At 44.8% G+C, this 144,179-nt stretch overlaps 3 protein-coding genes across 10 annotated transcripts in view; all 3 read left to right on the forward strand.

Moving 5' to 3' along the window:
* Positions 1-802, forward strand: part of LOC120980652 (CD59 glycoprotein-like) — a 16,483-nt gene extending 15,681 nt beyond the window's left edge. Inside the window, exon 4 of the mRNA XM_040409888.1 lies at positions 1-802. This exon is cut by the window's left edge and continues 998 nt beyond it. The gene's annotated coding sequence lies outside the window, so the exon portion shown is untranslated.
* Positions 803-13,653: 12,851 nt separating this feature from the next.
* Positions 13,654-23,839, forward strand: LOC120980650 (guanylyl cyclase-activating protein 2-like). The gene is made up of 4 exons (XM_040409887.1): positions 13,654-13,848; positions 14,788-14,937; positions 18,714-18,822; positions 23,557-23,839. The coding sequence occupies exons 1-4, from the start codon at positions 13,654-13,656 to the stop codon at positions 23,682-23,684; spliced, it is 582 nt and encodes a 193-aa protein (XP_040265821.1). The 3' UTR covers positions 23,685-23,839.
* A 7,943-nt stretch (positions 23,840-31,782) lies between these two features.
* Positions 31,783-111,196, forward strand: LOC120980649 (golgin subfamily B member 1-like). 8 transcript variants are annotated; one of them, XM_040409879.1, is made up of 30 exons: positions 31,783-31,903; positions 37,777-37,836; positions 37,911-38,054; positions 39,016-39,162; positions 46,379-46,501; positions 48,504-48,668; positions 49,587-49,763; positions 50,745-50,867; positions 52,488-52,601; positions 55,688-55,997; positions 57,149-57,258; positions 57,431-57,548; positions 59,578-59,669; positions 61,548-61,699; positions 68,443-68,596; positions 75,201-75,321; positions 79,069-79,205; positions 79,432-79,473; positions 81,747-81,856; positions 82,006-82,174; positions 83,770-83,874; positions 86,714-96,673; positions 97,747-97,898; positions 99,193-99,325; positions 100,891-101,043; positions 101,334-101,477; positions 102,861-102,958; positions 103,387-103,521; positions 109,361-109,472; positions 110,359-111,196. In XM_040409879.1, exons 2-30 carry the CDS (start codon positions 37,792-37,794, stop codon positions 110,515-110,517), a joined length of 13,704 nt encoding a protein of 4,567 aa, XP_040265813.1. In that variant the 5' UTR covers positions 31,783-31,903; positions 37,777-37,791; the 3' UTR covers positions 110,518-111,196. The 8 variants fall into 8 exon arrangements, with proteins under 8 accessions (XP_040265813.1, XP_040265815.1, XP_040265817.1 ...); XM_040409881.1 differs by having other exon boundaries at positions 75,201-75,288; XM_040409883.1 differs by having other exon boundaries at positions 61,548-61,698; positions 68,487-68,596.
* The last annotated feature ends 32,983 nt before the right edge of the window (positions 111,197-144,179 follow it).

A 144,179-nucleotide genomic window follows, 5' to 3' on the forward strand; every position in this document is an offset into this window, starting at 1 on the left:
AAAGTATTTGGTTGGAACTACGTGTTCATTTTTTTTTTTTTATTAAAATGTTTAACTTTCTAGTAATATGGGCTTAGTGTCGACATCCTTGTTGTCATGAAACGATATTCATAAATAGTAGTATGGGAGTATTAGGCTTCAAATAGGCAGCCATTGAACCTGGACCCCCGCAGGTCAAGTGAACTGATCTTAGATCGCCGTTGATCCCTGTCGTGATGTACGTTTGGTTAATTTAAATGAAGAGGGATTGGGGTTTGGGTCTTGCAGCTTTAGTACGCTTTTTGCCCCATATATCTGTTTTAGATTTTAGCATTTTGTTACCCCTGTTCTCAACATCACTGCATCCTGGCAGGATGTCTACATACAGAACTTCCTGCTGGGTTTTCTAACCAACCTCAGCATTCTCTGCTCTGTAATGTCTTTTAGAGTTTGCTCTCCTGCCACACTGTTCCCTCTGCAGTAGTCACAATCCCTTCACCTTCTCTGCCGACACCTCTGCCGACTAGCTGTTTGAAGAGACCGTGGTGCTCCACTAATCGCTGTGGGGTCCTCCTATGCTAGTGACGTCACATGGCCTAGCCGCAGCATAGCTGCTATACCTGCGAGGCAGCCTCTTCATACAACTGATCGGCGGGGGTACCGGACATCGGACCCCTCTGATCTTATACTGAATACCTGTCCTAAGGATAGGTCAGCAATATTAAACACCCATAAAACCCCTTTAAAAAACCAAGAGTGGAGAACCCCTTTTATCTATCTATGTCACATGTTTCTAAAAGGCTTCTATAAATTGCTAAAATTTGGGCCTTTTAAAGGGGTTATCCAATACTATAAACCCCCCCCCCCCCCCCATATGCCGGGCCCCTCACAGAGAATATACTTACCCCGCTCCCTGCGCCGCTCCTGGTCCCCGCACCGCCGCTGCTGCTTCTCCCCTTGCGCCAATGAAAACATCCAGTGTCGGGCGGGGGTCAAAGCAGCCAATGGCAGGCGGGGCGAGCCTACCTGGCGTCACCCGTGATGCTCGTCCCTGTCCCCGCCTGCCATTGGCTGCTCCCCCCGACACCAGATGTTTTCATCGGCGCACGAGAAGAAGCAGCAGCGGCGGAGCGGGGTAAGTATATTCCCTGTGAGGTGCCTGGCATATGGGGGCCGTTTATAGTATTGGATAACCCCTTTAAGAGCAGGGCACACGTAGTGCTTTATATTTCTAATATAGGCATAGGGGCCATGGCTGCAGTGGAGGGTTTTGCACATATACATGCTGTTCCTATTCTTTATTCTTATCCTAATTCTAGTGCCCCCCCCCCCCCCCCCCGATGTACATATTCCTCAAATTGCCACTTGTAGAGACCAGTAGCATAGAAAAGACTGCAAGAAATTGTGTTATAACACTGTCCAATAAAGAAACGTTATGTCAGCCCTGTATTCGTATTCCCAGTGGGGGGGGTCGTCCATAGAAAGTGAGGCTTTACATCATAGACCCTTTAATTAATCCTTCCTGTGAATTGATTGTTGCTGGGTTATATCGGAAAAGGGTGTGCTAGGCCTCATGCACACATCTGATATCTCCATAATAAAGCACCGATGGAGCATGCCTTGATTCATATGCACTTAGCTCAATGTGACTCTCGGTAAATATGGAGTTTACGGTATGTGTCCATAGATTCCCATGGATGCCATATTTTGGTTTTATAATACTATTGTGCGCATGAGACCAAGTTCTGCAGGCTCTATCCTCTTCCTGTGTTCTCCATGTGTCCAAAGTTTGTAATGTGTCTCGGTTAGTTTGAATACTGTAAATTGCACTGAAGTTTAATAAAGGCCAATTGTCTTGAAATAAACCAATTGTGTTAATTTATTTGATTCTATGACAGGTTCACAAAGAGTAACAGGGGGGAAGATATTGAGGATGAAGAGGTAGCATCGCATCTGGGCCCCAGGGTAGATGACTGTACCAAAGACCAGCACATGCACTCCAGAGGATTTAACCCTTTCGCTACCAGCTCCATACATGTACGGTGGAGGAGTGATGTGTAAACATGACGCCCACTCGCATGTGCAGCTATTGCCAGAGGGTTCTCTGCTGTTTTTTAACAGCAGAGACCTGCTGCTAAAAACTGCGACCGGCAATAATCTTGATCGAGGTCATTAAAGCCTTTAGATCAGGGAAGCCCAAACTGCGGCCCTCCAGCTGTTCCAAAACTACAACTCCCAGCATGTCTGGACAGCCTACAGCTATTAGGGCATACTGGGAGTTGTAGTTTTGCAACAGCTGGAGGGCCACAGGTTGAGCATCCGTGCTTTAGATGCTGTGATCAAGTATGATCACTGCATCTAAACAGTGAAAAACCCAGAAGCGTGCGCTTCCAGGTTATTACCGGCATCCCCCTGCGACCAATGGGGATGCCAGCAATTGACTCTAATACACTAGGTCTCTCTGAAAAGACCCAGCGTATTAGAGCTCCAATTATGTTGGCAAGCAATTCACATATTACCATGCGTCTGTATGGAGTGTGGTAATATTGAATAAAAAAAAAGTGAATGTTAAAAAAAAGTAAAATATATTTAAAAAATTTAAAAAACATAAGTTATATTTTTTGCGGGATGATCTGTAGTTTTTATACCATTTTGGAGTGTGTATGGCTTTTTGATCACATTCTTATTAAATTTTTTTGGTTAAAAGAGAAGCGATGAAAAAATGCTGAATAGGCCATTTTTTTTAATTCTATAGAAAGGGGGGCACCCTTTCCTTAGAATAAAAGAAAATGGCCTATTCAGCATTTTTTTCATCGCTTCTCTTTTAACCAAAAAGATTTAATAAAAATGTGATCAAAAAGCCATACACACTCCAAAATGGTATAAAAACTACAGATCGTCCCGCAAAAAATGAGCCCCCACCTGGCTCAGTAGACATAACTATAAAAAAGTATATGTATAAAAGAATATTGTGACTTTTTTCTCAAAGTTTAAATTTATTTTTACAGTATTTAGACATACAAAACCTATACATATGTGGTCTTGTTGTAATCGTATTGAGTCAAAGAATGAAGAGCAGAGGTCAGTTTTGCTGGGAACGCCGTAGGAACAAAACCCGTAAAACAGTGCAGGAATTGCATTTTTTATTTTTTTTCCAATTCCACCTAATTTGGATTTTTTTTTCTGCTTTCCACTACATTGTATGCCATATTAAATGGTGGCATTAGAAAGTACAACTTGTCCCGCAAAAAAACAATATGGATATGTGAACAGAAAAATAAAAAAAGGTTATGGCTCCAGGAAGACTGAGAAGAAAAATGAAAAGGGAAAAAAAAACTCTGGTATCCACAGTGTTAAGCACAGGCACATTTATGGACAGTTTTCATTGAGGTGTATTATATAAAAACATTATGATAAGTTACCGAATTTTAACAATATTACAATCTTGCATCATCTATAGATACACCACTTGGGTTCACCACCTTTCCTCCGTTATATACTGTGAAGATCCATAAGAAGGCTCAGACAAAACATTACTTAATATACACTGACTTCGTTATTAAAGGGGTTCTTCCATCATATAGTACATGACAACCTCTTTCTAACCGCTACAAGTCCAGTGGTTATTGCAGAGACCAAACTTGGAGTCTGGTTTTGATGCAGCAGTAAACGCACGTCTTCTGTTAATACATCTGACTGCAGGAAGTTTGGTCGGTGAGTGCAGAGACCGAGGCCGGAATCTGCCTCTTACTGAAGTGCAGGTCATCTGATCCTGACATGGTGGCCACCATGTCATTGACTGTTGATAAAGTCATCACCTCCAGCTATATCCCATATTCATTGTTGGGTTGGAACACAGGGAGACCATTGCTCTGGAACAGAGATCTGCAGATACAAAAAAATATGACTGAACGTGGAGCAGTGGAATATTATATGTAAACAATTTAAAGGAAACCTGTCATGTGGATAATTGATTATAATCTAACTAATTATATACAATCATTAACTACTAAAAAGTGCCTTAGATGTATTCACTTACTGGTGTGACTGATGGTTACCTCATAATATACACACAAAGATGCCACATGCCGCATGCTAATGAGCTGATTTGAGTCCAGCGTGATGTCAGTGAGTCCCGCGTTTTTATAATTCAGAGCTATAGCCACTCCCCTGCCCACCTGCTGCTGATTCATATGGAAAATAACTGTCAATCAGCAGCAGGTAGGCGGGGAGAGTCAGGAGCTCATGAATATTCAGGACTCATCATTATCAGCTGGAGCATTTCAATACAAGATGTTGGCAGATTGACTGGGTCAATTAAAGAAAGTGACCCAGCATTTTGCTAAGAGAATGTGTCACTTATTTATGTTGCCCTTAGTTAGGACACCATAAAACTGGTGACAGGTTCCCTTTAATGATGGTCACTACTGGGCATTATATTCCTCTTAACTATATTACACTTTGATCCATAATACTGACACAGACATTTGTTATAGCTATCGATTTAGGGATTCTTGTTTTGGGACAACCTGCTGTACCCAACTTAAAATGAAAATACCTTTAAATCATGTGCTGATTCATTTTCATATAACTCTATAGGACTGGGAGCTCACTTTTCCTGATACATAGCTCCAAATCCCTGTTTTCTTTCATGCTGCCATAGTTAAAATTCCAGGAGCTGTTATACACTGCTCAAAAAAATAAAGGGAACACAAAAATAACACATCCTAGATCTGAATTAATTCAATATTCTTCTGAAATACTTTGTTCTTTACATAGTTGAATGTGCTGACAACAAAATCACACAAAAATTAAAAAATGGAAATCAAATTTTTCAACCCATGGAGGTCTGGATTTGGAGTCACACTCAAAATTAATGTGGAAAAACACACTACAGGCTGATCCAACTTTGATGTAATGTCCTTAAAACAAGTCAAAATGAGGCTCAGTAGTGTGTGTGGCCGCCACGTGCCTGTATGACCTCCCAACATAGCCTGTGCATGCTCCTGATGAGGTGGCGGACGGTCTCCTGAGGGATCTCCTCCCAGACCTGGACTAAAGCATCTGCCAACTCCTGGACAGTCTGTGGTGCAACGTGACGTTGGTGGATAGAGCGAGACATGATGTCCCAGATGTGCTCAATTGGATTCAGGTCTGGGGAACGGGCGGGCCAGTCCATAGCATCAATGCCTTCATCTTGCAGGAACTGCTGACACACTCCAGCCACATGAGGTCTAGCATTGTCTTGCATTAGGAGGAACCCAGGGCCAACCGCACCAGCATATGGTCTCACAAGGGGTCTGAGGATCTCATCTCGGTACCTAATGGCAGTCAGGCTACCTCTGGCGAGCACATGGAGGGCTGTGCGGCCCTCCAAAGAAATGCCACCCCACACCATTACTGACCCAATGCCAAACCGGTCATGCTGGAGGATGTTGCAGGCAGCAGAACGTTCTCCACGGCGTCTCAAGACTCTGTCACGTCTGTCACATGTGCTCAGTGTGAACCTGCTTTCATCTGTGAAGAGCACAGGGCGCCAGTGCACAAAGGCGGAGGTAGCGGTCCTGCTGCTGGGTTGTTGCCCTCCTACGGCCTCCTCCACGTCTCCTGATGTACTGGCCTGTCTCCTGGTAGCGCCTCCATGCTCTGGACACTACACTGACAGACACAGCAAACCTTCTTGCCACAGCTCGCATTGATGTGCCATCCTGGATAAGCTGCACTACCTGAGCCACTTGTGTGGGTTGTAGACTCCGTCTCATGCTACCACTAGAGTGAAAGCACCGCCAGCATTCAAAAGTGACCAAAACATCAGCCAGGAAGCATAGGAACTGAGAAGTGGTCTGTGGTCACCACCTGCAGAACCACTCCTTTATTGGGGGTGTCTTGCTAATTGCCTATAATTTCCACCTGTTGTCTATCCCATTTGCACAACAGCATGTGAAATTGATTGTCACTCAGTGTTGCTTCCTAAGTGGACAGTTTGATTTCACAGAAGTGTGATTGACTTGGAGTTACATTGTGTTGTTTAAGTGTTCCCTTTATTTTTTTGAGCTGTTATATTATTACTACATGATGAATGTGATCTACATATTACGGTCAATGACAGCTCCCCCTAGTGGTGGCTGCAGGTAGTCACATTTTATAATACTTGTAGAAAGGCGATCAGGAGGCTGGATTATTAACTATTCAATGCCATCACTCCTGTGTCCCCAGAACATAGCGGCTATCACCACGAGCGCATGTCGTAAATCACATTACATTTTACGACCCCAGTAAGTAATATCTTACCTTATTTAGGTGCAGCACTTTTTGGTGCTGAGGACCAATATTTCCTTGCAGGGGTCACAGGTGAAGATCTCGGGATGGTTTATTCTGCACCTAATTTAGTCTCAGACCATCATTATACCAATGAAGATTTAGGGTCGTCTCATGGACACGGTCCCTGTCATTCCTTGGAAACAACTGCCTGATAATCAGATTTCTAGGACTGAGTTAAGATAAGAAATTAGGATACCCCTCTGATTATAGGTAGAACTAGAAACACAGAAAAGCTATGGGGCCCAGAGGCTAAAGGGCCAATGTTTGTGGTGTACCAAGTACTTATCACGCATACATATATTATCACACAAGAAGACATTTTATTTTACTAGAAATATATATTAGGTAGATCAAACTGCAAAAATTCAATGGTTACTTACCAGTGCCAACAAGTCTGTGGGCTTTGGACCCGTAAAGTACCATCGGTCAGTGATGGTGATTTGGGGTTGGGTAGAGGCTGCAGCTTTAGTAACGTAAAGCATCCAGGTATGTTTCGGTAATGATCTCTTGGTCCCTCACAGACTCGGCATGTCTTGAAAGACATGAATCCACTTATTCACCTTTTTGGGAAAGCCTGTGATCCTGCCATTCTGTAGGCAGTATATTAGATGGTCTCTCATCACATTGTGCTGGAAGATCGCCATGGGTTCACCGCCATCTGTCAGAAAATAAAAGGCAAACGCTATGACGAACGCCCCACAGTCATAGGTGTTTCTCTGCTAGTCGGCACTGGAGCAACAGGCAAACATGGCGCCCGCTCGCACGTACTAGGGCGTCGTGGCTGGCAGGAGACCTGCGGCTAACTACACTGACCGGCAGTAATGCTGTAATTAAAGCCTTTAGATCCCGTGATCAAGTGAGATCACGATATCTAAATGCGGAAAAACGCGGTACCGTTAACCCCTGCGGCCAATGCACGATTGTTCAAAATAAAAAAAAATGCATTTTATATGCTCATATATGAGCTTTAAAATCATTACAAAAAATATACAAGTTTAAATCATCCCCATTTCCGTATAATAAAAAAATAAATACCTAAATAACAAAATATATAAACATCATGGGTATGATGACGGCAAATGACGTAACGGAAAAAAGGGTCAAAATGGTCCATTTATTTCATTGCTTCTCTTACCCCCAAAAATTTAATAAAATGTGATCAAAAAGTCACACACACTCCAAAATGGTATCAATAAAATCTATGGATTGTCCCGCAAAAAATGAGTCCCGTACAGCTCAGTAGATATAACTATAAAAAAGGTATTTTTTCAAAGTTTAAATGTACTTTTACACTATTTAGACATACATAACCTATACATATGGGGTACCGTTGTAATTGTACAGACCCAGAGAATGAAAGGCATGGGTCAGTTTTGCCGCAAATAGAATGTCGTGCGAACAAAACCGGTAAAACGGTGGAGGAATTGCATTTTTTTTCCCAATTCCACCCCATTTGAATTTTTTTTTACTGCTTCCACTACATTGTATGCCATAATAATGGTGGCATTGGAATGTACAACTTGTCCCGCAAAAAATAAGTCCTCATACAGCTATGTGAACGGAAATATAAAATAATTATGGCTTAAGGAAGATAGGGAAGAAAAATGAAAACGCAAAAACATCAAGTATCCTAAGGGTTACCTGTCATTTGTCCCCCCATGCAGTCTGCATCTGTCAAAATAAAGCCCTTTTAAATGACTGTCAATCGGCACTTGTCATGGCCTCACATTGAACCACGAAAAACCACCCTTATTTTTGTCTCTAGAAAATGTATTTAACGTTACAAAATGTCCTATGAAAATCCGTACCCCTGTGCTCCTTAATAGGGCCCAGCTTCCAAAACTTCTCACCAAAGACATTCCCTTCCCCCCCTCCTTTGTCCAGCCAGGATAACAGGTGACAGAAATTCTTCTAAGCCATAAATGATTAACTTTAGTTAACTTTTTGTAGAAAGTGTGATGTAAATCTTGTAGACTTTGTTCTTTGCAGTGTACTGTATATCACAAGCGTCATAACATGGCGGAGACGCATGTATCTCAAGGGGCTTCTACTGGATCCAGTTGCCTTACTTTTTCATGCTAATGCTGCCGTTGGGGGAAAGTTGGGAGTCCTCCATACACATTAGATGGTTGGCTTTGTCTTACTGAAATCGGTGGAATGTTATTTAGATATTTGTGTCCAGCTTCTTAATCATATTAGCACTTGGGCTGGCTCTTTACTTGCTTTCAGATTGTATCATGTTTTCTGGCTTTTCCGACCCCCAGACAGGCACTGACCTGCCAACACTTTAATAACATCAGCATTGTCCAAGTCTTAATGTCATGCAATAGAACCCATGCCCATGTCACTGGATAATTAGGTGTGAAAGTCTCGACCATATGAAATTTGGGCTTGTCCCAGAAGGTAGTCATTCTTCAAGATTTCACTAAGTATAAGCCTTTATTTCATCACCGCTATGGTTCAGGACAACGCTCCATCAGACTCCTACTGGCACATTGACTTGTTAAGACCTGTACAGTTACCGTATAAGTCGATGTGAACGCAGCCGCTGCTGAATGCTAAGATGAGATGTGATGTACGGTAATTAGAAGAAAACATGCCACTCCTTGTGTTTCAGAAACACCCACCTCGGGGTGCATCAAGCTGGCCCACCCAACAAAGTCAATTATAAAGAAGTTCAGGACTAGTGTAGCCATCGACTAAAAGTAATGATCTGAATCTTTTGTGCTAAAGCAAAGCAGCTTGAAACTTTTAGGGCCAAATGGAAAATTTGCAACAAAGCCCCCATCTAACATGTGTAATTTATAATACTGATGTCTTCTTATGAGGATTCTCTGGGCCCCCCTAGGCACCACGGCTGGGTGCTATTGCCTATGCAGCTGTTTGCAACCCTATATTTTCTTCTATGGATTACAAAACAGTTCAGCCATTAGTGTAAGATAGAGCTCCACAGAAATCCTGAAATTTCACAGCCACTCATGTTGTAGTAGACCCCTTGCCCAGTGCATAGATTTCAATGGATGCAGATGGGCCTCTGGGGCAGAGAGAGTCCTTTAGTCTACCTAGCAGGTGCCTGTTTCCCTCTATTCTCCAAAGGTTCCATAATAAGGCATTTTATAATGGGTTGTCCAACTCAGATATCCCATTTCAAGGAATTGTCTCATCAGAGACAACCCCTTTATTACTGAAGCTTCCAACCTCATCAATGGCTGATATTGTCAGTCTGTTTCTGGCCAGGCATTTCCCCTGTTTGTGAATGGCTGTCTAGGTAATACATACAGTTGTGTTCAAAATTATTCAACCCCCAATGCTGTAAAGGGTTTTAGGGAATTTAGTGTACATTTGTAATTGTGTTCAGAATGAAATCTTACAAGGACTTTTTAAAGAACCAAATGCAACTAAAATGACATCAATTGTTCTTGTAATACAGTATTAAATGTTTTTTTGTGATTTCTTCATTGACACAATTATTCAACCCCTTAAAGACTACCACTCTTAAGAACAGAGGTTCATTCAAGTGTTTTCGATCAGTTATTGAAAACACCTGTGGATGTCAAGGAGCAGCAATCAAGCATAATAAGCACCAATTAGGCAGATTTAAAAGGACTGTGATACTCAGCTCCTTATAGACATTTACTGGTGTGTTTACAAACATGGTGAAGTCAAGAGAATGGTCCAGGAAGACAAGAGAAGAGGTGATTTCTCTTCACAGGAAGGGCAATGGCTATAAGAAGATTGCAAAGATGTTAAACATACCAAGAGACACCATAGGAAGCATCATTCGCAAATTCAAGGCAAAGGGCACTGTTGAAACGCTACCTGGTCGTGGCAGAAAGAAGATGCTGACTTCGACTGCTGTGCGCTACCTGAAGCGCAAAGTGGAGAAAAGTCCCCGTGTGACTGCTGAGGAACTGAACAAAGATTTGTCAGATGTGGGTACTAAAGTTTCTGCTCAGACAATAAGGCGCACACTGCGTAATGAAGGCCTCCATGCCAGAACTCCCAGGCGCACCCCCTTGCTGTCTCCAAAGAATAAGAAGAGTCGACTGCAGTATGCCAAAAGTCATGTGGACAAACCACAAAAGTGTTCTGTGGACTGATGAAACAAAATTAGAACTGTTTGGGCCCATGGATCAACGCTATGTTTGGAGGAGGAAGAACAAGGCCTATGAAGAAAAGAACACCTCGCCTACTGTGAAGCATGGTGGGGGGTCAATCATGCTTTGGGGCTGTTTTGCTTCTACAGGTACAGGGAAGCTTCAGCGTGTGCAAGGTACCATGAATTATCTTCAGTACCAGGAGATATTGGATGAAAATGTGATGCAGTCCGTCACAAACCTGAGGCTTGGGAGACGTTGGACCTTTCAACAGGACAATGATCCCAAGCATACCTCCAAGTCCACTAGAGCATGGTTGCAGATTAAAGGCTGGAACATTTTGAAGTGGCCATCGCAGTCACCAGAGTTTAATCCGATTGAGAACCTCTGGTGGGACTTAAAGAAAGCAGTTGCAGCGCGCAAGCCTAAGAATGTGACTGAACTGGAGGCTTTTGCCCATGAAGAATGGGCGAAGATACCCGTAGATTGCTGCAAGACACTTGTGTCAAGCTATGCTTCACGTTTAAAAGCTGTTATAACTGGAAAAGGATGTTGTACTAAGTACTAAGATTGAATGTCACTTGGGGGTTGAATAAAACTGATAATGATGTGAGCACAGAAAAGACATTTGTGGTTATTTCATTATAAATGTTATGTTATATTTGTCTGACTTACAAGGGCCTCTTTGATTTAATTGTAAACAAGATGACTGAAATGATCAAAATCAATGTAAAACTGGCCAAAACACTTAATTTCAGTGGGGGTTGAATAATTTTGAACACAACTGTAGAGAGCCCAAGTCCACCAGAACGAGCTCTAGCTCCTGAAAGAGGGTCTTGAGTGGTCGAACCCCTCTCTATGATGTCCATCAGCCGTATGCCACTTGCATCCATCTTATACTAAATATATCTTTCCGTTAAACTTTGAAGCCAATATGTATACATAAACCATGGGTACAATCTGTTCTTTGGAATTCTAGATTCATCAGAGTAATGGGCTAAGCTTATCAAATGCTGCCAAGTAGGTGAAGAAGATTAGCGATCCAAGGTTAATGAGCTGATTCTATCAAAGTAGAGTGTGTGTGTGACTTGTTCTCATAACAACTTAGGATGGATCATCATTCTGTAATTGGTGGGGGTCAAACTCCAAGGAAACCCTCTAACAAGCAAAATGAAGGGGCCGTATATCTTGCTGGTGCACCTTTGCCCCTTTGACTCAGTCCCAATCACATACAGTAGATGGCCCAAGACACTGAGGTCCATTCAAAATGGAAATACAAACCATCTTCTAAAATGTCACATAAAAAAGAGTCAGAAGGCCACATCTGAGGAGTCTGAGCTAGGTGCACGCGGACCCTTTTGGCACCACTCAATTACTGAAATTCTCCAAAAGGCCGTTCAATAGCATTTATCATTACCCTGTCACAGATTTACAGTTAATTAAAGCTCTCAGTGATGCCTAAGAGCTTCAGTCATTATTTATAGCACCTTTGTTCTTGAAATTTGTGGTGGCCCAAGCTCGGAATCCAATGTCTTACAGCTATGACATGCCTGAAGGTCACTGGCTGGATTTCCCCTTTTAAAGGGCATCAGTCAGAAGATTAGTACCTATAAAACAGGCGGACCTGTTGCATGTGCACTTGGCAGCTGAAGGCAGGGACGTAACTAAAGTGGAAGCAGTGAAAGTGGCTGCAATGGCGCCTGAACTCGGAAGGGTTTCACCCAGGAGGAGGACTGAAAGATTTTATTGTCAGGGCCCCCTCAACAGTATTATATAGTGACAGTATATACAGTATCTATGTGTAGGAAATGGACAGAACAGCTGCTGGGCCTGGTCTGAGAGAGTGATCTTGACTAGCCACAGGAGTTGGGGGATGCACAAGACGAGAGGATTACAAAGAAGTTGCTAGGGGGCCCCATTCAAAACTTTGCCGTGGAGCCCACTCATTTCTAGTTCCGCCACTGGCTGAAGGCATCTGTGTTGGTCCCATGTTCATATGTGCCCGCATTGCTGAGAAAAATGATGTTTTTATATATGCAAATGAACCTCTAGGAGCAACGGGGGCGTTAACATTACACCTAGAGGCTCCGCTCTCTCTGCAACGGCCGCGCCCTCTACACTTTGATTTACAGGGTTAGGCAGTGAAAATGTCAACAAATTTACACTGTCTGGCTGTTAATAAAAGTCCAGAGGACATTTTGCTTTACGACATGTATCACTGGATAATCATATGTTTTCAAAGTATCTCGACAGGCCATATACATTTCTAAGAAACTTCATTCGCGAGAATCCCCGACCACTTGAATCAGTTATTTACATTTCTAGAAGGACATATTTTTTCGAAGAGAAATCCATTTCTTATCTTATGGACGTCCCAACAGACTGAGAGGCTCATTGCAAAGCACTGGAGTATCAGTTCCCTCAAAACCACAGAATCTACCTCTCCAGAGGCCTCTACCCCTACATGACTGCCGCAGTGAGTATTCAATAAATTATCCATATTTGTGGCATCATAATGTCAATACTTGAAAGACAACTCCACCAAATATATACGCAAATCACCTATTGCAGTCGTGGTCAACCTACTGTATTATATGGGCTTCAGATGCCACCCTTGTCTCCATCCAATGCCCGCACATTACATTCAATATCTTCTGTGGGATCGGTTCACCCAGGCTCGGCTTCACTCCCTACACTAACCAATGAACCTTGGGCATCCATGATCCTATATCACCTATATCTGGTTTGGAGATGCTCCTATCCAGTTGTCTCTCTTGAGTCGCTCAGATCCTTACACTATTTCCGACTTCCAACCGAACAACCTGAAGAACTGACTCACTTACTGCCTAATGCATCCCACCCTGTGACTGATACCGTTGTATGATATAATCAATTATTTCTGTCCTGGCAGATGTCTTTTTTACAAATGCCTTTTAAAGCCCATAAGCTTCCATCTTCATTCCGCCATCGGTAATAATAAAGTATCTGTAATCTCCTTGAGTTAAAAACATACTTACTACAAGGCAGTTGCCTTTTTTGGTCCTTGGATCACACAGGGAGATGAAGGGATTATTGGTAGGTAATGGAATGAAGCAACCAATGTGCACATTAAACAGGATTTTCTCAGTTTGATTCAGACAATATAAATGTAATGCACTTGGAGCCGTTGGCTTATTATAAAAGAATCCCAGCGGAGACCGCGGCTGCCGGGAACGGCTGACCAACGAGGAAAAATTACTATTAGGAAATTCAAATAATGGGACAAAATCAGAGCAGCGCAAAGGATGAAATTGATGTAGTGGACCTGCAAGAAATGTATAAGAAATATGTCAGGGAGTGTCCTAGTGGGGCATTGTACCTCCACGAGTTTAAACAATTTTTTGGCGTTTCGGCAAACAATGAAGCCTCACAGTTTGTGGATCGCATGTTCACTTCTTTTGATCGAAATGGGGTAAGTAAGCTGATAATTTCATGTGTGATGTGATATTCTGTACACATTATTTGCCCCCCGTTGATGGAATTCCTAAGTACAACTCTTGGATAAGTCATGAATATCAGATCGGCGGGGGTCCGACACCCATCACTCCCACGATCAGCTGTTCTCAGCAGCCACCCGTGCCAGAAAAAAGCGCAGTAGACAGAAGGCTCCATCCACTGTGTAGCGGCTGTGCCTGGTTTCCCTTGAATGGGAGCAGAGCTGCAGTAACCCGGCACGGCCACTACATAGTGGATGGAGCTGTGTAGTTCTGTTGCAGGAGCTACTAAAAACCGCTGGTTGGTGGGACCTCTGCCAATCAGATATACTGTAGATAGAAAGGATAGACCATCAGTCCTGGAAAACGTATCTATCTATCTATCTATCTATCTATCTATCTATCTATCTATCTATCTATCTATCATAACATAGTGTCTGGAAAGGTACTGGAGGGGGTGTACATCTCACCTAGTCTCTGGGTAAGATAAAAGAATTTGAGAAGGCTGGGTTGCCTCAGTGAATTATAGTTTGCTGAGGACTTCTGTAAATTTGTTTACAGGGCTGTATTTTTAATGGAATGGCAGGTAGGATTGGTAGTGGGACCTGCTGTTCCCTCCTCACTCCAGTACACCACTTTCCCCTAGCCCAGAACAGGTGCAGCTGCTGGGGCTCACTAGAAGTCAGAGCCTGAGAAGCTGCAAAAGCTGCAGTGCTGTCTGTCTGTCTATCTATCTATCTAATATTACATTATAATATTTAATTGATAAAATAATTGTGGAAGTACTGACCTAGCAGAGATCCACTCTATATATTATGAGTTATGAATGTAAGACTTTCTGCTACACTGGTTATAAAGGAAATTCTAAGCTGTCCCCCCTGGTGAGATGTTCTATTACACATCCTCTTAATTTCCAGGACAACACAATAGACTTTCTGGAATATGTAGCCGTCCTGAATCTCGCTCTTCGTGGGAAACTGGAACATAAACTGAAGTGGTCGTTTAAAATATATGATAAGGACGGCAATGGCTGTGTGGATAAACAGGAGCTAAAGGAGATTATACAGGTAAGGAAGAAAATATCAACACCCAAGTCAACTCCATGAATCCAGAAAGTCAAAAAAGTGACCTGAGCCACAGCTAGGAATAATTAAAGGGCATTTTTCATTTCAGAGATAATTATAGGAAATATTCATGGGTTATGTTATAAAAGTCTGATTGTGGGGATGTGAATGCTGAGAATAGAAGTCGGAGGGGGGCATCTACTACATCTGAGGGCGGACTGGTCATAGACCCTACAGGGACCTTTTGTCAGTTTGGACTCAGCTACAACATAGAGACACTTTTTCTATGGCCACTTTATGGTTCAATCTCTTTTTATTAAACAAGTTTCGAAATACATTTGACAGAGTGATATAAGTATGAAAACATTGTGTCTCAACCAGTAAAGCTTGGCATAATGCAGTATCATAGGCATATGTAGCTGCTTAATATGATTGAATACCAAGAGCAGGTATAGTAGAGACAGTAATGTAACCTGATTTGTTGTAAAGTGCAAAAGGTAAGTCATATAGAAAAAATAATGCAAGTTATGTGAAGACAGACAAAAAACAGGGGGGGTATAGACATACTTACGGACTAACAAGGGAGACCGGACAGGTACACGAGGTTAGGATGGGTAAGAGTATATACCTTATTAAAGATACTGACCATTTAGATGACCTGTGAAGGAACGCCATTGATCAGCCAATCCGAGAAAAACAAGGACTTGCGGAACTGAAGCCAAGGAGCCCAAGCCTGTGTAAAGGCAGATACTAGGTCATGATCTTCTGCTCTGAGTTCCTCCATGCAAACAAGGATATTGAGTGCAGATACCCAAGATAATCTCTGAAGACTTTCAGTTGATCTCCATCTACGGGGTATTATTTGTCTCATGGCCAAAACAAAGAGTGCTCCTCTCTTAATCTGTTGTATCCGGCCTGGAAAAACAGATAAGGTGAGGGAGGTATAGAAGACCAGTAAAGAGAATTATATAGGGTGAATACATCTTGCTATAGAGGAGCCACCCCCGGGCAATCCCACCAGACGTGTAGCATTGTACCAACTGCCGCCGAACAACGCCAACGGGTGTCAGGCACAGAAGGATAAAACTGGTGGAGCTTCACCGGTGTCCTATACCACCGAGTCAGTATCTTGTAGTTAAAGAGGACCTTTCATCAGCATCAAGTATGTAAACTGAATATACATACATGGAGAGCGGCGCCCAGGGATCCCCCTGCACTTACTATTATCCCCGGGCGCCGCTCCGTTCTCCGGTTACAGGCTCCGGTAAAGTCATAGTTAGGCTCCACCCATTTGAGCCTGCCGCGGTCTCCTTCTCCTATGCTGTAGCGCTGGCCAATCGCAGCGCTTAGCTCTTAGCCATGCTATGAGCTGAGCGCTGCGATTGGCCAGCGCTACAACATAGGAGAAAGAGACGCCGGCAGGCTCAAATGGGTGGAGCCTAACTATGACTTTACCGGAGCCTGTAACCGGAGAACGGAGCGGCGCCCGGGGATAATAGTAAGTGCAGGGGGATCCCTGGGCGCCGCTCTCCATGTATGTATATTCAGTTTACATACTTGATGCTGATGAAAGGTCCTCTTTAAGTTCCTGCAATCTACACCACACTGATGACTTAGGAGCAAATAATAGAGATCCACTCCAGTGCTCCACTGTAAGAGTGGTGCCCATTTCTTCCTCCCAAGTGGTAACAAACCTAGGGGCTGTTGGCGGGGAATTAATTGCCCCATCTCCAATCTCCCCAGTGTTTAGTAGACTATAAATAAGTGAGATCGCGTGTCCAGGCGCCGAATCCGCAACACAGTTTTTCGAAGCTTGATAGGGGGACGCATAACTGCGATGCAGGTGCCAGGGAGTTAATAAAGTTGCTAAGTTGGAAATATAGAAACCAACGTCCAGGGGAATGAGGTAGAAGATGCGATAAGTCATTGAGGGGGCGTAGGCCATTACTGTTGTGAAGGTCTATAACCCTGGTTAAATTCCCAATTAGGGGTTGAAAGGTTAAGAGAGATTTGAAGCCCGGAGGTAAAGCTGGGTGGTCTGTCAGGACTGTGAGAGGACCTTGCCCCAAGACTTTGCCAGAGAAAGTATGAGTGGAGACGGTTAAGGGTGAAGCATTTGGGTCTGTAAAGAGGATGAGATCCAAAAAATACCTGTGTGGCGCTGTTTCATGTTCTATCTCCACTCTATGGCTACTTTAAGATTCCAGTTCGCCCCTAACTATATCCAGATTCCTTAATAAGGGAATGTGTGGGAAGGTGTGAATAGGACAGACAGCAAACAAAATGGGTTAGCCCACTATCCACAGGATAAGTGATAAATGTATAATCATCAGGGGTGACTGCGAGGACCACCACTATTTACAAGAACAGGGATTCTGATGCCCCCATTTAAATGGAGAAGTGGTCATGCATGCCCACTACTGCTACTGTCTACTGGACTGACGGAGATGGGCAAGCCCTGTACTAAGGCTACTTTCACACTAGCGTTCGGGTGTCCGCTCGTGAGCTCCGTTTGAAGGGGCTCACGAGCGGTCCCGAACGCATCCGTCTGGCAGCAATGCATTCTCAATGGAGGCGGATCCACTGAGAATGCATCCGCCTGCCAGCGTTCAGCCTCCGCTCCGCTCAGTGAGCGGACACCTGAACGCTGCTTGCAGCGTTCGGGTGTCCGCCTGGTCGTGCGGAGGCGAGCGGATCCGTCCAGACTTACAATGTAAGTCAATGGGGGCGGGTCCGCTTGAAGATGACACCATATGGCTCAATCTTCAAGCGGATCCGTTCCCCATTGACTTACAATGTAAAGTCTGAACGGATCCGCTCAGACTACTTTCACACTTAGAAAATTTTCTAAGTTTTAATGCAGACGCATCCGTTCTGAACGGATGCGAACGTCTGCATTAAAGGAGCGGATCCGTCTGATGAACCATCAGACGGATCCGCTCCGAACGCTAGTGTGAAAGTAGCCTAAGCCATTTTCATGATTGAATGGAGCAGTATGTCACATGTATGACCACTGCTCCATTCAAACAGGAGACACGGGAACCCAACTTTGCACAATCAGTGGAGATCCCAGTGGTTTCACCCCCTGTGATCATACATTTAACACCTAACCTGTGATAAATTCAATTGGTGGAACAACTCATTTAATGTGTTTCTTTCCAATAATACTAAATAGGTGAAGCTTCCTTCCAAAAATTAAGATTTAAATTCTTCTTTGTCCTCATAAAGAAGGGCTAGACCCTCTGCGTGCCCATGGGTTATATGGGGTACTGACAACCATAAAACTGCATCTAGGACTTAGGGTGCACGTGTCCTATCTTTGCCAGCAACATGCGGATTGTGGACCCATTGAAGTCAATGGGTCCGCACCACAATGCTGGGTGCACACAGCTGGCATCCGTGTTTTGTGTATCTGTGGTTTGTAGTCTGCAAAAGGACACTGTTGTATGAATGCACCCTTAAAATGCAGTTGCATGCAAAAAAAGGAGTCCCACAACAAAGATTAAAATGGGTCCCCGATATGTTTCTGGGTTTTGCCACTGAATGGCCTGCTGTTTGTTTTCCCCTCCAGCCCCTTACCATCACTGTTGGTAAAATTTCCACCACCGTATTTGCTAACTGCAGTTTCTCTGCAAAAGGGGGAGTCCTGCTAAATTTCTTGTCACAAGTAGGATGGAACCAACTGGGAATGGGGCCCATTTCCGCAAAAGCATGTCCTGTCTGGTATGCTTTCCCTGTGCATCCATGGCTGGAAGACCAACTTATGCCATTTATTTTAGTCTGTTTATAGTATTAAGAAGGACTGGACAAGGGAAGGAGATGCCCAACTGCTGAGCCCTGAGGATGTGTGCAATCGGATCTTCCATCTGGTGGACGAAAATGAAGATGGTGAGTGCAATATGGTGTGACCGCGGCACTGCAGATCACTGTCTGGGACGGCAGTGCAAACTAGTAACTGCATAAAACCAAAGGTCAAACTGCGGCTTTACTGTAAGATTACACCGCCATCCCGTATGTCATTATGATTTATTACCGTGGTATCTGTAAACATTTGCAGTCATTACACCTTGTGCTGTGGTTCTGATAACAAAAATGTCTAAATACCTTTATCTGACTAAAGTGCTCACCTAGCTCCATAAAAGCCAATCATGTTCCTGTGACTCAAGATGTGAACGATCGATCGGTGACACCTACTATGTCCGCCTCTGGAATGTGAGAGGAATAAAGTTGGATTTCAGAAAGCACTAGAATGTTAAAGGGTTACATGAGATTAGAAATACAAAGCCTATATTTATTCTTTCCAGAAACGGCACCACTCTTATCCATAGGCTGTGCCTGGTACTGCATCTCACTAGAATGGGGCTTTGCAGAAATACCAGGCACATCCCAAGCGCGGCACTGTTTCTAGAAATAAAATCCTTACAACCCCATCAAGATGCCCATACAAACATAGCTGTCCACTAAAATGACCATTTACCAGCTCATCACCCGATCCCCCATTAACGTGCACGTTTGCAAATATGATGGAGTAAGTGTCCGACAAACTTTTCTAGCACTTCTCTATGAGAAAGGGGTTTCAGTGGCAGACACTGCAGAGCCAACTGCCAGTGCCCCAATTTATTAGATTGTTGGCAGATCCCATATACAACTGACAGGGTCCAAATTTATTAGATTGCTGGCAGATCCCATATACAACTGGCAGGGCCCCAATGCAATAGATTGCTGGCAGATCTCATATACAACTGGCAGGGCCCCAATGCATTAGATTGCTGGCAGATCCCATATACAACTGGCAGGGCCCCAATGCATTAGATTGCTGGCAGATCCCATATACAACTGGCAGGGCCCCAATGCATTAGATTGCTAGCAGATCCCATACACAACTGGCAGGGCCCCAAAGCATTAGATTGCAGGCAGATCTGATATACAACTGGCAGGGCCTCAATGCAATAGATTGCTGGCAGATCTCATATACAACTGGCAGGGCCTCAATGCAATAGATTGCAGCAAAATCCGATTTACAACTGGCAGGGCCCCAATGCATTAAATTGCTGGCAGATCCGATATACAACTGGCAGGGCCCCAATGCATTAGATTGCTGGCAGATCCCATTCACAACTGGCAGGGCCTCAATGCAATAGATTGCAGCAAAATCCGATTTACAACTGGCAGGGCCCCAATGCATTAGATTGCTGGCAGATCCCATATACAACTGGCAGGGCCCCAATGCAATAGATTGCTGGCAGATCTCATATACAACTGGCAGGGCCCCAATGCATTAGATTGCTGGCAGATCTCATATACAACTGGCAGGGCCCCAATGTATTAGATTGCTGGCAGATCCCATTCACAACTGGCAGGGCCTCGATGCAATAGATTGCAGCAAAATCCGATTTACAACTGGCAGGGCCCCAATGCATTAGATTGCTGGAAGATCCCATACAAAACTGGCAGGGCCCCCCAATGCATTAGATTGCTGGCAGATCCTATATACAACTGGCAGGGCCCCAATGCATTAGATTGCTGGCAGATCCCTTATACAACTGACAGTGCCCAAATTTATTAGATTGCTGGCAGATCCGATATACAAATGGCAGGGCCCCAATGCAATAGATTGCTGGCAGATATCATATACAACTGGCAGGGCCCCAATGCATTAGATTGCTGGCAGATCCCATATACAACTGACAGGGCCCCAATGCATTCGATTGCTGGCAGATCTCCATATACAACTGGCAGGGCCCCAATGCATTAGATTGCTGGAAGATCCCATACAAAACTTGCAGGGTCCCCCAATGCATTAGATTGCTGGCAGATCCAATATACAACTGGCAGTGCTCCAATGCAATCGATTGCTAGCAGATATCATATACAACTGGCAGGGCCCCAATGCATTAGATTGCTAGCAGATCCCATATACAACTGGAAGGGCCTCAATGCATTAGATTCCTGGCAGATCCCATATACACTGACAGGGCCCCAATACAATAGATTGCTGGCTAATCCGATATACACCTGGCAGGGCCCCAATGCATTAGATTGCTGGCAGATTCCATATACAACTGGCAGGGTCCCAATGCATTACATTGCTGGAAGATCCTATACAAAACGGGCAGGGCCCCAATGCATTAGATTGCTGGCAGATTCGATATACAACTGGCAGGGCTCCAATGCATTAGATTGCTGGCAGATCCCATATACAACTGGCAGGGCCCCAATGCATTAGATTGCTGGCAGATCCCATAAACAATTAGCAGGGCCCCAATGCATCAGATAGCTGGAAGATCCCATACAAAACTGGCAGGGCCCCTAATACATTAGATTGCTGGCAGATCCCATGAACAACTAGCAGTGCCCCAATGCATTAGATTGCTGGCAGATCCCATATACAACTGACAGTGTCCAAATTTATTAGATTGCTGGCAGATCCGATATACAACTGGCAGAGCCCCAATGCAATAGATTGCTGGCAGATCCCATACAATTCACGGCTAGAGTGGAGGTGCTAAAAGAAATAAACTTTATAAATACGTCATTAAAAACGGGGGAAATCTATCACGATTACAACTAACATAATTAAGAAAAAATGGAACAACTAAGCAGTATTGCCTGCAATACCGACTGGGACTGGTAGCTGAGATCGGATAATTGGTGCGAATATACAAGGAAGATGGGTAGGTGGTATAAACCAGATAGGTCTGAGAAGTCCGGGGGCCAGTAACTCACAGTAGCTGGAACATAACCAGCCGTAGAGGACTGACCATATACCAAAATGCCAGGATATGCCGTCAATTAATACTGATGACCAACCCAGCAAAAAAGGCTCTCAAAAGACCTAACCACCTGCCCCGACGATACTAGAACTCACACATACAGCGTCTAAAAAAGCCTCTTCAGGAGCGAGATCAAAGAGCACGTGCTGGGGTGATAGTAACAAACGCTGCCACACTGGTGTTCTGTGACAGCATGTACCGGCACTATGGCGGGGCCGCGAGGGGCCCCAATGCAATAGATTGCAGGCAAATCCCATATACAACTGGCAGGGCCTAAATGCATTAGATTGTGTCACTGTGGGGAGTGGGGGGAAACTCCACACCATACAATGTAGGTTGGCGGGATATGCCACTAGGCCTTGAAACAGGAGCAGGTCACCTTCTAACACATCCCTAAATCCTAGCCCTGACTTCCTAACTGTATGAGCGAACCCTAATGGTGGGAGGGCTCATACCCGGAACCTCGAGCCCTACTAACCCTAGAGATCCCTGGTAATAATGTCAGGACTAGGAGACAACCTGTTCATCCACGCACCGATAACCCAGAGTCTCCAGCAGGCCTAGCAACAAGAAAGGAACAGACAGTAGCATAAACCAGATTGGCAGGTAAGCACCCAGCGCAAACAACACACACTGGAACAACAGCACTTACCTGCCACAACAACTGGATGAAACAACAACTGCTACTGACTAGTGGTTCCCCCTCCTGGAAATCCTGGAGCCAACTTCCGCAGGCAGGTGGTCAACGCGGTTCCCCCTCCGAGGAACCCAGGAGCCCCCTCACCGGAGGCACAACACACAGGGAAACGCCTTGCATACATGCTGGACGAACAACACCAAAAGACCAGACATGAAACTACAACAAGATGTACACCACACCCTGAACATAAACCGACACCAAACATAACACAGGTAAGGTAAGGAACATGGAGGATACATAAGGGATGACAATCTATGTCCAACAAGGTGGCCCTCTAACTGGACATATGGTAAGGTCCAGGATGGCAGCATAACTCCAGCTCCACAAGAAGCTGAAGTCCCACTAACCTCAGGCTCCAAGCCCAAGTACTATAAGAGCCCGCACCCAGCTCCAGCTTGTTCACACTGTAACCCCATACCTACCAGAATGGGAAGGAACAACAACCTTAAAGGGGAAGTGTGTAAACATGCTAAAAACTACACATTGCCACTGGCAACAAGCATGCCCGGCTAAAGTGTCACAGTCCACTACCACCAGACCATGACACAGCCATATACAACTGGCAGGGCCCCAATGCATTAGATTGCTGGCAGATCCCATATACAACTGGCAGGGCCCCAATGCAATAGATTGCAGGCAAATCCGATTTGTAACTGGCAGGGCCCCAATGCATTAGATTGCTGGCAGATCCCATACACAACTGGCAGGGCCCCTTGTCAGGAGTGAGATCAAAGAGCACGTGGTGGGGTGATAGTAACAAACACTGCCACACTGGTGTTCTATGACAACATGTACCGGCTCTATGGCGGCAAATCCCATCTACAACTGACAAGTTCCAAATTTATTAGATTGCTGGCAGATCCGATATACAACTGGCAGGGCCCCAATGCAATAGATTGCAGGCAAATCCGATATACAACTGGCAGGGCCCCAATGCATTAGATCGCTGGAAGATCCCATACAAAACTGTCTGGGCCCCAATGCATTAGACTGTTGGCAGATCCCATACACAAAAAAAATGTAAGGTCTACAGTAGTGATACCAATCGGGATGTCTGTGTACACGACCCGGTCCAGGTCTACCTCAGGTAGCTATATGAACCCAAATATAGGGTTTACAAATATTTCATTTTTTCCTGTTTTCTTCCAGGTCAACTTACCCTGCATGAGTTTTTAGAAGGAGCGAAAAAAGACAGATGGGTATCAAAGATGCTACAACTGGACACCAATCCCTGTACCTGGATTATGGATCAGAGAAGAAAGAGTGCATTATTCTAGACAGGACAAGGTGTCCTTGTGTTCAGCATTTCACTATTTTTCCTGTACATGTTCCCTGGTGCTGTGCTTACATGTATCGACATGTGAATGACTGAATTTCTGATTATACAATTACTTATGTAAATTTAAAAAAATTGCATTCTGTCTTCCTTCTCTTAGTAAGGTCTCATTCAGATTACTGTAATGGAGCCATTGGTTCGTGTCCACCAGGATCTCCCTGCTTCTTCTTGGTGGGCAGGGCTCTCCACTTTCTGCTTGCTGTCTTGTGACCTGTAGGGTACACGTGCGCCCTCTCTGGCTCCTAAAGGGCCAGCACGCATGTCTTAATCAGTCCCAAGCTGAGTGTGCTGAGCAAGATGATTTCTTCTAGCTTGCCTAGTCCCCGTTAAAATGTGTTTAGCGCCGTCTGATCTTTTGTGGCTGACCTCTGCCTGTGTACCGTGTTTTACCTGTTCCGCATGTCCTGACCTCCTCCTGCTTATTGTACTGACCCTGTCGTGCTTATCCGGACCCTTAGCCTGTTTACTGGATTGAATAAAATCTGCCTGCCCTGACCACGACTCCCTATGGTGCCACACAGCGGTGTCTTTTAACCAGCCTGGGTCAGCTGTCTCTGAACGGAGACTAGTCCAAGAGGTAGCAGCCCGGTGGTTCCCCTGCAGAGAAGATAAGATCCCTGTATAGGGCCCTTAGATAATGCCCTTAAGGGTAGCCCTAAGCCAAATCCATTCAGTGACACAGTGCATCCACACCTGCTGGGCTACAGAAGCATTAGCATAAAGATTTTTGCCTCGAGACCCAGGGGCCTAGAGGTTCAAGTAGGCCTGAAGTTGGATCACCAGAGAACACTAGTTCGGTTCACTTGAAGCTTGAAGCCATAATGCAGATGTTACAATTGAGCTGCATTGTGATTGTCTGAATAAGGCCTAAGTCAGTACAAATGTTATTCTGAGCTACAGAGAGTGATATTGTCACACCTCAAGATTTCATGCACTTGTGTCCCATTATCCATGGTTTGGTCTAGGTGGACATTCTCATAGCAAACAATGCACTTGGATGTGATTAAAATGGGATTCAATTAGTCCTGCTTGGAAAGACAGGAGCTACAATTAGGATTTGCTACTGGACAAATCTCATTAGGAGACAGAACTAGGCTAGTCAATCAGTCTGTACCTCCTTTAGTTAATTGGTTGTAGGGGAAATCTAGTATTGCCTGGCCGCCATTCCAATGGGGGCTTCTACGACTTTTTATATATCTTAATGGAACAACCATAGCTGTAACTAAAAGTTAAAATAGGTCATCCAGTCATACAGCTGGGAGGTCCATCTGGTTGATTGGAGAAGGGCATGGTCACAGAACCTGATCAATAGACCACCAGACGGCCACGATATATCATGGGAAAGTGATATCAAAAACTCAAAGCAGAATAAACATTCCCTTAAAACTTTATTATAAGTGAAAAAAAAAAATCCCAAATGCTGACTACTCCAATGAAAAAAATCCCTAAAATCACCCTGGATGCGCCTACCAAAAGCGGAACACCCACCCTGATAAGGGTGATCCCATTGTCTTCGGAACACCTAAAACTATATCCATTGGGGTGTACCAAACTACTTAGGGACAGTAGTGGACTACCGATACCTAGGAATACCTAGCAGGGTTGGAATCTTGCTATACTAATCTCCCACGAGATACCAGAGGAGGCAGGGACCAGAAGCATACCCTGTGGCATATCGCAGATTGGAAAACCCTTTTAAGACGTCCTCAGTTTCAGAATTTAAGCCTCAGTAGGTTGTATCATGCTTCAGAACCAGTTTATTGCTTAGATGTGTGTCTACTGCCCCTCTATAGGTTCACCAATAACCATTTCTAGTTTAGCACAAGTGTGGGTCATTTATAGACTGTCAAAAAATCATGATCTTAATGTGTGCTCTGGTCAGCAAGACATTGCTGGCTTTTAGATATCTGTGGAGAACCTCTTTAGAATGAAGGAACTGTATCCAAAAATCAAGCCGCCTAGAAATGTGATTGTCCCAAGGTCCAACCCAGTGGGGTAACTAGAAATGACGGGGCCCACAGCAAATTTGTATATGTGCCTTCCCCTCTCCAGAAACTTCTTTGCATCCCCCAACTCACGTGCAACCCCCACTCTTGTGGCTAGTCAAGATGGCGGTCTCAGATGAGGCCCAGCAGCCGCTCAGTTGATTTCCTACAGTGCAACTGTATAATACTGTTGAGGAGGCCCTGACAATAAAATCTTTTAGTCCTCCTCCTGGGTGGGCCCCTTCTGAGTTCGGGCCCCAAAGCAGCCTCTTCCCCTATAGCTACACCCCTGCGTCTGCCGACAACTTTTAAATGTGTATGGCCGCCCGTACTTCTAGCATTTCTTGTACTACTTTTTTTTCCACATGGTCATTACTTTGGTTTCCAATAACAGTGTTTTTGTTATTTTGTTAGATATCCTGTAATTTAAATGATAAGTTACACGTAACATGGCCGTCACTATTTATCCTCCTACGTGTGGTGGGGGAGTTTCATGGAGAGTAAATCTACTTTCTCTCCTGAATTTCTGGAGGACATGCACTACTGACGAACTAATCACGTGGTCACTCATGTGACCCGGTACCCGGAAGTTAGGGTTTAAAAGGTAGGAACGCCGATAACACCTCGCCGCTTACCTGCCGGACGCCATCACCACAGGTCTCTCCCTCAAGCTATCACCGCTATAAACACCAGGAGCTGTGGACATCACCTTCTATCTACCCAGCCAAATATGGGCATGCAAGTACTATCGATACTAATGAGCTGCTATTAGCCCACAGTATATACTGAATGGTGGTGGTATATATACATATACCGTTTGATGTGATAGCTACTATCTATAGCTATGTTAATAGCTGTGCCATTTCACTAAGAGAATTATCTATATCGCTTGATTGATCTCTGCTATTGGCATAATTGTTTGGTGATGTGAATATATAGAGGCATAGTCCCAATACAACAGACAGATTAGCATACACCTAAACATATGGTCTGGTGTAATTGAGTCTGATTACAGCCCTAAGCACGAGATGGATGAATGAGCTGGGGGTTTATATTTATATCAATATCGTTATTCCCTCTTGCTCACAAATTAATGTATCATCTCCTGCTGCTGGTAATTGATCTGATCATTTTTCTGACTTTATCGATCAGTTTTAGTTTAAGTAGTGGCTTATTTTTAATTCTAATATCTTTCTATGTACCCTCAAACGGAGGAAATATAAATAAAAAGGAAATAAAATCTTTTATATATATATACAATAATATTTGTATTATTCTATGGTGATAGGTATTCTTTGTCAAATATGTCCCCTGATGAGCCTGACACCAACCAGGCGAAACGCGTAGGGACCACTTTGGACATCTCACTTTTGTAACTTTATATATTTCTTTTCATATTTGGGTGTAGTCTGTCACCGGTTTTTGCTACCTATATACATTTATTATTTTTGGTGTAATTTAGCCCAGGTGTTTCATTAGGGTCCCTCCTTATCTAGGTATCCATCCCTATAGGGCCAACCAGGGACACCAGGAGGCACGAGAAACGGGATCGCCCCTATCGGGGCGGCCATTCCGTACTAGGTAGGGCTATTACTTTAGGGTCAATTATAGGGCTATACCTCCCTAAATAGGCTTTTCTAACATCTACTAATCTACAACCAATCTTTGGCCATTATACCACTCTGACCCTAGTTTTCAACTTATTTTTTCTTTTTTTCACTCTATGTTCTTTGATTAATTATTATTTAGAGGGATTCATTGACTATTTTATATATAAATATTAAAAATTATATTTTAGAATTATGGCATTACTGTGAATACATAATCTGCTGACCATATTCTACTATAGAATTCCCTGAACAGGAATTTGTTCAAGCTGTGAATAATATACTACTGACGAAGGTAGTTTTTTTTTTCCAGAAGACAAAGATTTGTGATGGCACTGCACCATCTAGTGTTGTAAACGAAAATCTCCACACCGCGATGTGGTACCGTATGTAAAAAAAATTCAATTGTGGTTCCAAATAACTCCACATTTCACATTAGCCAAAGCTAAAGTCTCAGGAACAAGCTCTACGTGGAATAGCGGCACATCTCAGATGGTTCACAGACTAGTCTGATGCGGGTTACAATGTATGTTTTCTCTTGGATCCACTTCTAATTCTAGAAAATAAAAATAAAAATAAAAAAATAAAACTGGACCAGGCACTTTATTGCCTAACAAGTTGAAACCATTGACATATTTTAAAAGTGAGACACTAACAAATGCCCCCCCCCCCCGTATGCCGAGCCCCTCACACTGATTCTACTTACCTGGCTCCCTGCGCCGCTCCTGGTCCCCGCACCACCGCTGCTGCTTCTCCCCGTGTGCGGGTGAAAACATCCGGTGTTGGGGGGGGGGGGGGGGGGCCTCCCTAGCATTGTGGGTGACACTAAGGAGACTCGTCCCCATCACCGCCTGCCATTGGCTGCCCCCCCCCCCTCCTCGACACCAGATGTTTTCATCCGCGCACAGGGAGAAGCGGCGGTGCGGGGACCAGGAGCGGCGCAGGGAGCCAGGTAAGTAGAATCAGTGTGAGGGGCTCGGCATATGGGGGACATTTTTATAGTGTTGGATAACCCCTTTAACTGCAGTAAAGTGATTTGTATAAACCAAGAAGTGGCGCCAATTATTAGACATAGTGGCCAGAGCGAAAACTGCAGGATTTTTGGTTTTAGTTTAAATATAAAAAGTGACATGGAAAATTAAAAATAACATTATAAAAAATTATTAAAAAATAGGTTAAACATAAAAAAGTGATTTAAACAGCAGGTCATTTTCTCATGACACATTCCCTTTAAGTACAAGGCAAGTGGATGAGGTTTTTTTGTTTGTTTTTTAAATAAATCTCATCCACTGCATGTCAAGCTCTCGTCGTGGAAAGATCATGGAATTCTTGTGGATTTTTCCCACTGAACTAAATGGGACAGAGGAAATCCACAATTAAATCCCAGTGCTGCTGACTGTGCTATGGATTACCGTGCGGATCCACAGGAAAAATGGAATTTAGGGTCCATTCACACGTCCGTAATTTGGGTCCGCATTTGTTCCGCAATTTGCGGACCCATTCACTTTCAATGGGGCTGGAACGGATGCAAATCCACATTTCCTGGATCCGCATCCGTTTTTTCGGGATCCGCAATTTCGTTCCTGGAAAAAATAGAACATGTCCTATTCTTGTCCGCAATTGCGGACCAGAAAAGGCATTTTCTATTATAGTGTCTGTGATGTGCGGATCCGCAAATTGCGGATCGCACATTGCAGGTGTCCGTATTTTGCGGATCTGCAATTTGTGGATCCGCAAAACACTTACGGACGTGTGAATGGACCCCTTAGTCTGGATTTTATAGATTTTTTAGGTCTTCTTTCCTTTTTCACTACTACGGGACACTCAATCCACAGCAAATTTCACATGGATTTGTCTAGTAAATTATGCTGTGGATTTTTGTCTATTTTTTAGCATCAACCCTTGTGGACCTGCTGTAGGACCATGTTCACACGATGGATTTTCTATGTGGATTTGGTAGCTTTTTCAGCACCGAAATCTGCGCTAAATTAGTTCTCAATCTGCCTCCAATTGTTTTCAATGGGAAATCTGTGCCGATGTTTTTCTTTTCATGCATTGACCTGTATAACGGGGGAAAAAGCATGTTCACTCTTGGTGTGGATTAGCTGGTTCTCCCTCTGTACGCGTATCATCAGCCACTGTTATCGCCAGCATATAGCCACCATGCTTCGGCTATGGGAATATAACCAGCAAAGTCCCCTGAAGAACCAAGGACCTTTCACTTGGGGAAACGCGTCGGGACAACAAAAAACTTATACCATCTAGGACTGATATCTTTGTCCTACAATACAGAGGGAGAACCAGCTAACCCACCGTGAGGAAACACCTAGGGTCACGTGAGGGTAAGAAAAGGGTTTAGCCACCGAGAGGTGGGGTCGCCCCTTTCGGGGCGGGTGCTCTGCCTGTAGGCAGGGGTAGACACCTCAGGGCATCATTAGGGATAATAACTCCTCCTGACCTCACCAGACCTGATCCAGCTATATATGAACCATCTAACTGTAAGTGCTATATCTCTTACCTTCATTAATGAATGACCTACTGCCCTGATGTCCACGGTGGGTCTTGATTCTACCTTTATTCTGGCATTTGATAATACATCAAGAAATATTTGGAATCAATACCTCTCTTAATTATTATCCATTAAAAGTTAAATTTTAATTGAATAGCTAATATTTCTGTGATACATTTGATGATAGCTCTTCACACTAGTATATGACACTCTGTGATTGTGGTAGCATAGTTGGCATTGTTATGGTGGTACTGTAGCTGGCACTGTTATGGTGGTATTGTAGCTGGCACTGTTATGGCGGTATTGTAGCTGGCACTGTTATGGCGGTATTGTAGCTGGCACTGTTATGGTGGTATTGTAGCTGGCACTGTTATGGCGGTATTGTAGCTGGCACTGTTATGGCGGTATTGTAGCTGGCAGTGTTATGGCGGTATTGTAGCTGGCACTGTTATGGTGGTATTGTAGCTGACACTGTTATGGCGGTATTGTAGCTGGCACTGTTATGGTGGTATTGTTGCTGGCACTGTTATGGCGGTATTGTTGCTGGCACTGTTATGGCGGTATTGTAGCTGGCAGTGTTATGGTGGTATTGTAGCTGGCACTGTTATGGCGGTATTGTAGCTGGCACTGTTATGGTGGTATTGTAGCTGGCCCTGTTATGGCGGTTTGTAGCTGGCAGTGTTATGGCGGTATTGTAGCTGGCACTGTTATGGTGGTATTGTAGCTGACACTGTTATGGCGGTATTGTAGCTGGCACTGTTATGGCGGTATTGTAGCTGGCAGTGTTATGGCGGTATTGTTGCTGGCACTGTTATGGCGGTATTGTAGCTGGCAGTGTTATGGTGGTATTGTAGCTGGCACTGTTATGGTGGTATTGTAGCTGACACTGTTATGGCGGTATTGTTGCTGGCACTGTTATGGCGGTATTGTAGCTGGCAGTGTTATGGTGGTATTGTAGCGGACACTGTTATGGCGGTATTGTAGCTGACACTGTTATGGCGGTATTGTTGCTGGCACTGTTATGGCGGTATTGTAGCTGGCAGTGTTATGGTGGTATTGTAGCTGGCACTGTTATGGCGGTATTGTAGCTGGCACTGTTATGGTGGTATTGTAGCTGGCAGTGTTATGGCGGTATTGTAGCTGGCACTGTTATGGTGGTATTGTAGCTGGCAGTGTTATGGTGGTATTGTAGCTGACACTGTTATGGCGGTATTGTAGCTGGCACTGTTATGGCGGTATTGTAGCTGGCACTGTTATGGCGGTATTGTAGCTGGCACTGTTATGGTGGTATTGTAGCTGGCACTGTTATGGCGGTATTGTAGCTGGCACTGTTATGGTGGTATTGTAGCTGACACTGTTATGGCGGTATTGTAGCTGGCACTGTTATGGCGGTATTGTAGCTGGCACTGTTATGGCGGTATTGTAGCTGGCACTGTTATGGTGGTATTGTAGCTGGCAGTGTTATGGCGGTATTGTAGCTGGCACTGTTATGGCGGTACTGTAGCTGGCACTGTTATGGCGGTACTGTAGCTGGCACTGTTATGGCGGTACTGTAGCTGGCACTGTTATGGCGGTACTGTAGCTGGCACTGTTATATGGTGGTACTCTAGCTGGTGCGATTATGATCAGACTACTGCACCCAAAAATGGGGGAAATAAATATTTTCCCCGGTGAGTATTCTGTGTAATAAGACCCTTCAGCACATGACAGCGGCCGCAGCCTCAGGTTCTGAGCACAGTCACTTCCTTCTTAAGCTCCTCCCACCAGACACATTCTGTGTGAAGAGTCACATAGGAGGATCTATCATCATCACCATAACAACTGAAGAGAACTCGTTGTTCGCCGCCATCTTGGATTCTGGAAGCCAGCACCTTCCATGGCACCAGCAGAGCTGGGCAGGCACCGAAGTGTGACGTCACCACTCAGCTGTGCTGCTGGAGATTATCCTATTCCAAGATGGCCGCCGGAGCCTAGCTGCAGCTGAGAGGACGAGCGGGTGTACTGGGAAGAAGAGAGCCGTATGTCATAATGGTTTTACCGTGAGGATCCCGGGGCCGAGGTGAGGAAGGAGAATGACGGTCGGGAGCGGATAGTAACTTCCGCCTGTGCAGGTGCAGTAGGCCCTTGGGGGTTGTGTGGGGTGTGTTGTGTTCTCCTCCCCTCCCCCTGTCAGCACGTCACCCCCCTCTGACAGGACACTTGTAGCTGTCTTTATGTTGTCAAACTACAAGTCCCAGCATACCTTGCAGCAAAGTCACTGTGAGGCAGGCTGGGACTTGTAGTTCTTTTCACATGATGTCATCCAGATTGGGCTATTACCTCAAAGGGGCGCATTCATTTTTCTTTTTATCATCCAGTCTGAGTGGTCAAACTGATTCATATAACTTTTTTGATATATTTTATTAGTGGTTTCACATTATCATAAAATGGCCCCTCTTTCAAGAAATGTGACAATAAGAGGGCCCCGTTCACATTGTGCGGTATTATCGCAGCCGAGAGCCTCATCTATACCAGTGAGGGGGAAAAAGGGCCAATATATATATATAACATCATGTGACCTGATGCCGCAAGCGCAGAGGGTGAAATGTTAATATGATCTAGTCATGTGATGTCTCTGATGCTATTGGTGGAGTGAAGTGGTCATGTGACCTAGTCACATGATGGCTCTGATGCCCTTGGTGTGAAATGATCATGTGATCTAGTCATGTAACGGCTCTTGACGCCATTGATGGAGTGAAACGGTCATGTGATGGCTCTGACGCCATTGGTGGAGTGAAATGGTCATGTGATTTAGTCAGGAGATGGCTCTGACACAACTGGAGGGGGGAAGTGGTCACATGACTGCTGCCATGTTGGACGCCGCTTCATCCACCCTGTGCCATAAACATTTCCTCAGTGGAGGTAACCTAGATGTGTCTAGAATTCACCTTAAGGCCTCTTGCACCACGACCGTATGGCTTTTTCAGTATTTTTGCGGTCTGCAAAAAAAAAACGGATCTGCAAAAAATATGGATGACGTCCGCGTGCATTGCGTTTTTTTTGGCGGAACGGAACAGCTGGCCCCTGATGGAACAGCACTATCCTCGTCCGTTAGGCGGACAATAATAGGACATGTTCTATCTTTGAATGGAACGGAAAAACGGAAGGCATGCGGAGTACCTTCCGTTTTTTTGGCGGATCCTCTGAAATTAATGGTTCCGTATACGGATCTTAAAAAACGGAACGTTGTGTGCAGGAGGCATTTCCTCAAAGGACTGGATACACGATCTGTTACGTGCCAGGTACTGAGTCCCGTTCTCTTCCTGTCTGATAATCCAGAATATGTAATAATTCAGCGCCCGTCAGATCCTTGTCCCCTCCCTGTAAGGCCCTCCAGACACCATAGAAGGGGTCGGTACCCCCCCCCCCCCCCCCATGATCTACAACATGAGGATTAAAGGAATATGACGTATGAAGTAAAATCCTTTGATTTTGGCCTCAGTGGGATCAGACCATCCCAATAGTCTATAAGGCTGGATTCACACACAGGTTTCTACTGCTGCTTTTTTAGCACTTTTTATTTTTTTTTTCTTCTGAAAGTCTATGGGAAACGCACAGGACACACAAGCGTTTCTTTGCATGCTGCATTTTTTTCAGATTTTTTTCAGCTAGTATTTTTCTTTGAAGAGACTCTGCTTGCTGAAGCAGCGGTGTTTTTTTATTCCCTTAGAGGGGGGAAAAAGAAGCCAAGAAAAACTCTGCAAGAAACGCTGGGGGTTTTCATAGCTTTTTTTTATTTTTTTATTTAAAACCGTTCCAGAATGAATTTGCCCATGGAGGAATCTTTAGTACACGATATTGTAGTTAATGCCGATTTCCATGCGGTTTCCCCCCAAAAATCGCCATGTGTTACTTGTGAATTTGCCCCAGGGTCTCGCTCCTTGCATTGCAGAGTCTGCCCCCCGAAAATCTGCATCAACAATTTACACGCTGCAGATTTCAGTATCAATCTCCAAGCGGAAAATCTCTGCACAGCGTAGATAAAAAACCCGCATGTGGCCTTAAAGAGGCTAGCGTATATGGGGCGTGCGATGCCTAATGAAAAAAATCATACTCCCCTACCCACCTCCATGGCGATCGTCCCGTTCACTTCCGGCCGGGTTCGGGTTCGCCGCTGCAGCCAGTGGCTGACTTCAGCAGTGATCCTCTGACTGCTGAGATCAGTCATTGGCTGCACCTGACCGCGGCCGGAAGTGAACGGATCAGGGGGCTGGAACGGAGCAGGCGAGTATGGTTTATTTATTACGCTTCGGGGGGCTAGCTAAAAAGGGACCAAGGGGAAATACTAGTAGAATAGAGAACCTGCAATACGACAAAAAAGTTTAAAAAAAAAGTGACATTTTGGATTATTCTGCTGCTTCTTGGTTCTGCAATTCTGTGCTGGAATTAAGTGCCGGATTATTGGGCACCGCGTTAAGTCATTTCAGGTGAAGGCGCTGGTGGACGGAGGACCGCCGTCCGCCATGATAACAGAGTCTCATTAATTTAGCTCTGACTGTTTCTATTTCCACCGCTCGCTCTCCCTTTGTTGCCTCCTCCATCCGGCTGGCACGGCAGCTGCACAGTAATCCACGGCCCACACGGCTCCATTCAGCTGTCACTGTGGGGGAGACGACGCAGCAGACAAGTGCATGAGGCCGCAAACAGGGATGGGGCCATGTGGCTGCTTGAAGTTTTAAAAGGGTATTCCCATCACAGACAATGGGGGTCATATCACCTCTGGGACCTGCACCTACAATGAGAACTGTGCAACCTTGTTGTCCAAGATTTTGATATGGATGGGCTTATCCTCAGGATAGATTATCAACATCAAATCAGTGTGTGTGGGGGGGGTCCGACTCCCTGTACCCTCGCCGATCAGCTTTTTGAAGAGACCGAAGTGAAGTCACATTCATTAGTGACATGTCCTAGGCGCAGCTCAATGCCATTCAAGTGAATGGGGCTGAGCTGCAATACCAAGGACAGCCACTATAAGAGACAGCGCTGTGCTTGGTAAGCTGCGAGCTGAGGGGGTGCTGGAGATGGACCCCACCAATCTGATAATGATGACCTATCATGAGGATAGATCATCAATATTAAACACCTGGACAACCCCTTTAACTGGGTTTTCCAGGAAGATATAAAATATATATATATATATGAAAGAAAGGGATAAAGATGATCATCACTCACCTATCCGATCCCCCGTCGCTGTGGTCCTCGCTGCTCTTTGCTTTCTAGTTCTGGCTCGACCCAGGAAATCACTTAGAATGGCTGCTCAATTGGCCCACAGCTGTGTCTTCCAATCGCCTCCCATACACATGCATGCTCAGCTTGGCAGAGCATGCATGTGTTCTGCATAGGAAGATGGGAGTAAGCTGCTTCCAGACTCCTCAGGTGTGGCGTCCTATCTCCCTGAGAACTAAATGATTGGACATGTTGAAATTCTGCATGCCTGATCCTTCTCTCTCTGGACATGCGCTATCAGGGGAGAGTCGGGAGGCCCCCATATACACTAGATGGTTGGACGATCCCACCTAAATTGGCAGTTTTGGCGACATTTACGACGGGCTTTTGTGAGGCATTTCATGATGCCAGTTGATTTCGGTAGGCACTGGTGGTCCTCTAGATCAGTAGCCCCTGCTAAGGCGACTTTCACGTTAGCGTTTTTTGCGGATCCGTCATGGATCTGCAAAAACGCTTCCGTTACAATAATACAACCGCATGCATCCGTCATGAACGGATCCGGTTGTATTAAGTCTTCTATAGCCATGAACACAATTGAAAGTCAATGGGGGACGGATCCGTTTTCTATTGTGTCAGAGAAAACGGATCCGTCCCCATTGACTTACATTGTGTGCCAGGACGGATCCGTTTGGCTCAGTTTCGTCAGGCGGACAACAAAACTCTGCAGCCATGCAAGTGTGCATCTTGGGAGTTGTAGTTTTACCACAGCTGGAGTGCCAGAGGTTAGCCATTACAGACCTAGACCCTACACTACACAATAGAATGTATTAGGACCTGTCTTAAAGGGGTCCTCATGCAATAAGCATTGACGTGATATGTTATCAGGGAGTCAAACCTCTCCGACCTCCACCTCTGTCTACCAGTGCTACTTTAAAGGGGTTGTCAACATCTTCTTTAAGAACAATCACAGGATCGGCTGCAGATGTCATATGGCTACACCTGCTGCTCTCTGCCTGACAATATATCGCCCTTAGTTGACCGTGCTTTTCGGCAGTAGATGCAAGTGAAGACGTCATGATTGTCGTCAGTGATGACTGTCACTTTAAATTTGAGCATGACACATATAAACCGACTTCTCATTGCAGATATTAGTGTCCTGGAAATAGGAGCGCTGCTTCCTGCAGATAGCTGACACAACCGGTTTGGTAGCTTTCTTAAAGGGATTTTCTCCAGGCATTCGATTCCTTATTGTGCCGTTTCCTGTGATGAGGGTGAAGATGTCTATGTTCATGATGATGAACGCCGTGCAGCCCCTTCTTCTTGTCACAGCTTGTGTATGCCTAGGAGCGGAGGGCAGGGAAAGGTGGTTCTTTGCATCTGTGGACTAATATTGTGTTTTATGAATTGGTATTGTCCAATTTGCTAAAATATCGATCCTGTGAAGAGGGGGTGCTCCAGTAACGATCCTCATCTCTGAGCTTCTCTCGCTCTGGAGGACCAGTCCTGTTCTTTATCCATTGATTTGAATGTGTAATACTTAATTTCACCTGTGGAGGCGCTGCAGTTAAATTCAACACTTTCTGCTAGTTCTCCAGGATTACTGCTGATCGCTGGGGATCTGAGCAGGGGGACATTCATTTTTAGGAAAGCCTTCTAATAAGTAGAGATGATGCCCTTTAAGGCTAGGGCTACACGGCGACATGTATGTCGCTTGACATTTATTGTAATGATAGTCTATGGTGTCGCACTGTGACATGCAACATGCTGTGACACGACAGTTACAAAAATCCAAGTTGCGACACTATCATTACCAAAAATGTGTAGCCCTAGCTTAAAGGGTTGTCAAAGAACAGCTCAGAGCAATTGGTAAATTTTACTCCGGCATTTTTGTATTTGTGTGTGTGGGGGGGGGGGGGGGGGGGGGGGGTGTAGACAATACTTTTGGCCCTGCCAACAATTTACGCCTTCACTCATACCATTTTTGGTCTGTGCATATACTTCTGCTGGGGGAAAGATGGCTCTGCCTCCGCTGCTGGGGGAAAGATGGCTCTGCCTCGGCTGCTGGGGGAAAGATGGCTCTGCCTCGGCTGCTGGGGGAAAGATGGCTCTGCCTCGGCTGCTGGGGGAAAGATGGCTCTGCCTCGGCTGCTGGGGGAAAGATGGCTCTGCCTCGGCTGCTGGGGGAAAGATGGCTCTGCCTCGGCTGCTGGGGGAAAGATGGCTCTGCCTCGGCTGCTGGGGGAAAGATGGCTCTGCCGCCGCTGCTGGGGGAAAGATGGCTCTGCCGCCGCTGCTGGGGGAAAGATGGCTCTGCCGCCGCTGCTGGGGGAAAGATGGCTCTGCCGCCGCTGCTGGGGGAAAGATGGCTCTGCCGCCGCTGCTGGGCTCCGCTCTCCAAATACAACCCTGACATGTGAGCGCCTGGGTTGGCATCTGCAAACTAAAACAAGCCATATACGTTGCGGTCTCCTCTGACCTGTCCATACACATGCACACTCGGCGCAGCATGTTTATTTCGTATGGAAGGAGGAGAAGAACCCCTGCCAAACTCTTCTGCTGGCAAAACCAAAGATCAGGCACATCAAAATCCAGCATGCTTGATGCTTCTTTCCACTAACATTGAGTATACCCCCATAAACATTAGATTGTTGGCAGATCCTAATGAGAAAACCTAATGTGCATACAACTGATAGATGTAACACGATGTGCACTCTGCTTGCTTTACAGAGCCCGCCTGACACCATGTGGAACTGGTATTCTGGGGACGAGTCCCAGTCGTCAGGCACAGTAAGTCCTTGACTTGTGTCTGTTTTCTGCACTTCTTATTGGAGAGATATGGTCTGACTATCTTGTCTCCACAGTCGCCTGCAAACCAGACCGCTGGCACCATGTCAGTGGCAGACCTGACGGAGCAGTTGGCACAGACTCAGAAGCTGGTGGCGCAGCTGAAAGATCTGATCAGAGAGAAGGACAATGAACTGCGCAAGAAAGACCAAGATCTCAAGGTCTGTGTGCACAGGAAATTGTGACCGGGGTGGGGAGGTTGTAACGATTGCAGATATAGCAATCATGGGGCATATTTATTAAGACCGGCGTTTTAGACGCCTGTCTTAATAACCACGTGCGCTGGCAGTGGATTGCCAAAGTTACGTTGAGGCGCCACCACCGATTCTGAATGTAAGATAGCTTCCTTGCTGTCTGCCCGGCCTCTTCCCCGCCCGCGCCACGCCCCATTTTTTAGACCTGGCGTGAGCGGGGAAGAAGTCGCAGATTCTGCCGCAGCATGACATGCAACAGAATCTGCGCCAGATATATGCCACAAAAGTGGTGTATATCTGTTCATAAATTACCCCCTACGTGTTGGGACTGTAAATGGATCTTAAAGCTATCTGAAGACCAATGCTCAGCAACCTCCAGCTTGGTGTAACTGCAACTCCCAGCATGCACCATTCACTTCTGTGGGAGTTCTGAGAACATCCAAGGAGTTGTGAATGCTGAGAGTTAACACCAGAGTGTATCTAAAATGCCCTAATTTAGGGCTGCTTTAACAGTAGTTTCACCACACCTGGAGTGCCGGAGGTTGCTGATCTCCGCTGTACATATTCTATTGCACTTGGCTGATCCCAATTGAGAGAAATAAGATTCTGCAAGGTTCTGGGCAGATTTTCACTTCTCCGTTCCTTTGTTTCTATTGAGGTGAGAGATACCAGTGGTATCTCGCAACTGAATATCTGCCCCTCCATTAAAAAAACATTATTTGCATATGGCATTCAGAATGAAGCTTGTATGTTAATAGAGAGTCAGGGGTGAGAGCTATTGCCCTAATGGGCAGCAGGACACTTCCCTTCCTAACTAGGGTCATAGAAATGAGATAGGAGATGGGCAGGGGTCTTGATCATGTTCTCACTTTAGTATTGTGCTAGTCTCATGAACTATTCATTGACTGAGGACCTCTTGACTTTGCAGGAAGAGAAAGAATCTTCAGAATCCAAAATCTCGAAGGCGAAGCTCCAAAACAAGGCCAAGATTGCATCATTAACCTCTCAGCTGGAAGAGCTGAAGAAGCAGCTAGCGTCATCCGGTGCTCAAGTGAAGAAACCTGAGAGCAAGAAGGTAAATGTTTGCTTCAAGCTCTTCACGTGTTGTGGAACCTGAAGTCCTCTTCAGTGCCGTTTCATCATTTACAGTTCTGGATTAGACCCATGTAAGCTGGTGGAGGAAAGTTAAGTTATCAGAATGCAACTTTATTTTGTCTGGTAACTTTATTTTGCAGCTCTGAAGCATGCTATTTTTTTCTCCAGAGTTAGTACACAACTCAGGCATTGGTGGCATGTTGCTAGGATATGCCACCAGTGTCAGATAGGTGCAAGTCCCACATCTGGGACCCTATTTGTAGAACGGAGCCCCAGAAAGAGTGCGAGCACACCGCACTTTGATGTGCAAATGTAAATGTGTTCTCTGGCTTTACAAAATATTTGGGCTAGCCTTGGGATTGGCCATCAATATGAATAGACCTTGAAGGTAGGAATATTCATATGCAGGATACCTAGGCCCTGATTTCCCTATAATGCCCTGGAATAAGTTAAAGACCAGAGACAACCCATTCCTCCCCAGATGGACGAATGGAAGTCTCTGTCTCAGGCCTTGATACAACAACAGGGAATATAACAAATACAAACAAATGCGACACTTAACTTTTTTAGAGATGGAAGAACAGGAACACCAGAGACGACCTCACACCAGCTCAGCCAAACCCAAATGAAGCTATCAACTGCATAGTCAGAAGGGTGGGATGAGACTATAAAGGGTAGAAGTGATGACCACTGAGCAACAGTTGAGAAAAGGGAAGTGGTCATTAACCCTATCAACACTGAATAAAGAGAAATCAAGGAGGTTGTCCTCCACGCTCAGCCAGTCTCTCTGATCTCCTGACACGAGTCACCTGAGGGACCGATTACAGACTGTTACAGCTTCATTTCATTCAAGGGAATGGGGTGAGCTTCAATACCAGGGAAACCTGGAGAACAGTGAAGGGGATACTGTTCTCAGTGGAGGATAATGATCGGTGGGGGTGCTGAGAGTTGGAACTCTACTGTTCAGATATTAATGGCCTCTCCTAAGGTAGGCAGCAGATTTTCTCGCCCATATTCCTTGGGGGACACAGGAAACCATGGGTATAGCTCTGCTCCCCAGGAGGCGTGACACTAAGTGAAAGCTGTAAGCCCCTCCTCCATCAGCTATACCCTTCAGCCTGGAGAAGAGACTGCCAGTTTTTGCTTAGTGTCCAAGGAGGCAAGACACCTCCTGCTTATGCAGGGTTGTTTCCTATGATTTTTATTTTATTTTTGCGTTATTTGTTGTTTTTAATTCGGTTTTTTTTCTACCTACAGGGACAACAGAGGCGCATTAGACCCCTCTGTTTCTCCCGGGGTTGAGTTGCGCCAGTGCCGGTAATTCCGCACTGCCGCCTCCCCCACAGAAGACAAGGTGGACCAGGGCAGCCTCGCTCCCCTGCGTCCCGCCAGCTCAGGGTCGCCCGCACGCCAAGTCCCTCCCCCGGCTTCCTGCCACTGCGGTGCCAGGAGCTGAAGGGGCGACCCTGCTGGACGGATTGAGGGTGAAGACAGCGGATGGTGAGAGTGGCTGCTCCAGCCTCCCCTTCCCTCCCTCCCACCGCTGCTACGTCCCCCATGGCCATGGCCACTGCTACATGCCACACTGCTACTCCCCCCCCCCGAGCCCCCCCCCCCCCCCCCCCGGCACGGGACCGTTACCGGGCATAGTTGGAGGGGAGTTTTTTTTTTTTTTTTTATCTTGGGCAAGTCCTTGGCAGGGACGCTGCCTTACAGGGGACGGCTGCAGCAGAGGGGGGGCGGCACATCCAGGCGCGGCGGGGGCCGCTTACATGGCGTGAACGGCGCCATTTCATGGCCGGCACTTCATCACTTGGGGGGTTAAAATCATTTTGCCGCGCGCGGCTCTGCTTCAGAGCGGCAGAGGGGGGGCGGAGCTTCCTAATGCGCTCCGCTACTTCCGGGTTCATCGGGCTCCACTTCTCACAGTGCTGCGTGGAATCCTCTCTGCAGTGCGATCCGAAGCGTTCATCTCCGTGCTGCTGCCTCTCCTCCACAGCCTCCTCAGTCTGTTCCCCTTACCGCTGCCGCTTGCATCATCCGGGTCTGGTAGGACTGTTAACCCCCTCCGTGCCACAGTACTGTCGCTTGGGTGTTATCCCCGTTCCTTTTCTTTGGGGTCTCCCACTTTAAGTGCAACATCTTGTTCCACCATGTCAGACCCTTCTGCAGCCGCCAAGCCTTGGTACCATGCCTGTACCGCTTGTAGGGAACCCTTTCCCCGGGGGCAGTCTGATCCGCACTGTACTGCATGCCGAGCTCCACCGCAGCCTCAGTCGCCCGCTGTGTCGCTCCCTGCTTCCTCTGACCCGCCTGACTGGGCTAGATCCCTGTCCCAGGCCGTGGAAAGCCTCACTCATGTCGTGGGCCGCCTAATAGACAGGCCACCTACCCCGCAGGACGCCTCTCTGACTGTCGCGCCCTCCGGGTCCACTGCTTCTGCCGCTGCAGCGGGTTCACTCTCTCTTAGTGACCCCTCCCGAGCTAGGCACTCTCAGGAGCGTATTAGAGTAGAGCGAGCCTCCTCCTCGGATGCCTCCCTCTCCCCGCCACGCGTGCGCACCCAGACGAGCCTCTCCTCTCCAAAGGATTCGCTCTCTGAAGGTGAATTGGCGGTTTCAGATTTGGAAATGGACTCGGCCCTGCCGTCCAAGCTAGCCTCAGCGATGGGTCAACTCATCTCTGATATTCGTGACACCTTTAAGGTGCAGGATGATCCCCCTAGCTCGGACGCAGCTAGCGTCTCCTTTATCAGACCCAGGCAGGTCTCAAAAGTCTTTCCAATCCACTCTGATTTCTCCTCTGTGGTGTCTAAGGCTTGGGCTCGCCCGGACGCCCGTTTTGTCAACCCCAAGAAGCTGGACATTTGCTATCCTTTTCCAGCCGATGTCGTGGCCACATGGTCTTCCCCACCCAAGGTGGACCCCCCTGTGGCCCGGCTGTCAAAGAACACGGCCATCCCTGTTCCCGACGGGTGCTCTCTTCAGTCAACGGAGGACCGTCGCATGGAGACCCTTTCCAAGGGCATTTTTGCTGCCTCCGGTTCTGCTCTCAGACCGGTTTTTGCCTCTGCTTGGGCAGGGAAAGCAATCTCTGCTTGGGGTGCGCAGCTGGAACAGGAGTTGGACTCGGACGTCCCCATCCAGGACCTACGTTCCTTGGCCCAGCTTATTATTCGGGCCGGAAATTTTGTTTGTGAGGCCTCCCTTGATGCGGGAGCCCTTATTGCACGCTCCTCCGCCCTGGCAGTTTCCGTCAGGAGGGAGCTCTGGCTGAAGGTTTGGAAAGCGGACGCTGCCTCCAAACGTTCCTTGGCGGGGCTACCGTTTGCGGGTTCCCGCCTTTTCGGGGTCCGCCTAGACGAACTTATTTCAGAGGCCACGGGTGGTAAAAGCACCCATCTTCCTCAACCCCAAGCCAGGGGCGCCCCCCGCGGACGCCCTGGTGTGTCTCGTTTTCGGTCCTCCCGCAGGGCCTCTGGGGCTCCCACCACAGCTGCCGCTTCGGCAGGACAAGCGTAGGAAGCCGTTTTTTCGGGCGCAGCCCTCCTGGCGCAAGCCGCAGGCTGCCCGCACACCCGCAGCAAAGCAGTCCTCTGCCTGAAGGCGCGCCCCCACCCACCCGGGTGGGGGGCCGGCTCCTCCTTTTCAGGGACGTCTGGTTGGCTCACGTCTCCGACGCCTGGGCCCTCGAAATTGTGTCCTCCGGATACAAAATCGAATTTGCATCCTTCCCTCCAGATCGGTTCTTTCGCTCCCGCCCGCCGCGGGACCCGAAAAGCGCGGCTGCGTTCTCCGCGGCCGTTCAAGCCTTACTGGACAGGGGGGTGATTACCCCCGTTCCTCTAGAGGAAAGGTTCCAAGGGTTCTACTCGAACCTCTTTGTAGTTCCCAAGAAGGGAGGTTCGGTGCGGCCCATTTTGGACCTCAAAAAACTCAACCGTTTTCTCCTCCTTCGACGGTTTCGGATGGAGTCCCTCCGTTCCGCGGTGGCTTCCCTGGAGCAGGGAGATTTCATGTCTTCCATCGATATACAGGATGCCTACCTCCATGTTCCGGTAGCCCGGTGTCACCATCGCTTCCTCCGATTCGCCGTGGGGGACCTCCACTTCCAGTTTGTCGCCCTTCCCTTTGGGCTGGCAACAGCCCCCCGGGTGTTCACCAAGGTCCTGGCCCCAGTTTTGGCCTTACTCCGTTCCAGGGGTGTTTTTCTGCTACCGTACTTGGACGATATCCTCATCAAGGCTCCGTCCCTTTCTCAAGCGGTTGCCAGCGTGGATCTCACTCTGGAGACTCTGGCGAGGTTCGGTTGGGTCATCAACTTCCCCAAGTCCTCCCTTCCCCCCTCCAGACAACTGGTCTTCCTGGGAATGCTTTTAGACACGGGAGCGGCGGAAGTACGTCTTCCCTCGGAAAAACGTCTGATCCTCCGTGGGGCGGTTCGGGGTCTCCTTCTCCACCGTCGACCGTCCTTCCGCTTCTGCATGCGGGTCTTGGGGCAGATGGTTGCCTGCTTCGAGGCGATCCCATTTGCGCAGTTTCACTCCCGCCCTCTCCAACGGGCGATCCTCTCCTCCTGGGACAAATCGCCGCAGTCTCTGGATCATCCCTTCCATCTATCGCCTCCGGTGAGGTCATCTCTCCGCTGGTGGTTACAGTCCCCTCTTCTGGGCAGGTCTTTTCTGCCACTCAACTGGTTGGTGGTTACAACCGATGCCAGTCTCTTGGGCTGGGGAGGCGTGTTTCCTCCCCGATCCGTCCAGGGCATTTGGTCTCCATTGGAGTCCAAACTCTCGATCAATGTCCTGGAGCTGAGAGCGGCCCTTCTGTCTCTACGACACTGGACTCATCTGTTGAAGGGTCATCCAGTTCGTGTACAATCGGACAACGCCACGGCTGTGGCGTACATAAACCACCAGGGGGGCACTCGCAGCGCTGCTGCAATGCGGGAGGTCTCCAGCATTCTCCGTTGGGCGGAAGCCCACGTCCCGGCCCTATCGGCAATTTTTATTCCAGGGGTGGACAATTGGGCGGCGGACTTCCTCAGTCGCACCACTGTCGACCCCGGCGAGTGGTCTCTTCACCCGGAGGTATTCGAGGCCATTTGCCTTCGTTGGGGCATACCGGACGTGGACCTCATGGCCTCAAAATTCAATCACAAGGTCCCCACCTATCTGTCCAGGGCCAGGGATCCGGGAGCTTGCGGTGCCGACGCCCTCGTTCTTCCTTGGCGAGGCTTCGCGCGCCCATACATATTCCCTCCCATCCCTCTCCTGCCCAAGGTCCTTCGGAAGATCGCGGCGGAAGGCGTCTCGGTGATTCTGGTCGCTCCGGACTGGCCCCGCCGGTCTTGGTATGCCGACCTCATGCTGCTCCTGGCAGACGCGCCCTGGCCGCTGCCCGCCAGGGAAGATCTTCTCTCTCAGGGACCGATCTTCCACCCGCGTTTAGGGTCCCTACGTTTGACGGCGTGGTTGTTGAGACCACCGTCCTGACACGTAGGGGTTTTTCTGCGGACGTCGTCCGCACCATGATCCGCGCCCGTAAGCCGTCCTCTTCTAGGATCTATTATAGGACCTGGAGGACCTTTTTGGGGTTCTGTGCCGATCTGGGGATTCCTCCGCTCCGCTTTTCTCTCCCCACCGTTTTGTCCTTCCTGCAGAGCGGACTGGCCCAAGGTCTAGGCCTGAGTTCTTTGAAGGGTCAGGTGTCTGCGCTGTCCATTTTGTTTCAGCGCCCACTGGCCCCCCTTGGTCCTGTCAAGACCTTCCTTCAGGGCGTGGCTCACGCGGTTCCCCCGTACCGCCCTCCGGTACCGCCCTGGGACCTGAACCTGGTTCTCTCAGCGCTCCAGGCTTCTCCTTTCGAGCCTCTGCGGACGGTTTCCTTGCGACTTCTGTCCTCCAAGGTTATTTTCCTTGTAGCCGTCACCTCTCTTCGGAGGGTGTCCGAATTGGCGGCACTTTCCTGTCTGGAGCCTTTCCTAGTGTTCCACCAGGACAAGGTGGTTCTTCGTCCGGTCCCTTCCTTCCTTCCTAAGGTGGTCTCCGCCTTTCATCTGAACGAGGACATCGTTCTCCCCTCTTTGTGTCCTTTCCCTTCCCACCCGCGGGAGAGGAAGCTTCATCGCCTGGACGTTGTCAGGGCGCTCAAGATTTACCTGGAGGTAACCAGCTCTTTCAGGCGTACTGACTCGCTCTTTGTGGTTCCGGAGGGGTCGCGCAGAGGGATGGCGGCATCCAAAGTTGCTATCGCCCGTTTTGTCAAGATGGCTGTTACTGAGGCTTATCTCGCCAAGGGCAAGGTTCCGCCCCTTGGTGTTACCGCTCACTCCACTAGAGCGGTCGGGGCTTCCTGGGCTCAGAGGAATCGGGCTTCTACGGAGCAGATTTGCAAGGCGGCCACTTGGTCCTCCTTGCACACCTTCACCAAGTTCTACAGGGTGCATACTCATGCGTCGGCTGACGCCGCCTTAGGCCGTCTGGTGTTGCAGGCGGCAGTTGATTGATGCCTCTGGTGTTGGTCTAGTTTGTTCTGGTCCCTCCCTTCTGGGACTGCTCTGGAACGTCCCATGGTTTCCTGTGTCCCCCAAGGAATATGGGCGAGAAAAGGAGACTTTTGTATTACTTACCAGTAAAGTCTCTTTCTCGCTCTTCCTTGGGGGACACAGCACCCGCCCTTCATTTGGGTTACAGTTGTGGTTCCGGCTTGGTTGCCCCCGTTGGGGCTAGACAGTTCTTTTTTCCGGTTGGTGGTTATCTTTCACTACTTGGACACGCAACTGGCAGTCTCTTCTCCAGGCTGAAGGGTATAGCTGATGGAGGAGGGGCTTACAGCTTTCACTTAGTGTCACGCCTCCTAGGGAGCAGAGCTATACCCATGGTTTCCTGTGTCCCCCAAGGAAGAGCGAGAAAGAGACTTTACTGGTAAGTAATACAAAAGTCTCCTTTTTGTAGAGCTGGAGAATGGACAGCATAGGGAGAGAGGGATGGGATTTTAGTACAGAAATATATTTCTAAAGTAAGAGAGCTTAATTAGAAGAAGTTGTATCTACTGCTTTGTGCTGGATGTAATCTATTGTTTTCTGTTTTCACCCATTTTTAGACCGGAGGGCGACTTTTGTGTTGTTCAGTGGCATTACTGACAGTCCAGAAAAATGTCCACTACTTTTAATGACTTTTTTTTTTCTTATTTCAGGGATCTGGGGATGCCGACCAAGAGAACGCTTCTGCAAACCGAGGCAAAATTCTGGTACTAAGGAAACGAGTGGAAGAATTGGAGTCACAGCTAGCGCTTAAAAATAAAGAGCTCAAGAAAAAGGTACCATTAAATAATGTGAGGGAGGGTGTTCACTGTGTATTATATGTGTTCATACTGAGGGTAAATCCCGGCTTCTTAGGCTATAATGCTCCTTTGTTTGCATTGAATGGGAAAGACTTCCACAGAGCCTTAATAAAAGGTTGTTCATTTTGGGTGAAAAGTTCTGCAACTTTCTAATGTTTTCTTACATCTGTTTATCTACAGTCCAGTATTTGTACCTGCTATTAAAAGGGTGGCATATTGCTAGGATAGGTGTGGGTAACACCTCTGGGACCCGCTCCTATCTCCAGAACGTGGGCCCCCGAAGCGAGCAAAGAGCATAACACGCAAGCGCAGGCATCCTCTATTCATTTCTGAAAAAAGCAGAGCGCTGGCTTGGCTACCTACGGCAGTCCCATAGAAGTGAATGGAGTCGTAGCCGCACTCAACGCTCTGCTATTTTCAGAACTTCCATAGAAGTGAATGGCGAGCACACCACACAATTTCAGGGGTTCGTTCTGGAGATACCTCTCTGAGACCCATACCTATCTGACTTTGATAGCATATTCTAGTATATGTCTTTAAAGTTCCAGATAACACAACCCCTTTAATGAGTGGAGTCATTTTCCTCTACATCCGGATATGACTGCCAATATTATGACGGTCATTATTGAGCCTTATTCTAAAGTGTTACGTGTTTACGTCCTCCTCGAATAATGGCTGCACGAGAGATTGTACAGCCATGGATCGAATGAGAGCTGTGTAGCCAGCCGAGCTGTCATTGCCTCCATTGGTCCCAGCGGTCACGTGATCACTGAGGGACAGGTCACATGACCAGTACAGCCCTGGCAGATGTCAAGACTGTTATGGCAGCTCCTGTTATAGGGAAAATAAGTAATATAATAAAAAAAAAAGTTAAACAAAATCTATAAAGCAATCATGTCCATAAAAGGTCTTTTGGAGGAAAGCATCATGAAAAAGAAAATGAAAGAAGAAAGTAAGAAAGAAATAATAACTGAATGCACACCAATGATATACAAGGCCTGCCCCAACACAGGGGAAAAAAAACACAATTTAAGAAAATGCAATATTAGTAATTGTGTTTTAACCTATAGATGCAAAATAAAAAATTCTACTGGTCGGTGTGAATATTAAGGAGTTAAGGATCTGATCACATCTGTATTGTGGCTTTCATTTATAACGGAGGCCACAATACTGTGACGGATCTGTATCATTGCAGACACAAGCCGTGACCTGTAGTCCCCACTGATTAATGGCATGTGTCGGTTCCTTCATAGTTCCTCCTGTGAATGAGGCTCCATTGCAAATGTAAATGTCGCCTAAAAACCTGCTCCTGATCTCCTCCTGCACACAGTCTGTTAGACTGTATCAGTCTGGACAATCCCACTGAACCCCTACACGGATGCAGTACATGCACACGTTGTCACAAACTGCAACGGTTTGAATATAGGACTTAGTTCTAATCCTTTGGAAAAAAAACAGAGGTTTCCATTACCTGACAGCAAGCAGGAATAATCAAAATGGTTCATGATTATGTTCACACAGGGCAAATTTGTTGCATACATTTTGGCTAAAAATCCTTTGCATACATATTAATAGGGTTGTTCATACATAGATTTTTACAAAGCCCCATTGAGATATATGGGACAGGGAACATACCCCAGAGCGGTGGGTGTCACTCTGTGCACTAAAATATCTATAACTTGTCCTATCAGTTACTCTCTGATTCCATCTCTGCCTGCTGAAAAGTCGTCCATAATGATGACCCTTTAGGTGACTGTGACAGCCTCTTAGTCCTTGTCCTTGTGTTAACCACAGCTACTATTTGCTATATAGCAGTATTAGCTGAGCCTGAGCTGGGCTACCTCTATGCGCTTTAAACATGTGGCCAGTATATTTTAGATGTAATATTTGCGGACCACTGCTGTGTTTTCTAGCAGTACTGTGGTATGTTCATGATAGCTGCTCATTTCTGAACTCTCTTGGCTGTTTTGCTTCCCAGGAGGAGGACCTGGAGGCTCAGAGGCTGCGCGGCTCTGAACTGGATGTCATGCTTGCAGCAAAAGAGGAGAAATTGTCTAAAAAAGAGGCTTATATTAGAGATCTGCAAATGGCTGCTGCATCAAGCGCCCCAGTAGAGGCGACAAGTGCTGAATCGGATGCTAAGGTATCGCTGCGATCTGGTATTGTTATTAGTGGTCTCAGTTTCTGCAGCTACCGAACCGCGGTGGCTGTCACGTTGCTTGAATATAAATTATCATCCACATCAACTAAGTCTGTCAAATGATATTCCCATTTTGCTAAATGATGGCATATAGCTAGGTGGGTCAGACCTCTAGTACACATACAATCCTGAGAATGAAGGAGCTGCAGCGCATGTTTAGGTCTGCATCATCCTGGGCCTTCCCTGCACAGAGGTGCTCCTGGCTGCGCAGGGAACAACGGTGAAGAGAATGCGGTCCTAAAATAGCCCTGAAACCCTTTCCTTCTCAGTAACAAAGACCCCTGCCAGTCACAAAGTGATGGCACATCCTAGTGATTTACCATTGCGGTGTGTCATTGGAATTATCCTTTAAAGGCTATGTGTACACCTTCGGGGGCAATTTATTTTTTATTATTGCATTGTACTTATTTTGAGCTAAAAATCATTTTTTCAATTTATTAAAAATATGAAATCCTTTTCTTGTACATAGCTGAGATGATGTAGTAGCATCCTCTGGATTTTCTGTCTTTTCCGTCAACTGGGGAGTAGACAGGCTCCTTATCTTTGCTCTCTAACATTATAACTCAATCCTTATCTTACTGATAAGAATGTGGCTTAAATAAGTGTTTATGACCTCTTAGTAGTTTTGAGATAAGGGTTATTAGATGGCTGGCACAAAATAAAAGTATCAGTTAGAAAAACATTTAACCCTTTGTGATAGAATGGCGCAATATCTTTAATAAAGGCCAATTGAAAATATGATTTTTAGGCAAAAATGAGTAAAATGCAATCATAAACCAAAATTGCCTCCGAAGGTGTACATGGCCTTTAACCTATGAAAATTTATGTGAATTGTGATTTGAAATTTTTTTGTCGACCTAGATAATGGCAAATGAATCAACCCAGGAGCTTCAGGTTTTAATCCAGAATCTGACCAGGAAAGTAGAGCAGAGCGAGGAGAAGTATAGTCTACTTCAAGAGCAGACAGACAGCCTGAAAGCCTTTCTGAACAAAGAGAAGAGCGTTTTCCAGGAGAAGGAAGCCATGTACATGGAAAATGTGAGTTGTTCCAGGCCTGTGCTTCTATACAACTCTGGTGGGTCATAATATGCGCTTATGTCTTTGTGTCTCTCCTCCTTTCCTTACCAATCACTTCTTGTTAGAGGGTTCTTTCAAGAATAATCTGATCACAAGGTGTGTGGCTGCTGGAACCCTCTGCAATCACCTGAGATCGGCATGAAAATCGTTCGACTAGTGTTGGCTCATCATTAGGATAACCCATCAATGTCAGCTCTGGGACCCACCCTTATCTCCAGTGCCCCTGAAGTGAAGGAGAGCACGCCGCACATGTGTGGCCACCCTTCGTTCACCACTGTGGGAGTTCTAAAAAATAGCTGTGCACTAGCTTAGCTATTTCTAGCAGTCCCACGGCGGTGAATGGAGCAGTGGTCTCGTCTACATGGTGCGCTCTACTTTCCACACTATGGGACTTTCAAAGACAGCCAAGCACGCACGCACGCTCGGTTATTTTTGCAACTTCCATAGAGATGAATAGAGAGCACGCCATGCATTCGTGGTGTGCTCTCCTTCACTTTGCGGGCTGAGATGAGCCAGCCCCTTTAATTATCCTGTAGCGCCACCACAGGAGAAATGAAACATTACATGATGCCCATTGAAATCATTGGGCTGTATGTGAAATGTAGGGATGTGTCAGGGCCACCAGACAGAGTGTGAGATGCTCTTAGTAGCTGATCTCCAATTCTGATAATTTAAAGGGGGATTGTAAGAAACTTGCAAAAGGGCATGAAATGGTACAAAATAAATAATATAGCTAGTACTTGCCTGTTAAATTACGGGCTGTACAATGTCATGGGCACCATGCCTATGCACGTTGTAGGGTATTTTGACGCACAAACAGATGTAATTGAATAGGAATGCAGCACATCTGTGCTCATGTATTTCTACCGCCATACGTCTGCTTTCAACTATTTACAAACCATGTATTGCAGTCTTTCTGTTAAGTAATTGTCCTGTTTCCAGATACGAGTTTATCAGAATATAATTTTGGAAAAAGACAAGGAAATGAAACTGCTGTCAGAGAAACATGACCAGGAGCTTTTTAAGATTGCAGCCAAATCCGATTCCACTGCTGAGCTCCATCAGGTAGGTTGAACCAAGAGCAAACATTTACTTGTTGACAATGGTATTGCAGGGAAGGTGAGGGCTTGACCTCCGCTTTTTCACTGCTGCCACTGTGTGGCTGCATCCCCGCTGCTCCCATCATCTCAAGTAGTTAGAGGGGTGCTGCCACCTCATGAATTTTTCCTCAAACTGTGTACCATGGTCTAAAATATCAAAATGCTTCCCTGTTCCCCCTGCCTGTTCCTCCTTTCTGTTCACCTGGCTTCAGTGATGAAGTTTTGAAATGACATTTGACCGCTGCAGCCAATCAATGGCCACAGTGATGACCTAAATCAGTGTTTCCCAACCAGCGTGCCTCCAGCTGTTGCAAAACTACAACTCCCAGCATGCCCGGACAGCCTTTGGCTGTGCGGGCATGCTGGGAGTTGTAGTTTTGCAACAGCTGGAGGCACGCTGGTTGGGAAACACTTACCTAAATGATTGGCCGCAGCAGTCGCATATCGATACGCTGCTTCATTGCTAGAGCCTGGTAAACAGAGATTGGCAGGGAACGAGGAAGCATCAGTACGGGAGCGGCAGGGGATCGTAAAGGGAGTATTTACTCCTTTTGTTATTTTAAACCGTTATAAACTGTGGTTAGACAACCTTTTAAAAGTGTGTCTATTACATAAAAATAATCACAGTCACTCCTAAGGCATCTCTAGATGTACATTTGGTGAATTGTAGACAGTCTAACGGTATCTGTACACATTAGGCTACTTTTAGACTTGCGTTTCTGCCTGATCTGGCCGGGCTCAGCAAAAACACTTCCGTTACTGATAACACAACCATCTGCATCTGTTATGAACGGATCCGGTTGTATTATCTTTAACATAGCAAGGACGGATCTGTCATGAACACCATTGAAAGTCAATGGGGGACGGATCCGTTTTCTATTGAGTCAGAGAAAACGGGTCCGTCCCCATTGACTTGCATTGTGCTCCGCATCCCATGATGGAAAGAAACCCGTAGTTTGCTCTCCAGTATGGGAACGCAACCAAACGGAACGGAATGCATTTTGGAGCATTCCGCTCTGTTCAGTTCCATTTTGTCCCCGTTGACGATGAATGGGGACAAAATGGAACAGGAAAAGAGCAGTGTGAATGTGAAAGTAGCTTTAGTTGAATGTAGGCCGAACCCGGTGGCCATGTAATGTGTATGGGGGCTTTACGGACTCTCTTCTGATGGAAGAAGTCGGGGAAGGAAAAGGATCAGGTGTTTGGATTTAAACATGCCGAATCTTTGTGTTCTAAGGGAAGATGAGGCAGACACCTCTGGCATTAGCTCTCTCCCCATTCATAGCACACGCACGCTCAACAGAGCCACACTAACCCACCTTTCCCTCTTCTATGTATTTTTTCAATGCTTGCTGAGTGGGTGGTGTAATGTCAGATCTCTGCCGTGTGCTCTGACCTCTTGCTTCTTTCATTCCGTCTTCCCCTTGTTCTCTTTCACTACAACTTTGAGGCATACAAACTGTAGCTGCATGGCAGGCAGGGAGAGGGGAACTACAGGCTGCAGGATGGTGGGGAAAATGAAAAATGTGAAGAATAATGAATTATGCACAAAAAAAAACATAATCTTGACCTGCAACATTTACAGCTGCTCAAGGCCCTGAAGCAGAAACTTCACGAGGATGAAGAGGTCTTATCAGGAAAGAACCAAGTGATTGATGTTTTACAGAAGGAGCTGGATAATAAAGATCAGCAGATTTCTGTAAGTAATTAAGTACAAATTATTTACTGTTATCTGGTTACGAGCATATTCATAGATTTACCTTTTGAGTAAATTTTTTCACACTTGCGGCAGTGTGATCCGGCGGGCAGTTCCGTTGTCGGAACTGCCTGCCGGATCCGCCGATCTGGATGTGACTGAAAGCATTTGTGGATTTACGGATGCGGATCCGTCTCACAAATGCATTGCAAGAACGGATCCGTCTTTCCGCTTGTCATGCGAACAGACGGATCCGTCTTGTATCTTTTTTTACATTTTTACCGAAAGACGGATCCGGCATGCCGGTATTTTGAATGCCGGATCCGGCACTAATACATTCCTATAGGAAAAATGTCGGATCCGGCATTCCGGCAAGTCTTCCGTTTTTTTTTCGCTGGAGATAAAACCGTAGCATGCTACGGTTTTATCTTTTGCCTGATAAGTCAAAATGACTGAACTGATGACATCCTGAACGGATTTCTCTCGATTCAGAATGCATGGGGATAAAACTGATCAGTTCTTTTCCGGTATAGAGCCCCTGTGACGGAACTCTATGCCGGAAAAGAAAAACGCAAGTGTGAAAGTACCCTAAATAGCTCTAGGAGTATGATAACTTGGAGGTGTCGCCCACACAATTCTCAAGAGCGTAGATGCAACACACAACATACATATCCTGCCATTGTGTACATACAGCTTCTATGCAGTCCTATGAGTCTCCATGGTTACAGACTACAAAAACCCAGTGTAGTCTGATCCTGCAGACAAGAAAGAGCAGAGGGAAGGGAGTAACACAGTTGCTGACTAAGCACAGGGTTTCCTGCCTTAAGCTATTGACATCTTCATAGCAGCTGTAACGGTAGGAGATTTTTAAGACTATTTGGAAAGTTACTTAAAGTGCCAAGATAGAAATGTATTCCTTTTCGCACTGTCTAATCAGTGGGGGTCCAACTGCTGGAACTCACACCCTTTACAAAAGCTGGGGTCCTGTGCCCCTATGTAAATGAAGTGGGAAGTCAAGCATGTGTGTTTCCAGCTGCCACTGAGCATGAATGGAGTAGCAGCAGACATGCTCGATTTGACGCTTCATACAGGGGACATGGGACCTCCGTTTTCAAGACCGATGGAGGTAGGGGAGAAACTTCTACCTTGGCACAACCCCTTTCAGTACCATTTTTCCTCCTGCTGATGATCAGAGGACCGATTACACTTTGAACCTGGTCATTGTCATCAATCAATGAACAATCAAGCAAGCAAACGCTCATGTAGTTTAAGTAGGCGTTAAAATCATTATTTGTCGGTAATAAAGCTATGCAAAGAAACCACCATTCTTCCCTATGCAGCACGATCATTGTTCCATGTAAATGGAGCTAAATGAGAGCTGATCAGCATATTGTCAATCAGCGTGCTTTACCAGCAGAAAATCTGGCCGTGTGAATGGCCTCTAAGACCTAGTTCACATGTCAGTGTTTTGGACATTGATTTCTATCAGGGATTGTGAGCCAAAGCTAAGAGTTTAAAGGGGTTGTGTCACTTCAGCAAGTGGTAATTATCATGTAGAGAAAGTTAATATCAGGCACTTCCTTATGTATTGTAATTGTTCATATTGCCTCCTTTGCTGGCTGGATTCATTTTCTCCATCATATTTCATGCTGCTTGTTTCCATGGTTCCGACCGCCCTGTAATCCGTTAGTGGTGGCCGTGCTTGCACACTATAGGAAAAAGTGCCAGCTTCTCTGGTGGCCGGGAACATGGAAGCTCACTGGTGCTTTTTTTCTATAGTGTGCAAGCACGGCCACCGCTGCTGAATTGCAAGGTGGTCGTAACCCCTGTAAACAAGCCGTGTATAATGTGATGGAAAAATGAATCCAGCCAGCAAAGGAGGCAATATGGAGAATCACAATACATTAGTAAGTGCCTTGTACTAATTTTCTCTTCATAATAAATACCACTTGCTGAAGTTAGACAACCCCTTTAAGGCATAATGGAAAGCTCTGCTTCTGTTCTGTGTTTTTGACCCTGGTTTTGGCTCACAATCACTGATGGAAATCACTGATTAAACACTGACAAAACACTATGTGAGCTAGGCCTGATTATTATTATTTTTTTCTTCTTTTAATTATACAGTAGACAAATTTACTTATGGGTATGTTGTTTTCTGTGTAGAGTATTTTTAAGAGGTCATCCACCCACCCCCAAAGTTTCCCAGTTCCCCTAAAAGCAACAATAGCTCACCAGGTAAGGCTACTTTCACACTAGCGTTCGGAGCGGGTCCGTCTGATGTTTCATCAGACGGATCCGCTCCTATAATGCAGACGTTTGCATCCGTTCAGAACGGATCCGTCTGCTTTATAACTTAGAAAAATTTCTAAGTGTGAAAGTAGCCTGAGCGGATCCGTTCAGACTTTACATTGAAAGTCAATGGGGGACGGATCCGCTTGAAGATTGAGCCATATGGTGTCATCTTCAAGCGGATCCGTCCCCATTGACTTCCATTATAAGTCTGGACGGATCCGCTCGCCTCCGCACGGCCAGGCGGACACCCGAACGCTGCAAGCAGCGTTCAGGTGTCCGCTCACTGAGCGGAGCGGAGGCTGAACGCTGGCAGGCGGATGCATTCTCAGTGGATCCGCCTCCACTGAGAATGCATTAGGGCCGGACTGCTGCGTTCAGGGCCGCTTGTGAGCCCCTTCAAACGGAGCGCACGAGCGGACACCTGAACGCAGGTGTGAAAGTAGCCTAATGCTCTGCGCTTTTCAGCTTTGCAGATCCAGTTCTCCCCACTGTTAGCAGGACTGCAGTGATGACATGATATTTACCCCACAAGACCGCTGCAGCCAGTCATTGTCCTCCATGGTATATAGCACAAGACTGCTGAGGCCAGTAATTTGACAGCAGCGATAATGTTGGGTAGACAGCTACGTCGACAATGCTCCCATCTAAATACAGATTAGAGGTGAGGGCCAGAGCGGCTGCACCGGAAAGAGAGGGGGGTTAAGTGATGCTTTTGGGATCTTCTTAATTTTAGCATATTTAATGGCATTGGGGAACTCTTTGAATAAGTCAGACAACCCATTTAACTCTTATTGCAGGAAATGGCTGAGAAATGCAGGCTTCTCCAGTCTGAGAAACAGAATTTGCATTCTAAGCTGGATGCGGAGAAGCATGTAATGAGAGCACAGCTTAAAGACATGATGGAGAAACATGAGACCGAAATGCGATCGCTCTCTCTCCGGCATAGCGCAGCCATGCAAGAAATTAAAGAGAAACACAAGGGGGAGATGCAGGAGAAATTTCAGACTATACAACAGCTTCAGAGCCAGCTTCAAGGCCTGGCGAGCCCAGGAGACGTCAGGGACACATACGCCTCAACTACAGACTCTGCAGTTATGAAATTACAAGGTAACAGAGTAAACTTAGTGTTACGCTTTGTCATCCTTCTGAAATACAGTGAAATTCCTGAAATCCAGGTAATATTGAATGTGACGTGTTGGAAAATTTCCTGATAGTCTGGTGTGGGCAGCGAGCTGTGAGTCATTGTCCTCCGTGGTTCTCGGAGCTCAATACCTTGTGCTTTAATGCATATTTATGTTTAAAGGGGTATTCCGGTTATATAAATCTCCTATCCACAGGATAGAAGGAGAAGCAGAGCATTGACAGCAGAAAAAGACCACATGGTCCACCTAGTCTGCCCTTATAGGGGATAACTATTAGATTGTTGGGGTCCCATAACGGGGACCTCACAAACCATGAGAAGGGGTGCTCAAAACGAATGGAGCGGCTGGCTGGGCATGCGTGCGGTCACTCGATTTATTTCTTTGGGAGTTGCGAAGATAGCCGTGTGCTGTACTCGGCTATTTCCATAAATCTCATAGAAATGAATGGCGAGTGTATGCCCAACCAGCCATTGCATTCATTGTGGTGGGGTCTCGACAGGATACAGGGTCCCCGTTCTCGTCATCAGTGTGGGTCCCAACAGTAGGTCTCCCACCAATCTAATATGTATCCCCTATAAAGGCAGACTAGTTGGACCATGTGGTCTTTTTCTGCTGTCAATCCTCTATTATTATTTTTTTCTTCTATCCTGTGTTACCTAGGTACAGCTTTCTAGGCAGAATTTTACAGCAAGTCTATTTCACCTACCATATTACTATTTATATGGTGCTTAGGGCCTATAGAGCCATTACCCAGCTGCCATCTTATATTCAAGTAAAATACAACTCCACGGGGTTTTCCCATAAAAAAACATTGATCACCTGTCCCAGCACGCAGACCCTCAGCAATCCCAAGAACTGGGGTCCCACCAGTTTGAACAGTGCGGTAGTGCCCCTGGATGACCACTGCTCCAGTCACTGCCTATGAGTCTGCAGAGTACAGTGCTCCGCTATCTCCGGCGACCTCATAGAAGCGAATGGAGCGAGGGTCAGACATACACATTACCCATCCATGGTGCTAAGTGTTCTGTATGGGGAAACCCTTACAGAATGTTCTATTGCTTGCACATACTGTTCACATTATTGTTTATAATGCCAATTTTTCCCCCCCCCCTTTAGATGAAGTGAAGTTGAAAACCGAAGAGGCAAGTAAATCCGAAGCCAAATTCCTTAAAATGAAGGCATGGTCAAAATCTAAAATCAGGCAGCTGGAAGAAGAACTAAAAATTGTACAAGTACCGCTATCTTATGGCCTGTCTACATTTCTTCTCTCACTTCTGCCTGGTTCTGTACATAACGACTGTCCTCTAATCCCCATCCTCCGTCTCACATTACTTCCTGGAGTTCAGAGCATCCGCTTACATCTTCTCTTTCCTTGTTTTGCATTGTTTTCTTTCATAGTCTGAAACAAAGAACCAGGAGCTGTCTGCCTTAACCGTGCGTGTCTATGCCCTGGAAGAGGAGAAGAAAGCTCTGGAGATGAAGCTGGAATCTGTCGCAGATTTGCAGTCATTTAATGGTAAAAGTCATTGTGACAATGTCATGTATTTGTCTTAGGTTTGCTGAAGGTTTATATGGCCTCTTGTATCAAAACCACCTCCGAGGAAAGTCACCTCGTTGTCCACAGCAACCCATTCATCCTTGCAATGCAGTTTAGGAAAATGGAAACAACTCTGATTACTTTTGGCTGCTTCTTTGTAATAGATTTGATACGTGAACGCCATTGTGTAATCAGTACAGCATGCATCCCCTAGTCATGTCCAATCCTCTCATATACCTCTCTAGAGTTGTCAGGATACTGAATCAAAGGAGTTCATGAATTGTGGCTGAAGCTAAAACATCATTCTCTGATGTCACCCAGCAAGTGATATTGTAATTCTGCAGAACCCTCAGACCTGCTGCACACATTCCCCACCCCAAAAGCTTTTTGGATGGGGCTATGTTTCCCCATTCCTTGCGAAAAGGCAGTGCTTTATAGGGGTTGTCCAGTTTTCAGAAGGAAACCGGGAAACCCTCAGGATCCGCCTGCACTAATGAAGTGGTGCCTGAAAGATCCTGCTCCACCGCTTCAGTTCTCAATCTGCTTAGTGACGTCACATTGGCAAAATTTGACCGCTGCAGCCATTCACTCGATTCAGCGGTGCACCCGACGATGCCAGCGATTGGCTGCAGCGGTCGCGTGTTGTTGATGTGACATCACCACTGCACCCGAGTAAACAGAGTTCGGCCGGATGAAACCCTTTCAAGTTTTTACTTTTAACAAACCTAAATAAAACCCTAAACAACAAAAAAGAAAGACGGGTCCAGAATAAAAGTATAGTAAGAGAAAATACAAATATATAAAAATCTGTATTGCTGACAAATATTAGAGGGAAACAAATATTTGAAAGCAATACAGATTTTTTTTTATATATTTGTATTTTGTGTTACTATGGATTAATCAATGATGTCATACTTTTATTCTGGACCTGTCTGTTCTGTTGTTGACTATATATTTATGAATAAGGATCCATACTGTAATTATTGTGGGCATATGTAGGTGATAATATAAATAAAACCCTATCCTATTATAGCTCCATACCCATATATTTTCTGAAAGTAGTCACCTGGCCCATCCTGAAAATGGCGCTCAGCACTTTACAATCCCGGGCTTATTCCTGCAACATTGCATCAGAGAGTAAGGTTTTGTAGGGGGGGGGGGGGGGGGAATCAAGAAAATGTACAGTTCATATTTGTGGCTAAAAGTTTGACCCAAAGAGACACTTGTGATACAAAGTGCATATTAGAGTAATTTTAGGGGTGTGTAACTGCTTATCATGTCAATCAGAGAGCACATATCCTCATTGAAGGGGTTTTTCTAAGGTATAGATACTGGTGGCTTATCCTAAGGCTAGGTCATCAATATCAGATCGATGGTAACCGCTGACACCGCCACAGATAAGCTGATTGCAGAGGCCGCCCCACTGGAATTACCACAGAGAACGGAGCCGGAAGCACAGCTCCATTCTCTGTGTAGTGGCCGTGCTGGGTTTCTGCAGTTTAGCTCCCCTACATGTGAATAAAAACTCCATGCACCACTACACAGAGAACAGAGCTGTGCTTCTGCCTCTGTTCTCTGTTTTAGTTTTGGGGTCAGTGGTGTGCTGGGTGTTGGACCTCCACTGATCTGATACCTATAAACTCTGAACTTGATGGACTTATGTCTTTTTTCGACCGTATTAACTATGTAACTCGGAAAACCCCTTTAATTAGTGACCCCACTGAACTGATATCTAAAAACCTGGAAAACCCCTTTAATTAGTGGTGTGATACTGTAAGTCATGCAGCTTCCCAAATATTGAACCTAGAATGTTGATGTAATTTAAAAGTTCAGATTCTTTCTAATTCTCCCTTAGATTCTAGGTGCTGCAGGCATTTAAGGTCATTTTACATATGACCTTGCCAGTGAAGGGGTTAATTATCTTGAAAGTGAGAATGACAATGCATCATCGTATCTTCACTTTGCCTAAGCTTGGCAAATTCATTTTATAATTATTTTTTTTTGTTAGAACAACTGCTGACCAAGCTTGTCGTGTATGAAGAGCAGCAAAGGATACTGCAGGCGGATCTGGAACAAGTTACTAAGAGAGCGGACTCGCAGGTGAGCTGCACACACACTCCTCTCCACTATTTCTGCACTGTGTTAGGTGCTGATACCATCGAGTTATATGTGAACCTCTACACCAGGGCTGGGTGGCGAACTCTGTTTGGGAGTCACAGTAAATGGTTAAAAGCATAAGCTGCAAAAATGATTAGATCAGCCAAAGCATTGCAAATACTGATGGGACAATACACATTAGATGAATGCTGGCCCAACCTGCTAATTTTGGCAGGACCGGCTATGCATCTGATGTTTATGGGGGTGTCCCCAATATCAGGGAAAAGCCTCGGACGGTTGAATTGTAACTTGCCTTATCCTCTTATTTTCAAGGGAGATATGCCTCCACCGGAGATGTCTGGCAGTGGGCCATTCTCCTCTCCTTATTTAGAATACATGCATGCTCTGTCAAGCCCAGTGTGCATTTATACGGGGTATTTGGAAGTAACAGCATTTTATTTATGGAGGGTTAGGAGGATAGTTGGCTGCCGGCAACCATCAACAGTGTTTGGCCAGCATTTCCGGGTATGTTCACAGGTGGTGAATATGCTGCAGACTTTCTGCTTTGCTTGTGAAAAAAATCCACAGCGTATTAGCAAAGTGGATGAGATTTTACAAAATCTCATCTGTAAACTGCAGGAAAAAAATGTACACCATAAATAGTTTTTTTTCTACAGATTTTAAATCCACAGCAAATCCGCATCTAACACATGTGCATTCCAGCTGTGGAAATGGCAGCCTCTGTGGCTATCCCCTTAACAGCATTGTACATTGAACATACTGAGGTTCATGCACAAAACCGTATCCATTTTGTGGTCCAGAAAATCATGGATCAACAAAATACGAATGCGGTCAGTGTGTCCGCATTTTTTCCATGGACCCTTTGATTTCAGTTGGTTCGTATTTTGCAGACGTATTCTTTTTTATTTTATTTTGAGGAACGGACATACGGATGCAGAAAGCACATGGATGATCCGATGCGCTTTCCACATCCATATGTCCGTTCTGAAAAGGGATACTATACTATACTTGGCCACAATATGCGGATCGCATTTGCAGATTGCAAAATACATACGGTTGTGTGCACAAAGTGTAAATCACATAATAGAAAACTATATCCTGAGCTGAATCAGACATGGCATGAAACAAAGGGCTCTTTCACACAAGCGTCCCACTTGCGGGAATCACGGTCTGTGTGAGAGAGGGATCGTGCGGTCTAGAATACAGAAGCGCATGGCAATGATTGATAATGCTGTGTGCCTCTGCGTGACCTTTCTGTAACGGAATCATACTGACAGCTTTATGTCAGTATGATTCCACTACAGAAAGGTCAGACCGAGGCGCACAGCATTATCAGTCATGATATTGCCATGCGCTTCTGTATTCTAGACCGCACGATCCCTCTCTCACACGGACCGTGATTCCCGCAAGTGGCACGCTTGTGTGAAAGAGACCTTAGAGTCGGAGCACTTCCTTGATCAGGCTAGTCCTGCATGTTTGCATGTAAAACGGAGTGTACTGAAAACATACTGCATGGATTCAAGTTACAGGGAGCACCTGTAATATAAGGAAGTATTACTTTACTGAGAGAGTAGTGGATGCATGGAATAGCCTTCCTGCAGAAGTGGTAGCTGCAAATACAGTGAAGGGGTTTAAGCATGCATGGGATAGGCATAAGGCCATCCTTCATATAAGATAGGGCCGGGGGCTATCCATAGTATTCAGTATATTGGGCAGACTAGATGGGCCAAATGGTTCTTATCTGCCGACACATTCTATGTTTCTATGTTTCTAACAAACCATTACTAAACAGTTCGTGTCATGTTTTTATGATGCCTTGTCGCTTGCTCTCTACACATGACCTTTGTGCAATGGTTTCAGACCAGTGAGTCCGGAAGCATGGATGAGCTGCAGAACCCACTCCTGGAATGGAATGAAATGAGCCAGGAGATGGACATGACCCCGGATCAGGAGAGAGAAGACACATCGGTTATGGTCTTGAGGATGGCGCAGATAGAAGAGGAGAGAGAAGGTAATTTCTCCTATTACCATCACCAGATAAACTGTCATTGTCTAGGTGCAGTGTCTGGCACAGTGCCCCCGACTGTCCGTTATCTAGGGTTAGCTTGGTGTTGGGTATCAAGTTTAAAATGAGTCAGCCATCCACAAGCAGCTGTGAAGGATTAACTTGCTGATGTACAAAGTGAGTGAGCGCCCTTGAATATCAATTTGCCTTTAAATCTAAATACGTCTAAAATTAAGTGCTGATTAATTGCATAGTGTTAAATGAAAGCTAGGGGGCGCTTATTCGCTTCCAGCATACAATACATATGTTGAGCTTGATACTAATAAACCTGTATGCATTAAGCTCCCCCTAGTGGTGGCTGCAGGCAAAAGCAATCCTGTCATTTAACTGTGTCTGTGCAGGTGATTTGGAGCTCTGTATCAGAACGGTGGAGCTCCAACCCCTCTAAAGATGTATTATAAATTGAATCAACATTTTGAGCCTAAAAACATGGTGGATACAAGTGTTTGGGCAGCTGTGGTCTCCAAATTGATCCAGGTTTCACCAAGTTCTATTTGGCTTGGTATGCTTTTCAGGGACACGTTTTCTTCTGTGTCTCTTAAAGGTACCCATTGCAATGAGATGCCCTGGTATCCCTAGTTGCCCACCACGCCTCCTCCTGAAACTATTAAAGGGGTTATCCAGAAGGAAAAATAGAATAGCCAAGGTGTCTAAAATGTAAAAAGATTAGACTTTATATACTTTATTGCTTAATGGTCCACCAGTCTTCCACGGTCAGCTTCGACACCTCAGCTTCTGGAAACTCTCTCCGGTGTTGAGTCTAAGCTGGACGTGGAAGTGCCAGGACCGGGGACCTGGACCTTTGAACAAAGTCCATTAGTATCTCCAGTGGTTTAACACCATGGAAATTATTACCGTATTTTTTCCTGCTGGACAACCCGACTCTTCTCTAATCTTGTTACTATGAGAGTGTGAGTGACAATCACTTTTTGCTCTTGTACCAACCGCTTTATTTTGATCATTTCCGTGTTTGCTGCCGCAAAATGGGATTTGGCTTTGACTTTTTTCCTGAAAATTTTGGCCAATTTTAACACACCAATTATTATCATAATTCTTTGGTGGTCGGGGCTTCGCATTAAAGGTCTAATCGGTGGGCGGTATTCACTATTCACAGTAACATCCACCAAACCGGTTATATGGGGATTATTACACTCTCCTTGGTAATTCGTAATCTCTCGAAAATCTTCAGTGGCGATAGGAGGAGAATTTTACACTTGGGAGCCACTAGAAAGAGCGACACTAGTGAATCCTTATTTTCAGTGAGTGCCATGTAATGGGATTGTGTCAGGAAGGCAACTTCATCTCTAAAAGTATCTGCAATAAGACCTATGAGTGTTGTAAAGGGTTTTTCATACGGGACCCCTATGAGCTAGAGCAGAAGGCCACTAAGAAGGGGGCAGGTTTAGTCACCCATTCATACGTTTCCTAGCGGCTGTGCATGATATTGCATCTTGGTCCCATAAACAGGACTGGGCTGCATTACTAAGCACAGCCCATGTAATAAGGGTCCATTCACACGTCCGTAGAATGGGCCCGGATCTGCGGAACGAATCCGGACCTATTCATTCTCTATGGGGCCGGAAGAGATGCACACCCGCATTTCCGGAGCATGGCCCCGATATTCCAGTCCGCGGCTCCCGAAAAAAATAGAACATGTTCTATTCTTGACCACAGTTGTGGACAAGAATAGGCAGTTCTATGGGGGTGCCGGCCGGGTGTATTTGCGCATCCGCAATACACTACGGACGTGTGAATGGACCCTAAGAGAGAGGACTCACTGGAGTCCCGAGCACCCCCTGCACCCCCACTCATAAGGGGTTGTAAGGGCTGGGAGTGAGTGAATGGATGGATGCAGCATCCCTCATATCACTAATATAGGCCGCATCCGTCCACCAGGGGAAAGATGGCTTCTCCCACCCCTTACAACCTTTTCATCAGCTGTTCGGTGGGAGCGCCTTGAGTCACAACCCCATTGCACTGGTATTAATGGTCTATCTTAAAGGAGTAGTCCACTCTCTTACAGTTGATGGCCTACTCTAAGGATAAACCATCACTATCTGATTGGCGGGGGTCTGACACCCCACAGCTCTTCCTTTCTGCAGTAGCTCTGGCTTGCACCTCAGTAGCACAAGCTATGTATGTAAAGCTGCTGCAGAACAGCTGATAGGGCGGGGGTTTATGGGGTCAGACCCCTACCAGTCACTTGTAAAGGAGTGAATAACCCCTTTAAGGATAGGCCGTCCTGGACCTATTTAGATCGCATTTCTGTTGTGTAATGATGCCTTAAAGGGGTTGGCCCATCTGGGACATATCGCTAGGGTATGCCATTAATGTCCGGTGTGGTTCCCACCTCCTATCTAGATAACAGGGGGCTGGAAAAAAAAAGGAGAGAACACCGCACATGCACAATGTACTCTCCAGTCATCGCTATGCGAGTTCGAAAAATTACTGCGCAAGCGCACTTGTCCTTTTTAGTAATTCCCATAGTGGTGAATGCAGAGCACACTGTGCAAGTGCAGCCACCTCTCCATTCACCACTATGGGACTGCCAGCTCTTTTTGGATCTCCCATAACAGTGAACAGAGGGTGGCCGTGCATGCACAGTGTGCTCTCTGGAAGCAGGTCCCAGAGGTGGGACTTGCACCTATTTGACATTAATGGCATATACTAGCCATACGCCATCAGTGTCCAGATTTCAATATCCCTTTAATTTTTCCCACTTAGGGTCCACGTCGTCAGCTCTCCCCAAACTGAATCTAGCTGAGGACTGTCTAATAAACCCCCTCACTAGGATGCCCCTTGTCTGTAGAGAGAGCTCAGTGCAGGCTTGTTGCTTTTCCAGTGTGGGCTGAGCATCACTCCATGTTCTTTCTTTGTTTTTTCTCCACCGTACATTGAGCTTCAGCGCTCAGCGCTCCTTCCCTTCACTCCTCCACCTCACACTGTGATTTGATCAGCCACCAAGAACATAGTTTCCCATCAGTTTTGTGCATGCAGGTTCCTCTGTGTCGGTTGGAGCCGTACTGCTGTCTCGTTCCACCCTGAGCCTTATCTGGTGGTGGAAACAGTCAGCAGTATGGCGCTAGCTGTGTTTAGTTTTCAGTCTGGTTTCCATATATTTCTTTTTTTCTTTTTTTAACATCATAACCAGTTTTATACTTTTTGATTTCATATTTTTTTTTGCCTTAGTTCTGATCTAACCAACTCACCCTCCTTTTCTGTGCTTGATTGTCTGCTAATCTTATGAAAGTGCAGGCTGGCTTTTCATGGGATAATATCCCCAATGAGGTCACCATACCTTAGAGCAGGGATCAGCACCCTCTGACACTCCAGCTGTCCTGAAACTACAACTCCCAGAATCCTCCTTTCACTTCTGTAGGAGTTACAAGAACAGTCAAAAAAAATGTGCATGCTGGGCGTTGTAGTTTCACAGAAGCTGGAGTGCCGAAGGTTGCTGATCCCTGCCTTAGAGCAAGGATGCCTTGGCTTTCAGCTGATGCAAAACTACAAGTCCCTGCATGCCCTGACCGCCTACAGCTATTGGCCTACAGCAGGGCATGATGAGAGTTGTAGTATTTTCACAGCAGCTGGAGTGCCAACGGTTGTCCATCCCTGCCTTAGAGCAAGGATGCCTAACCTGCGGTCTTTCAGCGGATGCAAAACTACAAGTCCCAGCATGCCCAGACAGCCTACAGCTATTAGCCTACAGCAGGGCATGATGAGAGTTGTAGTTTTACATCTTAGAGGAAATCTGTCCAGACACCGCACCCTCCGCGCAGTATATAAAGCACAGCTCCGTGCATTGTATAGTGGCTGTGCTTGGTATTGCAGCTCAGTCCCATTCACTTGAATGGAAATGAGATGCAGAAATGTCACATGACTGATAAACGTGACATCACAGGAGGAGGAATAGGCTGCTTCACTCTCCTCGCGGCCCCTTCCAACAGCCTATCGGCAGTGCCGATGAGGACAGAATAAAGTGATTTTCCGGATCCACCTTAATTAATCCTAACTTGCCTGCAGCACGTTTCCAATATACTTACTGTCTCAAAGCGGGATGGATTGGCCTCTCTGGAATTCAAACACATGACGCATCTTTCTTCGGAAATCCGTCATCCGTTGACGTCACATCCATCAGTCAGAACGCCAGGTTTCCTGTCTGGTCTATGGACGGGCAAGTCACTTCCACAGCCCAGGAATGGGGGAGGTCCTCTGGATGGGACCAGAATTAGTCGTCTGCCTGGCGCATGCGTAAACTTCTGAAGGCTCCTCATCTGTGCATTTGCCAAAGAGGCGAATAGTTCAGGCCCTGTCCACAGCACCTCCCCCACCCTGGACTGTGGAAGTGATGTGTCCGTCCGAAGACCAGACTGGAAACCTGGTATTCAGACGTGTCTCGGCAGGTGAAGGGTTTCCAAAGAGAGCTGTGTCATCTACTGGTTTCCAGAGCCAATACACATAACTTTGAGTCGGACTGTATATTGGAACCTTTCTTCTGTAAGGCCTCTGGGATTTGAAAAAAATACCCTTTAACGTTAATTTTAATTATCCACCTTTTATTATCATGTCATTTTCAGGTCCAAAATTCTGTGCTGATAATTTGTTAATATATCTTTATAGGGGGTTAAAACTTAGTTTTTCGGATACAGAGCTCCAAATCCTGTGCAGAGATAGTGTTGAAATCCTGACTTCAGAAGTCGCCACTGGGGGGAGCTGAAGAGCTTATTGTGTGCAGATTTTTCTTTTTAATCTATGAACAAGTATACGCAGTGAACTCCAAAGCTCCCCCTAGTGGCTGCTGCAGGTGGCAGAGTTTTATCATTTAACTCTGACTGTGTTGGGGATTTTGAGCTCTGTTCACTATAAAAGATATATTAAGACACTGATTCTTGCACAATTTCAGGCTGATCCTGATTTAAAGGGTGTGTCCAATGTCAGACTATAGCACACAATTCTCTTGGTCACCTCATTGGTTCCCATTTAATTAATGGGATGGATTTTTTTGCGTTCAGCCTCCAAGATGGCTTTTCTGTGCTGCATATAGGTGACATGTGCAATGTAAACATGTGCTTATATGAGAGTCAGTAATTGAAGCTGTAATTGGCAGTGAATCTCCAGTATCATCTGTGACTAGTTTCAGAATTGATCAAACCAGACTCTGGAGCTTGTGGACTAAATGAGACTTCTTTTAGAGATTGAAAAGCAGACTGATTCTTTCTTCTGGTTAAAGCAAATGTGAGACTGTTCTGATAACAGAGTTCAGCGGGGGTTTTATACACCGGAGCTGCACTCAGTATTCTGCTGGTGGGATCACTGTGTACATACATTACATTACTTATCCTGTACTGATCCTGAGTTATATCCTGTATTATACTCCAGAGCTGCACTCACTATTCTGCTGGTGGAGGGGGTGACAGTGTACATACATTACTTATCCTGTACTGATCCTGAGTTACATCCTGTATTATACTCCAGAGCTGCACTCACTATTCTGCGGGTGCAGTCACTGTGTACATACATTACATTACTTATCCTGTACTGATCCTGAGTTACATCCTGTATTATACCCCAGAGCTGCACTCACCATTCTGCTGGTGGAGTCACTGTGTACATACATTACATCCTTTATTACACTCGAGCTTTGTAAGCATCAAATGCTGAGAGATTTTAACTCTAAAACCTGCCAAACTGCACTGCGGCCCCAGACTATAATACAGTACAAGATAAGTAATGTTATGTATGTACAAAGTGACTCCATCAGCAGAATAGTGAGTGCAGCTCTGGAGTATAATACAGGATGTAACTCAGGATCAGTACAGGATAAGTAATGTAATGTATGTACACAGTGACTGCACCAGCAGAATAGTGAGTGTCGCTCTGGAGTATAATACAGGATGTAACTCAGGATCAGTACAGGATAAGTAATGCACGTAGAAAGGACGCTTTTCATATAGATTGTTTAACCTGTTCAGAAGTGGACGAAGCCTTTATTGGCACTGCTTTGTGCACACAGTGGAATTACAATGTCCACTAGAACCAGGGCTGGTGACCAGGGACCAGACCCCCCCCTTCCTGATATCAGGGCTGGCCCTTGTTGTCGGCAGCAGGATCCGTAGCCCCTTCTGCACTCGGTCAGGCGGTCTCACCTTTGCTTCATCCGTTATCTTTCACTTCTCTTTGCATGATGACAATCACTGGATGAAATGAGCATTATGTCAGATGGCAAAACCGATGGGAATGTGCTGCTCACAAGTGTACAATTATCTGCTCTGAAGTTGTGTCTCCTCTTCTGTGTGACTTTACGTGATCCATTTATAAACCGCTCACAATAGAATCCAATTGCTAATGAGTAATTTCCCGGTTTGATGCATTGTGTCTCGTTTTTTGTGACTTCCTCAGAATTAACAGATATTGTTTTCTGCACTAAAACCGAGTTGCTTTCATTTACGTGCTGGGCTGCATAATGATCTGTATTGATTTTGCCTCCCTTTAAATTGACGGAGGCGGCTAACCTGCACGCTGTAACCCTTCATAACACAAACCCCCGTGCAGGTTTCAGGAACGGTTTCGTCAATCATAGTCTTTTGGCCTTTTTTTTTTCTTTTCTTTTTTTTTGTGTGTAGATGGGGGAGGGGGTGACAGGTTGAATGTGGTGGAGCTTTGATGTAAATTGCTTTCCTGTGGCACAAAACTGATTGAGGATGACTGGTTCTTTCCTGGCTGCTCCGATCCAGCCATGGACTCAGGGCAGGTGGAACTGGAGGAAGAGCTGAGCGCAGCTCGAGGACAGGGGAAACTGAGGACGGCGCGGAGGAAAGGAAGCAGCGGATCCTCCAAAATACAGGTTAGTGGCCGACTGACCAAACACGCTTATGTCGTCTTGTGTCTGCAGGCAGCCCTGGAGCCCTAAAGGGAAGTAGTTATGTATGAATACACTGAGCAGTGTCCATGTACAGTACAGACCAAAAGTTTGGACACACCTTCTCATTCAAAGAGTTTTCGTTATTTTAATGACTATGAAGGCATCAAAACTATGAATTAACACATGTGGAATTATATACATAACAAACAAGTGTGAAACAACTGAAAATATGTCATATTCTAGGTTCTTCAAAGTAGCCACCTTTTGCTTTGATTACTGCTTTGCACACTCTTGGCATTCTCTTGATGAGCTTCAAGAGGTAGTCCCCTGAAATGGTCTTCCAACAGTCTTGAAGGAGTTCCCAGAGATGCTTAGCACTTGTTGGCCCTTTTGCCTTCACTCTGCGGTCCAGCTCACCCCAAACCTTCTCGATTGGGTTCAGGTCCGGTGACTGTGGAGGCCAGGTCATCTGGCGCAGCACCCCATCACTCTCCTTCATGGTCAAATAGCCCTTACTTTCAAAGTTTTCCCAATTTTTCGGCTGACTGACTGACCTTCATTTCTTAAAGTAATGATGGCCACTCGTTTTTCTTTCCTTAGCTGCTTTTTTCTTGCCATAATACAAATTCTAACAGTCTATTCAGTAGGACTATCAGCTGTGTATCCACCTGACTTCTCCTCAACGCAACTGATGGTCCCAACCCCATTTATAAGGCAAGAAATCCCACTTATTAAACCTGACAGGGCACACCTGTGAAGTGAAAACCATTTCAGGGGACTACCTCTTGAAGCTCATCAAGAGAATGCCAAGAGTGTGCAAAGCAGTAATCAAAGCAAAAGGTGGCTACTCTGAAGAACCTAGAATATGACATATTTTCAGTTGTTTCACACTTGTTTGTTATGTATATAATTCCACATGTGTTAATTCATAGTTTTGATGCCTTCATAGTCATGAAAATAAAGAAAACTCTTTGAATGAGAAGGTGTGTCCAAACTTTTGGTCTGTACTGTATATGTCAGTTAGGTGATCACAGACCGTGGGGATGAGAGGAGGACACCCAAGAAAGCTGCATGGCGTTGCAGATGGTGCTAGATCTTCAAGAAGTGGACTGCAATCTTTTAGAATATTTTAAAGAGGACCCCTCACCGCTCCTGACATGTCTGTTTTAATAGCTTCATGCATTCCCCATGTAATAACTATTCTTACGGCTCTATGTTGTGCCATTCCTTTATTTTTTGCACTAGAAGTTATGAATGTATTGCTAGCAATCTGCAGTAAGGGTACAGAGGGGTGTAACCAGTTGGGGGGAGGGGGTGTGCCTGCACAGTCTGAAAATGGCAGCACTGATTGGATTAGGGTTGTCTGGATACCAAAATTTTGATTCGGTTTCGATACCATAAAAAAGTATTGCGATACTCGATGCCATTCGATACCACTCAGAAATAAAATAAAACGCAAAAAAGCCTTTTGATTATTTAAACGTAAAACGTTTATTGAATTAAACAGAAAAACCTGCACCGGATATCAGATTGTCAGAGTGACAATGTAACAATGCTAATGACTCACATTAACCCCATGTTGCCCATTATGTGAGATGGTACTTTGGGGGTCACTTACTATTAATGTGAGGCACAAAAGCGTGTGCCCAGCATGACATTTTAAAAAAAGTGACCCCCCCCCATCATGTTTAAAACTTGGTAGTGGCAAGATTGGGGTTAATGAGTCACATTAACCCCAAATCTTGCTGGCTGCCTGATACATGTTTTCTGCCTGCCTTTGTTGTGTGCCGGGTATCTGCGCTGGCTGTTCAGTGCACTAATGGAGGCTGACGCTGGGGAGAACACAGATTGGATAGAGTGAGTCTGTGCAGGGATACCCCCCCCCCCCCCACCTGGTTACCTCCCTCTGTACCCTTACTGCAGACTGCTAGCAATTCATTCATAACTTCTAGTAGAAATAATAAAGGAATGGCACATCATAGAGCCGTAAGAATAGATGTTCCAGAATTGCTATTACATGGGGGAAGCATAAAGCTATTAAAACAGGCCTGTCAGGAGAGGGGACGGGTCCTCTTTAACCTCCTCAGGACCGCCGTACGCAGGATTGCGTCTTTGCGGCGGTCCTGTTGTTCTGGGTGGACGCGCCGGTGCGTCCTCTCGCGAGACGCGAGATTTCCTGTGAACGCGCGCACACAGGCGCGCGCGTTCACAGGATCGGAAGGTAAGCGAGTGGATCTCCAGCCTGCCAGCGGCGATCGTTCGCTGGCAGGCTGGAGATGTGATTTTTTTAACCCCTAACAGGTATATTAGACGCTGTTTTGATAACAGCGTCTAATATACCTGCTACCTGGTCCTCTGGTGGTCCCCTTTGTTTGGATCGACCACCAGAGGACACAGGCAGCTCAGTAATATGTTGCACCAAGCACCACTACACTACACCCCCCCCCCCCCGTCACTTATTAACCCCTTATTAGCCCTTGATCACCCCTGATCACCCCATATAGACTCCCTGATCACCCCCCTGTCATTGATCACCCCCCTGTAAAGCTCCATTCAGATGTCCGCATGATTTTTACGGATCCACTGATAGACTGATCGGATCCGTAAAAATCATACGGACGTCTGAATGGAGCCTTACAGGGGAGTGATCAATGACTGTGGTGATCACCCCATATAGACTCCCTGATCACCCCCTGTCATTGATTACCCCCCTGTCATTGATCACCCCCCTGTAAAGCTCCATTCAGATGTCCGCATGATTTTTACGGATCCACTGATAGACTGATCGGATCCGTAAAAATCATACGGACGTCTGAATGCAGCCTTACAGGGGAGTGATCAATGACTGTGGTGATCACCCCATATAGACTCCCTGATCACCCCCCCGTCATTGATTACCCCTCTGTCATTGATCACCCCCCTGTAAAGCTCCATTCAGATGTCCGCATGATTTTTACGGATCCACTGATAGACTGATCGGATCCGTAAAAATCATACGGACGTCTGAATGCAGCCTTACAGGGGAGTGATCAATGACTGTGGTGATCACCCCATATAGACTCCCTGATCACCCCCCCTGTCATTGATCACCCCCCCTGTCATTGATCACCCCCCCTGTCATTGATCCCCCCCCCCTCTGTAAGGCTGCATTCAGTCTTTTTTTTGGCCCAAGTTAGCGGAATTTTTTTTTTTTTCTTACAAAGTCACATATTCCACTAACTTGTGACAAAAAATAAAATCTCACATGAACTCACCATACCCCTCACGGAATCCAAATGCGTAAAATTTTTTAGACATTTATATTCCAGACTTCTTCTCACGCTTTAGGGCCCCTAGAATGCCAGGGCAGTATAAATACCCCACATGTGACCCCATTTCGGAAAGAAGACACCCCCAGGTATTCCGTGAGGGGCATATTGAGTCCATGAAAGATTGAAATTTTTGTCCCAAGTTAGCGGAACGGGAGACTTTGTGAGAAAAAAATAAAAAATATCAATTTCCGCTAACTTGTGCCAAAAAAAAAAAATTTCTATGAACTCGCCATGCCCCTCATTGAATACCTTGGGGTGTCTTCTTTCCAAAATGGGGTCACATGTGGGGTATTTATACTGCCCTGGCATTCTAGGGGCCCCAAAGCGTGAGAAGAAGTCTGGTATCCAAATGTCTAAAAATGCCCTCCTAAAAGGAATTTGGGCACCTTTGCGCATCTAGGCTGCAAAAAAGTGTCACACATCTGGTATCGCCGTACTCAGGAGAAGTTGGGCAATGTGTTTTGGGGTGTCATTTTACATATACCCATGCTGGGTGAGATAAATATCTTGGTCAAATGCCAACTTTGTATAAAAAAATGGAAAAAGTTGTCTTTTGCCAAGATATTTCTCTCACCCAGCATGGGTATATGTAAAAAGACACCCCAAAACACATTCCCCAATGTCTCCTGAATACGGCGATACCAGATGTGTGACACTTTTTTGCAGCCTAGGGGGGCAAAGGGGCCCACATTCCAAAGAGCACCTTTCGGATTTCACTGGTCATTTACCTACTTACCACACATTAGGGCCCCTGGAAAATGCCAGGGCAGTATAACTACCCCACAAGTGACCCCATTTTGGAAAGAAGACACCCCAAGGTATTCCGTGAGGGGCATGGCGAGTTCCTAGAATTTTTTATTTTTTGTCACAAGTTAGTGGAAAATTATGATTTTTTTTTTTTTTTTTTTTTCATACAAAGTCTCATATTCCACTAACTTGTGACAAAAAATAAAAACTTCCATGAACTCACTATGCCCATCAGCGAATACCCTGGGGTCTCTTCTTTCCAAAATGGGGTCACTTGTGGGGTAGTTATACTGCCCTGGCATTCTAGGGGCCCAAATGTGTGGTAAGGAGTTTGAAATCAAATTCTCTAAAAAATGACGAGTGAAATCCGAAAGGTGCTCTTTGGAATATGGGCCCCTTTGCCCACCTAGGCTGCAAAAAAGTGTCACACATCTGGTATCTCCGTACTCAGGAGAAGGTGGGGAATGTGTTTTGGGGTGTCATTTTACATATACCCATGCTGGGTGAGAGAAATATCTTGGCAAAAGACAACTTTTCCCATTTTTTTATACAAAGTTGGCATTTGACCAAGATATTTATCTCACCCAGCATGGGTATATGTAAAAAGACACCCCAAAACACATTCCCCAACTTCTACTGAATACGGAGATACCAGATGTGTGACACTTTTTTGCAGCCTAGGTGGGCAAAGGGGCCCACATTCCAAAGAGCACCTTTCGGATTTCACTCGTCATTTTTTACAGAATTTGATTTCAAACTCCTTACCACACATTTGGGCCCCTAGAATGCCAGGGCAGTATAACTACCCCACAAGTGACCCCATTTTGGAAAGAAGAGACCCCAGGGTATTCGCTGATGGGCATAGTGAGTTCATGGAAGTTTTTATTTTTTGTCACAAGTTAGTGGAATATGAGACTTTGTAAGAAAAAAAAAAAAAAAGAAAAAAATCATCATTTTCCGCTAACTTGTGACAAAAAATAAAAAGTTCTATGAACTCACTATGCCCATCAGCGAATACCTTAGGGTGTGTATTTTCCGAAATGGGGTCATTTGTGGGGTGTTTGTACTGTCTGGCCATTGTAGAACCTCAGGAAACATGACAGGTGCTCAGAAAGTCAGAGCTGCTTCAAAAAGAGGAAATTCACATTTTTGTACCATAGTTTGTAAACGCTATAACTTTTACCCAAACCATTTTTTTTTTACCCAAACATTTTTTTTTAATCAAAGACATGTAGAACAATAAATTTAGAGCAAAATTTATATATGGATGTCGTTTTTTTTGCAAAATTTTACAACTGAAAGTGAAAAATGTCATTTTTTTGCAAAAAAATCGTTAAATTTCGATTAATAACAAAAAAAGTAAAAATGTCAGCAGCAATGAAATACCACCAAATGAAAGCTCTATTAGTGTGAAGAAAAGGAGGTAAAATTCATTTGGGTGGTAAGTTGCATGACCGAGCAATAAACGGTGAAAGTAGTGTAGGTCAGAAGTGTAAAAAGTGGCCTGGTCTTTCAGGGTGTTTAAGCACTGGGGGCTGAGGTGGTTAAAGTCCTACATTACCTGATGGCCTCTGGTCCCACTCTGCACTTTTGGGGAAGTAGCATTTCCTTTACCTTGGCCACTGGAGGGAAAACGTAGTATTACGTGGTGGCCATTGAAATAAGTGTCCGACCTTGTAATAAAAGGATGGCCCGAGTGCAGCAGAATGGGAGCTGGCTTATAGAAGTGGTTCCCGAATGGCCATCCAATTTCCTGGTATACACCAGGCACAATCCCTTGCAGGGCTAGGTCAGCTGAATACCCTTCACTTAGTGATTCATTTTTTTCGCCATGGAGAAAAAGTAATCCATATACAAATGAGCAGTTAAGTGCACTGAGGGCGGACCCAAGCTCCTGTGAGCACCCCGGCTCCTCATGCTTCTTCTGCCAGCCCTTCCTTTTCCTTTTTGATGGACAGGTCCATGATCCTGCATTGTCATCTTGCCTGGACCTGTCAATCAAGAAGACGAGAGAGGGGCAGGCAGAGGAAGCAGGAGGAGCAAGGGGGCACAGAGCGGCTTGGGCCTGCCCTCAGTGCACTTAACTGCTCATTTGCATATAGAGTAAACATGCTTTTATCCAGTTATGCCCAAATATAACCGTTTGAACCATCGTTAAGCCTTAGGCTAGTTTCACACTAGCGCTATAATGATCCCTCAGGCTGTTTCAGTTCCTTTCCCTGTCAGAGCCCATTGACTATACGGGGTTCCGGCCGGTTTCTGGCATCATTTGGCCGGACAAAAACTGCAGTGCCGGGTCCCATTTTAGTCAGTGGGGCCTGGAGGTGCTCTGCCCCCCCCCCCCCCCCCCCCCACCAGGCTATGCCGGGCGCGATGAGCTTTGGCAGGCTGTTCCTCTACCAGAACAGCCTGCCGAAACGGATCAGCGCTTGTGTGAAACCAGGCTTATTCCATTTTCTACTGGTTATACTGGGACAAACAACCGTTATATGACACAAGCCTGATCTACCAATTTACATTTCGATCAGGATGAATTCAGCTTTGGCAGCAAGAGCTTTGAAGACCAAAACCTCGCTACGGAAAGCGGTGAAATAGTCGAGGGCGAGAACATGGGAGGTTGGTGGCCTGAATACGGTTCTTCAGACTCAGGTGTGACCCCACTAGACAGTTTATTAACCCCTTGTCTGACCCGCCCGGCAGACAAGGGGTGGAGCATGCACTGCATCACATTTTATTTTCATTTTTTGTGCCACAGTTTTTTTTTTTGTGCGCGCTGACTTGTTGGTTCCTAACACGTTAAACATGTTTTTTTTTTTTGTGATTATTTTAATCATTTGTTTGTTTCTTTTTCATTTTGAGGCATGTGCAAGCTGGATGAACTGCCTAGTTTGGCGCTTGGGTTTTGTGCCACGTTTGGTATTATGCCGTCTTTGTATGTTTGTTGAAGCTTTTATGATTTACGCTACTTTAAATTCAACCTGAAACGTCTGTTGTAGTTTCCTGCTACTTGCATTCCCCATGTAATAACAATTCTGGAGCATCTATTGTTATGACTTTATGATGTGGCATTCCTCTATTATTCCTGCTGGAAGTTATCAATGAATTACTAGCAGTCTTTCTGAGTGTTAGCAGTTGGGGGTGTCCCTGCACAGTCTGCCACCAGCAGCACTGATTGGATAGTATCAGACTGTGCCATGACACACCCTCCACTGGTGACACCCGTCTGGACCCTCACTGCAAACTGCTAGTAATTCATTTATAACTTTAGCAGGAATGATAAAGGAATGGGTTAACAGAGTCATAAAAATAGATGCTCCAGAATTGTTATTACATAGGGGAATGCAAGTATTTACTAAAGCCATACATGTCAGGAGAGGGGACGGGTCCTCTTTAAGGGGTTGTGTCATCATGACAGCCCTGTTCTATATGCACTATAGACATATGGCAGTCATGGAGAGCCGTCCTATTCAGAGCAGAATGCTGGTGCAGATGGGGGGCTTTTGCTCGGACGGACCTGGCCCATCCATGTATTACATGGATGTTTAATCCTGTGAATTGCCGGCATGTATGTAACAGTACGTTGTATGGCCAGCAGGAGCTACCCAGTGTTGCATTGCACATAACTGCGCTCACCGGCTCATTGCAGTCTCCCCATTTCTCTGAGTGCTGTCACTCATCAGAAGTTAGCCTCACAGCCCAATTACACCTATAAAAATGTCCCCTAGGGAGCAAGCAATGATGAATCCGTGTATACTAAAATATCAAACTTATTGAAAATGAGATCAGACAAACCTAACTTATAAAAACATGCTTAAAGCAAAAAAGACATCAGACAATGGTAAAGGTGACCATAATAGTGATACCGAGTACCCGGCCCACGGGTCACATACCCTCCAATAAGATGTACCACATGTCATATACCACACGTGGAGTAGAAAATATCAAAACATAATAATCAGGTGCTCCCATATGATCCTCATAAACTACCCAAGGGGGATGCCCCAAATATCGCTTCCATATGATCATCATAAACTACCCAAGGGGGACGCCCCAAATATCGCTTCCATATGATCATCATAAACTACCCAAGGGGGACGCCCTAAATATCGCTTCCATATGATCATTATAAACTACCCAAGGGGGACGCCCCAAATATCGCTTCCATATGATCATTATAAACTACCCAAGGGGGACGCCCCAAATATCGCTTCCATATGATCATTATAAACTACCCAAGGGGGACGCCCCAAATATCGCTTCCATATGATCATTATAAACTACCCAAGGGGGACGCCCTAAATATCGCTTCCATATGATCATTATAAACTACCAAAAGGCGACGCCCCAAATATATCCTCTACAAATATCTGACCAGACTCCAGAGTAAATAATATACAATAGTAAATATACATCCTAGAAGTAGAACCCGCCTAAAGACATGAGTGGCGGTTATGTGTCCGGGGGACCGACAGATACCTCGACACGCGTTTCGCTCACACCCGCTTCGTCAGGAGGTAGGTAATGGTCAGGCAAATGCCACATTATACAGGAGAAAAGACGCCAAAAGCACTCCCCACCAGGTGTTGTATCAGTGGAGCGTCCACCTGAGTGATGTGTGCCGTGTCATAACTACATGCGCCAGCCATGTCATGGGCCGGAAGGGCTGGAGGCGCTCGCACTGCCCGCAGCCCAGCCCGACCCCTAACACGTCAATCAACGCTCCCACATGGCACCGCCCTGCAGCGCACACCAGTGATGCGCACAACAACCCTGCCATTAAATATTAACCCCAATCTTACTCTATGCATAACTAAATGCACCTTGAGTGAAGATTATAACAATTAGAGGATAGCATACATATATAATATCCTAATCATCTACATACAATAATTATCTATTATCATACCGCTAAATATCATGTCATGGATGAAGTTCAATTCACACACCATACTGTATATCTCAAATATAGGGACTGACCATCTATGGTCTAAAATGGATAAGACCAATGACGGTGTGCAAAAAACACAAAGTGACAATGCAAGAAAAATACCAAGTTATAGAAACAACAAAACCGATTTAAAGTGACAGTGCTATATATAATCATCACTACACCGTGATAAATATATGAGGTGCACTGTGAAAATGTGCATACTAAAATGGACAATAGCGCTACTGAAGTGTATAAAAATCCATGGTATGAAAGTCCATTTATGATATACACCGGACCACGGTTTTTAATGGTCCTCTCCTATGTTGAATCCCATATTTCTCAATTCCCTCAAAATTCCCCCTTGGGTAGTTGATGATGATCACATGGGAGCTCCTGATTATTATTATTATTATTATTATGTTTTAATATTTTCTACCCACCTGTGGTTATATGACATGTGGTACATCTTATTGGAGGGTATTCACAAGAATGGTGATAAAAAAATAAATATCTAGTCTATAGTCGGCCTCCCCCCAGACAGCTTCCATGTACCCATAGTCACCTCTTTATACAGGGGGTTTGAATGTTAAAGGCCTTGAAGCCGACAACCCCTGGAGTCCTAAACTGTGCCCCTGAAAATCAAAAGACCCGAAAGCACTCAACAGTCCTCAGTCCGGCCTGCCAATTCAGGCCACTTCTGGTCCCTGCGGGATCAGGACCAGAAAGCGGATCGGTCCCATGACCATTGCGGCAAATCACAGGCCTCAGTGGTCACAGCAGCTTGAATGTCAGAGCCATGGTGTAACATTTAAGCCACTGTGACCGCTGAGGCTTGCGATTGGCCGCAGGGGTCACGGGACTAAGCCGTGCCATGGTCCTGCAGGTACCAGAAGAGGCCGGGAAAGGCGCAGCAGCAGGATCGGGGCGCAGATTAGAACCCCTGGAGGGTTGTCGGTTCCAAGGCCAGACAAACCCTTTAAGATATATTGAAGGTTTTATGTCCCTTTTAGGAAAGCCTGACAATTTAAAATAAATTGCTGCAAATTTTCATTTATTTAAAAAACAAACAAAACAAAAAACAATATAAATTGGTTTATATTTCTCGAAGCTTGTCTCCGTGTTGGCTTGCAACGCAAAATAGAAAATGCTGGAAATTTCTTTGATCTGGTAACCAGTAGTCTAGAAATTCGGCGTCCAGCGCCCGCCCTCACCCAGGACGTGGAAGATACTGTACTGTTAGATTATATTGGTTTATTATCTTCTCTTTCGCACTATTCACCTCCGTCTAATACTTGCGCATTCTTTCATGAGCCCATTAATGCTGGTTTAAAGGATATTTTTTCTGCAAAAGCTCTTGCTGTCTGCCATAACGTTCGATACGATCCAATAAATAGGATTACAATAATAACAATAATGTGTGTTTTATGCATTTTGGCTGTCTGTCTGATATCCTGTGTAACATACAGGGTTGGGATTACGAGCGGTTGTGCAAGAGCTGGAGATGGAAAGAAATCAGCTGCAGGAGCAGATAATGACCCTCGAAGAGCGATGTCAGGAGCTGGAAGACCGGTTACAGCTCCAGCTTCGCATTGAATCCTTACAGGTTGGTCTTTCCTATCCTCCAAGTAGCACTGAGCACATGGGTGTTTGCAGGACACAATGGGCATGTTGCATATTCGTGATAGCCTGGCGTATTAATCGGCCTGCTCCACATCACTGCGTACTGAGCACCGAATGAATGTCATTGTCCATGCCTCTTATGTAGCACTAAATGACGATTCTGCATCTGCTCCGTTATATGGCTCTTGTAACCAAGCCTTTTAACACAGGTAACATTTGATGTAGATGAAGAGACGCCGTCCTTTCCCCAGGTGTGTGGTGCTGGTTGCAGGTCACTTGCGTGTGAGGTGTGAACCCGAGGATCTTAACACTGCTGTGGTGTGGCTGCGTCACTTATCATGTTTGCGTTGCTCCCTTTTACCTTTGCGTTTGAGGTGCCGCTAACCAGTAACACATTAGAATACAACCCAGCAGCAAATTACAGTACAATACATGTGGATGGGGGCTCGAAAACTCCACCTACATGTAGCAGGAAATATTCTGTGCCAAAAATGAGCATGCTACGGATTTGCAAATCCACCGCATGCTCATTATGTTGCAAAAATGCAGATTTTAACAATTTTAACCCCCATTAATGTATAGGGGTGAAATTTGCATCAAAATCTGCAGCTCAAAAATTCTACCAGCTACGTGAAAGTGGAGCACAGGCAGAGGATGACGTAAAATAGCAAAATAAGCATTACTTACCTTTTGATTAGCTGCTGCTGCTGCTGCTCCATCGCTGGTCTTTAATAATTTAGCGCTCAGGAGACTTTGACAACGTTTGGCAGCTGCTGCCAATCACTGGCCTCAACAGCTTACGGGCTCGTTCACAGGAAAGTTTTTTGCGTTCCGTATACGGGCTGTTTTTTGCATTCCTTATACGGTACCATTAATTTCAATGGTTTCGCCAACAAAAAAAAAATGTACTCCGTATGCATTCCGTTTCCGTTTTTCCATTCTGTTCAAAGATAGAACATGTCCTATTATTGCCCACAAATCACGTTCCGTGGCTCCATTCAAGTCAATGGGTCCGCAAAAAAAAACGGAACACATACGGAGTCTACTCCATATCTGTTCCGTTTTTGCGGACCCATCTATTGAAAATGTTATGCCCGGCCCAATTTTTTCTATGTAATTACTGTATACTGTATATGCCATACGGAAAAAAGGAACCGGAAACACTACTGAAACAAAAAACGGATCTGTTAAAAAAAACGTCCCGCAAAACACTGAAAAAGCCATACGGTTGTGTGAACGAGCCCTACCTCTGAGACCAGTGATTGGCTGCAGTGGTCACGCGTTGGGAATGTGGAGTCAGCACTGCAGCCGTGTCCTGCTGAAAACTTGAAATGGCGACGGTGGAGCAGTGGACAATTCAACAGGTAAATACTGCCTATTGTTAGTTTATGCCTGCCCCTACCTGCACCCCACTATTTCCTAATCCGAAACAGCCCCTTTAATAGAAGTTATCTCAGGCTTCATGGCATTTTCCACGCATGAGGGCACAACTTGGCATTTATTTGTTGCCAGTATTATCCCAATGGATCTGTCTGCAAAACAGAATGCAAGATGGCGGCATGATTTATATGGCCTTTCCCCAGGAGGAGGCATATGCTAAATGGCAATGTTATGCAATAGACTTTAAAAAGGTCCTAATAGAGTCTTATTAAAGGGCCATAAACTGCTTACTGCTAGGATATGCCATCTCTTTCAGAGACTGGGAATGAAGGGGCTGAATGCTCCTTTAGAGACGTGACCCCATTAAAGTTTTCCATGCAAAGGAAAATCGGAATCAGCTGTGTGGCCCCATTCACTTGAATGGTGTTGTGCTTAGTCCTGGCTGAGAGTCATCTGTGTCTGATCAGTGGTGGTCCAGGACCCCGATGATCTGCTGTTTGAGAAGGCACCAATCAGATACTGATGACCTATCCTCAGGATAGGACTCAGTATCTGATCTGCGGGGGTCCAGGACCCCTGACGATCTGCTTTTTGCGAAGGAACCGCGCTCTGAGTAGCGCTGTAGCCTTCTCGCGGCTTTGCTTAGGCCATGTGACGTCACGTTTATCAGTCACTTGGCTTAGGAGCAGCTCAGCCCCTTTGAAGTGAATGGGGTTGAGCTTCGATCCCAAACACAGCGCTATCAAATGGACGGCGCTGTGCTTGGTAATTAGAGAGAAGTCCATGGCGCTACTGTGAGCACCAGTGCCCTCTCAAACAGCTGATCGGTGGGAGTCCCGGGTGTCGGACCCCCACCGATCAGATACCGAGGACCAGGTCATCAGTTCAACAATCCCAGAAAACCCCTTTAAGTAAGTGGATGAATCAGGTATAATCTTGCATTAGTCCCATTACACTAAAGTGAGACGTGATTTTAGTTCTAAATTCTTCTTTATCACGTGAGTTCACAGCTCTGTATGGTTTTGTCTCACAGAGGTGACAGATTTATGGGATGTTGGGATGTATTTTTATTGTGGATTCTCAGTTCCACACAGATATGCCATCCCTTACTCATGGAGAAAACTCCCACTATCCTTTATTGCAGAGTGACAACGAGCGCTTCCAGACCCAGTTGGCCCAGATTCGCCAGCAGCAGAGCCAGGAGGCTGAAAAAAACCATGACCTCATTTCCTCCTTGAATGATCAACTAAAAGGGTATTGTGTCCTCCTACTTTTAAGGTGGTAGTAGATGTTTTAATACAGCAGTATAGCAATCAATTGCATTTTGTATGACTAAGTCTAAATTGTGTGCCATATTGTGTTGGAGTGGCTCGGGGCACTAACTTGCAATTAATATTTCATAGCCTGACTAACAGGAACGCATTTCTTGAAAATGCTATTGTGGAAAAGGAGCAAACTATTGTGGAAGTAACCGGGAAGCTGGAGAAGCTGAACAGAGTCTCCAAAACGCTGCAGGAAAAGGAGGCCCTGGTCAAAGAGCTGCATGAAAAACTGGATCAGTATGAACATCAGGTCAGTGAGTCATTCACTTCAGCTCGGTTCTCTGCACAGTATGGCCACTGCTTACATTACCCGCATGCTGTATGCTGTTGAACGCTGCTTTTTCATTTTTACTGTGCTTAGGGTACTTTCACACTAGTGTTATTCTTTTCCGGCACTGAGTTCCGTCCTAGGGGCTCTATACCGGAAAAGAACTGATCGGTTTTATCCCCATGCATTCTGAATGGAGAGCAATCCGTTCAGGATGCATCAGGATGTCTTCAGTTCAGTCATTTAGACTGATCAGGCAAAAGATAAAACCGCAGCATGCTACGGTTTGATCTACGGCCAAAATAACTGAAGAATTGCCTGAATGCCGTTTTTTTTTCCATAGGGATGTATTAGTGCCAGTCCGGCATTCAAAATACTGGAATGCCGGATCCGTCCTTCCCGTCTGCGCATGAACAGACCTGAAAAAAATAAATGCTGGATCCGTTTTGCCGGATGACACCGGAAAGACTGATCCGGCATTTCAATGCATTTTTCAGACTGATCAGTCTTACAAATGCCATCAGTTGGCATACGTTTTGCCGGATTACTCTGCCGCAAGTGTGAAAGTAGCCTTAGCATAAGTCTTCATTCACACCTGGTCCGTCATACTGACATGAAAGTGGCCCCACACACCACATGGATTGTGTCATTTTACTAAATGATGCATTTTTGATGGAATCTGCATCTGGACTGTGAAACATACATGTGAACGTTGCCTTAAAATGCTACATATTTCAAGCCCTTTGCCCTTACCCTCTTTTGGACATCCACTGTGCAAGGGAAATGTGGTGGAGGCTCAGGAGCTGAACTGGTGCCAGGTGTGTCACACAGCCAACAACTGTCTGCAGTGACCACGATAGGAGAGAAGCCAGATGCCGGTTATTTAACCCCTCCAATGCTGCAGTCAGTGGCGACTGAGCGGTTAGAGAGAGGGATGTGCTTCTTCTGATTGCCCTCCTCCCCGCAACTAGATTTTGCGGTGCCTGCGATGTAGGTATAACTATTACACCCTGTCAGAGGCAAGGTGTAATAGGATAATGGTGAAATCCCTGTACGCTGTGATACAGAAGTTTAAATCATCACAGGTTCAAGTTCTCTAAGCTAAGAAAGTTTAAAAAAAAAAAAAAAAAAGACAAATTATAAACCTTATCCCATTTATTTTATAAAAACTCTAAACGAAATTTTTTTATATATAATTGGTTTCACCACATTTTATTAAAAGAAACATCCAAGGCAAGTATTGCTATTTTTTGGTCACCTCATCTCCCAGAAAAATCCAGATGACTTAAGCGTGCAAGTGATTACATGTGCTCCCTATATGCAATCTAATATTAATGTTCAGCTTTAGTCTGGCCAGCTCTAGGGGCCGAGCGGCAAGACTTTGTTCAGTTTTAGGTACTGCGGCGGTTTGAGTCTTTGAGTGATAGGATTTCTTCTCTTTGTATGGTCAAGGTCTATAGACATGATATGATTCTCCAAATTTCATTTAGATGGTTGGAATGAGGAAGTAAAGAACCACTTATTGAAATATTTTGAAAATGGATTTTCATGTTCTACCTTTCATGCTTCATTCCTAGCTCGAAGAAGTCACAAGGAGACAGCAGGCATCCGAGTCTGAGAACTCGGCCTTAAAAATGACCAACACTGAGCTCACTGAGAAGGTGTCTGCCTGTAAAGACCGGGTAAGGAAGACTTGTCAATAGAGAAACTGCTGATTTGCGCTGATCATGTGTGGTCCAATGGTCATCAGGCCACAGATAGAAGATCATGTGTAAAATCTGTGTTTGATGAACGTAATCCTTCCCCTCTGCTCATGGAAGAGGTGGATGGTATTTGCTGTTCATGTGCCTGCATGATAATCTAGAACAGAGGTTCTCAACCTGTGGTACATGTGCCGTAGTGGATACACACCTTTTCTCTTGTGGTCTCTCGCCTAGAACGTGGATATGTAGATATTTGAATTTGAGACCAAGTGGAAGGATTCAGCTCTGTATGGTCAACCTCTGTAGAAATCCTTATGTAGATCTCACGATTGAGGTTACTCATGTTATGGGCTGATGGAAGTATAAATGGTTGAACGTTATGGACTGAAGTGAGACAGCTCCTTTATCATGTAGAGAAAGTTAATGCAAGGCACTTACTAATGTATTGTGATTCTCCATATTGCCTCCTTTGCTGGCTTGACTCATTTTTCCATCACTGCTTGTTTCCATGGTTGCGACCACCCTGTAATCCAGCAGCGGTGGTCGTGCTTGCACCCCATAGAAAAAAGCACTTGCCTATGTGCGCTCCCCAGAGAGGCCAGTGCTTTTTCCTATAGTGTGTAAGCACGACCACCACTGATGGATTGCAGGGTGGTCATAACCATACGAGCAGTGTATAATGTGATGGAAAAATGAATCCAGCCAGCAAAGGAGGCAATATGGATAATAGCAAAACATTAGTAAGTGCCTTGTAATAACTTTCTCTATATGATAAATGCAACTTGCAGAAGTGACACAACCCCTTTAAGTCATTTTGCAGGTTTGCAATATTGATAGTATTCTGTTTCTGATGGTGTTTTTAGTTACTGCTCTATCCTTCCCTATACCACTCTGTGTATTCCGTCACCTCTAAGGACAAGCAGCCTGTCATGTATTTTATCTGGGCACATCATTCATCTGGGATGATACTTTATTACTTAGCAGTGATGACGGCTGTGCAGATTGGAAATACAATTATATCTGAAGCCATTAAACCATTACAAAGTTAAGTGTAGGTCTTACAATCTGAAATATCTGTATTGGGCTTCCAAGGTGACCTTAATCCATAGTAAATTCAATATAATATAGTTACTATAAGACTATTTCTAGTCTGGAGCAGTAGAGATACTATAGCAATTTGATTATAATTTTTACTGACATATCGATGACTTTGTGGCCTTAAAGGGGCGCGTCACCCATAGGGTTTTTTTTCTACAGACCCCTCTTAGTAATTATACTTGCCTGATCCACGCTGTTGGGTTCCAGCTGTGAAGGTCTCAGGTCTCCCCATGTGAACATCCAGTTTATCACAGGTAACATGACCGCTGCAACAGTCACATCTAACACATGCATCACGTCACCCAGTCATTGGCTGCAGCGGTGATGTGACCTGCATCCAACTGGATGTTGATGATGGGAGACCTGGGACCTGCAGGTCAGAGTTGGAGAAGGAGCTGAGTGGCAGGAATCAGGTGAGTATGATTACTACCTTGGGCCTGGCCATTCTGAGGGGGTCTTCAGAAAAGGTCCCCAGGAGTGAACAACCCCTTTAAAATTCTAACATTATTCTATAATTTTAGAGTTTTCTCCAACCTGGCTTTTCAGCTGTTGTGAAACTACAACTCCCAACACTCCATTACAGCCTTTCTAGATGTTGAATATTCACAACCACTAGAGAGCCACAGGTTGTAGACTAAGGGGGTCATTTTTTTAAGACCGGCATTTTAGACGCCGGTCTTAATATTCCCTATAGCTGCAGTGGATCCTGCCGGAGTTATATAGACGCTCCGGCCCTACATAAAATGGTAAATGAGATGGGCCTACCAGGCCCGTCTCCTTCCCCACCCACGCTGCAATCTGCAACAGAGATGCACCTAATATAGGCGGATTTCTGGCTAGTAAATGACCCTCTAAGTTCTGTCCAGACATATGGAAAATAACTCTTTGTATGTGTAAAGTAATAAATCACAGAAAAAAAATACAAAACATCCTGCACGATACAATAGTAAATATGCGGTTGTGCTACAATTATAAAGTCACAGAAAATAATGCCCTATAGTAATAGATGCAAGCGTAACATATGGACTAAGCCCTCACTCTAATGATAAAATCTGAGACTGTTAGCCAATACATTTTGATCAAAACACATCTGTGTCCACCTACCCCCGCCAAGGTGGTCTCAGTTCAGGCGGGTCTTACGCTAAACCTGCCTATGCTGTTATGCATTTATGTTCAGGAGCGCAGACCCCGCACATATGGTGTGATGCTCCTAGTTATCTTTATGTGCATCAGCAACCAATGATAATCATTGTTACAGGAAGCCCAGGCAGCATGCTGAAGGTAGGGCTGGCTTGGTGCTGTGGCCACATCTCGCCACCTAAGCCCCCCTGCCCCCATATCCATATTAGAGACAATTGCAGGAGGATAGAACGTGGCAGATATTGATGGCCACCACAGAGGGATAGCTTGTGGGTAGATATTTTGTGCTGCACTGTGATATTTGGTTCTGTGGGATGGTATTCTGTGCTGCACTATGGTATTGCTGACCCTGCCAACATATATTGGCCCCATCTACTTGTGTTGCCCCACCTTATGTCCATTAGGACCCACCTACAGAATTGGGGCCACTTTTAGTTGTTGTTTTTTTCCAGGGCCTCTCTCGTTCCATTCCTCCCTTGTGTATCTTCATGGACGTTAGATTACATTTAGATAAGAGAACAAATAATTTCATGCTCCTTTTTTTTAATTTTACTACGTTTGTCCTTTTTATCCTCTGCAGATATCAGCACAAGATTTGTTTTTGGAAAAACTCCAAGTTGACTTTGATCAGACAAATGACGAACTGGATCGACTAAACATGAGTCATCTAGAAAAGCAATCGCAGCTTCTTCATGACTTGCAGAGATCTGAGAGGGAGCTGGATGCTCTTAAGGAACTCTTAGAAGAAAAGGACAAAGAAATGTCCTCGCTCTCAGCAAGTCTGACAGAATATTCTGAGCAAGTTACCATCTTAAAAGAGACAATTGACTTTAAAGAGGAGCAGATGAGTGAAATGTCGAATGCACTTACAAAAATGGAGAGAGAGCTTCACCATTTGAAAGAGGCGCAAACCTTGGATGTCCAGGAAAGTATCACCAAGATATCGTCTCTTTCTGAGCAGCTAAGCGAAATGGAGTCCGAGCTAAATAAAGCAAAACATCTCAATGAGAGTAAAATTAAAGAATCGGAAGAGCTAATTAGCCAGATAAAGGAGAATGACATAATAATCAAAAACCTTCGTTTGGAGATGCAAGCGCAGGCAGTAACTCACAATAATCACCTTACAGAATGTTCTGCACAGATTGTGTCGCTGAAAGAACAGATGAACGCATCTGTTGCAAAAGTTGATGAGACGGAAATGAAGTACAGAAAGGAAGTTGAGACCTTAAAATTACAGACGGAGGCAGATCACTCCAAAAAGGAGAAGCTTGCTTTATTGTTGGAAGAAAAGAGCATCCAGGAACAACACTTTCATAACGAGCTGAAAACGGCAAAAGAGCAATACAACAAATTAGTTTCTGAGTTGTCAAAAAAAGACGAGGAAATAAAGGAACTGTCAAATCAGCTCTTGGAGCACAAAGACCGATCCAGTACACTGGACAAAGAATTGAGTGGCAAGCAGGACGAATTGTCATCTTTGCAGCTAAATCTTGCAGCTCTATCACAGAGTAAGGAGGAACTGGTGAAACATCTGCAAGAAAAGACAGAAGAATTTCAAAAGCAAATAGATGTAAAAACAGAAATCATAAATAAACTACATTCAGAAACGGAAGCGCTTTGTGTGCAAATCAAAGACCTGGAAACCTCACTTGCAGATAAAGAGACTTCTCTGAAGTCTGTGACAGATTCCGTTGAGGAACTTGAAAGAAAAGTCAACGGCTTGGAGGACCAATATCGACACATTTCCAATGAAAAGGAGAATTTACTAACTCAACTTAGTCAAAAAGAATCAGAAATACATACTATGAACCAGACCCTGCAAGAGATCCAGAAAAAGTTCTCAGAGAAAGAACAGGAGCTTTCAGATCTCCAGGAAGCAAAATCCAATCTCTTACGCGAGAAGGAGGACCTTTGTAAGGAAATTGACTTAATTTCAGCCCAGAGTGCACAGGATACCAATGCTACTACTGCTCGGCTAGAAGAAAAGACTAAGGAGTGTCTGAACCTAGAAAACCTTTTACGCAGAGAGCAAGAAGCCGTTCTTAATTTGCAGTCTCAGATTCAGTCTTTAGAGCAGGATTTGAAGGAGTCCAGGATGGTTGAGCAACAGAAAGAAGAGGCGCTAAAAGTTAGGACCTCTGACTATGACGCTACATGTGAACAGTTACAACAAAAAGAGGCGAAAAATAAGGCATTGCAAAAACAAGTGGAAAAGTTGAGCCAAATAGTAAAGGGTAAAAAGAAGGTATTAGAAGATAAAGAAGCACTCCTTACTACACAGTCCGCTCAGATTGAGGAGATGAAAAGGAACTTGGATAAGCTACATGGTGAAGAACAAGCACTTAAAGAGGTCAACCTAAAAGTCACAGAGAATTTAGAAAAATTAAATTCAGCTCTCAGCAAATTACAGCAGGATTATGACAATATTGTTGAGGAAAACACGAAAATGAGGGAGAAAGTAGAAGTTGGTAGTAAGGAAATTGAAAGGTTAACCCACGAAAGAGAGTCCTTTGTGTTGTCTATATCAAATTTTGAAACTCAGCGAGATGCACTCCAGTCACAAGTAATGCAAAGTCAGTCAGTGGTAGACTCCTTAAATCAGCAGTTGAACATGTTAATGACTGAAAAGGAAAAGCTGAATTCTGATTTTGAATTACTTAAAACCACCTTGTCCAACAAGTCAGAAGAAGTCAGCCTTCTAAGCTCTCATTCATCGCAACAGGGCCATACTATCATGTCTTTGAAGGATCAGATTGATTTACTTCAAGTAGAGAAACGGGATCTGCTACGTAGCGTTGAAGAAAAGGAAGCTCTTCTTCTCCAAAAGGAGGAACTTATCCAACAAACCGAAAAGAAGTTAGAAGGTGAAGGATACTATCTACAGACTATATCCACCCTTCAAAATGAACTGCAAAGTTCAGTTTCAGATTGTACTCGGCAGCAGCAAAGAATTGAGGAGCAGGAACAGAAACTGCAGAAGTTGCATCAACAGGTGCAGCTACTGAATAATAAAAACGAGGAAGCAGAGTTATTGAAAACTCAATTAGCAGAACATGTAGTGATCATTTCTGATCTCTATTCCCAGCTCAAAAACCTAAAGGAAAATGTAGAAGAACTAAATGGGGCTTTAGCCAAAAAAGACGAATGTCTGAAAGAGAAGGTTGACTGCTACGCAAATCTGAAGGCTCAGTTGTCTGAGCTTCAAGACTCTTTAGACGAGCAGAGGAGGACCATCGAAACATTGCAGCATGAGAATGCTCAATATAAGACTGCTGTATCAGAAAAGGATTTGACCCTTAAAAATTCTTCGTTGGAAGTTGAAGAATTAAAAGGAAAATGTCAAAGTAAGGACGAGCAGTGCAATGTGTTGATTAAACAGGTGACAACTTTGGAGGAAACTACTTCAAAGCAGCTCTCTGACATTAACAAACTGACTGCTTCCTTGGAAGACAAGGAAACTTTACATTGTAGAAAGGAGGAATCCCTAAATGTTGAATTGGAGCAAAAGAGAAATTTAAATTCTGATCTTCAGAAAACTGTGGATGAGCTTAGTAATAAAGTTAAAGATCTTGAGCAGGCTCTCTTTGAAAAAGAAAACACTGTGCAAAATCTGCAGGAGAAATATGCTTCTCTGTATGAGCAAAATCAGAAGCTGGCAGAGTCTAACCGTCTTAAGGAAGCCGAGATTTCTAAACTTCTGACTTCTGCCAGCGAAAAAGATGCTAAACTTCAGATGATGGAAAGCAATGTTCAAGCTTTTGCCAGTGAGGTTAATCTACTACGCAAAGAACTAGACAAAGGTAGTTCTAACGTCAAAAACATATCTGAGACATTGAAGCTAAAAGATGATATCATATCTCAGCATCAGAAAGCAGAAGAAGTTTTAAGGAATGATCTGCAATCCATAAAGTTAGAGTCCAAGGAGATTAGTACTCAGATGCAAGCATTGACAGGAGAAAGAGAAGAGAATAGGGCACTCATTGAAACCCTACAGGATAGATGTACTTCGCAAAATCTATATATTGAAAATCTGAAGCAAGACGTGGACAATTTAAATTTAAGATTATTGGAAGACCAGCATACTTCTGCACTTGACAAGCAACAGATATCCCAACAACTAGAATCTGCAGTTCAAGAAAAATTGCATCTCGAAAAAATGATACAAACATTACAGGTAGACCGAGACACCTCCCTGGTCGCATTGCAGAATGAATTGATTCACAGGAACGCAGTTATAGAAAATCTTGAGCATCGAGTAGAGGAAGCAAATTCACGTATTTCGTTGGACGCAGAAAGCCTGAACGTGTTGAAAGCCGGGAACATTGATCTTCAGAAGCAGGTTAGTGCTCAAGCTGAGGAAAATTATGCTTTGAAAGTACATATAGAAAATCTAAAGATAAATCTTAGTGAACTGCAGCAACAATCAGAAAAAGAGGTTGCACGTGTAAATGAGGAAAATGGGAAGCTTAGAGAGCAGAATGAAAGTTTAGGCAATGACGTTAAAGTGAAGCAGGAGGCACTGCAAAGTTTGCTTAAAGATTTTCAGTTTGTCGATAACCAGCTATGTGCTTTGTGTGATGAAAATGTCTCAGAATGTGCTGAATTTGACCAACAGTATGGTTACAGAAGCAACTTAGAGAAGTTATCTTCAATGCTATGTACAGCAATGGACTACAAGTCAAAAGTAGCAGAGTTAAAGGAAGTTCTTCAGGGAAAAGAGAGAGAAGTTGACCAGAAGACTCAGTCTGTTTGCTTGTTTGAGAAAGAGAGAGACCTTCTGCTTAACGAGTTGCAGAAGGTTAAAGAACAAAAGCTTGTTAATGAATCATTAATGGAAGAACTTAAAACCGCTAAAGATACCTCTTCTCATGACCAAAGCATGTTACAAGAAAAAGAAAATGTTATTATAGAGTTGAACTCCCATATCTCAGTCTTGCAGGAAGAAATAAAGTTATCTAAAGAAGATCTGCAAAAAACCCATACGTTGCTGAGTGAAGAAAGAACGAAGATTATAGAGCTGATAGAAGATGTTAATAAGAAGGATTCTCTTGCCCGAGAACTTAATCTACAGCTGGGTCAGCAGAAAGAGTTAATAGCTACACTCAGTGGTCAAATAAAAGATAAAGATGCTTCTCTGATGCAGGTTATGGACTCTATGTCAAGCGAAATGGCGAAAGTTTCTGATGTAAAAAATAGCTTAAGTCTGGAACTTAACAGTTTGCAGTCTGAGAAAAGTTCTTGTCATTTGCAGATCTCCGAACTATCTGAAAAACTCGAGGCTTGTGAGAAAAAGTTACAGCTGTCGGAACAGATACTGGCTGATAAGGAGATTTATTTAAGTAAGTTGACCAGTGAGAAGGATCTCCAATCGGAAAAATTCTGTAAAGAAAGGGAGAACTTAAAGAGGAAACTTCAGGCAGCTTTAGTGATACGGAAAGATTTAATGCAAAAAATTGAGAAACTTGAACAAAGCAAACAAGATGAGGTAAGAGAAGAGCAGCTGAAGAACTCAGAACTTGGAAGAACTGTGGAAGATTTGAATGGCAAATTAGAATCTATAAGGATGGAGAACAAAGATCTGCAGTCATATGTGAAGATCGCTAAGCAAGAATTACTGGAGAAGGATACAAAAATAAGCAATCTTTGCAGTGCCCTAACCGAAAAAGAACAGCACCTAGAACAGCTCCAGAATAATATCGCTGAATTGCAGCAAAGCTTCTCTGAGAAAGACAACACGTGCCAGGAATACTTAAGAATCTTTCAGGAAAAAGAACAAAATCTGCAGCAAACAAAAAATGCTCTCAAAGATAAATTAAAGGGTCTAGAAGAAGAAAATATACACTTGTTGGAAAATCTTGAAAACCTGAAAATATGTCTTGAAAATATACAAGGCCAGACAAGCTTTTCTATGTTACCTCTAGAATCATCCAATGTTGACCTAGAGTCGACTTCTGCCGAAGCTTCATTTTCACATGCTGAAAATACGATAGTTCATAATAATGTCCATGCATCCCTTTTGTGTAGCCAAGGAAGTTCTGGGAGTAAAGAGAAACATGGTGGGCTTTTACAAAGTCTCAGTAAAAGCATTAAAGAATTTGAGCTTCTACAGAAGGCACATTTAGACTTACAACATTCCTATGACGCTCAATGCACAGAGTGTGAACAACATAAAGATCAAGTGCATAAACTGCAAGAACAAGTTCAGGCACAACAGGAACTGCTGTTCCAGAAGGAGTCTGATCTGACTAATAAAGAGCTGGAAGTAGAAGACCATAAAAAGCAGATTGAAGATATTTCACACCAGCTACAAGAACTAAAGGAGCATGAAAAGTTTTCTAAGGAGTTGACCACCAGTAACCAGGAGAAGGACGCAGCATTGCTGAGAGTAAACTCTGAACACGGGCAGTTGTTGAGTGAAATAGAGTTACTGAAGGCAGAGACACAAAAATTGTCCAACGATATTCAAAAATATCAAGAGCAAATGCACTCTCTGGAAAGTGCAGTGGCTTCTAAGTCGGTACAGTTAGAACATTGTGAAAATGAGATTACTTTGCTACAGAAAGAAGTAGAGGTAGCTCGAATGAAGATTGAAAATAACCAAGCAACCATTCAGCATTTAACCAATGAAAGGGATTCATACTTTGAAACTTGCCAAGTCAGTCAGTCAGAAGTGTCCAAACTGAAGCATAATCTTGAGCAAAAAGTTATTGAATTATTAGAAAAAGACAAAGAGATAGCTGCATCTAAAGATACCCTTCAGTTAAACCTAAAAATCGATGAAGAAGACATGGAAAGGATGCAAAGCCAATTGAAACAATATGAAAAAGAATCTGATAACCTGAAGGATGATTATAAACAGATTAAAAGAGAGCTTGAAGAATCAATGTCTAAACTGGAAAAAGCAGAAACCGAATTATCAGATTTTAGGGCAAAGTTAAGAGACTCGAAAAAAGATGAAATATTGATGGTACAATCAAGTACGCAACCTTTGCACAGCCATGGTCTAAACCAAGTGGTTCCTGAAACAAAACCAGCTGTTGATAGTCTTCAAGGAGAAAGTTGTGATCGTCCATTAACATGTAAACCTTGCTTTAAGAAACAGACCATAATTGAAGATCTTGAGAAGCAGATTATGAGCTCCAACAAGGTAATTGAGCAGCTTCATCAGGACCACGAGAAGAAAGTTTCAGAAGAAAGCAGCTCTAAAGAACAACTTCAGAGAAAGCTTCAGGCAGCTTTGGTATCGCGTAAAGATTTGCTTAAGGAAAACAAAATGCTTAAACAAAATATCGAATCATTGACTCTGGAGACAGAAAAGCTGAAACGTTCAGTTACTGAAATTCGGGAAAATCAGCTGGCTGAGATTTCATTACTCACAGAGAAGAATAACGATCTTCTGTCTGAGAAAGAACGCCTTTTACTGGTCAACGAAAATCTTTCGGCAGCTTGTGAAAGCCTGAAATCTACAATGGAATCTATTGTTCAAGAAAAAGAAGCATTTTCTTTCCAGTTGAATTCTTTGAAGGATTCTCAGACTGTTGAATTGACCGGATGGAAAGCCAAGCATGGCGAATTGAATAAAGAGTATGAGTCCCTTCTTCAAGCGTATGAAAACATTAGTGATGAAATTGATAAGATGCGACATGTCATAGAAATAACAAAGAGAGAAAAAAACGATGTCCTATTAAAACATCATGACCTTCAAGCTGAAAATCAAGACCTGGTAAAACAAATTGAGCAGAGTGTTGCAGAGATGGACAGGCTTAGAACAACATTGGAGTCTAAAGAGATTGAAATACAAAAATTTAAATTAGAAACCGAGAAGCTTATGGATGCGGTGAAGAAAGCGTCTCTCTCCGATGAAGTATCCAATGAAAACAGGAAACTTATTGAAGAAAATAGACATTTAAGAGAAGTATGTGAGAACCTGAAGACCACTCTAGATAGCAAAGAAAAGGAAAATAATAGTATATCTGTCATTAAAAGGGCACTGGATAAGTTGCAAATGGACATGGGTATGTATAGATCTAACGTGGAAATTAAAATATCCAATCTAAGTTTGGAAAACGAGACACTCTCTAGAACTGTTACAGAATTGGAAACAAAGGTTCAAGAGACAGAACAGAGCTTAGAGAAGAATGAAATAGAAAGATTGAATATCCTAGAGAAACTGAACAGCTCTGACCAACAGCTTCAACAGGAAAAGACCATTGTTTTGAAATTAGAAGCTGATGTAAGTAGCATGGAACTAGACCGGATGAACTTGAATGAAAAAGTGAAAATTTTGGAAGATGACAAGGCCCTTCTTCTAGAGGAGATTGAAAATATACAGGAGCAATTTTGTAAAGTGAAAAATGAGAGGGAACAATTAGAGACAGAATTACTTAGAGTTGGAAAAAACAACAGCTTACTCTCCGACAAATTTAAGTTACTCCAGATACAGACCCATATTCTAAGCCAGCAGGTAGAGTTTCTCAGGGCAGAGAAAAACACTATTGTCCGTGAAAAGGAAGAACACCAGTTGCATGTTCTACGGGATCTAGAAGAAAGGATTAAATATGCTCAAAATGATAGCCGAGGAACCAAGACCAAATCGAAAGAGTTACAAGAACTTCTGAAAGAGAAGCAACAGGAAATTAATCAGCTCCATCGTGATTCTATAAGATTTCAAGAGCTTATATTAGATCTTGACGGTGCTGTGAAGGAATCAAATAGCCAGAATGAAAATCTTCAAAAAGAACTTGACAATACATCTGCTCTGCTAACCCAAGCAAGAAACGACATATTAATTCTAAAAAAGGAACTTGCAGAGAACAGAGTGGAAAAAAAGAACTTGCTGTCCTCCAATAACCTAGTTAATGAAGAGTCAACCAGGAAGTTCTCTTCACGTGTAAATGAAAGAAATGGTATTGAAGAAAATGAACTGATTTATCACTCCAAAGAAGTAGCTCTACAGAATATAAGTTCCGAAAAGGAGGTCTCTGAACACCCTACAGTTGTTGAATTCAAGACGCTAAAGGACATAATAACAGAAAATGAGCAGGAGATCCAAAAACTTAAATTAGAGAGTGAAAAAGTTAGAATCGATATACAGAAACAGGTCACCATGTCTCAGCACATGAAACGAATCATCGACAACAAAGATAAGGAGATCTCTGTGTTAATCTCCTCCAAAGATGGAGAAATATCCAGCTACTTAGAACAAATACAGAGTGAGTATCGGAAACAAGCAGAAGATAATGAGCATCGTTTGTCCTCTGTTGAAGCTGAAAAGGCGAAAGTGAATTTAGAATATGAAAGGGTAGAAAAAAAGTATCAGAGTCTTAAATTGAAGTATGAAAAAGCAGTAAGTGACAAGGCTTTGATATCTGGTGAAATTGAGGCCTTTAGGAAATCAATGTCTTCATTGCAAACTGATCGAGATCAACTTAGTTCAGAATTACAAACTATCCATCAGCGCAATGAACGGGTCCTAAGTGAAAAAGACAACATCATCACCTCTGCTGTCAATGAAAATGGTAGCCTCAAAGAAGAACTTAGGAATGCTCTCAATAAAATGGATGACCTTAATGCAGAAAATGCCATGTTGGGAGCACAACTCATTCGCTATAGGGAAGATCTAAACCAGGTGCTGTCACTAAAAGATGAACAATTAAAGGAATTGTTAAAACAGAAGCTGGAGCTGATTAAAAACCTCGAGCAAAAAAAATGTGATCTTGAGAAGCACTGTAGGGAAATGCAAAGCATCAATGAGGCCTTACAAAATTCAGGTAAGGCAGTAGCACTGGAGAATCAAAAATTAATGTCAAAGGTTAAAGATCAAGAAGATCTTATTGCTTCCATCAATAAAGAAAAGATACTTTATGAATCCAGGAAGAGAAAGTATAAGGATGTTCAGGCGAAAACTGATGAGGATCTGATCAGTTTTGACCAAAATGATGGTGAGCCGGGTAGTCAAAATAATAGCGCAGAAGAAAGTGCCGAGGAAGCCTATTGGGGCCTTTTCCTTGAAAATAAACAGCTTAAATCTGAAAACGAGTCTTTTGGGAAAGCAATGGGCGCTCTACAGAATAACAGAGATTCCTTGATCGATGATTTCAAAGAGCTGCAATGGCGGTACGCATCAGAGCTAAAAGCTGAGAAGATCAGAGGAGATGATCTCGACAGACAAATAGCTAGCTTTAAATCCCAGATTTATGGTATCCTCAAACACAATACCCTCCTTAATGAACATCTCACCATGGAAGACCAGATTTCCATGGACCAGCTCATTGCTGCAGTAGACTCTTTGTGCACTTCCTTAACAAACAAAAGTTTGGAGGTCACTAGCCTCTCTTCGGAGTGTGCCGCTTATGCTCAGCAGATCGATGCTTTCTCCAAAGCTATGGCAAGCTTACAGCATGATCGCGAGAGATTATTCCAGATGCTTAGGGAAGGAACCGCAGTGGAAAAGGCTAAGGAAGAAGGTGCTTCTGATAAAGAGGTCATCACTGAGCGTGAACTAAGCATGAATTTCTCGCAGCCAGACAGATTAACACAGGTATGTTTTATTGCTTGCCGTATGCATGCTCGTTTTATGTATTAATGGCTTATGTAACAGCCCGCATGAAATGTTGCATATTGATAAAGCAAAGGTAAAGCTGGTCACACATTAGATTAGCATAAGCCACCAACATATGAATGATATGGGCATCAACGTGCTGGGTTGAACTATCAAATCGGGACAAAACGCTTTAAAAACAAAAAAACAAAAGCAGAAGAGTGGAAATCTACCATATTCAGTGACAGCTCCATACATGCATAGTTTCTACTGTTCTACTCAAAAAATCCAGGATGACCCAAGATCTTTTCAACATACTTTGGTTAAAGTGAAGAGGGGCGAAATAGTCAAACTGGCCATTTCATGTAATGTATGGGCAGCTTTAGGCATTGCGCTCAGAAGTGTGAAACTAGAAGTCATTTTTCCAAAATGCTAAGAAAACCAATTGTGGACCAATCATGATGGCAGATATCGGTTTCCAACATGTTGCAAAATCACTTTGTCACAAATTTTTTGGTGGCCAATGATATCGCTACATGGATGCACCCTTACAGAATCCATTATGAAGAGCGGACATAAAGGTGTTTGGAACCTTCCAATAGCTTCAGTGGCCGGCATCTTGTCGTTTTCCAGCTACTGGGAAAACAATGCAAGAAGATCCTCTGTTTAAGGACCACTGTTATAAGTTCTTGGAAAAGTCAAATCCCATATGGATAGTATTCCTGTATGAACAGCATAACCATTTGGTCACAAGACTTTTACATACTTTAAACCTGTATAGAGAAATGATTGTGTTGTCTCCATGTTTCAGCTTCAGACCTAGATCACACTTCAGAGATTTCCATTGGTGATTGTGAGCCAAAACCAGGTGCGGGTCAAAAACACGGAACAGTGGCCGATCTTTACAGTTATACTTTATGTCTGTGTAGCCTCCAGTTCGTGTTTGGCTCGCCATCACATGACCAAATCATAGAAAGTGTGAACTAGGCCTCAGGCATAGTAATCACAGTTTGCATATTTTATATGGCCGGACTTTCTTTGTACTCATTGGGACTTTGTGCCTGTTTTTGTAGGTGACAGAACTGATCAACAGTTCAGCATCAGAATCCCTCAAACTAAGGCAAAGGATTCAGGAGTTGGAGAAGTTATTGCTTGAAGCAAAATCTGTGAAGGACAAACTGGAGAAAGAGATCACAGGCTACCAGTATGAGCTGTGCGAGCTGAGGTACGTATCTGTTGTCTTCTCTTTGTCCTGACCTTCTGCAGATAGTCACAAAGATATATCACACTCCGATATCTGGTATGATTTTGCATGAAAGTGTGAAGTTGTTAGGTGCGCGTATGCCAGCGCTTGACAGCCTATAAACCATAAAATTTTGAGGTGGTCTTCTGGAGCTTGCTGAAGGTAGCAGCCTTGGGTCTTCGGTCTTCCCAGGAACCTGTCTGACTGGCAAATATCCTACATTTTGGATGCCCGATGAACCTAATGTATAAACCATAGAATGATGTATAAGTCCTGCCCTGAGGCGTGTACTGTTGATTAGGCGCAAGATGCACCCCGCTTGGTTCTCTTTCCTTGGGAGGTACCTCTTTGCATATTATTTCCCCATGAAGCATTGCCTATAAGTCTCCATACACAGCTGGTCTCCTTAAATGGGTTCTGCAGTTTTTCATTAAACTGATTCATTAGCATCCCACCGGCGGGGTTTCCGACACCCGGGACCCCCGCCGATCAGCTGTTTGAGAAGGCAGCGGTGCTCCAGGAGCGCCGCGGCCTTCTTACTGTTTACCGCTGGCCCAGTGACGTCACGACTAGTATCAACTAGCGTGGGCGCGGCTAAGCTCTGTTCACTTGAATGGAGCTTAGCCCAACCCAGGCCAGTTGATACAAGTCGTGACGTCACTGGGCCAGCAGTAAACAGTGAGAAGGCTGGAGCGCCGCTGCCTTCTCAAACAGCTGTTTGGCGGGGGTCCTGGGTGTCGGACCCCCGCCGGTTAGATGCTGATGATCTATCCAGAGGATAGATCATCAGTTTAAACAAACTGCAGAACCCCTTTAAGGAAACCTGTACACTACCTAAGCTGCATCCAAGGCATCGTACTCAGCCAGCCATAATCCTACTCCGTACTGACATGGGGAAGGCACCCCTAATCAGCTGTCTACTGATGGATATTTGGTTTGTCATGTCCCAGGGCTTGTTAGAAACTCAGATTTTGGCTTATAGGGAGACACTTTCACAAGGTGGCGCTAGCAAGATTGTTTTCTTTCCTTGGGAGATATCGCTTTGCGTCTCTTTAAGGAGACCTGGCAGAATGCCTAAGCTGCACCCCCTTCTCCCACCCCCTGGGAAAATTTTGACTATAGGAGTCCACTTCGAGGAACATTGTGGTGTAATGAATGCACGATCTGTTTGTTCACACAGTATAACTTTTAACTACCATCTTTTGTAATGGCTTCATTGACTTAAACTTTCTCTCTTTATTTTGCTGTATTTTACCTTCGCACTTTCCATCCCAAGATCTGAAAAAAATGTTCTTGTGGCTGAATCGCAAGCTCTTCGTCATCAGTTAAGCATAATCCTAACCGAGAAAGAGCGACAGATTGGAGACCTGCAGAAAATCCAGGAAACTGCAAAGCAGAGTGGAGAGAAGGTAAGGTTATATAAAGTGCTCTTTATGAAGTAATATTCTGGGGAAAACTGATATTGGGCAAAGTCTAACGGTGCGGCCACACAGTCAGCTTTTGGAAGTCAAAATCAAGAGTGGGTCATAAAAGGAGAGAAAGTATAAAGGACAGATACCTCTCTACTTCTTTGTATTCACTCCTAGTTTGGGCTCCCAAAACTGCATGCACAAACTTGACCGTGTAATCGTACCCTAAGGGGAGCAAGATATGACGAAGGAATTCTCTTTTTGATGTTCTTTAAAATCTGTGGACACTTTTTTTTTTTTCTAAATGCATGTATTTTTGGCTGAAAAGTATTTTTGCGAAAGGGTTTTTATTAGACTTTTCACTTGTTACCTTCTGCAGGTTCTGTGCATCACAGTGCATATCAGGCTGCAGAATGCCATTCACTAGCAAATACATTAAAGGGGCCGCCTGACCGCTCAGTCTCTAGTCCCTCTATGTCCTCTCCTGAACAATCTTCTTAGCCATTTCATGAGCAAATCAGAGTTTTGTTTGGTCATATTAGAAGCTGCAGAAGTCTAACAGTGCAGAATTTGTAATTAAACGCTATTGCAAAAATGCTTTTCAGCCAAAAATACATGCATTTAAAGGGGTATTCACAGGATAGGTGATAACTGTTAGATTAGTGGGGGTACTATCACTGGGATTCCACCAATCATAAGAGCGGCAGGTCAAGCATTATCACTGCCGCTCCATTCATCTCTACGGGAGTCCCGGAGACGGCCTAGTACAGTGCTTTACTATTTACAGCCTGCCCATTAGTGCCGGTGACAGGCTCACTGCTGGGCGGAAGCTTCCACCTAGCAGTCCTTATGGAGAGCCCAGTATGTCACCGGAACTCCATTTAATTCCTTTGCCCTGTGCGATCCAGCGCAGGGCAAAGGAGAACTTCGGAGCATGAAATGCTCATAACAGGGGGCTGCCTGGGTGAAATTGTGGATATGTCCGGGTTCAGAGCTGAACCCGTTTAAGCAAAGAAAATGTCTCCCAGAAGTGTACTTACCTTTAAATCTTGGTGTCGTGATCTGTCCCCATCAGGCTCTGAACTAGCCAGAACATAGAATGTATGTTTTGCCCGGAGTGTTTCTTTTAATGTACACAATCCATAAGTAATACAAGGGCTCTGTTAAGTTCTGCTGCATCACTTAGGGTGTGTTGGTTTCCATCTGTTACATCTTCAGTCCTTAGAGCAGTATCCTGTAAATTGACATGGCTTTGTAAATAAATCATTCATATTAAAGGGGAACAGTCGCTTTTAATAGACCACCTCCGGCCGGTCTGTGGCTAGCATTAATGTTTTCCTCATTTTGGGACCATAGTACTTACCAGAGAGCAATACATAGAACATATGCAGTATGGTGTCATTGGTCATTCAGTTTCAGCATCAATTAAAGGGATTGTCTCACCACAGACAACCCCTTTAATATCAACACTGGCCTCGAGACTCCCAGGGGTTATCCTTAGACTCAAATAATATTTTAGGCTTGCCAAGAGGGAAACTGTTCTGACTCCTGAATTATTTGTTCAGGGTGTGGAGAGAATGGCTCTGGTGGGGAGTCCTGCTGCTGCAGAGAAAGGAAATCTGGCTTTTGAAGATAAAGAACAGACAAAGCATGAAATGCAGAGATACCTCCATGAAATACGACAGAGGGACCTGATAATACAACAGTTGAATACTAAGGTAAAAGTCTTTCTTTCTTCTTTTTTTTTTTGCTCAAAGGCTGTAACTTTCCCTCCACTTGGCAGTATACCCCTAGTGAATGGCATGACTCATGCCCTACATGTATCATATACGCTGCCCGGCCTCCACACAGTGACAGCCATGAGCGGCCGCTAGCTTCTTTGACTTGAACAGAGAAGAATAGCGCAGCAGTTGCAAGACGTGTCATTCTTCTCCCTTATCGGTAGGTGCCTGCCTTCACAATAGGACGTGCCACACGTTAGGTGACATTGATCCCGTTTTCTTTTTAGGCAATGGAATCTGCAGAGATGAATGCGGTTTTGTCTACTCAGCTCAAGACTGTATCGCATGGACTGAAAGATACTCAGCTCAGATACACTGAATTGCAAAATCAGTATTACAAGCTCCAGAGAGACCTACAGGTCACCAGCCAGGTGAGATCTTATTAAATAGTGTCTTCTAAACCCCAGTGCACACTCGCATCGGAAACCCAAAAAAACAGGAATGAACATTTATTCATGCACTCTCTAGATTGCTTTGTCTTTGAATCTGGATCCTGATTTGGCAACGATGGAAAAAAAAAATAAAGCAAAAACTGCACCGTCTGGGCAAGTGCCACGTGCATTACATGGACATCCAATTAAAGGAGTTATCAGAGTAAGGCCTCATGCACACGGCCGTGTTCCGCGGTAACCCGGCCGGGATTCCTTCTGACAGCAGGAGCGCACGGCGTCATTGGTTGCTATGACGCCGTGCGCTTCATGCCGCCGCTGCTGTACAGTGATACACTGGTATGATCTATACCAGTGTATCACTGTACAGCAGCGGCATCATAGCAACCAATGACGCCGTGCACTCCTGCTGTCAGAAGGAATCCCGGCCGGGTTACCACGGACCGCTCTCGGCCGTGTGCATGAGGCCTAAAGATAATGATGACCTATCCTCAGGATAGATCATCATTATCACATCGGTGAGGGTCTAAATCCCAGGACACGGCCGATCAATTCTTTCATGGAGCCCTGGGGATTGATACAGGCTCCCAGCAGCTTTTCAAGCTCAGCGCCATACATCGTTTTGCAGCTCAGCCCCATTGACTTGAATGGGGCTGAGCTGGAATTAGGCCATGTGAAAGATGTATGGTGACATCACATGGCCTAGGGAATGGCGGCGGCTTTCGCAGAGCCTCATCTGACAGCTGATCGGTGGGGGTCACAGGAGTCCAGAGAATAGGTCACCCGTAATATTTCCTGGATAACCCCTTTAAATTTGCAGGGAATGGTGAAATATCTGATTGTTGGGTTATCCCCTACAAATTAGTCATCAGCATTTTGTCTGAAGATCTTTTTAACAAAAAGGGATTGTCCAAAGTGGACAACAGAAGCAGGATCCATTGCACGACGGTCACCACGGAGCCTCAGCCACAGATTACATCACACCGGAAAAATAGCTATGGACACCTGACGGAACTGGAAGGACCCCATTATGTCAGCAAAGTCTGTCAGTTTCCAACAAGGTTTCTGTTGTTTTGATGGGAAAAATGCTATTTTAACAATCAACTATGACCGAATCTGCAATGGAGACTCGGACACAGATGTGAACGGTGCCCATGGGTGTTCTATTCTTGTGGGGCTTCTTTTTTGTGTCAGTTGTAACTTTGCTCTTGAGCATGACGTAGGAATCGCTGTGTCCATATTCTATGGTGAGTTACAAGCTCTTTTCTATAGCTATAGATAAATGTACAAGAAATGTCTATTGACTTCCATCCGTCTCGGCCCCTTTTATCTCCTGCATTGCTAACTCCTACCTGTTTCTTGCAGACTGACATCTTGACTGAGGTTCCCCCCGGAGCTCCCCAGGAGAGAGCAAACGTTCTGGTGGAAATAGACAATGCCGAACTGGCTGACCTGAGAAGAAGGTTGGTTAATGTTCTCGTCTTCTCTCCGGAGACCCTTTCTGTTATACATAGAGATATAGCAATCTGTTCGCTGTCCTTGAGAAGAATGATATTCTGTCAGAAGACTCTTGATTTTTATACCGTAGTGCAGGAGAAACGTGTTGAGATGCTGGGAGCGATCATCCTGCTCTCGGGAGATTCCGGCAGAAGAAATATTTTCTCATTTAGACATGCTGTAACGCCGGAATCTCGTAGGAGAACGGAGGTTTGATAAACCAGGGGATGCATCAGATAATAGCCATGTCCTGTGGGTTGACGAATGATGACATTTGTCAGACAATCATCTCGGATTTCTGAACAAGATAGTATTGAACGGGGGACATGTCAGTCCGTGGATTGCGAACAATGGCAGCCGTTTAGTCTTGTGCTTTGGTTTCCCTTCTATTTAGGCTGGCAGAGGCTGAACTCCGTCACGATGCTATTCAGCAAGAACTCTCCGTGGTGTCTGACAGGCTGGCAGAGGAGAAGGCACAGAGGGAGGCTGCGGAGGAGGCACTGCATCTCACAGGGCAACAGAATAAGAGGTTTGGGTTTTTCAGTCTGATTTCTACCTGGAGTACGGGACACACTTTTGCAATCCATTTTTTTTTGTTGCTCTGGAGCATCTAAAAAGGAGAAAGAAGCAACTCGTGCACATCGCCCTGGTTAAAAATATACTGCCGTTATGTGTATACAGCGCCTGCACAGATGTGTGGCTTCATGGTTACAAGCAGCAAACTGGTGACCTCTGATCTGGTAGTCAGATGTGACTGCACACAATATTTGCTTGTGGTCTGTAATCATGGAGACTTGTAGGGCTGCATACGTAAACCGATAGAATTTTACTCAATACTGTTTGCAAAGTGATTATTTTTTATGCATTGGAGCAATACAAAATTGGTGGTGGCAAGTATACATCCCCTTTACATTGTAGGTGGCTTTTCACCTACATATCGGTGAACTGTGAAGACTGCTATACTGCTATTATTCCTACCTTAGACATTTATGGCATTATCCTGTGGACTTGCCCTAAATATCTGTCTGATAGATGCCAGTCCCTCTTTTGCGACCCACACATCTACACAATGGGGTCCCCTCTACTGTTTGTTGGGGCAGCTGCCCTGGGGGGGGGGTTTGTGGCCTGCATGCATGCCTGTGACTATCACCATTCTCCTCTATGGGAGTGACAGAAACAGCCGAGGAAGCTATACATGTAGACATGTGGTCTCTGGATGATGGAAATTACTACGGATGGCTCGGGGTCAGTATAGAGCAAGGATGCCCAACATGCGGCCCTCCAGCTGTTGCAAAACTACAACTCCCAACATGGCTGGACATCCTACAGCTAGTAGGGCATGCTGGGAGTTGTAGTTTTGCAACAGCTGGAGGGCTGCAGGTTGAGCATCCCTGGTATAGAGAATCTAAGCATTATTTCAGATGGAAATCCTCTATAAAGGGGTTGCATGAGATTAGAAAAACATCTACTTTCTTCCAGAAACGCTGCCTCTCTTACCTATAAGCTGTGTCTGAAAATACAGCCTAGTCAGAAGAAAAAAACAGCCATGGTTTTCGAATATCACACAACCCCTTTAATTCTGTAGTTCTACGGCTATTTGAGTCATAGGTATGCGGGTTAATTTTTCTCGTTTTCATGACTCCATCGTAGGGTTGTTTGTTAGATCACATAGAGATCATGGACGTAATTGTGTCACAGCCGATGGAGTATAATGTCCTACATCTTGGGGGAAAAGGGATTATTTATTTTTTTCCTTAAAGTGGTTGTCAGACAGTTGAAGAAATTATTCTTGCTGCAGAAAATGTTCTAAAAAAGAAACAAATGACTCACCTGTTAAATCCTTTGCCGCTCAAGTGCTGATGCTCCACTGATCCCAGTTGGTCTTTGTTCATTTGGAGCAACAACCTACCTCTATCCACATGACTGATACAGCCAATCACCTGCCTCAGCAGTCTCGTGTCGTATATGCTAGCATCGCCGCTGAGTGGCTGCAGCAGGCACATGGGTGTACGCTAGGTCAAAACTCCGTGAAAATAGAGTGGCGGGGCCATTGGAGCATCATTTCTGGAGAGGCAGGGATTTTAGGCTACTTTCACACTTGCGTTTTTCTTTTCCGGCATAGAGTTCCGTCACAGGGGCTCTATACGGGAAAAGAACTGATCAGGCATATCCCCATGCATTCTGAATGGAGAGTAATCCGTTCAGTTTGCATCAGGATGTCTTCAGTTCAGTCGTTTTGACTGATCAGGCAAAAGAGAAAACCGCAGCATGCTACGGTTTTTTCTCCGGCGGAAAAAACTGAAGATTTGCCTGAATGCCATTTTTTCCCATAGGAATGTATTCGTGCCGAATCCGGCATTCAGAATACCGGAATGCCGGATCAGTCCTTCCGGTATGCGCATGCGCAGACTGAAAAAAAGGTGAAAAAAATAAATGCCGGATCCGTTTTGCCGGATGACACCGGAAAGACGGATCCGGCATTTCAATGCATTTTTTCGACTGATCAGGCATTTTTAAGACTCCATAGAAACATAGCAAACCTCCCATACACTGCGATGATAATTCATTGCAGTGTATAGGAGAAGCTATCACATATTCAAGACCCCTAAGGGGACGTAAAAAAGGTGAAAAAAAAGTAGTAACAAAGTTTTAAAAAATATTTTAAAACATTCAAGTTACCTCTTTCTCCATAATGAAAATAAACCATAAAAAAAATAAATTTGCACCGCTGTGTCCCAAAACACCCATACTATTAAAATATAAATGTATTTATATAGAAAAAAAATTGCCTTCCTCTGGATCAACTTGCAGGATAACAGGCCGAACTGGATGGACAAATGTTTTTTTTCGGCCTTATAAACTATGTTACCATACGGTGTATTGTAATGCATTGCAGAGGGGATCAGCCCCCCAAAAGTTGAAGTGCCAGGGTTGGACAGAAATAAAGTTTAAAAAAAAGGGTTCTTAATAAAAAAAATAAAAAAAAGTTTCAAGTAAAAAAAAAAAAAAAAAAAAAAGCCCCTTTCCCCAGATTTTATAATAATAAATAGAAAGAAAAGAAAAAACACACACATTATGTATCTCCGCGTCCGTAACGACCAGCTCTATAAATATATCACATAATCCACCCCGTCCGATAAACACTGTAAAAAAAAAATATATAAACTGTGTCAAAAAAAGCAATTTTTTTGTTTCATAAATGCTATTGTATTAAAGTGAAATAAATAAAAAAGTAGACATATTAGGTATCGCCGTGTCTATAACAACCAGCTCTATAAAAATATCACATGACCTAACACCTCATGTGAACACCGTAAAAAAAATAAAAACAGTGCCAAAAAAGCCTTTTTTTTTTTTTTTTTTTTTTTACCTCTCATCACATAAAAGTACAAAACCAAGCGATCAAAAAGACGTATGCCCCCAAAATAGTACTTATCAACCAGTCACCTCATCCCGCAAAAAATGACACCCTACCTAAGACAATCGGCCAAAAAATAAAAAAAAGCTATGGCTCTCAGACACTAAAACATGATTTTTTCTTTTCAAAAATGCTATTATTGTGTAAAACTTAAATAAATAAGAAAAAGTATACATATTAGGTATTCCTGCATCCGTAACTACCTGGTCTATAAAAATATCGCATGACCTAACCTCTCAGGTGAGCACTGTCAAAATAAATAAAAACTGTGCCAAAACAACCAATTTTTTGGTCACCTTGCCCGATAAAGTGTAATTAATAATCAAAAAAATCATATGTACCCAAAAATGGTGCCAATAAAAACGTCAACTTTTCCTGCAAAAAATGAGCCCCTGCAGAAGACAATCTGCGGAAAAATAAAAGAAATATGGCGTTCAGAAAATGGAGACACAAAAACATAATTGTTTTTCAAAAGTGCTTTATTATGTAAAACTGAAACAAACAAAGAAAGTAGACCTATTTGATATCATTGCGTCCGTAACAACCTGCTCTATAAAAATAGCACATGATCTAACCTTTTAGATGAACGTTGTAAAAAGCAAAAAATAAAAACTGCGCCAAAACAGCCATTTTTTTGTTACCTTTCCTCACAAAAAACCTAATATAGAGCGACTAAAAATCATATGTACCCCAAAATAGTATATAAAACTGTCACCCTATCCCGTAGTTTCCAAAATGGGGTCACTTTTGGGAGTTTCCACTGTAGGGGTACATCAGGGGGGCTTCAAATGGGACATGGTGTCTAAAAACCAGTCCAGCAAAATCTGCCTTCCAAAAACCATACGGCGCTCCTTTTCTTCTGCGCCCTGCAGTGTGCCCATACAGCAGTTTACAACCACATATGGGGTGTTTCTGTAAACTGTAGAATCAGGGCCATAAATATTGAGTTTTGTTTGGCTGTTAACCCTCGATGTGTTAAAGAAAAAAATGCATTAAAATGGAAAATTTTCCAAAAAAGTGAAATTTTGATATTTCTTCTCCATTTTCCTTTAATTCTTGTGGAACACCTAATGGGTTAACAAAGTTTGTAAAATCAGTTTTGAGTAACTTGAGGGGTGTAGTTTCTACAATGGGGTCATTTATGGTGTGGGGGGGGGGGGGTTCTACTATGTAAGCCCCACAAAGTGACTTCAGAACTGAACTGGTCCTTTAAAAAGTGGGTTTTTTAAATTTTCTTAAGAATTGCTTCTAAAATTCTAAGCCTTCTAACATCCTAAAAAAATAAAATGACATTTACAAAATTATGCCAACATAAAGTAGACATATGGGGAATGTTAAGTAATAAATCTTTTATGAGGTATCACTTTGTTTTATAAGCAAAGAATTAGAAATTTTGAAAAATGCAAATTTTTCAGAATTTATGGTAAATTTGGGATTTCATTGGGGGTCACAGCACCATGGGTATATGCCCATCTACCATTAGGAGGCGACACTAGATATCAAAAGGTGAGCTCCGCCCAGGTGGGCTATACCCTCTCCACAGCCACTAGGTTAATCAGTCTTTAGTCTAGTGTCCGTAGGAGGCAGACTTGACCTGCTCTGTTTGCAGGTCTTGCTGCTTTTTCCTTTCTTCTGCAGGTCTCAGCCTGCTGCAGGATGGGGCTCCATCGTGGATTACCACTTACCTCTCCTGGTCGGTTGGGTCACAGGGTTTTCCAGCACCTGTACATCCAACTTTTTGCATGAAATTTCCTTCCCACCCTCGGGGACTGCTTCAGAACATCCCATGGTGCTGTGACATTAACGAGAAAATTGGATTTTTGTACTTAGCGTAAAATCTCTTTCTCGTTCAATTCATTGGGGGACACAGATCCCACCCTTTGTTTTCACTTCTTTTCCTGTCACCGGGCTGCTGTCCTCGTTTCCTTTCCCGGTCCAGGACATGTTGGTTCTTTGCTTTTGTTTCTCTCTCCTACTGCTGTTGGTACAAACTGATTATCCTAGTGTCTGTGGAGAGGGTATAGCCCACCTGAGCGGAGACAACCTTTTAATATCTAGTGTCGCCATCCTAGTGGTAGCTGGCCTTATGCCCATGGTGCTGTGTCCCCCAATGAATTGAACGAGAAAGGGATTTTACAGTAAGTACAAAAAAATCCAATTTTTTTTCATAAATATAAGGGGAAATATATTGACTCAAATTCATGAAGTACAATATGTCATGAGAAAACAATCTCAGAATGGCCTGGATAAATAAGTGTTCCAAAGTTATCACCATATAAGGGGACACGTCAGATTTGCAAAATATGGCCTGGGCAGGAGGGTAATAACTGGCCCAGGTTAAAGGGGTTGTCCACTTTTTCCTCTCCCACCAGAACTGCCAGCTGTTCGGTTTTATGAGAATTCAGGCTGCCATTAACTCCGGCCTGTACGGTGCTGTAGCTACACTGTCCTATAATAGTGGGATGGAGGAAAAGCCACCATTTGAACTCCCAATTTCTTCCTGGTTCTATCCCTGACCTGTAATGATGAAGTGGCCCCTATAGCGATATTACAATATGGAGGTCACATTTATGAAATTGCATTCCCTGGACTTTGTGTGGCTGTCATGGCCCACAAACAGGTAGGAACTAGTGTTAGGGACCACTCCATAGAGGCGACCTTGACGTGGTGAGTGGCTTATTACGCTTTGGCCAAAATGTACACCAATGCCTCATTCAACATCCAGCATAGAGGCAGGGCAGAGTGCTGGGTGCAGAGTGCGATTGCATTTGTGTCTTTCTTTGTACATTTATGAAATTGTCTACCAACATAACCTTTTACTGGTCTTGTCTCCTCTGTTTTATCTGTACTAACATTCTGCATTTCCTAAATTGTTTGCAATCGCCTTCTAATTATCCAGAACTGGCACAGCCGTCGTCATTTACAAATATGTTATGTCTGCCGGTTTTAGGCTCGAAGCAAAGTCATCTTCCAGAGACTATGAGTTCTCTCTCCAGATGGATTCAGACGACGAACGGGAAGCCTTAATTATTGATCCTACTCAGAATCTAGCTGTTAGAACAGTAAGTGTCTATCCAGTGACATACACAAAAGAGGGGGGCCCTTGCCAAGCTCACACTGGGGCCCGCCTTCCGGTGCTGGGTTTTGCTCCCCTCGAGTTTGTTGCTTTCTTCACGGTTCCATGACCTGTGGACCAGTTCTCAACTCCCTTGCTTTCTAATATTGCTTTCTAATATTGGTAAGCCACTTATTTTCTGCTGCACAATGTGCATTTGTGTATGTATGCTTCCCTGTAGACTGCAAGTTCCTAGTGGCCTTCTGAACTTGGCCCCACAGAATATTACCTAAGCTGGTGAATCACTGAAAATAAATGTTTACCCAGCAGACCTGTAAGCATTTCCTCATGTGTCCCTGGGAATTTCCAGTGATGTGAGGACAATATACAGTTTCTACATGAGTTCATTAGTGTTTCTCTGCGTACGTACGAATTTTCAAAGTGGCAACATAGAACAGCAGAATAACTACAGAACAGGACAATGGATGGGCAGTGAAAATACAGGTCTAAGCAATTTAATAGCCATGCCTGAAAGAACCCTATAGACCAGCTAATTAATTTCATTTTCACCTCTCTGCAATTCAGCAGCCATGTATATATTTTTTTCCCCACTGGCCTCTATAACCTTTGTTTTATTTGGAAGAAATTGCATTGCTTCTCTTCGCTATTTTGGGTACATTTAACATAGAACAATTATTTTGCCATTTTGTGATTTATTTGTGTGAAATAAAATGAATTTTGTGCTAAAAAAAAAAAAAAAAAAAAAAAAAAAAATATTGCAGTCCTTAATATCTCACCACCCATTTGCCAAGTGATGGGCCCCATCAGTTTAAGGGCCCCCATCCCCAGCACATTACTGACATTGGTAACCATCCACTTACTTTTTCTTGCAGATCAAGAGCTGTAACGTGGCTGTCCGGAGATGGCTGCACGGTCGAAGTCTTTACTGCTCGAAGCTGCTGACCTCCAGATCGAAATCTCGCTACTTGCTCTTCACCTACCTGTTAGGACTGCACGTCCTCATCTTAATGTGCCTGACCGGGGCGCTATAGCCGAGGAGATATCTCTGAGCAATGTACTTTTCCGTTAACTCTTTCTTTGGAGAGGACAAGTCAGGAGCATCACCAAGCAGAAGATAGATGTGAATGTTCCACCTTGGCTGGAACCATGGGTGACATGAAAGTGGTGTGTGGAGGAGCGAGTGAGAGGTGGAAGATGCTAGATATACTGTACATGGGGTTATTGTGCAGTAGATATAACGTGAGGTCAAACCAGGCCATGCATAAGACTATGTACCTCTGAGAATCCTACTACTGACAGAGCCCCAGAAGTAACCAGGCCGACTGAGACTTGAACGATAACTGACACTAAATGCAAAATATGGGACTAGACTAGTATAGTCCTGCACCCATTAGGAGTATCCTATGAGGAGATTTGGGGGCAGGTAACAGTCTCCATATCATCTGTAGCTGCTTGCGCTCCTCACTAGGCCATCGTTAACATCTGTGGACTCATATGTGAAAAAAAAGAAGAACCTGACACTAACATGGATGTGGGCAGAAATCCAGGAAACCTGATCATGGACTGCATTATACAGGCGAATGGTGAATGGGGCGGTATGAGGTCTGCTTTTTTTTGTTCCTGAAACGGCACCACTGGCTTTGTCTGATACTGTAGTCCTAGTCTATACCTAATACTGGACTATGGACCAGGATGGTGCTGCATCTGGAGGAAAAAGCCCCAACCCCCCATCCCACACACCTTTTTTTTTTATTTTTAGGAACTCCTTTAAAAAGGAACGTCCGAATAGACTGTGCAATGCTTAGTGCAGGGCCAGCGGGGGTGGAGCATGACTCAGGTAGGTTCTATGCTCCTCCCCATCAGGCCCTGCACTAAGCATAACATTACTTGTTTTGCTTGCAGTGTTCCTTTAAGATACTTTCCGCACATAAGGACACGGCTGAGTAGATCGCACTACTGACTAGTATATACAGGGTGAGGCGCACAGATGGGCATTGCAGTAATTACGCCATAATCTCCTATACTCCCCCTCATTACATTGCTGCTGATAAATCTGCACTGGCCTCTGTTGTGTACATATACGTAGACCTGCCACTGCTGTGTGTAACCTATACTGTATATTTTGGTTGTCATGTAATATAAGTATATAAGATATATTTGCTAAAAAGAAGAGAAAAGTAAGTTCTTACTGTATATAACGTGCTGCTCCCAGATGATCTATTGAGATTCAAGACTTGAATTGCTGTACATTGGGGTTCTTTTCTATAGAGAGGTTCTTTTATCAGTTTGGGCTGTTTAGGATTGTTCTCCGCTTCTTGGTGTGTGGAAGGGAAGCTCAAGTGCAATAAATGAATGCAATACAAAAGGTTTGCGTCTTATAAGTGGTGTTGGACTGGGGCACCTAGGGTCCACCAGTAGAGAAGACTCGAGGTCCACTCAGGTGAAAAAATTACCAGTTCATTTATAGGCCTCATGCACACTCTGCCAAACATGGGGGTGGGATGTGTCCGTAAATGTTCCCTTACAGGAGTTATGAGAAACAAAACTATACACAGGATAGGTGATAAATATATGGTCACTGGGGGTGCGAGGGCTGGGACCTTGTTTTGCTGGTAAGAGCAAGACTTCAGGGTCGGAAACTCTTTAAAGAGATAGTCTTAAAGGGGATTCTCTGAGATTTTTATACCGATGGCCATTCCTGTGGATAGGTCATCAGTATCTAGTCGGTGGGGGTCCGACACCTGGACCCTGCCGATCAGCTGTTTGAGAAGGTACTGGCGCTCCTGTGAGCACGGCTGGCTTCTCGCTGCTCACCAAGCACAGCACTGTACGTAGTAGAGCGGCTGTGCTTGGTATCGAGCTCAGCCCCATTCACTTCTATGGGGCTGAGCTGCTCGTAGGCCACATGACAGATGAACGCGACATCACTGGCCTAGGAAAAACAGAGAAGGCCGCAGCGCTCACAGGAGCATCGGTGCCTGCTCAAACAGCTGATGTTGGACCCCCACAATCAGATGCTGGGCAATATGGCCGAAAATCTATATTGCGATATAATTTGAAGCATGTGCGATATATTATTTTCTTCTGTATGTATACAAAATTGCCATTTGCCATCATTCATGTCCCCCAGCCAGCGCCATCAGCCCCATGCCATTGCCACCATCATTTCCCCCAGCCAGCGCCATCAGCCCCATGCCATTGCCACCATCATGTCCCACAGCCAGCACCATCAGCCCCATGCCATAGCCATCCACCTCGATTTGTTCAAGCCTACTCCTAACCTATCCAGAGGATAGGTCATTAGTATAAAAATCTCGGATGACCCTTTTAACTGCAACTACACTTCAAATGAAGGTTAATAATATGATTTTATAAAATATAACAAAAGTATGTACATTTAGCAGTATAATGTCCTTTTGCAAATTAAGTATATACAAAGGATAAAGAAAGCGACGCATCAGCTGGGAAGCCCTTTCAGCAAAAGCAGTCTCGATCGGGAAAACACCAGTTCCTATGCATGGCGTCCCCTCGTAGGCGAGTTTCAAACCACCCTCTGAAAGGGTGCAACTTCTATACGCACATGAGCTCTATAATTGTCAATGTGTATGTGTTGTTTATCTGCTATCACCCCCAGACCTTGGAGCGGCCAATTCTCAGATCCACAATGAATCAGAGTCCAAAACAACCTTGACAAAGTATTCAGATAAGGCTGCATTCACACGACCCTAGTGTTTTGCGGATACGCAAAACACGAATACCGGCCCATGTGCATTCTGCAATTTGCAGACCGCACACAGCCGCTGCTACCATGGAAAATTCCTATTCTTGTCAGCAATTGTGGACAAGAATAGGACATGCTCGGACCTACAAAATTGCAGAACGGATGCGGAGTCCACATGATTAATCGTCACACTTTAGACCCCCATTAATCACGGGAACAGGGGTCACCGGGGTGAATTCAGAGTTAATGCACAGCTCAGAGCCCTCTGTTCCTGTGATTGGTGGGGGTCCCAGTAATTATAATGTTAAGGATTTTCTTCTGCAGATTACGCACCAAAATTAAGGTCAAATATAATGCGCATGTAAGGACGTTAACATCCCTGTTCACATGCTGCAGAAAAACTCCAGCCTGGAGGAGGGGGATGCTAAGTATTTTAAAATCTGCAGCATGCTCTTCCATCGTCCGGACTGCCACAGGTTTCTTATTGGGTCAAGAACCGGAAACACTTATTAGTAAGTGAATCGTTTTAGATCATTGCACAACCCCTTTAACTGGGAATGTCCAGAACACTTGGATAGCGCATCCTTTTCATGTCTTAAAGCCACGGATCCACTAATCGCGGGTCCCAATATGGCCGTGCTGCTTCTCAGTTGTGTGTCCATGGTCCAGGACACTGCCTGCTTGTCCAGCACTGGTCAGTCGAAGCGCAGCAGTAAGTGTTTTGGAGTATCAATATACAGTGTTTACCAGGTAGCCTGAGAAACGTCACCGCCATCTTGGATGGCAGAAGAGGGGCCCAGGAATCGGCGGATCCACTGCTCTAAAGAAGAAAAGGTCGCCTTTTAAGTGTTCTGTCCAGTCCCCAGCTGATTAATAATATGCATTGTCCATAGGTGCACACAAGTGTAATACAGGGGCACGACCCCTCATGCTTCCCACAATTGGCCTGCAGGTCATGTAACGGCATCAAGACTGCAGAAGTGGATGTCGCCGTTCCCAAGTCCTAGCTATGAATCCTGGTGCTTCCTATAACCCCAGGGCTTGAATAAAGCAGAATTATGTAACAACGGGATGGTAGGGAAAAAAAAAGGTACACAACAAATACAGAATATTAAACTCGCTGATGACAGAAAGGTGGATGAGCGATGAATGCAACCTAGCAGAACCTGACCCTGAACTGCTAATTCTATCACGACAGTAAGAAAATCAAAACCGCAAACAGGAAGCTGAACTCGCAACAAACACAGCGATGCAGAGAACAATAAGAACCAAAAACCCAGGATGCACTTACGCAAAGTCAGTGGACTACAATTCATGACTTCTGAGCTTACCCCCAACAAGGAGTTATTTTAAGCTGGCATGTCCTTTCTGCTGCAGCTCTCCATCACAGCTCAGGGGGATGTGTCCTTTCTGCTGCAGCTCTCCATCACAGCTCAGGGGGATATGTCCTTTCTGCTGCAGCTCTCTCCCTGTAAAGGCTCATGCACATAAACCAATTTTTTTTTTCCCGTGTCCATCCTGAGTGTTTTTGGAACCATTCACTTCAATGGGTCCGCAAACAACAGAAATGACGCCTTGTGCAGTCCGTGTCAGCATGGCCTTTCCACAAAAAAAAAAAAGATAGAACATCTCCTATTTTTGTCCGCGTTACGGACAAGGATAAGACTGTTCTATTAGGGGCCAGCTGTTCCGCACAATGCACCCGGCCGGTATCCGTGTTTTGTGGATCTGCAATTTGTGGACCATAAAGCATCCAAAGCTCGTGTGCATGAGCCCTATCTTTCACAGCTTCTAACAGTAGATCCAGCTGCTGGCAATTCAAAGATTGAACTGAGCGTGTGTGACCACCTCAGTGATCATGTTGAGGTGGACAGAGAAAGAAGGAAAAGAGCAAACAGCAGGTGGCGCTATACAATTTTTTTTTTTATAACATGCAGCTACAAAAGTATTCAGATCCAGGGGCTGTTTTGAAAAATGTTAATATTTTTCATGGGACAAAGCCTTTAACCCAATTCACTGAACCTCCCCACATTTAATAGAGGGCCCTTGTTCATGGGACCACAGGGTCTGTACAGATGCAGCAGGGTGAACAGTCACAGTCATAACTCGATGTGATAACTCACCAAGTGAACTCTGCTACATCTGGACAAGCTGGATGGTAACACATGCAAATCCATCTATTTGATGCCCGAGGGACAGGCGCCCCTTGTGCCATCAGGACGACATCTCGCTGCCCCTTCTCTGCTCTATTGTACAGCCGTGCTGCGGTCTAATTCCGGCATCTCTTTAGCTATAAAGTGATGATCCCGTCAAGAATTACGGAGCACACACTGGGGACGTCTTAAGGACATGCACATTGTCCTGTCTCGACTCCATTTATTATCCTCCCCCCCCCCCCCCCCCCCGGCTGGCGGGACATTTTGGAGTGCATATATGCCGCCATATTGTCATGACGTGTAATGAGCGGAGCCTGGAGGGTTATGACAGATGCAGAATAGAAGCCGCCACATGAAATAAGTCAGACGAGGATTTTAACAACAGCTGAGGTGTTTTAACCCATTGAGGGCCACCTGGCCGCTCTCTACCGAAACAGGATTACAAAGCAGGGTACTTTCACACTAGCGTTATTCTCTTCCGGCACTGACTTCCATCCTAGGGGCTCAACACCGGAAAATAACTGATCAGTTTTATCCCCATGCATTCTGAATGGAGAGCGATCCATTCAGGACGTCTTCAGTTCAGTCTTTTTGCCTTTTCAGGACGGAGATGATACCGCAGCATGCTGAGGTTTTATCTCCGTCCACAATTCCGGAACACTTGTTGGAATTTTTTCCCATTGACATGCATTAATGCCGAGTGTTCCAGCAAAAACGGATCAGTTTTTGCGGTCTGCGCATGCTCAGACCGCAAAAAATTTGAAAAAATAAATAAACGCCGGATCCGTTTTCCCAGATGACACCGGAGAGACTGATCTGGTATTTCAATGCATTTATCAGGATCCTGATCCGTCTGACAAATGCCATCGGTTTGCATACGATTTGACGGATCCGGCAGGCAGTTCCTTAAAGGGGTGTTCAAGGATAGGGGATAACTATCATATCGGTGGGGGTCCTACATGAAGCGTGGTCCCATACCCTATGGAGCCCCCCTGACATGTGAGCTGTACTCGGCAATCTCCAGAACTCCCATAGAAATGAATGGAGCAGTGTCGCACATTTCCGACCAGCCACTCCGTCCATTTCAGGGGGTTCTCCACGTAGAACCCCCACTGAGATGATAGTTATCCCTTATCCTATGGATAGGGGATAACTTGTTATAACCGGGATACCCCTTTAAAGGCCACGTCCACCTTCACACACATTTTTTCAATGCATATGAAAAATGGAGAAACTTTGCAAGAAGTGCCTATTAAAACATTCCTACTCCACTTTCTCCAGCTCCTATGCAAACCTATGCGTCTCCATGGTAACGGGCAACCAACAAACCCTGTATATTCTGATCCTGCAGCCTTTGTCCTTTCCTCTGTCCTCTCCGTATTCTACTAACTCTACGTAAAAAAGAAAGAAGGTACGAGACCGACCGCACGCACGCCGGGCTGCCATACACTGAATTTCATTGCTGTCTGTTACCATGGAGACCTATAGCTTGCATTGGAGCTGCATGAACATGTTTTATTAAGATTTATGCTCCTCCTCTGCATCATCTTATTTAAGGGGGTGCTATGTCAGTAACAAAAAGGGTCTGTTCATTTTACTTTTTTCCAGAAATAGCGCCACCCCTGTCCATGGCCCATGCCTGGTACAGCAACTCCATTTACATGAATACAGCCAATGGACAGCAGCTTGTCAGTAGGAGGACCATGATGCTTTTTTGTATGTACCAAGAAGTGACCCGACATCTGCCATACTTATAGTGACGGAATTTTATTAATTATTTTTTTAGCTGTCCCCAACAGCAACTCGAACCACCAGGCTTCACGTCAAACAGTGCAGATTATAATTCCAGGTTGCCCTTTAATGCGTTTCAATGACATCTGTCCGTCCGTCGCGACAAGCCTCGTACGGACACGATATCCACCGTGTGCCGCGTTGAACTGCTGCCCTTTGTGCACATGCGAACTAAGGAGATGATGGCAAGGAACATGTCAGGAGCAAGCAGCAATGTGAGCGATTTTTCTGCGACTGTCGCGTTGCAGTTGCAGCATGTCGCATGACGACACCATAGACTATCATTATAAAAATTGCCGTGCGACAAATGTTGCAGTGTAGTTGTGCCCCATCTGTCGCGCGACACATGTCGTCTTGTAGACCTAGCCTAAGTGTGCATAGAGAGCTAGCCGTCAGTCACTGGTAACATCTCCTCCCTGTACCAATAGCTGTCCACAGGAGGTGGAAAAAGCTAAAAGATATAAATGTATAAATTACAGGTTTTACTCAATCTTTTCCCACAAAAACTATATATCAATCTGCTCAGCTCCTGCTGCTCCATAACATGGTGCTGTCATATTGCATTGCAGTTTGTGGTTCAAGGTCCTAGGCTACTTTCACGCTTGCAGCAGAGTAATTCGGCAAGCAGTTCCGTCGGCAAAACGCATGCCAACTGATTGCATTTGTAAGACTGATCAGGATCCTGACCAGTCTGAAAAAAGCCTGATCAGTCAGAAAAATGCATTGAAATGCCGGATCAGTCTTTCCAGTGTCATCCGGAAAAACGGATCCAGCATTTATTTTTTTTAGTCTGCGCAGGAAGGACGGATCCGGCACTAATACATCCCTATGGAAAAAAAATGCTGAATCCGGCATTCAGGCAAGTCTTCAGTTTTTGGGGCCGGAGATAAAACCGTAGCATGCTGCGGTTTTATCTTTTGCCTGATCAGTCAAAAAGACTGATCTGAAGACATCCTGAACGGATTACTCTTCATTCAGAAGGCATGGGGATAAAACTGATCAGTTTTTTTCCGGTATAGAGCCCCTAGGACGGAACTCAATGCCGGAAAAGAAAAACGCTAGTGTGAAAGTGCCAAGTGGTAAATAGGTTGAAAGGGGGACATGCAGGGAGGGGTCTGGACAGCTAGCAAATGCCATTTGAGTACCCCTGCTCTAGCATATGGTCAGCGTAAGGGGCCACAGTCATTCATCAGGAACAGCACTGCTTATGCTTAAAGGGGCTGTCCAAAATTATAAAATCATGGGCACTTTAAAAAAACAAACAGCTCCACATCTGCCTACAGGCTGTGTGCGGTATTGCAGCTATCCTTTAGGTCAGTGAATGCAGGATCAGCATGGTGCTGTCTTTAGTTTTAGCAGCCATGTTTCAGAGAGCCCCTTTAACCCCTTCATTTCTAGGTTGCCCGTTCTCCAGTGCATTTTCTCATTAGACTATGCAAAGCTCCATTGCTATGCACAAGGTGGCGTTCCACGAGGAAGACCTAAGCCGCGCTGTGACCTATTCATTTGTCAGCCACTGACATGAAACCAATTGCCTAAATGCAAAATATCGGATTTCTCAATTTGGAAAATGTCAACCGGTGACACGATCAACGAGAAACAGTTTCCATGTTCACAGGGTCTGGGGCAGGCAATTACAGGGCGGAGAGGTCCCTTCTCTCTGCTTAGTCTAGACAGTTCTGTGCATTAGGGTACTTTCACACTTGCGGCAGAGGATTCCGGCAGGCAGTTCCGTTGCCGGAACTGCCTGTCGGATCCGGCAATCTGGACGCAAACGGATGCATTTGTGAGACGGATCCGTCTCACAAATGCATTGCAATACCGGATCCGTCTTTACAGTTGTCATCCGGAAAAATGGATCTGGTATTTATCTTTTTCACAGATTTAATGGTCTGCGCATGCGCGGACGGAAAGCACTGATCCGTTTTGCCAGGACACTTGGGACATTTCAATGATCTGGCATTCTGGCAAGTGTTCAGGATTTTTGGCCGGAGAGAAAACTGCAGCATGCTGCGGTATTTTCTCCGGCCAAAAAACGTAAGAGGGACTGAACTGATACATCCTGAACGGATTGCTCTCCATTCAGAATGCATTAGGATAAAACTGATCTGTTTTTTTCCGGTATTGAGCCCCTGTGATGGAACTCAATACCGGAAAACAAAAACCCTTAACTATATGCTACTACTGACCATGCTCAAAATGACACAATCATATTGGAAAAACGTTGTGCAATGACCCCACCCTGCCCTTTTGTGGAAAGGATCAGACCCCCTGATGAAGCAGCAACACACTCGGTGTCTAATAAAAAAATTAATAAAAAAAATAACTGTTTCAAGAAACAGCTCTACCCTTATCTAAAGGCTGTGTCTGGTATTGCAGCTCAGGCACATTTATTTGAAAACGACTGAGAAAGACTGAGCCGCGGTCATACCAGAGACCACCCATCCGCAAGGGAGGAGCTGTTCATGAAATAAAGAAGACTCTTTGTTTTCTAATCTCACACTGTATAACTATTAAGGTGGAGCCCAGTCGTGCACCATGCATGGCGGGGTAATGTTTTCACCCCGGGCAGCACCCTTCCTCCTAATCAGTTGCACCAGGTAACCTACAGTCTAATACCAACGCAAACAACCAAAAGTGTCTCTAAATTACTATCAAATATATAAAAAGTGACAGATATATATAATAGAAATGACACCATATTTGTAACAAATGTAACTCATTTATCAACAGCAGAGAATTCTTAATTCTCCCCTCCAGGAAACTGTATTTAACCATTCCTTGCCCAGTCTGTGTGTGTGTCACCGGTTCTCTCCCCCACTTGGCACCTGCGCTTCTTGGACTGAATGTACAGAATGAAGGTCGGTTGAGCACTTGTATATTGCAGGTGGACAGTTAGGCTCCATTCACATTACATCTAGCGGCTGTATTTGCCATCTAGGCTTGGATTCAAAAAAAGAAAGAAAAAAAAAGAAGATCTAAGCAGATCCTGTGACGTTTCTATTGATTTTTATGGGACAATCAAGTTGCTGCAAAAATGGCTACTCTGTGCAAATGATAAGTAATGTGATGTGAGAACACAGTGACTCCACCAGCAGAATAGTGAGTGCAGCTCTGGAGTATAATACAGGATGTAACTCAGGATCAGTACAGGATAAGTAATGTATGTACACAGTGACTCCGCCAGCAGAATAGTGGGTGCAGCTCTGGAGTATGCAGGATTTAACTCAGGATCAGTACAGGATAAGTAATGTATGTACACAGTGACTTCACCAGCAGAATAGTGAGTGCAGCTCTGGAGTATAATACAGGATGTAACTCAGGATCAGTACAGGATAAGTAATGTAATGTATGTACATAGTGACTCCACCAGCAGAATAGTGAGTGCAGCTCTGGAGTATAATACAGGATGTAACTCAGGATCAGTACAGGATAAGTAATGTATGTACACAGTGACTCCACCAGCAGAATAGTGAGTGCAGCTCTGGAGTATAATACAGTATGTAACTCAGGATCAGTACAGGATAAGTAATGTATGTACACAGTGACTGCACCAGCAGAATAGTGAGTGCAGCTCTGGAGTATAATACAGGATGTAACTCAGGATCAGTACAGGTATGTACACAGTGACTGCACCAGCTCACTGTACAGATGTACTCCAATTGCAGTTCCAGCTTTCATGGTTGTGCACTGAATGTACTGCAGGGCAGAATATATAAGTATTATGAAAATAGCAGATAATAATGAACTGGTTCATACTGACTAAGTGTCACAGTGAATCTATCCATTCGTTACATACCGTACATTTATCCCTTTATTTGAACAACTTTAATTACACAAAACAAAAACCAAATTATCTTTATGCTCCAATATGAAATCTCTCAGTAGACTGATATGGGAATGATGTTCCAGAATTGGCTCTGCTCCATGTTCCTACCCAGCGCTCTGCTTTTAACACCACAGGGGAAGCTCGAATATTGATCATGAAAGATTCAACAATTTCTTACTACAATTGCCAGCGTATGTTGCTCAACCCTTTCCACCCCCAAGTGCCTGAATTATTAAGCAAGTCCTTCTGAAGTGCAAGGCATTTTCATTAGAAAGCAGAGAATGAGAAAAGCCTTTACATAGTCTTTACTTTTTTAACCCTTAATTATGTGCAGATGTCCTCAGGTCGCATACCGGTCTTAAAGGGAAAGTGTTGAAGATAGACCATCTATATAAAAATCCTGCAAAACCCCTTTAAAATCTTTTTAAAAAAATGTTTAAATCAAGTATCTATTTCTTAAGATCCCCCTGATACAAAAAGATGATTGCCTCAAGTCACCACTAGAGGGAGCTTACGGCATGCTGTGTTATTATTGAGTTCTGTGTATGAACAGTAGGGATATTAGCTCCCTCTGGTGGTGGCTGCAGGTAGTCAGCATGTTGTTGTTTAAACCTACCATATGTCTAGCCAGGGAGTTTGGGCTCTGCACAGAATTCTGAACATTGCAGAGTCAACTACATGGAAAGGGAGGAACTGTAGTGGATTAGTGCATGCTGTTGTCTTTTTGCAACCTCCTTGGTGATCGAACCCACCGATTCCCGGGGCAGCACGGTGGTTCAGTGGTTAGCACTGGTACCTTGCAGCGCTGGGGTCCTAGGTTTGAATCCGATCAAGGGCAATATCTGCATGGAGTTTGTATGTTCTCCCCGTGTTTGCGGGGGTTTCCTCCATGTTCTCCGGTTTCCTCCCTTAGATTGTGAGCCCCATTGGGGGGACAGAGTGATGCTAATGTCTGTAAAGAACTGCGGAATATGTCAGCGCAATATAAGTGCATAAAATAAATAATAAAATTTGTTGCGAATCGAATTTTTCCTAAACTTCGAATCAAATTCCACTTCAGATGCTTCAATTTGCTCAACACTACTGAATATATTCATAAATCGTGCTTTCTTCATTCCTCACCGTTCATGGGTACCACCTGTTACTGAAGTCATCGCCCTGCACCACCCTCCCCCGGTCTAAGTAATGGATATTGAACTCATGACATTCTAAGAAGCAGCCGCAGAGGAGGAATCAATCGCTCCTGCCTGGTACAATCCCATAAGCAGCGGGATGTGAGCTCTGGACGCTGAGGTGTAGGCTGTTACTGCACCGCCGCCAGGTCACTGATCAAATGTTCCATTTATGGCGTCGCTTGTTTTTCTCAGCACTTTCTGGGAAAAATCTAATAATTTAACAAAACTTCTTTGATTTTTCAAGTCTTACATAATGCATTCCAATTGGCCGTTAGCAATTAGTCATTAGTTGGCACATATGCTGTGGGCCAGAAATCCAAGTGGGCTCTAGAACTTGTGGACAGGAATCTCCAGCATGGCATCCATCCAGTTTGGGTTTGTTTTTCCAGGGTCACCGGGAAGTAAACTTACTGCAGAATGACAAACTTATACTTGGAGGTTTTAGAAAACTGATGCTCGACTTCCTAGAACATTAACTTGGAGGTTCCAGAATATTAGCAGTTGGTGTTCTAGAACACTGCTACTTTACTTTCTAGAATGTTGACTGTATTATCAGTTGAACTTCTAGAATACTGATACTTGGCGCTTTACAACATTGACACTTGAGGATTCTAGAACATAGACATGTGCTTTTACAATATGCGTTCTAGAATGCCAATACTTGACTTTCTAGATCATCGAATATATTGTCAGTTGATTTTCTAGAATATTGACACTTGAAGCTCTATAACACAGACACTTGAGGATTCTAGAACACCAACATCTGCTTCTACAATATTTGCAGTTGGGCATTCCAGAACACAGCTGCTTGACGTTCTACAACACGGATCATTTGCATTGTGCAATATTGACAGGTGGAGAGCGTTGATACTTGGAGCTCTAGTATAATGACATTTGCCGACTAGCATGCACTGGAACTGCTTGGGGGGGTTCTAGAGCATTGACACTGGAGTACTTTAACATTGACACTATGGATTCTAGAACATAGGCACACTGACACTGTGTGAACAAGGGCACGGTGAGATTTGGACTCTGGACAATGGATCACCGAAGCCCACAATTCTAGACCAATGAGATATTAAGGAAGGTATTGTCCATAGCATCCAATCATGGCACAGCTTTCATATTCAAGTTCAGGATATGGAATGAAAGCTGTGGTGTGATTGGTTGATATGGGCAAAAGCTTTCCTTTTAGACAGTCACAGTCAATAGAAGGGTGCCCTCCATTTATCACCCTAATATATTAGCCAGAGTGAAGAAAACACCTATGGAGAACCCAGTACTTCTTTATATTACAGACACAGTCCATTGTTTTCACTGTGTCATGCTACATTTCCAGAGACCTCCCAGACTGGCGCCGTAGAAGCCCCCTGGCAATGAAGTTTAAATGTCTATGGCAGGGCTGGCCAACCTGCGGCTCTCCAGCTGTTACAAAACTACAACTCCCAGCATACCCAGTCTGCCTACAGCAATCAGCCTACAGCAGGGAATGGTGGGAGTTGAAGTTTTGCAACAGCTGGAGGTCCGCAGGTTGGCCAGCCCTGGTCTATGGTGTCGAGATACTGCGTCATCAGACTCGGCCTCAACATCCAAATGCACACTGAGAGGGGACTGCATTACACAAGGGGGACGTGACCACAAAACAAGCGTAGTCTAGAAAAAGGGGCATGTCAATGTCTGGAAAAAATTTGGTGGCACACTTCCCGTACTCGCACCTCCTGGAAGCCAGTTTAGAAAAGTTGGCAAACAGAAAAGGCTGATTGCATGAGGTCCCAACAGGGCGACACCCTGCAATTAGCTTATAATAGGGCATACTTCTAACAAAAGCAGATTGCTTAAAGTAGAGGAGCCCCATTAGGGTCACCCTATGTTGTAGGGCAGACCTGGACTTACAGCTCCATACAATTCATTAAAGAGGTTCCGTCTCTCCATTGGTCGATGGGAATTACCGAAAAAGTCAAGTGCTGGGAGCTGGCGAGCGGAGGGCACCAGACCTCCATCCTTTTAACAGGCGAGGATTTTATAGACTTGCACCCATCCTTTGGATATGCCATAAAGGCTTAAAGGGGGTTGTCTCACCTAAAAGATTGGTTCACGTATCGTTAGGATATGCCACCAATGTCAGATAGCTGCGGGTCCCAGGAGGTGGGACCTGCACCTACCTCTAGAACGGAGCAAAATTCCTCTACGAGTGATACAACTAACGATATCGAATTGTGCAGTTATCCAGCTCCGTGTCGCAGACGCGACGGTAAAACATACAAAGGAGCGGACACAGTTCAGGGGTCAGCGTAACCACGAGAGCCGTGATGTAGCCGCAGTAAACTCATTTATAGGGCGCCTTTACTTCCAATCACAGATTCACTGCTAACAAATAGCGAGCGTGTCCTCATTTATAATTCACCACTTGTAAAAGCGCAAGTCCGCTGCACGTGTTACATGTAAGAAGCCTGAATAATGCATTTGCAGGCATTTTATTTTTCAGGTCTTAAGTGCTAATATTTATTCGCCTTACAGTTTGCAACGATTTACTAATGGCCGGTGGTGGTGGTTGGGGGAGGGAGGGGGGGGTTCAATAAGCCCCTCTGCAGTATAATAATCGGCACCTGAATGACCGGCACAGGGACCTGGTATAGGTTTTATATGGCAGCCCAAGACCTTTAAAGGGGCATTCCCACCATAGACATTAAAGGGGCCATCCCACCATAAGAGCTTCTCCTGTACATGCTATCATAGCCATCTTCAGTGCCGACACCTTCCTTCTTGTATGATCAGGCTAGTGGCTAAATGCTCTCTGTAGTGGTGACGGCTCACGTCGCTCTGACTTTCCAACTACCGCTTCCCTCCAGTGGCAATATGGATATACAGTTGTGTTCAAAATAATAGCAGTCAGACATCACTAACCTGATCAATCACTGTTTTTGGTAGAAATGATATTTCTACATGGCAAATAATTTACTAGCAGGTGTAGTAGAGTAATAGAAAACCAACAGACCCAACAGTCATGACATGCTGCTGATTCTCTAATTGAATCACTAATTGAAAGGGGCATGTTCAAAATAATAGCAGTGTGGAGTTCAATGAGTGAGGTCATTCATTCTTTGAAAAACAGGTGGCAATTATTCCCCTTATTTAAGGAAGGAAGGCAGCAAATGTTGTACATGCTGGTTACAGGGCATCTCTCTGAAATTCTGAGGAAAATGGGTAGTTCCAGACATTGTTCAGAAGAACAGCGTACCTTGATTAAAAAGTTGATTGGAGAGGGGCAAACATATAAAGAAGTGCAGAAAATGATCGGCTGCTCAGCTAAAATGATCACAATTGCTTTAAAATGGCAACCAAAACCTGAAAGACGTGGAAGAAAGCGAAAAACTACCATTCGAATGGATAGAAGAATAACCAAAATGGCGAGGACTCGGCCAGCAATCAGCTCCAGGAAGATCAAAGAAGGTGTAAAGTTACCTGTGAGTCCTGTTACAATGAGAAGACGCCTATGTGAAGCCGAGCGATCTGCAAGAAGCCCCCGCAAAGTCCCACTGTGGAAAATAAGACGTGTGCTGAAGAGGTGACAATCTGCCAAAGAGCACATTGACGGCCTAAAGAGAGATTCTGTGGACTGATGGAAGTAAGATTGTTCTTTTTGGGTCTAGTGGCCGGAGACCGTTTGTCAGACGACCCCCGAACACTGAATTCAGCCACAGTACACTGTGAAGAAAGTAAAGCATGGTGGACAAGCATCATGATATGGGGATGTTTCTCATACTACGGCGTTGGGCCTATTTATCGCAGACCAGGGATCATGGATCAGTCTGAATACATCAGAATACTGGAAGAGGTCATGCTGCCTTATGCTGAAGAGGAAATGCCCTCGAAATGGGTGTTCCAACAAGACAATGACCCCAAACACACCAGTAAACGGGCAACATCTTGGTTCCAACAAGATTGAAAAAAGGTGCACCACAATAATATGCGACTGACCATACTGGCTGGACCCTCACGCTGATGTGAAAAGCTGAGACTTTAGCCAATATGTTCCAGTGAGGAACATATCGGAGCCCTGCGCACCCAGTCAAGGCATCTCAGTGTGGCGTGGGTCCTACCGCTAAACTACCCATTATGTGTGAACACAGTCTGATAGGTACTAAGGACCAGTGGCATAGCTAGAAATGACGGGGCCCCACAGCAAATTTTTGAATGGGGCCCCCCTCCCCCAGTAATTTTTTCGCAACCCCTTCCTTTCATGCCGCCCCCCTTCCTGTGGCTAGTAGAGATCGCTCTCTCAGACCAGGCCCGGCAGCTGCTCCATCCGTTTCCTACACGGTCTATACTGTCACTGCATATCATTTCATTGTGTAATACTGTTGAGGGGCCCCTGACCAAATCTTTTAGTCCTCCTCCTCCTGGATGGGCCCCTTTTGGGTCAGGGCCCAAAAGCAGCCGCTTTCCCTGCTTCGCACAGACTCGCAGCCAAGCTCCTACATACCTCCATAGTAAGATCCCTAATACAATAGGAGGGAGGAGGAGGCTGCGAGCCCCACCTATAACAGGCCACGTGACACAGGCGACCAGGTGCACCAGAATGTTACCAATGACGAGCATTAGCACATTTACAATACATGTAAAGAAAAATCACTGAATAAAGTGGCCTAAATGGGAGGAAATGCCCAACCCCAAACACTGTAGCGTGTTTTTAATCGGGGGAGCAATTCCTCCGCATGTGATCCGTTGCTAACGGCAATCCCCAGCAAAAATGCATACAATGGAGAATGCCGATGTTCTGTCAGAATACTATACCTCATCAGAATGCTATACCCTCGTCACTTCCGGACAAAATTATACCACCATACAGTGTCTCATTATAGAGCCATACAAAACATGCGATAGGATCATACAGGGACCAGATGACAGTGTCATACGGTAAATAAATAATACTGCCACATAGCGAGCACACAGTAATGCCGTGCATGGTGCTGGATCCGGGGAAATTGCTCAGTAACCCAGCTCTGTACAGATCATCATCTTGGTGAGAACGAGGTATCTTTTCACACTACACCTTTTTTTTGCAAATCTACATTGTATAATAAATTTCTGTTTTATAAAGTGAGAGTATATGATAAATATTTGTATATAAAATACAGCGGCTCACCCCTATCTCGTATGGATAGGTGCTCACCCTCTGGTCCTACCCTCAGGACCTAGGGGACAAGAAAGAATATATAGAAAGTGAGGGGGCACACACACACGGGAAACACCAGATGATTGAGTATATATTATTTAATATTCTAAAAACAGACCCATAAAATGACTAAAATATATACCATATAATGTTACAGCCCCAAAGATACAGATAAATGCTAACAAATACGCTGGCGTGCTGAATTCATATATAGTCCATACAGTGTCCCAATTAAAGTGCTACAGTGTAGAAGCTACTATGAGTATGGTAGGTTACATAGAGTCCATCTACACACTGTCCCGATCGATGTAGACAAGTGGTAGCACAATATGTTCCAATGCCTGTAGTGTTAAATCGCCGGAGGTTTTGTGGGCTTAGTCCAATTGTAGTGGAACACTCGTGGCCACTGAGGAAGGGGTGTAGGACCCTGAAACGCGTCTGGCAACACAGAGTGAGCGTGGATTCAAGTCAAAGACCAAAGAGACCAAAAAGACAGGACATCGAGCTGTAAGCATTTCAGAGATTCACTTCCAATACTTCCAGATTTGAAACTGCCGCCGCACAACAGTGACGTCACCAAAGCGTCCGCCCGGAACCCCATACCACCAGGTCACGTGGGACGCCACAGTCGGCCTGGTCTGGCCACCTGAGAAATTAACGCTGCGGCCAGACAGCAAGGAGGGGAGAGACCGGGGGAGCGCAAGCGGCTGGATACAGTAAGTAACTGGGAAGTTCATCCAAATATGTCTTACTGATCTCTGAACATTGGACACGAGTGTTCCACTACAATTGGACTAAGCCCACAAAACCTCCGGCGATTTAACACTACAGGCATTGGAACATATTGTGCTACCACTTGTCTACATCGATCGGGACAGTGTGTAGATGGACTCTATGTAACCTACCATACTCATAGTAGCTTCTACACTGTAGCACTTTAATTGGGACACTGTATGGACTATATATGAATTCAGCACGCCAGCGTATTTGTTAGCATTTATCTGTATCTTTGGGGCTGTAACATTATATGGTATATATTTTAGTCATTTTATGGGTCTGTTTTTAGAATATTAAATAATATATACTCAATCATCTGGTGTTTCCCGTGTGTGTGTGCCCCCTCACTTTCTATATATGATAAATATATTTACAGGCGGCTGACTATGCGATGCTTCCCCAGATAAAAAAAAAAAGCTGACAATACGGACGTTGGCGTCTGCGGCTCTACAGAGCTGCGCTAATGGCCACACGCCGGGCGCAGGGTTTCCTCCGAGCAGCAAAAACTCTTACAAATTAGGAGTAAATAACTCCTGGAGCAAAGTCTGTCAAGAAAGGCAGGAAAGTTGGAGGATATATCCTGCTGCACATCTGCCCTTACACGTCCGGGCATTGATATTCATATATTCACTGTATGAAGCGAGCGGTACTTCAGAGCGCTCCGCTTTTATAGTCTCCATAAGCAAAAGAGTTTCTTTAAGGCCTCTTGCATACGACCGTATTGCTTTTTCTATGTTTTGCGGTCCGTTTTTCATGGATCTGTTCCGTTTTTTTGTTTCCGTTGTGTTTCTGTTCCGTTTCCGTTCCGTATGGTTTCCGTATGAGATCCGTAATTTGTAATCATTACTGTAATGTACAGTAATGTTTGTAAACAGTAAACACGTGGGCATGGATCCGCAAAATACGGATGACATACGGATGTGTTCCATATGCATGCTGTATTTTTTGCGGACCCATTGACTTGAATGGAGCCACGGATCGTTATTTGCGGGCAATAATAGGACAAGTTCTATCTTTCAGTGGAACGAATATACAGAAATATGGAAACGAAATGGATATGGAGTACATTCAGTTTTTTTTGCGGAACCATTGAAATGAATGGTTCCGCATACAAACCACAAACTGAATCCGTAAAAACGGAACGAAAAAAAAAAAAACGTTTGTGTGCAAGAGGCCTAACATAAAGCAGCTTGGAGAATCAATTGCCAAACAGCAGCCAATCAGCTGTTTCCAATGTAATTTGGAAATTGGAAGCTGAACTCTGATTGGCTGCTACAGGCACAAAAAAGGGTATTTGTTTTCCAATACATTTTCATACATAGGACACAAAGGGGCAAACTTATCAATACAGTCCTAGTGACATAATGACCCCAAGACAGAGGGCGGCCACAGTCCCGTGGTCAATTAGGGGACTCCTTATGGGCTCGTTAACACGAACGTGTGAAGCCCATTGCTGTATTGCGGGGCACATTTGCATATCCGCAACACACGGGCACCGTTCCGTGGCCATTCCGCATCACGGATGCGGACCCATTCATTTCAATGGGTCCGCAAATCCGGAGATGTGGAACAGTGCGGAACGGAAGAACGGAACTGAACACTACGGAAGCACAACCGAGTGCTTTCTGGGGTACCGTTCCGTGCTTCCGCACCGCAAAAAGACAGAACTTGCTCTATCTTTTAGCGGAACGGAAGGATCGCGGACCCATTTAAGTGAATGGATATGTGATCCCCATGCGCCTGCCTCACGGACTGTACCCGTGCATTGCGGTCCACAGCACGGGCTTCACATGTTCGATCCGAAAAAAATGCGGATTACGTCCTTTTGGCATCCGTATTGCATCCGTTTTTTTGCGGATCCATTGCAACAATACCTATACTTGTCCGCAAAATGGACAAGAATGGGACATTCTACGGAACAGACATATGTTGAAATGAATGGGGCCTCATCTAATCCGCAAAAAAAACGGAACGGACACAAAATATGTTCGTGTGAATGTAGCCTTAACCACATGATTTTTTATAGGTACAAAATTTTGTGCAGATCATTTTTAAATATATCTGTATAGAGGTTGGAACTTCATTAGGGCTCATGCACACGAACTTATTTTCTTTCCATATCCGTTCCTTTTTTTGCAGACCGTATGCAGAATGGGTCCGCAAAAAAAAAACGGAAGTTACTCCGTGTGCATTCCGTTTCCGTATGTCTATTACGCAAAAAAAAACTAAAACAAACAAACAAACAAACATGTCCTATTATTGTCCGCATTACGGACAAGGTTAGGACTGTTCTATTAGGGGATGGATGTTCCATTCCGCAAAATACATACGGTCATGTGCATGAGCCCTTATTCAGATACAGAACTCCAAAACTCCTGCATGGTCATAGAATTACAAGAAAATAAATTGTGACTACCTACAGCCACCACTGGAGGGAGCTTAAGAGCTCACTGCATACTATGTAGACATTCCAGTATGCTCCCTCTAGTGGAGGATGCACGGGTGATAGATAAATGCTCCATAATATCCACCTGGATACAGCGGCTGCCTCCCCTGATGGAGTGGAAGAGTCATCCCTATTCTCACTATAAGCAGCCTATGGGTTTGCCCAGGGGTGCACCTAGCCTTTCTGCTGCCTGAGGCGAGAACTGAACTGGAGCCCCCCCCCCCCCCCCCTGCCAAGTTCTTAACCTAACCCCTTTGCCACAATGAAACCGCTCATTCCTCATGGCCCTTCGGCTTCCCCCCTCTTGACCCTACCTGGCGATCGCCTCACCTGGCCTCATTGGTGGTGCACCCCTGGGTTTTCCATAAATGTGAAATCTCTGTAATTGTTTTTTTTATATAAAACACATTTTCCGGTCGTTCCCCATGTTGTGGAATATCAGAAGATTGCCTCTCTTACATCGCCGCCTTCTACACCTCATCATGGCGTGGAATTAATCGCTTTTGAGTCGACACTAACGAGCTGAGCCGCGAGGAGGACGGATCTCGGCGATAATCACCTTCCTCCTCGCCTCGGATGTGGAGGGTACATGGGGAGCAGCGGCGCGGACAGGAATGATGAGACGTTTTGTGTTCTGCTGCTGAGGTCCCTGACAGTGAAATCTCATGTTTTATTCTCTCAGTTTAGACCCGATTGTTGATCCGCTATTCTGAGAACCACATGCACAAATCTCCTATCTCGGTTATGGCTGGCAGGTCTCCTTCAAACAGGGCCCCCGAAATTACCCGTGATTAAAGGAGGAGGGATACCGCTCGTTATCGCTCTCTTCCTGCTCTCTAGCCACCCACTGAGTCGATAGAAGGAAACTTCGCGTCATGTCAATCATCTTCACTTGCAGCCGTCAAGATTTTTTTTTTCTTTTTTTTTGGGCGGCTTTTTATAGGGTTGTATATCCGAAAACAGAGAATTTATAGGAGATTGATGAGATCCGGAGGATAAAAAGAGTCTTAAAGGAGATTTCCAGGAGTTTTATACTGATGACTTATCCTCTGGATAGGTCATCAGTGTCTGATCGGCGGGGGCCCACACCCGGGACCAGTGATGGTCAGTTCGCAGTGTTTGCCAGCGAACTCATGTGGGCTGCCATCTTTAGTAAGGTAGACTCACCCGTCCCGCAATGCACAGGTAAGCCCTTACCGGTGCCGGGATCCAGTCTGAAATCAAATGCAGTCACCGGGAGCAGGCAGTTCCGAGAACAGCCACCGGGGGCCTTCATCGGGTTGTTGTCGGAACTGCCTGCTCCCTGTGACTGCATTTGATTTCAGACCGTCTCCCGGCACAGGCAAGGGCTTATCTGTGCATCGCCGGACGGGCGAGTCTACCTTACTAAAGATGGCAGCCCGCATGTGTTCGCTGGCGAACACTGCGAACTGAAAATCACTGCCCGGGACCCCCGCCGATCAGCTGTTTAAGAAAGCACCAGAGCTTGCAGTACAGCTGCGGCCTTCACTGCTCACCAACCACAGCGCCGTACATTGTAAAGTGGTTGTGCTTGGTATTGCAGCCCATCCTCATTCACTTCAATGGGGCTGAGCTGCGTATAGGCCAAGTGACCGATGAATGTGTTGTCACTGGCCTTGGAAAAGCTGTAGGAAGGCCACACCGCTACTGCAAGTACTGGTGTTTACTCAAATAAGTAATCTACGGAGGTCCCTAGGTGTCGGACCCCCACTGATCAGATATGACCTATTCAGAGGATAAGTCATCAGCATAAAACTCCCTTACGTCAAATGATGCCTGCTCGGAATACACACAAAAAAGTGATGTATAGATAGCTGTATGTATCATATTTTTCGTTCCATAAGACGCACCTAGGTTTTAGAGGAGCATAATAAAATAAAATAAAAATTTCATTAGACCTCAGATCAGACCAGCAATCAGACCCCCAATGTTAAGACCCCAATAAGACCTCAGATCAGACCCCAGTGTGAATGACCCCCAATCAGACCTCCGATAAGAGCCCCGATATAAATAGGACCCCCCATTCAGACCCCCAGGATCCAGCTCTCCTTATTCCTTTCGCGGCTGTGCTGTGAACAGACGCACACGGAGCATCTTTACACCATGTGCAGTCACAGCACAGCCGACAGCGGAGGACCAGGAAGCAGTGAGTACAGAGTCCAGGGAGCGCTGCATTCACTGCTTCCCAGTCTTACAGTACTAATGAGTGCTTCCATAATGGAGGCGCTCGTTAGTATTCGCCCCATAACATGCAGTGACATTTTCTAACACTTTGGGGGATGGGGATACATCTTAGGCTCCTTTCACACTAGCGTTCGGGTGTCCGCTCGTGCGCACCGTTTGAAGGAGCTCACGAGCGGTCCCAAACACATCCGTCTGGCAGCAATGCATTCTCAATGGAGGCGGATCCACTTAGAATGCATCCGCCTGCCAGCGTTCAGCCTCCGCTCCGCTCAGTGAGCGGACACCTGAACGCTGCTTGCAGCGTTCGGGTGTCCGCCTGGCCGTGCGGAGGCGAGCGGATCCGTCCAGACTTACAATGTAAGTCAATGGGGACGGATCCGCTTGAAGATGACACCATATGGCTCAATCTTCAAGCGGATCCGTTCCCCATTGACTTACAATGTAAAGTCTGAACGGATCCGCTCAGACAACTTTCACACTTAGAAGATTTTCTAAGTTTTAATGCAGACGCATCTGTTCTGAACGGATGCGAACGTCTGCATTAAAGGAGCGGATCCGTCTGATGAAACATCAGACGGATCCGCTCCGAACGCTAGTGTGAAAGTAGCCTTATGGGGCAAAAAATACAGGATTTTACCAAAATCACATCACATATAAAATTCAATTATACGTAGTGTACAACCCATGTACTTTTTCATAGGTCATATTTCACCATAAATATTACCTCATATTTCACCCTGTGTATTTTATAAGAGTAGACTTACTGGTGGTAGAGATCCATGCGAACTCCTGCACTGCACTCATACCCTGAGTGCGTGCCAATGCCCGACGTACTCCATATCCAACCGCGCATGCGCCGAATCCCTGTGCGCATAGGAGAGTCCGTGTGGCAGCCAATAAGAAAAAAGGTACCTGTGACGTCCGCTGTTGCTAAGAGGAGGGAGCGGACCCGAAAGTAAGGGGAGCGCTCCGCGCCCGCAGCACCAATCAGGGGAACAGGCACCAGTGACGGCTATTGTTGCTGAGCTAAGGGGGCGAGCCCAGAGAAAGTAGAGTCGCTCCTCCTCCTCCGCAGCAGCTCATCACTTAAATATATCCAACAGCCAACGACAGACATGGGGTTTATTAGAGAACCAGAATAATGGCCTGAGTATATTAGAAAGGGGTGCTCAATAGGCTGGTGTCGTTGTTCAGGCGACCCCCAGTCATAACATGAACCCCCACATTGAGCAATGGCCCCTACAAGGACATGGTCAACATTTAGTTGACCATCAGTCCTTAAATGAAGGGTCACAGCCACCATTCATGCATCCCTTATGTGGGTGGTGTGGACACACCCACAAATTCATTATTTAAAAGGGACAATGTCACCTGGATTTTGGGTATAGAGCTGCGGACATGGGCTGCTAGACCGCTGTTAGGACGTCCGCAATACCCAGTCCCCATAGCTCTCAGTGCTTTTATTTTGCTAAAAAAAAAAAAAGATTTTATATATGAGGCAAGTAAGGAGCCCAAGGGGCTGTTCTAACGTTTCTGGAGCCCAGCACCGCCCGCATGTGATTTTGGTATAAACACCCACTTTATGGGGAGGTATGCACACACCCACAAAATCATTATTTAAGGCACATTGTGTTTTGTAGGGCTGCAGCTAACCATTATTTGAATAATCGATTAGTTGTCGATAATTTCATTGATTAATCGGGAAAAAAAACACCAAAATGAGAAAAAAAGGGGTTTATATGATTTTACTTGAAAAAGTATATTCTAAGGCCATATTAAAACAATTTTAGGACTTACAGAATTATAAAAATTTTGCATTACAATGTAAAAAAGACAACATGTCCACATGGCCAGGGCTTAGGCTAGCTCTCTTCTTACACGCTATGTTACCTGTTGCAGAGAAGAGATGTTCCGACGGTGTGGATGTGGATGGCAATCATGGCACTGTTATGGGGCATCTGTGGATGGCAGGCACTGTTATGGGGGCATCTGTGGATGGCACTGTCATCCACAGATCCCCCCCATAACAGTGTCCCTGTGTTGCGATTGTGAATGACCCCCAATACAGGGGTGGGGCTGGCATTTTGGCTTTGTAATAGCAGCGGGACCCGGTGCAGTCACTGTATTCTATTACACCGGGCCCCGCTCACCTAATCATATCTATCAAGTAGGGGATGTTAAAACTACTTATAGTGCAAAATCACTCCAGACCCTAACTTGCTAGTATTAAACTATCGCAGGAGGCCCGGCAGTTGGACGGGCAGCGGCAGCAGCGTAACTCACTACGTCATGCGCCTTCATTCATAAAGTGGGAGGAACATGCGCGTGACGTAGTGAGTTACGCTGCCGCCGCCCGGCCTCCTGCCTGCTACGAAGTGTACTAGTAAGTTTTACACGCTGCCGCCCGCTCAGCAACAAATCGGACGATTATTCGATAACTGGAATCGTCAACAACAAATCCCGTTATCGAATATTATCAATAATGTCGATTAATCGTGGCAGCCCTAGTGTTTTGTGATTTCACTGGTTGAGAAAGACCAAAGATGGTCGAAACGTCGCTGTCTGTTTGCTGCTAGTACAAATAAAGTAACCGGATTCTGTTCATTCAACTGGTGAGAGCTGCGGATTTCTATATAATTTGTTCTTAGACGGGACCCCCAGCCAGGATCTCATCACTATTCTCATTACTGGTACCGTATGTTTTTCCCATATTGGGGTCCGTAGTGCTGCTTACCCTACATTGAGGTTCCTCTAAAGGGACATATATGTAACATAGGTATAATTGGTAACAACCCTGTTTAATATTGATTGCGTTTTGTTACTTTTTATACCAGTTGATTTAATCAGTCACCTAACTAAAGCCTGTTCTGGAGCCTAAGTTCCACAGCCTTGAGGCAGGAGCCCGAGGTGAGAAGTAGCCCGCAGTGCTGTAGTTCCCCTTAGGAATCAGACAGAAGAAGGTCAAGACGTATAAAAAATTTAAAACTGTGCAGAAATGGAGTATAATATCCAAAGCTGTCACCTCCATCCTGGAGACCAACTCTATATATATATATATATATATATATATATATACATACATACATACACACACACACACAGTGAGGAACAGAAGTATTTGAACACCCTGCGATTTTACAAGTTCTCCCACTTAATCATGGAGGGGTCTGAAATTCATATTGCAGGTACATTCCCACTCAGAGACAATCAAAAAATAAAATAAAAATTCAGGAAATCACATTGTATGATTTTTAAAGAATTTATTTGTCTTGCACTACTAAACATACTGTAAGTATTTGAACACCTGAGAAACAGCAAGAATTCTGGCTCTCAAAGACCTGTTACTGTGCCTTTAAAAAGTCCACCTCTACTCCACTCAATCTAACTTAGTAGCACCTTTCTAAGCTCTTTAAAATACACCTGTCCACCCCACAGTCAGTCAGACGCCAACTACTACCATGGGCAACACCAAAGAGCTGTCAAAAGACACCATAGACAAAATTGTGGACCTCCATCCACAAGGCTGGAAAGGGCTACGGGGCAATTGCCAAACATCTTGGTGAAACTAGATCAACTGTTGGAACAATTGTTAGAAAATGGAAGAGGCTAAAGACGACTGTCCGTCTCCCTCGGACTGGGGCTCCATACAAGATCTCACCTCGTGGGGTATCATTGATGATAAGAAAGGTGAGGAATCAGCCCAGAACTACAAGGGAGGAGCTGGTCAATGACATGAAGAGAGCTGGGACCACAGTTTCAAAGGTCACTGTTGGTAGAACATTACGCCGTCATGGTTTCAAATCATGCATTGCACGGAAGGTTCTCCTGCTCAAGTCATCACATGTCCAGGTCCGTCTGAAGTTTGCCAATGACCATCTAGATGATCCAGAGGAGGCCGGGGAGAAAGCCATGTGGTCAGATGTGACCAAAGTAGAACTTTTTGGTGTAAACATCAGTGTTTGGAGGAAAAAGAAGGAGGAGTTGCATCCCAAGAACACCATCCCTACTGTGAAGCATGGGGGTGGTAACATCATGCTTTGGGGGTGCTTTTCTGCGAAGGAGACAGGACGACTGCACTGTATTAAGGAGAGGATGAATGGGGTCCACTTATTGTGAGATTTTGAGCAACAACCTCCTTCCCTCAGTCAGAGCATTGAAGATGGCTCGTGGCTGGGTCTTCCAACATGACAACACAGCCAGGATAACCAAGGAGTGGCTCCGTTAGAAGCATATCAAGGTTCTGGAGTGGCCTAGCCAGTCTCCAGACCTAAATCCAATAGAACATCTTTGGAGGGAGCTGAAACTCCGTGTTGCTCAGCGACCGCCCCGAAATCTGACAGATCTAGAGGAGATCTGTGTGGAGGAGTGGGCCAAAATCCCTGCTGCCGTGTGTGTGCAAACCTGGTCAAGGACTACAGGAGACGTCTGACCTCTGACCTCTGTAATTGCAAACAAAGGCTTCTGGACCAAATATTAACACTGATTTTCTCAGGTGTTCAAATACTTCTGTTCAGCAGTGCAAGACATTTTTTTAAAATCATACAATCTGATTTCCTTATTTTTTTAAAAAATTCTGTCTTTCAGAGTGGGAATGCACCTACAATGTGAATTTCAGACCCCTCCATGATTTCTAAGTGGGAGAACTTGCAAAATCGCAGGGTGTTCAAATACTTCTGATATAATTATATATATCACCTCATGGGCTATGAGTGGACCCTTCAACATTTGGCCATTGATCCACTGAAGCCCAAGTCAGACTGGTCCACCAAAGGACAGGACGATCTCAGGGCCCATGACTCCTGCTACAACGGGGTCCATGAGGCCCAGCAGAGGTAATGTCGTTGTCCAAGTAATTTCTTTTTTAAAGCAGAGATGCTATTAGAATAATTAACTGATATTCACCATCCTGAGCACCCTCCGATCCAGCGCTGCCTTTCCAATCCTCCCCGCCCACCGCTGCAGCCATGACATCATGTTTTGGCTGCAGTGGTGACATACCCATATATTGCGCACGTGACTGCTGCAATCACTGGCCTCACCGGTATAAGATATGAGACTGCTGACGCCAGTGGTCATGTGCAGGATATGGGCACCCTGGCGGGAAGAACGGAGCAACAGCAGGCAGAGGCACATTTCAAATTTGCAGTTAATTCAACTCTTACTATAAAATATGTAGTCTTTAGTACTTTACAGGCGGCAGTTGCTTAAAACCTTTTTACCTGGTCCCATGCTTGATGGTTGCAATCTCTGTGAGAGGGCATATCACTTATCGTGGTAACAGTCTCTGGAAGGAATGGTCCTTATAACGATATACAGTCTCTGAAAAATCTCAGCAGTCAATGCCTGCACCCGCAGCGCAGGAAGGGGGCGAAGGATTGAGAGACCACAACTCCAGTCTCAGGCGTGATGGAGCAGACTGTCTTTTACGAGACCAATCCTATTGTACCCCGAGCTACCACTTGGCATTTCCCGTCAAGGGGGTGACATGCTAGCCACATGACCACTAGCATCATTAGGGGAGGCTGGCACCCTCTCTACGTCTCACGTCAGTGTGGCAGCGCCACTGGTACCTTAGAGGGGCTCTGACCTCCCATTAAACACGTCACCCCTGATCTGGTGGACTCCGCATAGTCCAGTCCTCTGGAAGGCGATACAAGTAAGTTGAGGGTTCACTCAGTCGTAGCCCACTATACATGCATGGAATAGAGCCATTTTCAGTATATACCTGTAATGGCTCCAGCTGTGGTAAAACTACGACTCCCAAGATGCCCCCTTGCTTGGCTGTTCTGTCATGCTGGGAGTGCCGGAGGTTAGCCATCACCAGTATATACCTTATACAGCTACATCCAGGGCCGGCCTTTGGGGTGTGCACAACCTGTGCCGTAACACAGGGCACATCAGCCACCCCGCTGAAGGGTATGCCACAGAAGGCCTGGCACCCAAGGATTAGGACCACCATGAAACTTATATAGGACCTGTCCCCTCTCCTGATGTCTGTTTAGTAACTACTTGCATTTCCCATGTCATAGCAGTTCTGGAGCATCTGCTCTTAGGAGTCTTTGTTGTGCCGTTCTTCTATTATTCCTCGTAGAAGTTTATGAACAAATTGCCAGCAGTCTGCAGTTAAAGAGGTCTTCTCTCACTTTAGCAAATAGCATTTATCATGTGGAGAAAGTTAATATACAAGGAACTTACTAATGTATTATGATTGTCCATATTGCCTTCTTTGCTGGCTGGATCCATTTTTCCATCACATTGTACACGGCTCGTATCCGTGGTTTTGACCAGCTTGCAGGTCAGCAGCGGTGGCCATGCACACTTTAGGAAAAAGCACTAGCCTATGTACGGTCCCGGCCACCAGAGAGGTTGGCACTTTTTCCTATAGTGTACAAGCACGACGACTGCTGATGGATTGCAGGGTGGACATAACCATGGAAACGAGCAGTGTATAATGGGATGGAAAAATGAATCCAGCCAGCAAAGGAAGCAATATGGGCAATCACAATACATTAGTAAGTGCAGTGGAATAACTTCCTCTACATAATAAATGCAATTTGCTGAAGTGACACAACCCCTTTAAGGCCAGATGGTTGATACAAGTTGGGGGGTGGGGGGGGGGCTCTGTACAACCTATCTAATCAGTGCTGCCACTGTCAGACTGTGCAGGGACACACCCCAAACTGGTAGCACCCCCCTGGACCATTAATGCAAACTGCTACCGATTAATTTAAATCTATAAGAACAGAGGCTCCAGAATTGTTATGACATGGGGAATGCAACTAGTTACTAAAACAGACGTCAGGGGAGGCGACCATTATTATTAAAGCACCATTCATTCCATAGCGCTGTACATATGATAAGGGGTCACATACATAATACTAAACAAATGCAATAAGCATGAACAAGACAAGTTACAGACTGGTACAGAAGGCGGTGGGACCTTGCCCGCAAGGGCTTACAATCTACAGGGTATGGGGGGAGGGAAAGAACACAGAAGGTGAGGGTAGAACGTGCTCATATGGCGGTAGGGTCACTATAGGTTGTAGACTTATCTGAAGAGGTGGATTTTCAGGTTTCTGAGACGAGAGTCTGATATGTTGGGGTCGAGAGTTCCAGAGTATGGGGGATGCACGGGAGACATAGAAACATAGAAACATAGAATGTGTCGGCAGATAAGAACCATTTGGCCCATCTAGTCTGCCCAATATACTGAATACTATGGATAGCCCCCGGCCCTATCTTATATGAAGGATGGCCTTATGCCTATCCCATGCATGCTTAAACCCCTTCACTGTATTTGCAGCTACCACTTCTGCAGGAAGGCTATTCCATGCATCCACTACTCTCTCAGTAAAGTAATACTTCCTTATATTACTTTTAAACCTTTGCCCCTCTAATTTAAAACTGTGTCCTCTTGTGGTAGTTTTTCTTCTTTTAAATATGCTCTCTTCCTTTACCGAGTTGATTCCCTTTATGTATTTAAAAGTTTCTATCATATCCCCTCTGTCTCTTCTTTCTTCCAAGCTATACATATTAAGGTCCTTTAACCTTTCCTGGTAAGTTTTATCCTGCAATCCATGTACTAGTTTAGTAGCTCTTCTCTGAACTCTCTCTAGAGTATCTATATCCTTCTGGAGATATGGCCTCCAGTACTGCGCACAATACTCCAAGTGAGGTCTCACCAGTGTTCTGTACAGCGGCATAAGCACTTCACTGTTTCTACTGCTTATACCTCTCCCTATACATCGAAGCATTCTGCTGGCATTTCGTGCTGCTCTATTACATTGTCTTCCCACCTTTAAGTCTTCTGAAAAAATTACTCCTAAATCCCTTTCCTCAGATACTGAGGTCAGGACTGTGTCAAATATTCTATATTCTGCCCTTGGGTTTTTACGCCCCAGGTGCATTATCTTGCACTTATCCACATTAAATTTCAGTTTCCAGAGTTCTGACCATTCTTCTAGTTTTCCTAAATCCTTTTCCATTTGGCGTTTCCCTCCAGGAACATCAACCCTGTTACATATCTTTGTGTCATCAGCAAAAAGACAAACCTTACCAGCGAGGCCTTTTGCAATATCACTTATGAAGATATTAAACAAAATCGGTCCCAGTACAGATCCTAGTGGAACCCCACTGGTAACATGACCTTGTTTTGAATGTTCTCCATTGACTACAACCCTCTGTTGTCTGTCACTCAGCCACTGCCTAATCCAATCAACAATATGGGAGTCCATGCTCAATGACTGCAGTTTATTGATAAGTCTTCTATGTGGGACAGTGTCAAAAGCCTTACTAAAATCTAGATATGCGATGTCTACTGCACCTCCACCGTCTATTATTTTATTCACCCAGTCAAAAAAATCTATAAGATTTGTTTGACATGATCTCCCTGAAGTAAACCCATGTTGTTTTTCATCTTGCAATCCATGGGATTTTAGATGTTCCACAATCCTATCCTTTAATAGGGTTTCCATTAATTTGCCTACTATTGATGTCAGACTCACTGGTCTATAGTTGCTCGATTCCTCCCTACTACCTTTCTTGTGAATGGGCACGACATTTGCCAATTTCCAATCTTCCGGGACGACTCCTGTTACTAATGATTGGTTAAATAAATCTGTTAACGGTTTTGCCAGCTCACCACTAAGCTCTTTTAATAATTTTGGGTGTATCTCATCAGGCCCCTGTGACTTATTTGTCTTCACCTTAGACAGCAAACTTAGAACATCTTCCTCTGTAAAGATACATGCATCAAACGATTTATTAGTCATTCTTTCTAGTGGAGGTCCTTCTCCTTTTTCTTTTGTAAAAACTGAACAGAAGTATTCATTAAGGCAGTCGGCTAGCCCTTTATTCTCTTCTACATACCTTCCGTCCTTTGTTTTTAATTTAGTTATTCCTTGTTTTAATTTCCTTTTTTCATTTATATATCTGAAGAATGTCTTATCCCCTTTTTTCATAGACTGAGCTAGTTTTTCTTCTGCCTGCGCTTTAGAAGTTCTTATAACTTGCTTGGCCTCTCTCTGCCTAATCTTGTAGATTTCCTTATCTTCATTGCTCTGGTTTTTTTTATAATTACAAAATGCTAGCTTTTTATTTTTAATGATTTGGGCCACTTCTGCTGAGTACCACATTGGTCTCCTCCTTTTTTTGCTTTTACTGACGAGTCTAATGCAATTTTCTGTTGCCTTCAATAATGCACCTTTTAAGTAGTCCCATTTCTCCTGGACTCCATGTAATCCGTTCCAGTCTGATAAGGACTCATTTATGACTAATTTCATTTTTGAAAAGTCTGTTTTTCTAAAATCTAAAACTTTTGTTTTTGTGTGGTGGGACTCTTTCACAGTTCTTATATTAAACCACACTGACTGGTGATCACTAGATCCCAAGGTTTCGCCTACAATGACATCATATACCGAATCCCCGTTTGTGAATACCAAATCCAAAATGGCCTCCCTCCGGGTTGGCTCCTCGACCACTTGTTGTAGAGATAACCCCAGTAGGGAATTTAGAATATCTGTACTCCTGGTAGAACTTGCTATTTTGGTTTTCCAGTTTATATCTGGAAGATTGAAATCTCCCATAATGATAACTTCTCCTTTCATTGTCATTTTAGCTATTTCTTCAACTAGTAGATCATCTAGTTCTTTAACTTGACCAGGTGGTCTATATATCACACCTACACGAGTTACTGCATGGTTAGCAAACTGCAACGTAACCCAAACTGACTCTATGTTGGCCTCACCAACTTGTATTAGGTTAGATTTAATGCTATCTTTCACATACAGGGCCACTCCTCCTCCTTTCTTGCCTTCTCTGTCTCTTCTGTATAAAGAGTACCCTGGTATGGTTATGTCCCAGTCATTTCTTTCATTAAACCATGTCTCCGTAACAGCCACTAAATCTACATTCTCAGATGCCATTATTGACCCAAGTTCATTGATTTTTTTACCTAAACTGCGAGCATTTGTAGACAGGACTCTGAGCTTATCATTTCTTAACCTCTGTGCTTCTGACCTGTTCTGGCATTGTTTCGGGGGGCAATTGGACTCTTTTATTTTCACTCTTTTGCCCCCCCCTTACTAGTTTAAATACTCTTTCGCAAATTCTTGGAGTTGTTCACTAAGTACATTTGTTCCTTTGAGAGAAAGATGCAAACCATCTTTTTTGTACAGTTCCTTTCTATTCCAAGTAGAGACATCTTGGAGGGCAGTGATACTAATCGTATTATAGCGGTATTCTTTACACATTGTACAGCTCTGTTATTTGATCTAATGTAGGTTGGTATCATTTAGGCACAATATGTCAGTGTATATTGGTGACAATACTGTATAGTACATTAGTGTATGGTGGCGATGATTGTACGATTTTATGGGCAATGCATATCACTATTTGGGTACAACATTGAATGGTGCCTATAATTGTGCACCATATGGCATAATTATTTATACCCTGCATGATATACACTGCTCAAAAAAATAAAGGGAACACTTAAACAACACAATGTAACTCCAAGTCAATCACACTTCTGTGAAATCAAACTGTCCACTTAGGAAGCAACACTGAGTGACAATCAATTTCACATGCTGTTGTGCAAATGGGATAGACAACAGGTGGAAATTATAGGCAATTAGCAAGACACCCCCAATAAAGGAGTGGTTCTGCAGGTGGTGACTATAGACCACTTCTCAGTTCCTATGCTTCCTGGCTGATGTTTTGGTCACTTTTGAATGCTGGCGGTGCTTTCACTCTAGTGGTAGCATGAGACGGAGTCTACAACCCACACAAGTGGCTCAGGTAGTGCAGCTTATCCAGGATGGCACATCAATGCGAGCTGTGGCAAGAAGGTTTTCTGTGTCTGTCAGCGTAGTGTCCAGAGCATGGAGGCGCTACAAGGAGACAGGACAGTACATCAGGAAACGTGGAGGAGGCCGTAGGAGGGCAACAACCCAGCAGCAGGACCGCTACCTCCGCCTTTGTGCAAGGAGGAACAGGAGGAGCACTGCCAGAGCCCTGCAAAATGACCTCCAGCAGGCCACAAATGTGCATGTGTCTGCTCAAACGGTCAGAAACAGACTCCATGAGGGTGATATGAGGGCCCGACGTCCACAGGTGGGGGTTGTGCTTACAGCCCACACAAAGATTGGCAAATTCGCCACTGGCGCCCTGTGCTCTTCACAGATGAAAGCAGGTTCACACTGAGCACATGTGACAGATGTGACAGAGTCTGGAGACGCCGTGGAGAACGTTCTGCTGCCTGCAACATCCTCCAGCATGACCGGTTTGGCATTGGGTCAGTAATGGTGTGGGGTGGCATTTCTTTGGAGGGCCGCACAGCCCTCCATGTGCTCACCAGAGGTAGCCTGACTGCCATTAGGTACCCGAGATGAGATCCTCAGACCCCTTGTGAGACCATA

This window comes from Bufo bufo, chromosome 10 (assembly GCF_905171765.1).
Source record: "Bufo bufo chromosome 10, aBufBuf1.1, whole genome shotgun sequence".
Taxonomy (NCBI): Eukaryota; Metazoa; Chordata; class Amphibia; order Anura; family Bufonidae; genus Bufo; species Bufo bufo.

Coding starts and splice junctions, on each gene's coding strand:
- LOC120980650 (XM_040409887.1), top strand. CDS start 13,654: ATGGGACAAAATCAGAGCAGCGCAAAGGATGAAATTGATGTAGTGGAC. Junction 13,849..14,787: donor CTTCTTTTGATCGAAATGGG/GTAAGTAAGCTG, acceptor CTTAATTTCCAG/GACAACACAATAGACTTTCT. Junction 14,938..18,713: donor AGCTAAAGGAGATTATACAG/GTAAGGAAGAAA, acceptor CATTTATTTTAG/TCTGTTTATAGTATTAAGAA.
- LOC120980649 (XM_040409879.1), top strand. CDS start 37,792: ATGTGGAACTGGTATTCTGGGGACGAGTCCCAGTCGTCAGGCACA. Junction 81,857..82,005: donor TTGAATGATCAACTAAAAGG/GTATTGTGTCCT, acceptor AATATTTCATAG/CCTGACTAACAGGAACGCAT. Junction 103,522..109,360: donor ACAGGGCAACAGAATAAGAG/GTTTGGGTTTTT, acceptor TGCCGGTTTTAG/GCTCGAAGCAAAGTCATCTT.